This window comes from Oxyura jamaicensis, chromosome 4 (genome assembly GCF_011077185.1).
Source record: "Oxyura jamaicensis isolate SHBP4307 breed ruddy duck chromosome 4, BPBGC_Ojam_1.0, whole genome shotgun sequence".
Lineage (NCBI taxonomy): Eukaryota > Metazoa > Chordata > Aves > Anseriformes > Anatidae > Oxyura > Oxyura jamaicensis.
Window position 1 is genome coordinate 76,970,524 of NC_048896.1, and position 144,179 is coordinate 77,114,702.

The 144,179-nt window shown below is 37.5% G+C and overlaps 2 protein-coding genes across 4 annotated transcripts in view; both read right to left on the bottom strand.

The window, feature by feature from the left end:
- Window positions 1-15,338: 15,338 nt before the first annotated feature.
- On the bottom strand, window positions 15,339-86,385 carry STIM2 (stromal interaction molecule 2). 3 transcript variants are annotated; one of them, XM_035324081.1, is made up of 14 exons: window positions 86,371-86,385; window positions 84,911-85,128; window positions 49,518-49,648; window positions 38,856-38,970; window positions 32,145-32,256; window positions 31,412-31,527; window positions 30,166-30,343; window positions 28,964-29,141; window positions 28,316-28,483; window positions 28,027-28,127; window positions 27,576-27,814; window positions 25,862-25,951; window positions 23,821-24,022; window positions 15,339-23,019 (listed from the first exon to the last, which is right to left on the bottom strand). In XM_035324081.1, exons 2-14 carry the CDS (start codon window positions 85,119-85,121, stop codon window positions 22,539-22,541), a joined length of 2,322 nt encoding a protein of 773 aa, XP_035179972.1. In that variant the 5' UTR covers window positions 85,122-85,128; window positions 86,371-86,385; the 3' UTR covers window positions 15,339-22,538. The 3 variants fall into 3 exon arrangements, with proteins under 3 accessions (XP_035179972.1, XP_035179973.1, XP_035179974.1); XM_035324083.1 differs by lacking the exon at window positions 86,371-86,385 and adding an exon at window positions 23,398-23,546 and having other exon boundaries at window positions 22,842-23,019; window positions 84,911-85,262; XM_035324082.1 differs by lacking the exons at window positions 25,862-25,951; window positions 86,371-86,385 and having other exon boundaries at window positions 84,911-85,261.
- Window positions 86,386-102,155: 15,770 nt separating this feature from the next.
- The window catches only part of TBC1D19 (TBC1 domain family member 19), a 47,292-nt gene continuing 5,268 nt past the window's right edge, over window positions 102,156-144,179 (bottom strand). The window contains exons 2-21 of the mRNA XM_035325370.1: window positions 140,064-140,136; window positions 138,904-138,949; window positions 137,868-137,943; window positions 131,637-131,711; window positions 130,655-130,718; window positions 129,709-129,755; window positions 127,368-127,478; window positions 126,477-126,549; window positions 125,689-125,727; window positions 123,725-123,837; window positions 117,559-117,633; window positions 117,001-117,063; window positions 112,979-113,063; window positions 110,578-110,622; window positions 109,295-109,327; window positions 106,839-106,948; window positions 105,556-105,647; window positions 104,693-104,808; window positions 103,554-103,624; window positions 102,156-102,542 (exon numbers count right to left, since the gene is read on the bottom strand). Of these exons, the coding sequence (XP_035181261.1) occupies window positions 102,468-102,542; window positions 103,554-103,624; window positions 104,693-104,808; window positions 105,556-105,647; window positions 106,839-106,948; window positions 109,295-109,327; window positions 110,578-110,622; window positions 112,979-113,063; window positions 117,001-117,063; window positions 117,559-117,633; window positions 123,725-123,837; window positions 125,689-125,727; window positions 126,477-126,549; window positions 127,368-127,478; window positions 129,709-129,755; window positions 130,655-130,718; window positions 131,637-131,711; window positions 137,868-137,943; window positions 138,904-138,949; window positions 140,064-140,136 (1,482 nt within the window). The 3' untranslated portion in view covers window positions 102,156-102,467. The remainder of the gene's footprint in view (window positions 102,543-103,553; window positions 103,625-104,692; window positions 104,809-105,555; window positions 105,648-106,838; window positions 106,949-109,294; window positions 109,328-110,577; window positions 110,623-112,978; window positions 113,064-117,000; window positions 117,064-117,558; window positions 117,634-123,724; window positions 123,838-125,688; window positions 125,728-126,476; window positions 126,550-127,367; window positions 127,479-129,708; window positions 129,756-130,654; window positions 130,719-131,636; window positions 131,712-137,867; window positions 137,944-138,903; window positions 138,950-140,063; window positions 140,137-144,179) is intronic.

The window sequence follows — 144,179 nt, forward strand, 5'->3', positions numbered from 1 at the left end:
AGACCCTCTCCTTTGAAACACAAAGAAAATGCAGGTCCCATAAGTGGCACATTTTAAGGGCAAAGCTATAAGGTAATTTTAGGCAAGGGGCACATTTTAGGTAAGCCAGCAACGCCAAAATGTTATCATTACCTACATAATATTCCAGCATGAAAACTTCATTGAAACATCTTTTAATCTCAAAATATTGGGAGCTCAAGAGGAGCTAGAGAATGAACAGTACTGTGGATGCATACAGGAACTTACCTCACTGTGTTAAATTTAAATAAAATTTCCTCATGAAAGCCTACTACACAGCCAAGAATTGAGGAAATATGGAATATATCAGTCCCAAAGAGGTTTTCAAGTGGTGAAAAGAAGAAACAGAAATCGAGCTTTATTACACTATCCCACGGTCACAATATTCCACATTTGCATGTGACACGTAAGCCTGTGACAGGTTGTACAACTCTGCAATAGACAGTACAACACACCTATGAGAAATGTGGTTTCATTCACCTCCACTGGGATGAGAACTTTTTCAGCGTTTACTGTATTGTGATATTCCCTTTCAATAACTGATCATTCTCAACTCTTTCTTCCCTTTTCTTTCCCCCAAGTTCTACACCATTCTGCGAAGCAGCATAAACTATATTGCTTTTCTCAGTTAACATTTTGAAAACTACTCAACTTCAAATTATTTTTTATACCTATCAGCTAGTAATAGAACTTCTTTTGAAGTCTCTTTGTAGATCTAAAGTCATCAGACCTATAAATCATTACATTTCCTGCACTAAAGTACTTTCAGGCAGAAATTTCTCACACCTCTCTTTCCTCTGCAGGTCATATCTGGCATGTTGTTCCAACCAACCACTAAACAGGCCTGTGCTTCTCTTAAAGTATGTTTTCCATGGAAAACAAAGCTTCAATATGAGAGGAAGAAAGGAAGGAAAAGAAGTGAAAAAAAGGGGGGGGAGGGAAGGACTCTGAAAACTGACTTTTCTCTTTTGATGAAAATGCAAAGTATTTAAGCAAATACTTTTTGTTGACTCCAAACCTCGCCAGGCTTCCCAGATGGCCTCTGCAGCAGTGCCGCAGCAAGGCTGCTCACTGAGGTGGGCAGTCGTAAGGCACAGCATGCTGCTTTCAAGAGGCAAGGAAAATCACTGCAATCGGCATGTTTGGTTGATGTCTGAAACACTACTGCTACAGCAAAATGAGGGGGCAAATTGATAAAGAGGAAGGTCAGGACACAGCTGTTTCTTAGAGAAGCAACGACAAAAAACAAGTTTGTTGCTCCTATTTCTTAATGTCTTATTAAGAAGAGTGGAATAGATACCAATCCTGTTTGAAGCTTGTTTAAATGAAGTTGTGTAATGCTTGGTAAGATAACGGGTGTAAAGGTTTCCCTTCAGCTTTCTTGAGGATAAAACACATTCAAAGTCAAAACCCTTTGTAAGATAGCTTCATTAACACTCAAAAGATGTAAAAAATATGAAATTCTTCTAGCACAGAGAGCAGCTACAAACACAGTAACCCTCACCTCCTGAGCATCACGTTATGTTACTTGATAGCAACTCCCTCTGGAAAATACATTAAACCATATTAACATAGAGCTTCCCACTTCAGAGAACAGAATCTCCTCCTGGTGACTGGAGCAAACAAGAAGAAAAATGATGTCTCGAAAGGTGACCTCTGAACACTTTTATAGAGAGGCAATAATATAAACCTATTCTCCCAAAATAGAACACTGCAAGAATTACAGTAACAAGCTAAAGATTAGTTCAATTGTCCTATAGCAAGGAGAAAGCATTTTGTTTAAGAAACTATGAATTAAGAAATATGATTACATTAAGCACAATTCAGTCCTGTATGACCTTTCTCATTGACAACACGGCGTGAGTAATCTGCAGAAACACTAGTCTTGTCATACCAAGCAGTGCATAGCAGCATTAACGCTGTAGACCTTCAAAGCTCCCTAATGATAAATGGTAACATTGCAGTGGTGCTAGTTAGCATGCAGAGTGCCAAAATCCCTTGAGAGATAAAATATTCCCACAAACACATATCACTCATTACAGCTTTGTAAGGTAAACACAACAGATTTCTTACAAACAAGTAGAGCAATTGAAGGCAGCCTTCAATTTTATTCAGTAATCGGGTTGACATTTTTTTTCATAAGCAGTAAGAGTACAAATTCGTACAGTTTTTAGTCAATAAAAAGCTGCTTTTATAGCCTATAGAAATGCTAAACTTGTAGGCTTTGATGATTTATATACAAAATTGAAGCTCAAAAATAGGCGAACTATTATTTCATTCCTCTTTAAAAATATTGGAGCCTTTGAGTCAAGCTAACTTATATATTTTTCAAAAATTCAAATATTCACATTTTCCTAAAACTTTTACATCAAAAATACAGTTTACAGACTTCCTTTCACTTTCCACAGTCAAAAAAAAAAAAAAAAATCAGCATCATTTGATGTTTTTCTAGAACAAAGAACCCTCTTAGGGACACTGGGCGCATCCTCCTCAGGCTGCTCTAGTGCGGGCCGCTTCTGCTAGGCCCAGTGCCTGGGGTCCCGGGGTCTCTGCCCAGGCTGGGGACGTGGTGGATGCTTTCCCCTGTGCAGGTTCACCCAGCTGAGCACGCCCTAGAGACACGCAGTCACTCAGCCTGCATCCACAGAGCCAGAGAGCACGTTGACATGGCTGCTTACACAGACAATGCGCTGTCTTCAACAGCGCCCATGCACAGGACTGCCATAAAACAAGCACCACCAGCCAGGCCCCCTTCCTCCTCTTCAGCTGGCAGAGACAGCACACACAAGTGCAGGCACACACTCAGCACTTGCCAGGTTACCAGGACACACACATCTCCAGATCCCCACGTACCAGCACAGCCATGCAACAGCCCTTCCCAGGTCCCTGGCCCTCTCATGTGCCCAGCAGGCCTTCACTCACCTGCTGCTCCAGCTAGGGGTTTGCCAGCAAATGACTGGTTTACCAGGTCTGGGGAGATACAGACACTCTTTACCCCAGCAGCTGATGGGGGGCACACACTGTTCCTGCCCCAGTGGTTTGGGCACCAAGTCCCCAGTAAGTCCCCCAAAGCTCCAGTAGCTGGGACCAGGACCCCCCCCTGCCTGCAGGGCACCTACGCCCCTGGTCTGGCTGCAGTCACAGCCCCCAGTAGCTGCCTTCTTGTCCCTGCAGCACTCACATACACAGGTGAACAAGATTAAGAAAGGACTTTGTAAGAGGCTAGGACAGACTGCTGTGATCAGGCACAGGTCTCAGGTAAGAGTGCTGATTGGCCCCATTTTACATATTACCAGCCCCTTTTACACCCCTTTCTGTCCACTCCCCCTTTGTTCCTCTCTAAGCCCCTTCCTGTGCACGTTGCTCCGCAAGTCTGCATAGTTCCACAAATCCCTGCAGCACCCTAGAGCCTCAGGTTTCATCCTTATCACCTGAAAAGTTTGCCTGCAGTTTGCTGATAGACCATCAATTATTTTGTTCCTTGTCTTCATCCGTGTTACATTTGTCTGACAGGTCTGTGTCTATTTTGTTTACTGCTTTCCAATTTTCCTTAACATCCTATTTGACAAGGTCTTAGATTGGATAATCTTAAAAAATAAGAAATAAAAATAAAATAAAATCCCATATTTCACATACCTTTACAGATTTCTGATTGACTTTATGTGATAAAGTAAAATACACTTCAAAAGTATCAACAGAGAAGTTGCCATCAGAGTTTTGCACCTTCAGCTTTTGCTTTTGAGTGTGCTCAGGCAAGCACTGCATTCATACTTTAGTAGTACTGAAAAGTTACACCCAGTGTGAGTAAAGGGTGAGTTCAATTCAAAATACAGGGCATATTGTACTGCAATAGGCCAATCTTAGAGAAAAATAAGTCAAGGTAGTCCACAAACCAAAGGCAAGCATTTAGTCAGTGACTGTACTTTCTTTAGAATTACATATTGGCATAGCACTCAGAACTGTTGGAAAGATGAACTCTTTCCCCAACCTCAGTCCTTCCCAGGAAACTATACATGTGGCAGTTCATGCACACTCCCCCAAACATGCTCCCAGTATCAGTGTTATCATAGCAATTATACTTTACAAAATATTCTGCAGCTTCTAATTGAGTCATGCAGCATTCATGAAGAAAACAATTTTTTCTCTCAAAAACACAGCTTATGAATCCTACCTGCTTACTGATAAAGTTGACACTATTGGAAAAATAAAGCAACTGATTTAGGAAGCAAGAATTATTCACAACGAGGAGTTACACATTATTAACCATTTTTTGTTTCTTAATCTGTTCTTCACATAATACAGATAGAACAACTCTGCCACCTAGAGTAAAATCTAGGACCAAGGTGAAAAGACTTGGTGAACACATACTATCTGCTTGACTAATTTGAAGTGGAATACCTTCCATAGCAGATAACTAAATGCAAATATCATAGTTGTGCTTTTGTTTTGTTTTTAATTGTGCTAAAAAATGTTTAGTAGGCTGCTTGCTATCAAAATCAGCAGCATTGCCAGAGAACTAGGCAAAATATATAAAAACAGTTGAGATCATTTACATTTTTATTGGCCCTTTTATTACAAACATCTCCAAATATTTTCAAGATTTCACAGAGTAGATGTCCATTTCCCCATACAAATGGGATAGTATTCTCTTCACAGGATTTTAAAATACAAATTGGTTTATTTGTGCAAACTGAGAAATTGTAACCCAATTTAATATACAAATGGCTCCAGTTCATATATGTATCACATTTCCAAATATCTCTATTCCTCAGGAAATAAAGAAAAAAAAAAAAAAAACACCTGCTGCCAGTGGATATGTAAAACACTGTCCATCAGTTGGGAGGGGGAAAGGGAGGACATGGCAAAGCAAAGCAATTCCTTACAGAGAGATTTTTTAATTTATATAAAACCTTAGAATTTTAGCATCTTATTAATATGAATTAATGCATCTGACTCCAGTTCTGTAGCTCACAAGGGTGAAGAACTGATCTCTACTTGGATGTGAATCTATTGTTTTAAAGATTCAGATAAATTTAAAGCAATAAATCATCTTATTCTGGGAGCTGAAAGGACATACTCTTAGCTCTTCCATGAACAGTTATGTCAAAGTACCAAATAGTGCATAATATTTTTTCCTCTGGTGACCGAAATACATTTATCATCATGGTAGATGGAGATTTACTTCCAACTAAACGAAGTAAATATATGTGTTTTTTTTCCTCTATGTTCTCTCTCTCAGGCAGAAGAGAACAACACCCTTAGGAGTATATGCAGGGTTAATCCCTAGCTCACCAAGCACTGGTTGAAAAGGTAGGGACAAGAATTCCCTTCAGAGGCAGGTACTCGATGCAGCTTCTGGGTTGCAAGATCTTTAAAATATTTGCTGCTTGAAGCCAGGAGGGCTTGTCAGATAAAGCATCTGTCTTTTTCACAGTTCTTTTCCTTAAACACCTGCTATTCCTGGAGACTAGATAGTGAAATAGCTGGACCTTGACATGACTTATCACAGCCATCCTCATCGAGTTGCTTTTGTCATAGGAAAAGCAAAAAGAATGAGTTGCTGACGGAATTAAAAATAGCCTGTGTTTATTGTCAATAATATGTTGCACTGGATGCACATAGTACACCTCATCTGAGGATCTAAGTGTTTTGCAAACATTAATTAAGCTCTGCATGCTGATATGATTCACTGAATGCTATTATCATACCCAAGGAACGCAGGAAAGACAGGCATTAAAGCAGAGTATCTGGAAGCAAGCCCTTGAAAGAACAATGTCCCCAGTTCCATTCAAATCACATTCACCTGTCTTCAAATCTGCTAGTCTTGTCCTACTTCCAATCATTTGCCCTTTGAGCATCGCAGTTTCTCCAAACACCCTATCCCTCATGTTCTTTCACTTCACAGTTCTTCCAGTAGTCAATGAACATTTTCCCTTCTCAACCTTTGCCACATTTCTTAACAGTGCACTGCAATTTGGGTTTGCTGGGGAGCTGACTGCTTACTGTTATTAAAAACAGGGTGTAAAAAGGTCTTAGCAATAGAGAGCAGCAACCAATACTCATTGTCCTCCAGTACTTCCTTTCTTCTCATTGCCAAAGCAGAGAAAAAGTGAAGAGCATTTCCTTAAAGTTTCAATACCTTGTTTGTGTTGTGATAGGTCTCTATAGTATTGGTCATGGTATCAACAGGAAATTAGTGTGACTGTCTCTCTGCCTGTACACTAACACTCTGGGCACGCAGAGCAAACAGTAGAGGTCTGCATGCAGTTGTAAGGCTGTCATCTCATTAGTCTCCATGCCCCCAGTGAGATGTGGCGAGAGAGCTCACAAAGCTCAAGTGCTGTGAAGGGTGGGTATGGTGAATTATCACAATTCATCAGTTTCCAGAAGAATAAGGAGGAAGATCCAAGGAATTACAGACCACTTGACCTTACCTCCAACCATGGCAGTGTGAAGGCTCTAATCATCCTGGAAGCCCTTTTCCAGGAGTGATTAGTCAGCAGGAATTTACAAAACAGGAATCATGCCTGAAGAGGCTGCTAACTTTCCACAATGAAGCAATGAGTGCAGTGGGTGAGTAGAGAGCAGCAGATATGGTTTATCTCAACTTTAACAAGGCTTTCAACAGATTCCTATAACGTCCTTATACATGTACTAACAAAATACTAACAAAATACAGACTAGATAAATCGGCGGTAAAACTGACTGAAAACTGACTGAACTGCCAAGTTCAACAAGTTGTTGTGATCAGCAGCACAAAGTCCAGCTGGAGACCAGTAACTAGTGGTGCACCCTTGGGGCTGATAACTGGGGCTAATTCTTGTTAAGCTTTTCATTAAGGACCTGGATAAGAAGATAGAGCACACCATCAAGTTGGCAGATGATATGGAAATGAGGAGCAGCTGATACACCAGAGAACATGCTGCCATTCAGAGGGACCTCAACAGCCTGGAGAAATGAGCTAACAGGAACTTTGTGAAGTTCAGCAAAGGGAAATGCCAAGTTGTACACCTGGGGATGAACGACATCATGCACGAGCACAGGGTGGGGACCAACTGGAAGGAAAGAAGCACTGCAGAAAAAGGCTGGAGGATCCCGGCGGACAAGAAATTAAACATGAGCCAGCACTGTACCCTTGAAACAAAGGCCAACAGCCTTCTAGGCTGCACTAGGAATAACATTGCCAGAAGGCAAAGGGGAGGTAATACTTCCACTCCACTCGTCATACTGTGAGTGCTGTGACCAGTACTGGGCTCCCCAGTACAAGAGAGATGGACATACTGGAACAGCTCCAGCAAGGGACCATGTTTAGGACTGCAGGACAAGTGCAACTTTTATTATTATATTTCAGCCTGAGAGAGCTGGGATTTTTTAGCCTCAGATTTTTAGGCTCAGAGAATTTTGTCAATGTGCATCAATATCTGGTCAGAGCAAGAATAAAGACTAAGCCAGACTCTTTGCAGTGGTACACAGTGAAAAGACACAAGGAAACAGCTGTAACTTCAAGTGAGAAATTCCATCCAAGGAATTTTCATTTTTTCCCCAACTGATGCTGATCACACACAGGGACAGGTTGCCCAGAGAGGATGTGGAGTCCCCAGCTGTAGAGTTACTCACAACACCAAACTGAGCAAAGCCCTGAGAGCCTCCTGTAGGAAACCTCGAATTGAAAGAGAGGCATCATATTAGACAGTCTCTTCCAATCTGAGCAGCTCTCTGCTTCTGTGATCCATGTTCTAGTGAGTGAATAAAGGTTTTAAAAAAATGGGGAAAGGGAAGAGAGACGTTGTTCCTCAGTACACTTCAAAATCAACTTATGGAAAGAGATCAGCCTGACATTCTCAGAAAACATATGCTAACTGCAATCCACTAGCAGGTTAATCAGACATCTCCATAATTTTGAAATTCTAGGTGGGCTTACTGAACACACATACCAAAAGTCAAGCAGAAAGGCTCTGCTCTTGGAAAAGAAACAAACTCCAGAAACAGGGAAACTGCTTTAGCAGAGTACATGCCCACGCCTTCAGCTAATGAGCAGCAATGTCAGGATAAGTCTGTACATTCCTTTTTATTACTCCATTAATTTACAGTGGTTTTCAAAATAACTAGCAACACATGTGAAAAAGATACAGAGCACTGTTGAAAAGTCTTTATGATGGTTCCATGCCACTTTACATTCTCAGATTTGTGTCTTTTCCTTCCCCCATATTCTGTCACTTTCTGAAACTCCCTGTTTAAGATGAAGAAAGGTCAAACCTGCTTGTTATTTTTATATTCTTTCCTGGCTTTTCATTTTACTTTCCACTTTTTTTTTTTTTAATGAATAGATTAGTGTGTCCTGAAAGACAGAGTAGAGGCTCCTGTAGCTTTGAAAATCAAGACTTCTCTTTGCAGGAGGAAATGCTTAGCTCTCAGAAGAGTTTCATCCCTTAATCCGGTGAATTACTAATACCTAGAACTCAGAATAGCACTTTCAATTAACAAAAGCTTAACATTTATTCAACCCCCTGCAGGAAGCAAGTCACTATTACCTTTATTTTACAGAACAATTGAAGTGTTTTAATTAAAAGTCACAAAGCAAATGAGCAACAGTAAGAACTAGATTTGAACCTCCCACGTGAAGCTTAATCAAAATGTATTACGCTATTTACTTGCATTCATTAAAACAAAGATCCGAAGGTACTACTTTTGTTGATAGTTACCTTTGAAGGACCAGAAAACAATAGAAATCTTTCACTTCAAAGTGACAACAGACAAAACAATAGAATTTTTCCACTTGAAAGCCGCACTGCTGCCCTAAGGTGTTAGTGGGAATTTATTATAAACTTTAGCTTTACACCTTACATATACATATGTATGTCAATGCCCACATTGTTAGCTGATGTAGAGTTCAAAGTGAACGATGTGAATTTCTCATAAGGAAGTCTTCTTTTCCCCCCTACCTTATTGCTGTGAGATTTGCTGTGCTAGGTAGTAGCTATTTCATTAGACTGAACCTGGCAGAGCTGCTCTAGGTTGTGTCCTATCAAGTAAGGGCCTCAAAATGGACAAAGCAGAAGCAGTAGCAGTCTACACAGAGTGATCAAATACAGACTTGAAGTGCATGGGGAAAGCTCAGCTGGGGCTGGCTGCTGTTGAAAGCAAAGGAACCAAGTTCCACTGGTTCATTAAAAGCAGCTTTGAAAGACCTGCAGTTTTGATAGGTATTTGCAGAGTACTTGTTACCATGTAGAATGAAAACGGCTGCATAAAGATTTGTGAAGCTAACCTGTTGACAGTTGTGAGCAAGATATTACAGCTGTATTTTACCACTGGAAAACAGAAATAAAGGAGAACACTTCATTTTCACTAAGCACAATGGACAAATGATTATCAATGGTACAAAGCATGTGTAACAGTTAAGTCATATCCTTATGCTATAAAGACATGCAGTCTTATATATGACACCATTTTCTATGCATTTGTAAAATCCAGTTTTATGGTGCTGTGGAGGGAACATAAATGAAACTTCAGTAATTAGGGTTTTGTCACAGTTCCAGCATTACTCAGCAAGAATTTGCTAGTTTCAGCTGATCATATAATATTAGCAGAGATTGGAGCAGAAGTGTAATAGAAGTGATAGTAATTAAAAGTCTTCCAATAAGATAATTTGGAAAAATAAATGACCAAGGTAACTTGCATGAGTTATAGTTTGAAGCTGGCAAGTTAATGGAGCACTATTTAAGTGCTTCAAGTGAATAGGGTACTATTTGAAAACAATTTAAAAACGACAAGTGTTGGCAAATCTTTCTGGTGTCCGTACAATTAAGCTATAAAAAGTCAAGGAGGCATCTGATTTTAGATTCACAATCAAGCAGCAGTATTTCACTGAAAACTAATACTGATTCAGTTTTTCAGTTCCTGACTGTTCTATTCTTCCATCTCTGACTTCTTCATTGCTCCCACTAACTACAACCTGTGGTGGAGTATTGATCAAATCAGGTGTCCTTTGCTGTTGCAAACCACTACAAACATTACAGCTTCAATGACAACAGGAGGCCACTAAGAATTTAGTGATCTCCTGAAAGCAATTAATCACCCTGCACAAGCTGAGGGCAGCTCCTAACAGTTACCAGGAGCTTTAAACTATCACAGCTGCTCCAAGAAATAGACACAGCACGCAAAGACCAGGAATGACAAAGTCAAATAGCCCCGTTCACCACATGGCTTCACATTGGTTTGGTTTGAATTTGGGAAGTCGTACCTCAAAGGTCAATAGGTTCAGTAATCTAAGAACCAGTCTGTGACTACAATTGTCTAGGAACTAATGCATTGGGAACAGCTATTTTCAAGTAGTGAGGACAGTAGGATTTTAGTATTATATTATTTTCCTATTAGGCCTTTCTCTACTTAGTTTACTTTTAGAATTTCTGGTTTTATTTCAGACTCAGAGAAGCCTCTTATTAATATGCATCTGACTCGTTCCTTCCTCCATAGCTAGGTGACCTAAGAGCTGTAATAAGTGAAATTCTCTCATCTGCTTATTCCTTGCATGGAAAAGCATGGACACACAGATTTCCCTAAAGTCTTCTGTGGACGAATTTTGAATGTGATATATCCTGAACACAGCACTGAAACAGTATTCAACAGTGCAAAACCCTCAAGAAACTAAAAAATAGGAACAGCTAGTGTTTCAGAAGAGTTCGGGCTGCATTTAAGTGAAGGAGCTATTTGTTCAACTTCCAAGCCTTTCTGTTCAAATGAATGTTTGACTTCTCCCAGACTGGGAATATAGTAAGAAATAAAAGGCTTTTTCATAAGCAGCTAGGAAATTGAGCTGCCTGCCTAGTTTATATAACTCTGTAAAGAAGCCATCCTCAAATGTGCATACTAATTTTCCCTTGTGAAAAGGAGCAGCAATAATAACCAACAAGTTGAACGTTAGCATATTTGCGACCTAGCTGTCAAATCAAAATGTGTGAATTACAGTGCTGCCTTCTCCATTGATGTTCAGAATTTAACATATGCCAGCTTACACAGTGCTTCAAGATGAAGAGCATCTTTAAAGGGATGGAAAACATACGCCCCTTTCTCCCTGTGGAACAAAAGAAGAAAATTAATGTTTGGTTGTAATGCAACAAAATCAATCACAGCTCTTTGATAATAGGTTTGTTGGAGCTCCCTTGGAAAATAGGGCTCTTGGGTATTCTTAACTACAGCAGATACAGATCCAAAATAGCCTCTGCAGTTGCAGCAAATTCATGCCAAGGAAGGTTGATTTATTTCCATACAAATCTCAGAACAATTTTGTTCCACAGGAATACTGAAGTATCTGGCAGAAGCCAAAAAGCCAAGATGATCATCTGAAGCAAAGGGACCACAAAGATGATTGGAGGGGTGGAGAAACTCTCCTATGAAGACAGGCAGTTAGAGTTCAGGTAATTTGCCTTAGAGAAGAGAAGGTTCTGGGGAAACCTTATAGCAGTAGTTAAAGGGGGCCTAGAGGAAAGATTGGGATAGACCCTTTATCTGAGAATATAGTGATAGGACAAGGGGTAACAGCTTTAAACTAAAAGAGGGTACATTTAGATTAGATATTAAGAAGAAATTCTTTGCATTGAGGATGGTGAAGCACTGGAACAGAAGCCATGGATGCCCCATCCCCAGAAATGTTCAAGGCCAGGTTGGATGGGGCTTTGGGGCAAGTGTTTCTGAAGAGTACATACTAAATCCCTCAATATGATTGATTCAAGAAGAGCAAAATTAGCTTTTAAGAGAAATTAGTGTAATGGCTGCTAACGATCACCTTGCACTATCACTATTTTCTACATACCCAATTCCAATCCTGACACCTTACATGTTCAAGTTGATAGCAGCTGAATGCTGAGTTCTCACTTGGACTGCCAAGTCTCTTTCCCGAGTAATGAATTACATCCAGAGCATTCTAGGGATCAAGTAGCTAACATTAATAACATACATTTATCAAAACCGATCACCTAGTCGCTTATCTACACTTGTTTGTATTTGTCTTGCTTACACTGAATTTCCAGTATGTGTCTTTTGCTTCCTTCGCTTACTTTTCATCTTTTCCATCATTAACGAAGTTCAATACTGATAAAGCTAACATGGAACCATGCTGCCTTCACTGTTCCTATCAGCTACACGAGCATATTACTTTGCTTCTTTTAGTGTCTTAACTCTTGGCAGTTATGTCATGAACAATTTTTTGGTAGCCCTTTGTAAGAGGAAATTGCGTTCTCCTTTAATTCACAACCTTGGGATATTGAAGGAAAAAGTAATACTGATTTTCCTTTTCAAGAAATAATCTGAGCCAACTGAAGTAAGTAGATCTACTTCAAGGCTTCCTCCTTTACTGTCATGTTTTAAAGGGAAAACATTTCAGTATTTTGGTGAGAATTTTCTCCACTCTCTACAGAGTCCCAAAAAAGCTAACGTGCTCATCTATGGCTAACATTAGCAATATATGCACTGAGTATGCACAGCAGTCCCGTCAGACTTTGACTCCTAGCAAAGCCCAATAGCTCTGAGTAGGCCTGCCAGGAATCTTAAAATGAAGTATTCCACACTCCACAAAACAAAATTCCAATTAAAGCTTCAAAATTTTCCAAAAAAAAAAAAACAAAAAACTTGGGTTTGCCTGTAGCTTGATGAGGTACACTGACAAGAGCAAAGCAGCAGAGGTACCCTAGGCCTTGCTTAGGCAATAGGTTGCAGAAGGTACACACTTAAGGGGATAAATTGCACTCCAGAAACTCTTCTTGCATTACACAAGAAAAAAGTCAGTTTTGCTACAAAACAACTTCATGTTGAGATAATGATGGATTGAGCAGCTTGTCAAAAGAAATCAAGGTTACTGATACACAGTTCACTGCTGTATTTGGTTACTTTACACTAGAAAACTTGTCTTAAAATGATGTATTCTTTCCTCTTTGAAGTTTCCTAGCTGAAGCTGGTTGTTCTTTTTACTTCTAATTAAATTTGGAGTTCTTCCTGTTTACAAATCCAAACACACACAAAGCAGAAACACTACAGCTAAAGCACACCTTTGAACAATTCATTGTGGGCTTATTAATGAAAGTTCTTTAGGAAGTGCGATAAGCCTCATGAGAAGTCTACTTTCAGAGGACCTTTGCTTGTTACATACTGGTGACTCATTAATTTTCATCAACTTTTTCCAGAACTCACTGTTTCTTTCTTATGTCTCTGCTGCTTCTTCAGTCCCAAACAGAAATTAATCAAAATCTCTGGCAACGTAAACTACAGCTATCCAGGCTTTTATCTACTTTAACTAGACAGCAGCAGGCTTAAAAAAAAAAAAAAAAAAAAAAAAAAAAAAAAAAAAAAAAAAAAAACAGGCTTTAAAAACTACAAGATTTGGTGTGTTTTATTTTGTACCCACCTATCTTGAAGCATTTCTGGCAGATAATGTTGGATATACCATTGGATATACCAAATAAAACATCCGAAATAATATTCTTTCTCCAACTACTTCCTCTAAAATTACTAGAAAAAGCTCAACATATTTTATATTTGGAGCAGAAAACAGAATGGATTTTTTCCCCCCAAACCAGTACTTTTATTCACAATCCTCTTCAGGATTTTGCCTCTAAACCCTTAAAAGATTATTTTTATTTTTATTTTTAATCATGATAGTAAAGGGGGGTCCGGAAAAAAAAAAAAAAAAAAAAAAAGTTCTTCAGCAATGAAAAAGTTTGCATTCAAACTTTCCTTGCGTACAACTCATCTTCCCAATGATTCCTCCAGGCTGCATTTCAGAGCACAGGTAAATCGTGGGATACAGCTTCTCCTGACCCCCTGTCTCCAGCCTTTCTTCATCCACCTGTGTATTCACATGCCTTCACCCACACGTGGTAACTGTGGCATACAACTTACAGAATATTTTCATATTGCTAAGCATTCCCTGTATAAAACCAGTACTAATGAGAGAAGTTATAGAATGAGTAGGATTTAAATAAAATGTATGGAACAAATGGAAATCCAGTATGAGATTCTGAAAATATTTCTGCAAAGTTTTCAGCCACTCCTTAAAACAGAAACCCATGGCCTTCACCTCACTAAGGCTAAGGAGGATGCTGCAGATGTTCACAAGCAATGCCAGCACCCAGTGAAACTGTTAAAACTGTCAGTTTAAAAGCTTAAATTTGACAGGGTCAGGAAATGGACTTTAACTCAGTAGTAATCAAAAGCAGTTCATCTAGAACAAAATTGATCTAACTTCAGTTACTGGATCCCAGCCTGCTGAAACTGGTCGTTATCCAAAGCTCAGTACTATCATCCCATAGGATTAGAATGCTCCGTGGTCCACTTGCCCGGGTGCCAAATTTTACGGCTAAAAGACATTTATTACAGCCTATGCTAAAATAAGTTCATTCACAACTTGCCAGAGAAATGAATGGTCGGTCCCCAACAGAAAGTAATTTAGCTCTCCAAAGATGCAGAGCTGATTCATATATAAAGTTTAATCAAGGATAATAAGAACAAAGTGAAGTGAAGCCAGTGACCATCTCACACAGCACATTACTGCTTCTGTAGTGGGCTGTATTAGACTACAACTGAGAATAACTTATAAACAGTTTTCATTTCCAATAACCCATTTCTCTCTAGAGAAGAAATAATTTATTTTGCACTATAAGTTGTCTGAACACCATTCACATTGTTTCCTCGGTCCTTTACCTGTATTGTCATTCAACTGCTTATCTCACTGCACTTTTATCACCTTCAGATAGGTGGGACTTTAGATGTAAAGGCATTCAATTTGCAGCAGTGGTTACAAGACAATTCATTAAAAAAAATAAAACTACTCTTGATGTACATCTTGTGCTTCTCAGAGTCATCAAGAGTTAACAGCGTAAGGAATATTAAACAGTAAGAACTTTTAAGAGAGCCTGAAGATTCTGACTACTCCTTATGATCAAAATCACAAGGCATCATACCAATAGTTAATTGGAAAGGCTTTTCACCATGTTCAGAAGAAACACCCCCACACATCCCACCCCAAATCCTAAACCTTCATAGTATGAAGCAACTTACAAAGTCAAAGGGTCTTTCAAGCGAGAGCCCTCAGACTCACAATCTCCAAGCCTAACCGCAGCACTCTGTCTGCCCAAAGTGTCTCCACCTTCCTCTTCCCAGTACAATTGTTATCAAATTTAATGATAGCATGGTTAGCAGTGAAATACTGGCCAGACTCCTAAGCATAACAAAAAAACCTCAAGTTTTAAAAAAATAAAAATAAAGTTTATATACTCTGGGAAAAGTCTAAAGTGACTTAGCATTACATAACATTTTCACTAACACAGTTTCACTTTTCAAAACGGAAATCAGATTTATTCAACATTAAGTGTAACAACACATCAGAAATCAATATCCACTTATAAAACAAAACAAAATAACATGAATAAACACAGGAGAATACTGTCTGAGACTCTCCAAGCGGGACATTTCTCATAAGACTCACGGAAAATTAAAAAAAAAAAAAAAAAAAGATTTTATATGCAAACAGACTCAATTCCCAAAAACTCAGTTTTTTCCAGTTGTAAAGCAATATATAGCCAATGGGAGGTAAACTAGAAAGGGGAATGAAATGCATCATGCTGTACAACACCAAAGAAATACTCCAACTGCATCTGGGTACAGCATTAACAACATGCAGTAGATGAAGTTAAAAGCAAGTACATTGTGTATATACTAGAGAGACAAACTGGTCGGTCTCAGGGCTTTGTTTCTTATTTTAGTTCAGCTAATGAAAACAAACAGCAGCTAAGAGCAAGTAGAGGAAGAGCAGAATCTGCATGGAGGACAACATATCTTCCCAGAACAGTAAAGCATTTTAAGAAAGATTTAGATTGTGCACTTGTTTACTTGTCTTGGTCCTCTTCTTGCTATGTCACTGAAAAACAACCTATATCCAATGATGGGCTTTATGCAAGTATCTACAGTTTTATAAAGCTGTAATTAAAAAAACAATGCAAGTCACTCAAATTCGGCTAGTCTTTTCAGTCAGGCATTAATATGCTGAACACTCACTACTAAATCTTTGTTGTTTGTTTGTTTTTTTTTAATTGAAAATAAAAGCAGGGAAAGACATCTCCCAAATAGCCTTGCTAAAATGTGGGGTTAAATGTAATTATTTTTGTTGCTTGCAGGAGTGCAGTGTGAAAACACAATATCCAACTCATATCATTAAGAACTATTTAAACAAGTCCTTTAAACCACGAGCTGGGATTTTTTTTGTTCAAGTCAGTCCATAAGCTGGCAGATTTCTCCCACTCCAACACCAAATTTTAAACAAACCCTTAAGATCTCCCATGGCTTATGTCAGCTATTGAAAAGCAAGCAAGCAAAGCGCACATGCAAGTTATTAGAATAAGATAGCCAAATATAATAAACTACAGAGTTCCAAGCAGTAAGTACATCTACATTCCCCTGGGGAGACTCAGTCTTATTGGGAGATGGATTTGAAAGCTAAGAACACAGGTTACGTGGTTCACTTCAGTTCTCTGCCTTCCACCTGAAGACCTCCGGGAACCTGTTCTACCATCTAACAAGCTAATAAGGTAGTACAAATATTCAAGATGTTTGTTTCTGCAGAATACCACTTTTAATTAATTCCAGTAAGAATGAGTTGATGACTGACAACTGGCCGACCTTTGTTAGGACTAGACATACTGACCTTAAACAAATTCAAGTCTGAAAATAATTGGGCAGCTTCAAGTTAAGATACAAAGGAGAAATTAAGAAGGAAAATTTCACCATTCATACAGAAATTGCACCAGTCAATGCCGTACCTAGCTCAACTGAAGTACAGCAGCGTTTTTACAACTATATCCAACCACAATTTAGTCTTTAAAAGCAGTATCTATTCTATCATTTATCTATTAGTAATTAACAATTACTAATTGAAAAAAATGTATTCTAAACAAACATTAATCAAGTATCAGTACCTGTATTTATTTTGTAACAGTAGAGGGATCACAAAGAACTGAGCTGAATTAAAGTAAAAGGAATGTAAAGGAGAAAGAGTTAATTCAGATTTCTTCAACATGTACTAAGCCAAAATCAGCTTTAAGACACACTACTGAAATCATTATCTGAAACAGCTCTGAGCTCTGGCAATCACAAGTTAGTGCTATAACTACTAAATTTAATGCTGGATTGAAAATAGATTGGAAATGTCAAGTCAATGTCCTGCAAATTTCTACAGAAGGTTAATTCTTGTACAAAGTCACTGATCTGAAAGTTTTGAGATTTAATGTACCTCTCATCTCCAGCAATATAAATTGCAAGCATTCTTTAGTCTTGTGACTTAGAAGCAGGTGATATACCTTGGCACTTTTTTTCACCCTATGCAATGAGCAAAAGGATTTTTTCCCCTGTGCTGCCCTTAACATCTGAGGCCAACCTAACCACTTTTCATTTCAGAGAAGCATCGAATACACAGAGCACACGCTCTAGATTTGGTAAGCATGGGACTCTCAGTTGGAGAGCAAACAATGGAATGCATCTGTTTTATCGCTGAAAGACAGCAGATCGGTGAGTGCTGCCATCTCGCTCTAGCGATGTCAGATGCAAGAGCAACTGGGACTAACGGTTTAAAGTTGTTTTAATTTATACAAATCAGTATATTCTGCTTATGCAAGAAAGGACTAAGTGGAATTTCAGCACCAACTCAAAAAGGGCTTGAATAGAAAGCCAACTACTGAAAACGCGTACAACACTGTTGAATTGGCACTATAGCCTCAAAAGAACTGTTACCTAAACATTTACATGCTATCAAGCACACAAACACTACAGGCAAAAGCCTTTTTTGGTTATTGGTTATACCAAAAAGTCAGTGTTTAAGAGTCACTAGCAGAAAAGTTTACCAGCACTTGAAATCAAAGAGCCTTAGCAGGCTTAACCATTATTCAGTGAAGATGCAATACCCAGGATTAAAATGCCTAGAGAAATTCTGAGCAAGCTGTGTTTCAAACACACATCACCTCAGTCAGTGCAACCAGAACAGATTAGAAAATCTCGTTCATCATACTTATATTGTACAAGGAGATAAGCAAGTAGTAAAGAGGTCCAAGAACCAGTGATTCCTCTATTTGGCTTCAAAAAAAAAAAAAAAAAAAGTTAAACACTCATTTACTTTCTTCTCCCTTGCTTGTAAGTAAATGGAAAATAAATGCTTCTTTGCATACATTATAAAATTAAGGTAGTAATCCTTCTTTAGTAATGTATATTGGTAATGTAATAAAACTATCCTGAAGCTCTAAAAGCTGGAGGTATGAGAAATGCTAATTGGGGTTCTCTCTCCTGTGCACATTCCTTTCCCGCAAAATAAGAAGCGAAAGGGCAAAATACCATAAAGCTTAACTTCTAATTGTCTTTGTAGGCTTTTAGTCAGTCACAAAATTAATGCCTAACTCAAGCTCGCATCCATACATATCACAACTGAAGTCTTCTTGGGTTCACCATCTCCAAGGCTTCCAGATGAGGATGGATCATTATAACCGTGACTATGATGGAGAAGCTTCCCTGCTTCAGCAAATTGTCCATCAGAAAGCAATCTGCTGCCTAGGTATCAGTGAAGTAGGGAAAGAAAAATGTACTGATATGCTTGGAAGTGCACATATGCAGCTTTAAATTCCATCACTGACCACGGAAAATGAATCAACTGCTTTAATCTCAAGGTTCATAATAATCTAGTCAAAAGTATTCCCCACACAATCAGGAATAACTTTCCTACATTTCTTGTATTATTAGGAAAGAGAAAAATCTCAGTCTTCAGTGAGAACTAGGGAAAAGTTTGGTTCCAGAAGGTTGGGAGTTTGTTGTTTTTAACCTTTTTTTTTTTTTTTGTCAGTACACTTCTTGATGTAGTATCACATACTTGACATTTCTTCCTCTTTCAGGTGAAAGACTTAAGAGGATTCTCCCTGAAGAGGTTACCATTTAGGCAGTGTCTACAAAGGGGCCCCTGTGCAGACAAATGATTCTTTATTGATTCTTCAACAATACCTTTAAGAAAGCAAAGATCCTCATCTTCTGAAAAAGTACCAAGGAATTTAAAATAAAACATGTATTTCGGCTATAAAAGATACTCTGAAAAAAAAGATACTCAAAAAATACTCTGATCACAACCAATCTGAGTTTAGAGCTTAGGAAGTCTTGAGCTGATAAGCGATGACGACATTAGATCGTCTCAGATGTTTAATGTGTTACAGAAATCCTCGTGGACAGTAACTGCCAACTGGTTCAACTTGCATTAAGCAAACAGAGGAAAAACTTGGAGGACCTTTTAAAGCATATCAGCTCCTGAGATGTTGACATATGCCAGGTACTTCAGCGTTAAGGCTGGACTTGATGTCTACCAGTGAGGATCTATCCTGGTTATCAGTGATCTCTACATACATTTCCTTTCTCTACCTTACCAAAAACGGGTAGAAGCCAAATTTTATTTTTTCTAGTAGACAAGAACAGAGATGCTAAAGGTTTGAAGACAAACACTTCTACTTGCCATAATAGCAGCAATGCAAGTCACCTAGATTGTGGACAAATTAAGGTGGCAAAATGTATAAGGACTCTATTAAAATAATGAAAAAAGCTCTTTGAACTTAAAGCCAATTACAGTTTATGCTCCAACATCCAATATTCACTACTTCTGATCATATTACTTAAGCTTTTAGTTCTACTATATTTATTAAGTAGCAGCTATAGTTACAGGACAGCTGGTAATAAACTGAGTGTTGAGAGCAGTCTGTGCTCCAAAAGTTTGCCACGATAAAGCCAAAACCTATCACTATGATAATTTCATTTGTTTGTACAACGCCATCTTTTTTCCCTAGAAGCCGGTTAAATTGTGTATTTCACAAAAGACACTTAACACTTCAAAAATTCACAGCTAATGAAGAACTTACCACTGCCTCTGTTTCAGTTTTTGTTACTACAGAACACTGGATTTGTCTGTTTTGGCTTCTCTGTATTTGAGCTTGCATGACTTTGATGTCAGGACTAAGAAAGTGCTATCCTCCCACTCCTCAGTACCAGACTTTTCTTCCCCCCATGTGTACATATTTACTCTCTAGTATCAAAAAACTGCTTTATCTTCTTTGGTAATGATAGACAGAACTCAAACGTTACACCACAAAATCTACTATCGAGCCCCAGACCTCAAACTCTATTATTGCTATAGCCTTCTCAAGCACAGACATCAAAATTGAACATTTTTGGTAGTATTCTTTTCTATGCTGTTATGGAGCCAAAAGAAGTGCCTTAGTTTTATGCATTTCCCCTTTGTACAGGTTAAAGTATTTCATCAGGCGTTTAACTACAACTCTGAAGTCTCAGCAGTGAGGTGATTCTCTGGCACAAGTCTTTTTGCATAGCTGCTGCCCTTGGACAGTCTAACATGTACAGAGTGCACAGTCTTAGTTTAAAGACAATTTCTACCTTGTGATGACTACTTTTGCAGCCACAGTTGTTCAATGATTCAGAGAATGGGACAATATAATTTCATTACTTACTATTCCACCAATTTGTCTCTTCTCCAAACTTTACCAAATCGTTTATTTGCCCTATGCTTATTTATATAGATGACATTTATTTTCATACAGTAAAAAATTCTGATGAATTCTGAACAGAATTAAGAATTAAGAACAGAAAGAATCCAATGTTCCAGGACTTTTAAGGTACTTGCATAGGTAGCATCTCCATCTCTTCTTCTAACCCTCCTCTTCTAACCATTCCACTAGCCACAGTAAATGCTTCTGTTAACATCACCACCACTTATTGAGGACAGAACTGACACATCGTTTATGTACAATGGAACCTAAATAGAAAATTATAGAAAAAAATGTATCAATGAAATTTCAATTGGCTACAGGTTTCGTTGAAGGCTCCTTACTAGCAAAAAAAGATTAGGCAATCAGTGAATTAATTCTTTCATACAGTACAGCATGTACACATTGGCGAGGAATGAGCCCCTGATCACAGGTTGCTGGCAGTGGCACCTGTTACTGAGGCAACTAGCATACCCCTATGGAAGAGCTGAAACTAGTTAGTCATTGCTGGGTAAATTGCTTGTGTTCATTAGAGCAAGAAGTATTTCTTTGGAATGTACCTCAAAATAAATTCCTGCTCAGTATTAACATTTTCAGACAAACTGAATAAAAGGCACTGTTACTCAAGCAGTACATTTGTTGTCTCCAACTGTTGGAAAAAAAATGGTTTTCAAGCAACTAGCTACTGTTGCCCTAAGAAGGCTTCCTTATTATCTCTTAGTAATTTCATCTCTCCATATAAAAGCTCAACAAAAACTGTTTTTTCTGAAGCATGTCGAGTCTCACCTTTATAGCTATATTTGTATCTAAAATTATGAGTTAGTATAACAGTATGCATTATAAAATTATACCATTTACTTCAGACGTCTGAACAGCTAAATCTTCAAACTATACAAAAATAAAGTGTATGAAATCTTACAAAAGGAGAACATTAAGACATTAATAGCTAATCCAAAAAATATAACAATAACTTATACACAGCAGTAAGCATAAGCAATGTAGCCTACAACAGCTTTCAATAAACAGGACTTCTGAAACGAGCATCAGCTAAAATTGGAACATTCCCAAGCACAATAATGTTTCCAATTTATTATCTTTACCACAGTACAAACTTTTACAAACTGAATGTCCATTGTCTGTCAGTCTGTAAACAAAAGCTACTACCCCCACCTCCTCGTTTTAAGAGTGAGTGTTTTTAGTCCTCAGTCAAGTTTCATATCCGTCACTTGCATAAGGAATCAAGAGCCTCTTCTCTTGTTAAATTACATATATATATATATTTATCATACAGCCTGCAGTGAAGTGAAATCACAGTGAAAGTCCTGGGAAAAACATGATCTTTACAGCAGGACTTGAACCATTCTAATAATAAATGCATCTAACAAAGCTTCCCATAATAAAAGCGTGGCATTTCCATTTCCAGAAATCAAGTCAATTAGAAATTCTAGGTTCTACTTAAAAACCCCAAAGATCTAAAAGTGAAAAGATTCATCTTCTCAAATACAAGTCTTTCAGTTTCACTTGCAGAGAGACTTTTCCAGTCTGTAAAACAGTAGTGCAATTCAACTAGTTCTTTTATTTTTCTTGAAGTCCAGTAGATAAATGTTGTAGCTCTATGGAAAGATAGGAAGATGCTCTGGTAAACAAGAAACTTTGGCAAGCCCAGGAGGGCTTACTAGTTCATTAAAGCTTTTAAGTCCAAAGTGGCTTAAAAAAGGTTTATGAATAAACTAAAAAAGAGAAATAAATAGGCAGAAATGAATGTAAACTGTCTGAAATTTTTAATGATTTCTCATTGACAGCTGGCACAAACACAGCAGAGTCAGTTAAATAGAATCCACCTACAGAGTATTCCATTAGCGCATCCAGTCTGGAATGCTCAAATGGAATTACATTCCTAAAGATTTAAAAAACAGTACGTATAACATTACTACAAGGCTTCTTCTGCCAACCTCACTTACACTTCTTCTTAAAGAGGCTTTTTATTTTTGATGGCTTTTTGTTTTTTTCACCATTTTGGTACAGGTCCTGCGGGATGCTACTTATCCTAGGGACAGAAGAAGCTTCGTGGCTGGGTTTACTGTCACTACTGGCTGAAGAACACGAGGTGTGCCGAGGCTTTACGACTGGGATCCCACTTGAAAGCTGGTTCATGCTGCAGGACTTCTCCAGGATTCCATTATAAACTTTGCTTGCAGGACTAAAAATCATGCTCTTAGTTTCTGCCATGCCTACACAGTCAGGAGAGCCCCTAGATATATCTGCAGTTAGAGAAGAAGAGTCTCCTGTAGATGATTCCTCCAGTGAGAGTTCTTCCCGGGATACTTTCTGAGGAGAAAGTGTCTGGTACATCTCAAGACTAGATGGAGGAGACTGCTTCCTTCCAACAGATGAATTTAAGGAGTCACATTCTGAACCTGCTTCCTGTACTTCCCTGAGTCAGAGCAAACAAAGGAGAAAAGAATTAAACTATTATTTCCACCATGCAATTAAAAATGAAATTTAGAATCAATAATATCAGTCTAAAAGCACCACCCACTTTTCCTTAGTAGTTAATTAAAAAAAACATTAAGTCCAACATTTTAACTTACAACTTGCATTTTATCATTTCATTACCTAAACTTAAAATGATTACTTTCTGCAATTTTGCTTTTTGTGGGCAGCAGGATCTGCCCAGAATCAGTCATTTGCATCTCACTTCAAAGAACAAAAACTATCTTTCTGGCATGTGAAGTCAGAAAAGTTATGAAATGAAAGGAGGAGATATAAGTCTATCATATACAAAAAGTTTCTTCAGGACAAGTGTCCCTACCTTTCAACAAGCTCATTTGCTCCTTCCAAAAGGAATTTAACCTTTTCCTATGAGGCCATGTAACAAGAGTAGGTACACGCTCAACATGCTGTAAGAATTGTGTTACCATCCATCTTCTCTTCGCCCAGTAGCTGACATTGCTTTTGATCCTAGTTTCAGATGTAAAAGCCAGTAACATATTGTAATGGAGAATCAGGGTTAGTTCAGTGCACCCTGGATTGTAACATTACTTAACTGTATATGACATGCTAGCTATTTACATACACATACCAGACATGAACACTTTCTGCTCCTTTTGGCTACATTCATTTATATTATCCTAAAAATTACTTTAACTTTCGTCTTGGTTCAACCTCTAATTCTAAACTGATAGCCTCCAACACTCCTATCAGATTCCCAAGTGCTGTTTGCTAGTCCCCGTACCATTGTTTATCAGCAGAGAAGTAAATGGCTTCCTCCTCCTCTTCAGTTCGATAAAGAGCTGGGCAGCTCGACACAGAAAGGATGTCAGGGTCAGGGGAGTGCAAAGCATGCTGAGACTGTGGAGATGATGGCACAACATTGCGTCTTGATCGACACAAGCTACTGCTTCTTGCCAGTGTGCTGGGAGGTTTTACAATGGACCCTGAGGCAAAGAAAAAGCAAACCAAACCCCCCCATGTGACATTGATGTTAATAAAATCTACTCTAAAGACTAAATAGCAGGTGTCTGCTTCAGTCACAGTGATTCTTAAACAACTTTGACATTGCTCGATTATTTAGAGAACGTTGCTTGATTAAGAGAGAAGGCAGACCAACAGCACCTTACACATTCTACAGTTAGATGAAGCAGCTAAACAACTGCAGCAGTTCTGTGCCTGCCAAATACTACTCTGACCATGTGCAGCACTGCCTCACTACCCTCCCTGGGGAAGGAAGAGACTAATGAGACTTGCAAACCCTTATGAACTAAAAATAGCAGTACTCAATTTAGCCTATTACACAATATCCTGTATTTCACTTGTATTCTTTAAGCTCTAAGTCACCACACACAAAAGTTTTGTAATGTAGGTGGTACCTAACCAAACACTCAACTGAAATACACTGCATTAGTTGAAAATTAATTAGACACGGAAGACTAAATCATATATAACAAGATAATATATATAAAAGAAAAAAGAAAATATATAATTCAACCTCATTTCAAGCTCAAGAATTTCCTATTTGATGTTTTCTTTTTTCCATGCTAACTAAGAATTCCAGGAAAAAAATAATGGGTGGAGACAGCAACACAAGAGTCGACCATTCAAGCACCTAACAGGAAGTGACAAACTATGATCTTTCTTGTCCGATTCTTCCTTCGGAAGCTGATTAGGCATCAATACTTTTACAGAAAGAAACCTACAGATCTATTTTCAGGATAGCTTTTATGCCTCAGGATTTCTCATATATCTCCTAAGACTGTCCAACAGAATGCATCACAATGCTTAACGTAACACAGACCATACCGTTACAGCTGTTCAAGATGTTTACCTAGTACAGCATACCAACAGAATTCAACATTTACTGTAGACAAAGACGTCTAGCCTGACACAAAGTGCATCTTATTTTTTGAGATGCCAGTTAATCAGGTATATTACAGTCTCCCTTCCTGGAATCTCAGAAAAGGTTCAGTTCCTGTTTTCAGTGCAGGAAGCCGTAACGTTCACAGAACTGCAAATAACTGCACCTTCACCAGCACATGGACTCTGTGTCCTGCTGGGCTGAGAGATAAACAGTGGCTTCCAAGTCCCAACATGACAGTTATCACATAAATCAAACTTTTGATTTTACTTTGATGGATTCAAAGACCTGACCTGAAAAGCAGGCATTGATAACTAAAAAAAAAAAAAAAAGTAATCTGCATGACTAAAAGATATTCCTAAAAAAAAAATGTTTACTGAAGAATACAGAATCCAGTTAGGAAATTTGTACTGTGTGTCCAGGTAAGTAAGATACCATCCTACTTGCTGGTGTAAAAAATAAGAGTGTACCATCACTGGCTTTTGAGAGAAATTATAAGCATTTTTTTCCTTAGAGGTGCATATATGCAGGATTATGAAGGATTCATTATCAAGGATTCAGCTATGACAATTTACAATCAGTTTTCTAGTGCAAGTGAAACCCGCTAGATCAAGGAATCAACTAAACCCTAAATAGTCAATGGAAAATAGAAAATTTCACTATCCCTTTCTTGTAATGACTTTGTTTTATCCTCATTCATCTAATCTATCTCCTCCTGTTCTTCAACTCAGGACTGAACAAATCCATTACTTCACACCATTTTAGCCTATCATGTTTCCTGCTGAAATGCAAAGAAGTCTGTCCACCTGACTGCAAACTATGCCAACCTTAAGTAGATATCAAAGGATGCTGAGGCCAGGTAACAGCCTAGACCAGGCAGTTCAGTTATGTCCAGACACTGAAAGTCTTGCATTTAACTGACCTGTCTGCATACTGCCTTTTGCCTGAAGCCTCATGAGTGAGACAAGCCATTTTGCTTCTGTCCTTCCTTGTGTGCATTTGTCATTCTTCTCTAAAGGATGGGAATAATTTAGCAGTTACCAAGGTATCACACGATAATTTGACTCTGACTGAATGGATTTCAGGAACATCGCAGAACATATTTCCTGTTTCCCCACTCCCAAACATTTCTAGTTTGTTTTTGAAAATAGTACAAACTATAAAAGCTAGTAACCTAAGAAGTTACTTCTCTCATACAATCACTTGTACAAAAAGCAGACACTAATGCTTCATCAAAACTCAGAAAACACAGGTAAAGTTTTTGTAATGTTATGATTTAGGTAACTTTCACCACTGATAAACTGAGATAACATTCATTAGCTCAACACACAACAAAAAGACAAACTGAATTTTAACAAAAACAGAAGTTTCAACTACACGTGCTCTTAGGAACTTGTCGTTCTCTAATCTTAGTTCCCCTGAACCAGCTGCACTTTGTTGCTCTCTGGCTTCACTTTCATACAGGACCTGAACAAGAAGATGGACTAAAATCACATATCTGAAGTCTTACATACATATTTCAGTGGTTTGTCATTTTAGACTATCTGGAAGGTTATGATAGTAAATGGAGTTCTGTTTTAAAAATCACACCACAGGTTATTCCATATTCTTTCTTGGAATTTTGGACCTGAGAATCCACATCTTACTGAGTCTACCAAGGAATTTGTTATTAAGGTTTAAATCAAAGCCCTCATAGAGAAGGCTACAGTATTCTTTAAAAGCGATCAGAACTTGCAGAAAAACTTCTCAAAGGGCTCCATGGAATACATGCAAAAACACTGGCATATTTATAACGAAAACATGCCCCAAGCACATGAAACAAAGCCAGCAAAGTGGCATTCTCCTTATGTGCTTTTAAAATTCTAATTGATTCTAAGAATTCCAGCCCTGAAAGAAAAATGTACACACATAACAAAGATTTCTTCCCTAGTTTTTCCCCAGCTTGATATTGCTTGTTTAAAAAGCTACATGGAAGCTCATCTTTTGATATGGTTCCAGAGTCCAGTTAATCAAAACTTCCATGAAACAGGCTCTTGTGTTGACGTAATGACTCAAGATATCAGGGTGGTCTGAATCCCCAGTGTATATACTTTCATCATAGTTTAACCAAAGCTGGATTTTCCTCCCTCCAGCATTTGGCCTCTGTGCCTCACACTCAAGCAACCCAATGTATCCAAACACAAACATTCTCCCTGAAAGCTTCCCTTGGACAGCAGCAGGATTTGAAGAATGTCTGAAAAGCTATATAGCACAAGCAACCCTAGGCAAAATCCATCCCTTCCATCTGAAAGGATAAATGTGCTAAGAAAAAAATAATCAGCACTACAGATAAGATTTAGATTTAGTGGAAAACCAAGCATGACAAGCAGACTTTAAAAACCTTAGCTCACTCTGTACCCTGTGTGCCCCCCACCCCCATGAGGGTGAAGAAACAAAGGCTTTTTCTCCTTTATCTTTATTGCAAAACCCTATTTTCAGTTTATGCAAGTCCCAAAAGATATCTGAAAAGTTACACAGAATTTTGTTGCTTCTAACTTTGAACCAACCCTATATGATTTTAGTATGCTCCTCCCACCTGATTTTAAAATCCCATGTTCCAAAGCCTTCCCATCATTTTTACTGAGCTTAACACTTACCATGAAACTGTGAAACTATTGGAGGAGTATCTTCATCTAAGTCATCAACTCCCCCTGCAATTGGATAAGGAGGAATGGAAACTCGAGGCATAACTACCCAGCTGTGATCAGAGTATAGAGAGGAGGTCAAGCTCGGTAGCCCAGAGTTGTGTGCAATCTGAAAACCACAAATCTTCTCAATCTGTTGCCATCGATAAAGACGCTCTCGTAAACAGGTTGTCAACTCAGAGAGTGCCTTCCTGAATAAAAGCAAGCATTAAAATTACTTATTCTGTTCTTAACAGCAAAGCAACACCAGTGCAGTCATTCTAGGCCCATTAAGACTTTGTAAATATGCCCACTTTAATGTCTCTTAAGCTGTTCCACATAAAAGTGCAAAAACACTAAGATAGTAAATTCAAATTCCAGGAGTACAGTCAGAAAAAAAAATGCATCCTGGTATTAGTCTTACTTTGCTTCAAGGATTTTATGGTCCACTTCATCCAGTGAGGAACTGTGTGCAACATGTAATGTTCCAAATACAGTGCTTCTCTTCTTTTTTATCTTTTCTGCCTAAAAAGCAGAAACGTTTATGTTATATACTTAATGCAGACAACAAAACATTAGCAATATTGATAGGCAGCATACATCATCTCAAAGGAGAAAAAACATCCACACACTTATCTGAATAATTTGTGTTTTCTGTTTCATTTACCTAGCAAGATATCGCTCTTAAGTAACCAAACAGTAAATGTTAGTACCTCATCTTTGGCGATTGCTAATTGCATTTCTGCATGCTGTCTTTTGATATTGTAATATTGTACTTCAACTTCATGTGTTAACTGAAGCCACTTCTGTAAAGCTTCAGGAACAGACCAGTTACTTCTCAGCTCAAATTCCTTCTCAGCCTTTTTTAGAGCCATGCGAACCTAGCATCCAAAAAGAAATAAAAGCATCACTAAGATTCTCATTTGAACTGATGGCAAAAGACAATAAAATACATTGTATTTTAATAAAGTAAAAAGATTTTCTCTGGTGATATATAGTCACTCACTTGAAGCTTACAAGTATTTGTAAGACAACACATTGATTTAGCGCTATAAATCCTCTATTACTACTCAAGAGTGAGACAAAGCTACTACTTCTCATGTGATAAGATAGAAAACAAGTTCTTTTCTATCCTGTTCCATGAATCCAGTTACATTATGATAACAAGCTAATACATAGTGATGTCCTTTTATGTAGCAAAATACTCCTGAAGCTATGACATGATTGACAGACTTTAGCTTTTAGTACTTTTAGAATTGTCCATTCAAATCTAGTGTCAGAGAAAGGCTGCTTTAAACCCTAAAGATCTAATAAAGGACCAAATTAAAGTCAGCATTAAAATACATACAGTTTGTAGATACCTGTACTAGCTCTTCCTCTGCATATTTGAGCCTGCTGAGCTCACATTCAGCTCCCTCCCTCAACTCCCTTAGGCGATGAGCTTCTCGTTTTGCATCATTGATCTCATCCATCATTTTGCGCTCCAGATTTTGCTTTTCCACAGCTACATTTCTATTCTCCTCCTGTGCCTTCTCAAGCCTTCAGAATTGAACAGAAAAATGAGAAAATACACAGCATGTTTGTTAAAAATTGCCACCCTCTTGCACAGAAATTGTGTCCAGTGCCAGGACAACAGACAATTAGCACAAACTGGAACACACGAGTTTCCCTCTGAACATCAGGAAATACTGCTTCACTGTATGGGTGACCAAGCACTGGCACAGGTTGCCCAGTAAGGAGTCTCCCTCCTTGTAGATCTTCAAAAGCCACCAGGACATGATCCTGAGCAACCTGCTCTAGGTGTTCCTTCTTGAGGAAGAAGGTTGGACCAGATGACTTCCAGAAGTCCCTTCCAACCTCAACCATTCTGCAAATCTGTAATACTGCAGACTACAAGCTGCATGAATGCGCAGCATCACAACGAAATGTCCAGTGTCAGACAAAATATGCCAACTTCCAGTTGAACCTTCATTAAAAGTGTAATAAGATCAAAATAGCCATCTTCATAGAAAATTGAGTTATGCACGTACCTGAGAAACCTACCAACTACCATAATGCTAAATAAGCAATATAAGGTACTCAGCCATGGTCTATTTCAATCTTAAGAGCTTAAAACAGGAGAAAGATAGTTCTGTGTTCTCATTTCAATGTACATAAAGAAAATAAATATTCCAAAGTAAACTGATGGTACAGATATAACAATATGTACTTCTAAATCAATAGATTAAAAAGTTTGAATACCTATTCTCTACTCTCACCGTTAAGTTATTAAATATATTTATATATATAAATAATATTCTTTATATATATATATATATATATATTCTAATATATTCTAAATATTCTTAATATATATAAATATATTCTAAAATATCCAGGAGCAACATCTATGCAAAAACCCATCATCACTGACATCACAATTTCCATGTAAAAAGATTAACAAAATCCAAAGGAAACTTTAAGGCATAGTATTTATTTATGAGCATAAATGGTCTGTATTTGTATTCCACCACAAAATGAAGTTAAGGACAACTAAATGTTTAGGCTTTGTTTGTTTTCATACCTTTCCTGCAAGTCAAGAAGACTTTGTTCTGCTGTCTGGAGACTTTCCAAGTCCTTCATCATTTTTGTGATGTGTTCTTTGGAGGTTCTGTTCTGGGTATATGCAAACCAGCAGCCTCCAAAACCAATAACTATAGAAACTGTTAATACAAAATCTTTCATCCAGTTGTGAGGGGGACCTGTACAGAGAATAATATGATCACTAACCACTTCATGGATACACAGAATACGCTGCAGAGTTGTGGTTTTTGTTTTGTTTTCCTGCACAGCCTAAAAGGTGATGGAAACTGATGCTAAACAGAATTCCAACTCATTTACCTCAAACTATCTCCAAAAACTATCTCTCATTCCAGAGCATTTCTCATGCAACGTAAGCCATTCTGTTCTAATGCAGTCTACAGTCTATACTAAAACATAAATTACATTGAGGAAAGCTTACTAAATTTTATATTACAGTCTATATATTTAAATTTGTTAAGAGAGCTTTCCCAATTACACTTTATCACCCTGGGAAGAGCTTTAAGTTACATTTCAGTAAATTCTTCTCCATTTGTGCCCTCTGAAATACCCTAATGCTACATTAAAAGTTTTCTTGTACAAAGTGGATTTTTAGAAGGCAAACTCTCTACCAGCTCTGGAAGGGCTTCCTAGTTTGGGAACACACAACATGCACAGAAACACAACAGAACTCTGTGTACAAATAAGCATGTAGATCACTGGTGATGTGGTACGGAAACGTTTGCATAAGCTAAAATGCGTCAGATGCAAAACTGCAATACTATATTTAACAGCACTTCAACTTCAGTGTGCACAGAAGACATTGGCATTGGGTTTGAGTCACAGCCTCCTCCTCTTTGGGACACAGAGTGAGGAGTCACCCCCTCTCAGTTCAACATCCCAGCTTACAGTGTCCAAGATTTCTTGGAGGTGAACGTAACATTAGCTAGAAGCGTAACTTAAACATAGTCAAAAGATTTAGAATGTACTTAACTGCAACACAAAAGCCAACATGCAGCCTAGTGGGAATATACCAAGATTACTACATTCTTAAGTTCTACAGTTCTAGAATTCCAGCATCCTTATAAGTTTAAATTCATTTCATTTCATAGTGTATGCCAAGCAATCCATCAGTACAATCACAATATAAAATAAGCCATCCTACCTACAGCATCAAGCCTCACTGGAAGTATTTTCTGTTGAATTCCTACAATTAAAATATAAGACAAATACAAAAAAAAAATACTAACGTGTGAGAGGTCCAAATAAAACAACATCCAAGGCTTTCAGCTGAAGTTTCTGTCTATGGCTCCGGTCAATTATTTTGAGGTGAGAGATCATGAAAGCATGTTCATTTACTGCTATCCTGTTAATGACAAAAACATTACCTACTTCACAAGCTATATTCAAACCAGTCCATGAAAAAGTAATTCCATAAGATACGGATTTTTCTGGTTATATGGATTAATTTAATTGCATGACTATAAAAGATACAATAGATTGACCTGTTCCACATTTCCCTGTTCCACTTTTCCTGGAATAATCATTAATCCATCTGGCACAGCTAAAGGCAATAGTTGATCTATAAATTTGTGAAACCAACTCCACAAAATATACACAATACTCAGATTTGGTAACTATGCTCAAGAAGAGGGGTTCTGCAGATAGTTCTGATGTACATGCAATATATTGGAAATTGTCCAAAAGAAAGTGAGCTAACATACAGAATTATGTGATCATTGATAGAAGTTTCAACAGGAAGAAACAAGGCAAAAATGAAAGGAACAGCTGTATGCAAATTATATTTGGAATTATTTTGGCAGAAAAAAATCAGCCAGCTCTTCGGAATCACAAGGCCATTTCTCTTCTCTTGCATTCAACAATGTCTTGTTAGACTTCAAGTTCACATAGTTGGTCTCACATACTGATTAAATAAGCAGAATCTACAGGGAATCATTTCAAACTAATTCAGAAGAAATTCACCTGGGAAGCGTTGTTCCATTGACATTGCTGTCTCTAAAATTCTTTTCGTATTGGGGCAATTCAACAAATTCTGACAGCCACTGAAGGGTGTCCTCTTGAGTCCAGTTATGAACTAGAAGAAGAGTGTTTGATTAACTTAATTTTCACAGAAATCAATAGCAAGACATAGAAGACAAGCAGTAGAAAAGGAAGTTAGTGAGCATAAGGCTTTAGCCAAATAGAATTGCAGATAAATTAGCATTCACACTAACCGATGTGTTTCTGGCATTTTGCATTTTCATTATTTGCCTAAGCTTCCTCTGAGAAGCACATGATAAACAAACAAGCATGGAACCAGTATTTCTTTATTAAAAATCCACAGAATAATGTTATTGATATATTTAAATCAGGACTGCATTTTGTGACAAATCCACTTAATGATCTCAACCTCAATCCTTTTGTCCTTGCTACTCTTGCTGTACTAAGCATATGTCTGCAGGTACTGCACCCATTTAAGGCAAGGTACCAAGATCTCTCCCAGGGACCCATTTTCACCAGAATCTTCAGAGGCTTGTGCCTGCCAACCACAAAAGGGGAGCAAAGAAGAGAAGAGCGGAAGAAAGAAAATAGTTGCTCTCTCTAGAACTACTCGCATGTGACAAAGCTGGGCAGAGATAGCATCTTACACGTACGATTAGGATAGCTGAAAAACAAGCTTAAACTTTTCAGATTTTGATCAATTCAGATAACTAGAAATAGAACACCTTTCAGACCCACTTATAGCTTTAGAAATACAGTCACAATACAAACCACTTGCAGCCATTCGTATAGGTAGAATATTACTCCTCTTCAGCATGCTATTCCCATTTCTTCCTCTGCTTTAACACCACAAGCTGTTGTCCAGGTGTTGATCTTACAACAGACACGGTTTTGTCGTAATACTCTAAGCTTTGATAAAAGATGTCTCAGCTATTTGTAAACAGATCGTTTGCACATTGCAAAGATTCTTAAATGTTTCTTGAACATTAAAAGATCAGTTTCACAACTAATTCTAAGCATTTCAAAAAGGGTGACTATGATCATCCAGATCATCTTTAACTGCATCCTGCAAGCATCAGATTCACAAACTGATTCAAAGCAAATGCACCGTTTTGATCTGACATACAAAAAGTTATCTAAAATAGCTACTACACATTACAGACTTCCCTGACAGTACAATATGTAACTTTGGAAGTAACACAATTCCCTGGGTTGATAAATGGAAAAAATGAGAAATTTCACTTCTGATGAAAATACCTGCTAGTGACACTGTCAAGATTTAGGTGAAATTGTACATATACATATAAATATATATATACACACACACACACCTCAGCAGTAATTTTAAATTTTTCACCTAAGAAATATCATCTGGGCTCTAATGAAATGCACTTGAATTTACATGAAGCACAATTTCTCCATTTAGAATTTATTTTCAGAGTATACTAGTTCTTTGTAGAAACTGTTAGATTTTGACTTTATGCAATACCTGATTGCTTTTTAACTTATGTTTTATTCAAAATACACAGAAAGTCACTTTTCAACTAGAACACTCATCAGGGAATGGAAGTAGACATGGGTACTCCCTGGGGAAACTGAATAGAAGCATTCCATACAATAATAATGGTGCATTGATGATTCCTCTTACCACCACAGAAGACAGAAGCTTCCTTCAACTTAAGGGATTCATTTAGATATCCATACTGTTTGAGGGTCTGAAACAGTTATAATACAGAAACAAAAACTGCAAGAGAAACCTGCAGTTTAACCTGTCAGTTTATAAAGCCAACCTTCAAGCCAGGCAATTTGCTCCAGGTCCTAAAATGAGGTTGCACAACAGGTGCTTAATCCATCAGAAAGCTTTATTCTGTAGAAGACTCTTCTGTAGGTTATTGACACTGCTCAGACACTTGTAATCTGCTTCTGCATCAGTGAATTTCTAGTGCTAGGCACACACATCCCCACATTTTCCAGGTGGAGCCCGGTCCTGCCTTTCCTGCAGCACCACAGAGGAGCCCTGGGAGACTGGTATCAGTGAAAGCTTTCAAACTGTTTCTTTCCATTTGTGTTTTCTACATGGCATATACTGGTCAGAAGTATTGCTTGACTTGACTCCAATAAGACCTTATGACCAGTGTATGAATTTATTCTACAACAGCACACAGCAGCAAGAAACAAACTGGCCTTTTTTTCCTGCAGAAGCATTTATAGCCTACTGAAACATGACACAAGAGCACTGATGACAGGAGCATACTGAAAGTCAAGCTGGCCAGCTGAAATTCATCTCGATTAGCATTGGCAATTGAAATGTGACAGCTCCAATAAGCAAGCTGAGGTAGTGACTTTTCCATCACCCAAAAGGAGCATAGTCCTTCAGATAGTGGAGTAGCAACTGACAATTACTGTAAGTTAAAAGCATATAGCATTAAAAGAGGTATCATTATATCCTTCCCTCTCACACTGATTTTCACAAATGGCTATCTTGAGATTGAGGATGTCAGCAGCATGCTTTGGGAAGGCAGGTATAAAAGCCACAGAGTTTACACCCCAGTGCAGCACTCAGACTGTAGACTTGCATCAGCTGTTATATTCTGTATCCCAATGTGGCTTTTATTAAAACAAACAAACAAACAAACAAACAAACACACAGCTATAACACACTTGAAGGTGAAGGGAGTATACAGGATTGGCCCTGTATGAAAATCGCTCCTTGTTAACCCAAATTCACAACTGATTGGGAGATCAGGCTATATATATATCATGTTAAATTTATCACATAGCACAGGGGGCTGCAAAATAAAAACATTATAGTATTAGCTACAGTACTCCTTTGGACCTCCTGCACCTTTCAGAAATCAGACTACATTCAACAGCAGTATTTCAGAAAGTGTCAGTATTGGCAAGAAGTGAATGATAGCCATACTCTGGGCTTAAAGTTTAAAACAGGCTGACCAGGCAATACAGAAAAATGGACAAACAAAATGATTCTCTATCAAACACATGGAAGGATTCAAAAGCATTAGTATGAAATATGCTGCTACTGGTTTTTACAAGTTTTAAATAGCATGAAAAACTAGGGGTCAGCATTTACCTTCCTCTCTATCTTTCCAACAGTGTAACACTCCAAGTGCACGTCTTTTTTCACCTCATGCAGGACAACCCTTCTGCAGTACTGTACTCATCCTGCTCCAAATGGCACACAGCCGTAGGTAACACGTCTTAGCCAAGCCCTACATGTGTTCCCAATCTCCGATATTTAAAAACTGAGACAGTAAACGATTAACAAAGCGCAAGACAACCATAACATCTCCATGGCATGCAGTTTAGCCACTGCAAGAATACTTATGAAATATTACCTCAGATTAAAACAGGTGATGACATATACAAACAAGCCCTTTAAAAAATCTTTATCTAAAGAAGGTAGACTTCAGGTCACCTTCTGCTTTCCACAGAGAAGTAAAAGAAAAAATACAAGGCAAATACAAAAATATAATACAAGCTATTTTGTATTACAGCACAGTCCACAGACTACAAGATGTATGACATTAAATGCCAAATAAGCCATAATGGCAAAGAAAAACTAGTTGCTTTTTCTTTAAAAAAATCAGTTTGTAGAAACTAGCTTTTGGTAGGACTTTTATTAGTCCTGACAAAATTTAGTTGGTCTGACAGAAGTAAATAACTCAAGAATTCCAGGTTTGACCACTACAGTTTTGTTTTGCCACAAAAATTAAGTTGTATGGGACAATGCTACATTGCCAAGAATATAGCTCCCTGCCCTACCCACCCAGACAGGTCAGAGAGCTATCCAGGTGAAGGCTCCTGCCCCGACTTTACAGACTGCCTTACAACTGAGAATAAATATCTAAACATCTCTCTTCTAATAGCAGTCAAATTCATGTAGACTTGATCCGGGTGGTATAGGGGGTGCAGAATACAAGGGCCAGGGCCACAGATGCTCTAGCCCAGACTTTGAATGCCAGTTTCTGCTCTATCACCTTTTAGACATCAAAGCAAGTGTTCACCCATCACTTTTGGAACTCCCAACTCCCACCTCTTCAAGGCAGAATAAATACCGACTCTGCACTTGGACTTTAACTCAACAGTAGCTAAGGTTGATACTTGAGAATAGCTGACAGACTGTGCATGTATAAATAAATACCACTTAGTTAAAAAGACAGTCAAACACCACACAACAAGCATATGGAACATAAGGAACAGGCATACGTAACAGACACGGTAACAGAAAACAGAGGACTTTTAGGAAGCAGGCCTTTCTATGCTTTACACAAGGTATATGCCAGTTCCTAGCCAATCGCCTAAAGAGTTCTGTCTCTACAGAATTAGATAATGAGATTTTAAAGTTTCAATGGTCAGTGGCATCAACTAAACTAAATACCAGTTTTTTTGTACTAAAAGACTCCTCAAAACTGTGTGGCAATAGAGCAACAATAGCCTAGATGCTGATTCAAACTATGCTGTGATTCCTTTCACACTGGCAAAACTTAGAGCAGCCTTGAAATCCCTGTAACTTGCACTAGTACAGACAACTACTTATGGTTTGGAGTCAAGGGGGGGATACCAAAAGCAGGCCTCGTGCCAGAAGTATTTTTTTTTTCTTTCTTCCCTCAAATCTTGTTCATCTCGTATCAAACAAAAAGCAATTTTAAGCTACTTGATAAATGCTGAAGACAAACATCTGGAGAAAATTATCTTCATGGGAAGGAAAGGACAATTCAACTCAGCATAAAATAAGAAGCACTAAATCCAGAAGACATTTCTGCATAAGCAGTAATGGGCACTGTCACTGTCAAGGGCACTATTTAGAGCTTGTAATTCTCACAGATACCTCAACAGACTACTTAACGAAGTTTCAAATTACTGATACCACCATTTACACTACTGTCCACACTCTTGCTTCATGCTGTCAAATTGCATTAAACTGGCACTACAAACTAGCAGCACTTAAATCATAATTCTTAAAACATCTAGAAAGGAGAAGCAGTATCTTGTGTGTTTCCTAAAGTTAAATGAAAATAGTTTAAGATTTGAGAGGCTTCATGCTTTCTAACAGTCACCAAAACCAAGTGTGCATATATATGTATGTGTGTGTACATATATATATATGTGGGTGTGTGTGTATATATGTATAATGCAGTGGCAACTTTGAGAAGGTCTGTATTGGGAAAAAAGAGACATTTCAAGACCATGTAGTTTTGCTTCTAAGTTCAAAAAGTAATGAAGAGGAACATCATATAAAAAGCTAAATACTTAGGAGGCTGTTAATTACCAAAACATGAATTTGGGAATCTCCTGATTTAGGCAGCTTAAGTGAAAAGTTCAAAAAAAAAAACAAACAACTTTACTTCTTAGTGTACAATCAGAAGACAGAATAAAGAAGATAACAGTTATATTTCAATTAGCAATATAAAACTGAAATATCTTTAGCGTGAACTCCACTTTTCCTAAAGCATCCTTTATAATGACTGCTTGGGAGTCTCACTCTAACAGCTTCCCTGTGGTAGAACTTCAGTATCTATAACGGTACTGCATAGTGCAAAGCCTCTGTAAGCAGACACAGAGGACCAGACAGTCCTTTCAAAATCTGAGTCTTGTTCACACTGCTCACTGTACTCAAGAGACCTAGAACAAAGTTATATACAGATACTTCTGATAATACTACAGCCTACATTTTTGAAGAGTTACTGTAGGTCAGACAAAATTGTAGAGAGAATTTTCTTTGATAATTTATTTGCAATGTTTGCATTGCACAGGATCTTCTGTGAGCAAGTACCTAAAGAATACTTGAAGAGATGAGGCAAGAAACATCTACTGGTTAAGATACAACTGGCTTACTACCCAGCAAACACTTGCAATGTATTACCTCAGACTGCAATTAAACGAGTGCCTAGATTAGCTGAACAAATGTCATTTTCCTAGTTTCAGTTCTCTTCTGTTCAATCTTCAGTTGTTCAACTGATACTAATTTATAGATCTTTAAGTGCACGTCATTAGTGCAATAGCTTATGAACATTAAAAAATTTACTCAATTATGACCAACATTCATGACCTCTACAGATTTATTTTTTAATCACTAAACCCTGAAACATACTCAGCAATGAACAGTATATCATTCATGAAGTACATGTTTTGATATTTGGAGTATGTGGCTTATAATTTAATCCAAATCACGGAATGCACCTTGGGTCATCATTGCATCGTCGTGTATTCCAAGTTTCAAAAGACTTTCACAAAATGCTTAGGACTAAGAATTTTAGCTCTTTGTGGCCTAAAGACAATTTACACAGTAGAAGTACATTGGATTTTCCACTTAATACAGTGTATAATTAATGTTAAAATACACCTTGATGGCAACCCATAGCGTTTGCTCACTAAAGAAAAACAAACTTACCTGGAATTCAATGCTTGCAACGGTCACTTCCATAAATTACAACCTCATACCGAGGAGTGTGGAAGTTATCCTAACGTACTCACAATACACCTCGCACGTCAAAGAAATTAACACTAACTGGGCTGAGCGAGCTTTCAATTGGGTAAATACACCCCCGTGAATCATGGTACTGATACAGATTCATGAAGATGCTGAAGAAGGTCATCCACTTACTACTCTAAGAACTTGGTGGAAAAGTGTTTGTATCTATTTCAATAACTTTTTTTTTTTTTTTAACGTACCTTCAGATGTTTTCCAGCGTCTCCATAGATCCTCAATGGTAATATGCTTGTCTTCTCTGTGTAGGTGGCTATGTTTATTAGAGGCATCCTTATACTGCATATCTTCCCTTAAAAACTGAAGAAGGAAAACATTTTAAGTTACAAAATATCACTTTCTAAACAGAAGCTGCAGATATATCTGGGTGAAAAAAATCTTTACCATCTTCCTCCCCACACAAGCAGCACACAATTCATGTAAGCTGATTATGTCAAAGACTCAAAAATGAAGTTTTAACGTTTACAGGACTTGATTCTGAAATTAAACTGTAGGAAAACTGAATTTGCAATTGCTAGTATACAACATTTAACAACATTATTCATATACCTTAGACTTACACTGATTCCAAGTATGCACTGCACAAATCATACTGCATACTTTTCCATTCTGAATACATTTGGTCTTACCTTCAATAGATGAAGATGACTATGTAATGATTGAAAACACACCAGACTTCAAGGATGATGAGTAATACCTGAATCCTGCTACAGCAGTTAAAAGCAACTGCTTGTAGAATGATAGAAAGGTGTTAACTAATATTAGTCTTTTGAGTAGGTAACAAATTTTAGTTCCATTTCAAATTAAAAAGAGAAGCCATTTTAGGGACAGTTTTCTTCTTAATAATGATGCCTCAGTGGCTACACTCCAAGCACAGAAGTATTACACGAGGCATTTAATTTAAAATAATTAATACAAAGCCTATATCAAAATACCAAGCTTTGTATGTTAGTAAGCGTAACAAAAAAGATTCTGCAATCTCATTATACAACAGTGTTGTATCAATATTTCACAAGTCACTGCAAATGGTTTCTCTTTATACATAGAGCCAGAAAAAGCATGGAATTGCAAGACCCTAGCATATATCCTCTTAGCTAGGGCCACTGTCAGAAAAAATGGATAACAACCATAAAGATTTTCCTCCCTCCCTCAAAAGCTGAGGAGTGCTAAACATCCATTAGTCAATCTTAGCTCTTATACTGGATTCATTACTGGGTGTGCATAAAACCACACTACTCCTGCAGTGTAGTACAGCACTATGCCAGAGATAAACCCCTTAATTCTTCTCATATCTACTGCTTCCCATTCTTTTTCCAAGTTTCAGCGTAACTGAAATTTCTTCAGCTGCACATCAGAATTGAAATAGGGGAAATTATGAGAGGGAGAGATGGAAAGCGTCATTCATTCATGCAGTAAGTTTTTCAAAGTGGACAAAGTGAGCAGGACAATAGGAGAAGAATAAAACAGAACATAACAAATAGGTGCCAGTCTTATTTTTTGTTTCACACAGAGCCTAGAAAAGTTGGAATGCTGGTCAGCAAAGCCATCTCCCTTTAACCTTACATAGGTATCAGACCCCAAAGGGCACACTATCAGACACCTCTGTGGGTAGACACCTTATTGGTAGCAGTACCAGAAAATTAGCACAAGAGCAAAGTAATCTCACAGGAGATTACTTGCTTTCCTCACTCCCTGAAATATATACAGCCGAAGCAAAACCTGCTACAGGTAGTCAAGACAGATAACAAAAAGCAGATTTTTATGTGGCAGGTCCATATGCCAGCTCCACTTCAAAGGAAATAAAGAATGCCACACAAATGGTGAACTGCTGAAGGCCCCAGTTAAACTTTACTCCTAGAATAAAGTATCTGCAGATCTTCCCACATTTCTAACAAATCTAGAGATTATTTAATTCAAGTTGCATGAGATGGAAAAACAGTCAATATATGATAGCAGAAATATACAAGAAGAAACTAACACTTACCAAAATCCCCTTATTAAAATCTACATTCTAACAAGAAAATAAGAAGTCTTAAAAAATACATGAAGGGATTCAAGTTTCTCCTCTAATTACTACACTTCAGATAAAATAGTAGTTGCCTTCCTGAATCCAATCATAAATACCATACTTATCTTTTGGTTCCAAATACAGGTTGGGTGCAAACCCTCTTTCGTCTACCACTTCAGAGCATTTTTGACTAACAGACAATAGCTTTCTAAAGCAGTTTGATTACGCAAATATTTATTTTTAGGCAATAAAAATTTCATGTGCACTTGAACTACTACTATGTATATGTATAAGAAGGCAGAGATGCTTATGTTTACACACGCATGCATATGAGAAATATCAGAGAAATGTACTAAATGAGAAAATAGAGAATGTAGCCTGTTGGTGCAGAGCCATTAGCAGAACTTCTGAAACACCCTGGTCCAACAGTTGTAGTAGAAAAAAAGTGCAGTAAGAACAAAGGAATGGCTGCTGCAACTATATGGAAATGTATCTGCTGCATAACCTCTGCCGCATATTCCACAGTCCAAGCGTGAACTCTGAGTACTTCTCAGATTGGCATAACTACTCTGAAGCTGGCAATTCCTACAACCAGCACACGATGTACAACTGAAGGTGTCTATGACAGGCACAAACATTTGTTTTAAAAAGGCCAATGTGGTTTGTGAAGGGGAACAGAACGGAATACATGCTGTAGCTAAAGGTTTCAGCACATTTTGTACCTCCTCAGCTAAAGTTCATACCTCAGTTTTCAATTTGCTTCCATCTATTGCTAGTTGACAGTGAAAGCCAAATATTTCACGACAGGAACATCTGAACAGCTACAGGTGCTGTCAAGGAAAAGTCTGAATTGCTGTTAAGAAAATCACGTTACAGACAGGGCTAGGAACAAAGAGACGACAGATGCCAACTGATACACAGAAAAGTTTCAGGGTGTTACATATCACACAAGAGCCCTATAAGGCTATATAGGAAAGTCTTCTGATTTTCAAAAAGAAACATGGGTTACCCCAAAAGCCAGTTAAGCAATGCAAAGCATGAATGGAAAACTTTCAAGGTTTCGTGTTGTTGGGCTACAAAGCCAGCAGAGGGAGCAGGAGTTAACTGATACATTCACACTCGGCACTGATGGGAACACAGCTAAGCAAGCTTGAGGGGAAAAATAGAAAGCCTAATTTCAAATTTAATCACAAATACTGAAAAATCCAAGTTCACAGTACAAAATTTTCCAGAAGGAGAGAAGAACAGGGGAAATGATATAATTTACATTGAAAGACTTAAGGCATTTGACTATATGTTTTTTTGTGTTTGTTTTTTTTGTTGGTTTTATTTGTTTGTTTTTAAACAAGGTGTCCACACACAAACACCTTGAGTAACCTGCATTTAATAATCAGTTTGCAGTAACTCCACAGGAGTGGTCCTGTGTTTATGAGGATTTCTCCATGAAAAAACAAAGTGCCTATCTCCTGTTCAATCCCACCTACATTGCTCTCAGGTCAGAGACAGTCACAACACAGGACTGCCACAGTAGCAGAGTTACAGCATGTACAGCTGGACAAGAAAACATCACTTTTCAATGCATTCACTAATGAAGAGATATGACAGACAACAAACATCTCTTTTGCTTAAAATACCTTTAATTAAAAGCTGACCTAATATGGAAGTTCTTTGTTAAGAAAAGGAATTGCATCCTAAATTGAAGAAAGCCATAAAAACAGAACAACTCTGGTAGAAAGAGGATTTTTCTGTTCCTTGTCATGGCAGCTAATCTCTCTTCTGTTGCCCTGGCCATTAAGTACACAAAAAAGAGGTTAGAAAAATAACTCTAAATTGGGAGGTTAAAAGAATTAGCTCTGACAAAACACATCTAAGTATTATCTTAGCCAACATAATTATTCAACAGGGAGAAGGCCTTTTAAAGGCTACAAATTTGAAACCAAGAAATCAGATGAGTTACGTAAAAAAAGTGTAAAATAACCATTAGTTGAGGTAGGTAATTTAAAAACATGTAAAAATTACTTTAAAGAAAGCTACACACCTAAAATCAAACCTGGAGTTTTGATCCCAGAAGAAACATTAACAACTGTACTCCTACAAAAAAAAAAAAAAATCACATCCCAGAGCCCAGGATTCAGTGCAATAAAGTGGAGAGGAAAAACTTTCTTCCTGGCGCCAACAGAAGCTGGAGCCCCAGAACAGTTCAAGGCAAGGTCAGGTGAGCCACCACCTTCCTCTCCACATAGCCTTTAGTTCTGTAACATTCACCGAAAACCAGTGAACTCAACTCTAAACTAGCCTGAAGCAAGAACCACAAACTTCTGACCCTTCCAAAGAGGAAAAAAGACACCAAAAATCTAACACAGGTCTGACACCAAGGGAGCACTGACACACTAAAGCCATACACAACAAAGATACAGGGCAGAAAAATATGGAAGTTGCAAAATTGCAAAAACATCCTTGCTCCTTGAGCAGCAAATGAACAATCGCATACTTTTGCTAAACAGTGGAAAAGTAAAATTAACCACATTCACTAACTACAGAAGGAAGCACTCATGCTATGTTTATTCCTTGTTCTGGATAAAGACACAAGTTTATGATTTTCAGTTTCACAAACTTAAAATAGACCCTCCAACTGACAAGTTTACTTTAAGAGCAATTAGTAACATCTCCTGGCTAAGTGTTACCATCCTTCCCTTGAGCAACTATTCCTTTCTACAATGTTATTCCTTTTGATTTTATTATTTCCTTTAGCTTTAATTCTTCTGAAGAAAACCTGCAAAAAATCAAAACCTCAGTTTTCCTTTAACCCTACCTTACTATACAGGCAGTCCTAGCAGCAGTCACCCTTAAATGGCCTTTTACAAAGCTGTCCCATCCCATGCTACCAGATTTACTCTATCTATTGCACTGTCAAACCTTACCAGGTTATGATGGCAAGTTGATGGCAAGTGTGCTTTTAACAGGCAACATGCTGCAATTGAGGTACAACAGCATTCAACATTTTCCCCCGGGGCCGGCGGCCCCCCCATAGAAATAGCTTCTAAAGATGTTACATAGTAAAATAAGGCAATTTATTCAAGCATAAAGGAAACATCACCAGAAAAAAAAACAAAGTCCATAGTGAATGAAAGTGGAAGCAAGTGTATCTTAAGTAATCTACAATTTCTACTGGGAAAAAAATATATTGTGGCTTAAAACAAAATTTCAGTAATACTACTGTAAAATGTGCAATGCCTTCAAAGGGAAGCTGGAATTAATTTCCAAGAGAGGATTTAATCGTGGCAGGACTAACTGCCTGCAATGCTATGGAACAGGTGCAGACAGCTACACATTAGCTTAAGCACCTCTGAGGAGGCAAGGCGTGAGGCAGGTCTGATCCAAAACACGTCTGCACCAGTTTCTATGCAACCGTACCCATGATAACAGACGCTGCCGCTGCACTGGACTTCTTTGCACAGACACAGCCACGGACCAGCACTGCTTTCGGGGCAGGGCTGCCTCCCACCTAGTGGGCTCTGTAGACACACTGAGTTGCTGCAAAACTTCAGGATAGAAGAGTTTGTCTTTTAACAGTCAGGGACAAATGCATTAGCAGCTGAATGATAAAATTCAATAAAAGCAAGACCTCTACTAACACATCTGCAGCTGAAATTCAGCTGATTACTAAAACTAATGGAATTTTAGAGTAAGCAGATAGCTTTGGGGGAAGAGGGCTGTTGCACTGGGTAGGACACTCAGCGTACTCATCTGCAAGATCAATGTTCTTCACACAATGTTCTCACACAGCGAGATGTAAAACGCACTCAGGAGATATCCGGGATGATGCAAAACAGTTGTACTGTTTCTGAGTGGCTGCAGTAGACATTTCCCTACAACACACGATTTTGCCCAGCAGTCTGACTCTGAAGTATTAACTACCTTACACGACTAGAAACACCAGTTTAAGGACGTTATTATAAAAGTGATAATGCCAAAGCCAAAACACTAAGGGAACCTTCAAGGACATTTCACTTCTTGCTGAGTGTATATCTGCAAGCAACAAGAGGAAGCAAGAGCTCACAGAAGATCTCAGCTGAAGTTACAACACCTGGGGTGAGCTCCTGAAGTTTAATGAGGTCCCAAGAGGCACTAACAAAGGCAGATCAAGCTCTCCAACTAGGTCACACGAGTGACGGTTTAAAAAACATGTGTCAGTTTAAAAACATCTGGATAGATTTCTTCAGGAGCGTCTGGCTAAATTTATAGGGAGGTTGTAACTTCTCTGCATCCCTATCTTCTAAAAAGTTTGCAAAAGCTAGAAGTCTGCCATGTCCATATATTCCATCAACTGCCTATACATATGCACTATCTACCAGCCACTCATTTTTCCAACGTTATATACCGAGATGTACTTCTTCCCTAAAATATTTTGCTAATTCTTTACTCTCTCCAAGATTTAACAATTAAAAGGGACAGAGATGCTGAGTATAAATTTGGTTTTGTTCAAGAATACAGAGGTATCTGGAGTTTAAAAGTTTTAAGTGCACAATATTTTCATATAGCAAGCTTATAAAACACACTAAGTAAAAGGGGAACCAGTTCATGCTTTTCTACTTTTTCCTTAAAACCTTTAAGGCAGGGTTTACTGAAGCATGTATTTCTCAACTCACCCTAATTCTAGAAATTACTTACTTTTGTTTATGCTTCACTGTTCTACCTCCTCCATTTTGATTCCCTACTGGATTATTCCACCTCTTCATCTTCTTTCAAATATTCTCTCATGACATAGGTTGTTCCAACTCTCTTGGATTATTTGCATCGCAGATGCAAATATGACCTTTGAGCTCTCAAATAATGGCTTCACAGAGCTTGCACACATTCTGAAATGGCCACTTCCACTTAAAGGAAGATCTTGGGCTGTCAAACACGCTGCCTGTCAAACTTACTATAGCCAAAGTGCTGACTTACTCTTTCTGATCAGATCACATTAGCTACTTTTACTGCTTTGTTTACTGTACAGATGATGATCATCCACCCTGTTTAAGCTGCTACAGAGTTTTACATTATTTTTCCAGACATCACTTATACATCTCAACTCTGAGTTTCCAGCTGCTTTGACCAAACTTGCTCATGGGCATTCTCTCTTTCAGTACTGCAGTCTCTTGGTATTCTTATTAGAGTTTTTTGTTGTTGTTGTTGTTGCTTTGTTTTTTTAAGGATGCAAGATATCGAGATACTAAATCAACTAATCCAGGGATCCCATGCAATGCTGTAATTTCATGCCATTGGCTTTTGTGACACTGTACACGTAACATAATAATATTTCAAAAATACCAATTTAGTCATTTTCCACGCTGAGATTCCTTGAGGCAATTACATGATGTAGGATCTACACATAGAGCTTCTTTGGAAACAGGAAAAAAAGACTTGGTAAATAACAAACATGCTGATATGTCTTACTGCTCGTGCCTCTTCATCATTAAAATAAGTCATATATGCCTGCTGTAACAGATGCTTCCTGAGGCAGATAGCCTCCCACAGCACATGACTAAAACCTCAGTCAATAATATGTCCTCCCTTTTAGTTACCCTTTTACAGTCTACACCTTTAAAGCAATGTAAACAACTGCAACCTTTTGTACATTAATAGTAAAATATTAGTAGCAGGAGCCAGATTTGATAAATTCGTATTGACCTACACTAATAACAACTACAGTCTTGTCTTCTATGCTTTTCCTTCCCCTTCTCTGGCTTTCTAACTGATATCCTACTTAACAGAAATTAATAACTGCACAGTAAAGCATGATCTACTTTAAATTACAACACAAGTTTATTATCCAAATCAATCTTTTTTCCTTTGAGTTATGTTCCGTGTTTTTGAATTATGTTATTCTATATTAAAAAGACAGGGAAATGTTATAAAATTATGTGAATCCTGAATGCAAAAAAAAAAAATCAAATATGAATAACCATGACAAAAGCTCTTTTCTTCCTCAAATATTTTCCAGTATTTCAAACCAGAAAAGCATTTTCTAATGAATTTGAAGTTCAACATTTTGTCTTAAAATCTATTATACCAACTACTAACTTAGTTAACACACCAAGGACTAAGGAAAAAAAAAAATCTAACCAGTCCATGATCAGACTAGAACCCTTCTACCTTTCTTAGCTGACCTCAATAAATCTTTTATGTGTTTCAGTGACTAATAAATCTCACGATAAAAATTTTGATCAAGTTTCCCACATGAATTTTCACCAAGGTTAGCTACCTACAAGCTTCTTTCAAGTCTACAGAAGCTAACTCCAAAAGGCAGACAGTTGCAGACAGTTTTTGAGGAAACACAGTTTCTTATAAAAGTTAAGTTTTCCTACTTCCTTGAGAAATTCATTCTCTAAGGAACAGTTTTATGTGAGGCTTCTATTTTACATAGAAAAAACAAACTACAACAAAAACATGGCATGACAAACTTTACAAAAAAGAAGAGATGTATGCAAGCAAGATTTCTGGAATCACTGCCATGGGTTCTCAACTAGATTAGCAAATTAAAATAGCTAAAGTAGTTCAACAACTTTATTTCTTGTCACCTTTCCTTTTTCAAAATAACTTATTTACAAGAACTTCCTTCCTCAGTGTAAATATAGGCTTGCAATCCATAACACTGTTTTACTAGTGGTACAACAACAGAGTTAATACCTTGACATTTTTCCTGCCAAATAATAATAGTAATAATAAAGCTGGTGAATATCAATATACTGCTATTCCAGGAGACTTGTTATAAGCAAAAGCACTGCAGCATGAAACAGTAAGAAATCCATTACCTTGCTGTTAAGAAAGATTCCTGTACCTCATGCAAACTTTATCTATAATTAAGTGGTTTATTATCTATTCTCATCTTTAATCAAGACAAGCAGTATTATCTACTCTGACAGTTAGAGAAAACATCTGTTTTGGAAGCAGTGTCTATTGCAACATGTTTAATATACATTCAGAACAGTAAGTAATAAGGTAGTTAGATAACTTGATTGTTAAAATGTCAGCTTTTTGAAGATTAAAACTAATTAAAGCAGAATCAGAACATATAGATTACTAGTTTATCTTCCAACTAAATTACAGTTTTCACTAATTTCAGGTTTGCTTGTAATGTCTTAGAAGAAAGTACATCTGTGCAAATATGTATTCATTGATCTGCAAGATACTAGATGCAGAAAAAAAGCTAATTTAGCACTTATTAAACACACCAACATTTAAAAACAAAGTGCAGAGAAAGAGCTACATTTCAGCTGTCTTCCTTTATGCATGGTGAGTACTTTGAATATATAGCTTCACTCATCTCTCATACCCTAGCTATAACTGCATCCCTCATGAACAGTTCAAATTTCAGTCACTAACAAATTTAAGAGTAGCTTCTGCTGCTTTGATTCACCTTGACACTCCTCTGCAACAGGAAGAAACCTAATCTCAGAGATAAAGAAGAAGAGGTGTATTGGAAGCAAGGACAGGACTTTGGAATACTGCTAGAAACTTTTCAATGCTATTGAAAATACTATGAAAATAGTATTTCAATACTATTTCAGTATTTTCTTTTATCTTTCTTAACTTTGACGTATAACAAATGCAGTGCAAGTCAAGATAATCATGCAATGTTGAAAAGCTGCTCAGAAAGCTCACAGTCACTAATGTTTCATTTTGCAGACTGGATTGTGCCTCTCCCAGATATTCATGCTAATAAACACACTAGCTCTAATGTTACAGAGTATTTTCAGTGCCTGAACTGCTGCGCCATGACACGCCTTAAGGTACAGGGCAGATTTTTTCCTCAGGAGTACATTATTTTACTCTGGAATATCATCTCTCTTTCCTTCAGAAAGCATTTTTGCTGCTTTGTACGTAGTCACACAGAACTCAAAGTGGCATCACGTTAGACTTGGCCATGATAATTCACAACTTCATTCCTTCAGCGAGAACAAATCTACCCAAAGATGTTACAAAAAAGGGATGAGAAGCCAGGACTAGATTTTTTCTCCCATTCACCTTCAGTGTGAACGGGTTTAAGAACCACATAGTAATACCCCTCATTTTTAGGGGACGGGAGATCAGGGGACATCTTCACTCTTCTCCCCCCACCCCCCAACTCCTTTCTCCTGCCAGAAAGCAGGAGAAGCAAGAACAGTGAATACATTCCCATTCAGTCAATACATTCCCATTCCTCCCCAGTAATTCTGAGAATCCGGATGGTAAAGTTGAAGTCCAAGAGCAAGTCCTTTGCCAGGGCCACCAGGAACCTGCCTACTGAATTCATTCAAGCACAATCACAAAATGCTTCATGGAGGTCTGAATAACCTACCTTAGTTCATAGACCTCAATCTACCATTAACCTTTAGCAGAAGGTGCTTACTGCTTGCCCATAAGATGAGAGCAAAAAAATATAAGAAAGCATTTAGACTACTGTCTTTCACAGGTACTATTTTGCACCATGAAGTGCCTGGAACAAACGCGAGGTAAACAGGAAAGCCCGGTGATGTCTTAAGCAAGAAAATATTAAAGCAAAGAAAATAAAATAACAGTTGGTAGATTATATTAACACTTAGTAACCCTCATTGCAAGCCAAACCAAGACCTTTTATGCTAATCTCAAAAATAACAGCTTTTATACATAATCTTTTTCTTTTTTTTTTCTTTTAGGCTAAAACAGCGGACAACAATTTTCCATTTCTGACTTACTTTCTGCATTTTGATGCAGAAAGGGCTGAATTTACAAAGAAACTACTTAGGTTCTGGAACATAAAGACGAGCTATGTAAAACAGGGAGAGAAGGACAGACCTCACAGGTATGCACAAGTGAAGGCATTTTATATTCTTACCTCATCGCTTTCATCTACTTCAATACCACCATCTTTGTCATCATCCATTTGCTTATGTATCATGCGGAGAGCTTCTAGGCTGAATCGGTCCTCCTCAGTAAAGCACGGCGGGCTGAGAGAACTGCAGGGATCTAGAAGAGGGGAAAACAGGACAGAAATATCAGTCATTGTTGCTCTAGAATATAAAATTCCCAAAGTACATGGAACTTCAGATTTTGTTTGTATATACGCACTTGCCCACACACAGCCTCCAGTTCATAGACAACAAATTAGCCATAACATAAGAATTCTTACAAAAAACGTGAACACACACCCTCTTTTTATGCAATAAGGAAGCTCTCAGAAGACACTGGTATTGCTTGACTCCTGCAATTCTGCCCTCACTTCCCCCGTCCTATAACTACAACCTCCACCTCTTTTCCTATCTGTCAACCACCTTGCATGATACATCATCGCAACAGCAAAGGAAGTCAGTTGTTTCCAACCTCCTTTCTGAAAGCACTTTCTGGAAGCTGGAGGGAAACAGAATGCAAATGAGGATGAGAAAAACAATAGGTTATGATGTTCTGCAATCACAGCTTCGTAAGCAGATAAAGGAATGATACCCACACTGCAGTGTTACTGTAGACAGTACTACTGAACACGAAATACTGAAGGACTGCAAGAGGAGAAATCACACCTCAAAGAAAACCGAACTGACAAGAATATATGATACCTCAGCCCTGAACGCTCTGATAAAAAAACAGCAGTCACAACAGAGCAGGAACCCAGGTCACAAATAGTATATGTTCAACCATGTTTGTTATTGAAGGCTCATGATTTGTGCCCGTTTGATGGCTCTGCTTCCCCCCATGTCAGGATTTGGTATACCGTTTTTCTTTCCTTGCCACAACACACGTGCCAAATGCTGCCAAATTCTATAATGCACAATGATCAACCCATCGTTAAAGACTTGCCTTTCACAGACCTTTGCATCAACTAGTAGCTAACTTTCATTTGTTCTGATGCATCCAAACCCTTCAAAGAACAGGAGGTGGGAAAGGATACAGAAATCATTTTTTTCTAAGTTCAGTATTGAGATGGTGATTTCCCAACATAATAATCATTATAAAAATCCGCTACTCCCATAAACTACAGTTAGGTACACTCAACTTTAGTCTTATCATTAAAAATACAGTTTGAGGAGGCACGATTATTTTTTTTTCTTCTTCTAGTCTATCAAAAGACTAAGCTTTCTTGTTACTACTGAAGTTATTAAAGGCTCATTTGCACAAGTAATGAAAAAGAAACATACTGAAATTGATAGGATTGACTTTTCATAGAAAAATTTATTGCTTTAGTATTCCATACTAATTGAATTGGCATGATTCTGCTTTTCTGACTTCATTTGATTATTTTTTTTTTATTTATAACAATGAGAGATGCTGACAACTCCACTTGCTACAAAGGCTACAAAGCATAATAAAGCTACAAAGTATAATAAAGCTGGCAACCAAGTCACAGCTGGGATCTTGGACATTAACAGGACTGATCCCTACATACAGGCATGAGTCAATGCACTCTTACTTTATATACCAGTTTTATTACACAGAAGTAAACAGTTCCATCTGTGTCCACATATCAATCAAAAACCACAACAACACAGTCACACAGATAGAAATACTATCTGTTTTACAGCTACTTCATATAATTCAGAAAGACAAATTACTAAATACTAAACCAGGCCTATCACAGTTTTCAGCTTTGGAATGTAATTAGAAGGCCTTGAAAAAAATGAAGCCCTTCTAAGGTTGTGGGGTTTTGTTTTGTTTTTTAACATTAGAAAAACCAGTTACTTATCCATCTTTCTTTCATTATAAAATGTTTAATTTGCACATTAGATGACATTTAAATTTTTACCTTGCAATTAGAAATTTACAATTACTGGAGGATTTAAGGACTTATCCCTGGAATACGGTGGCTGGTATAGAAAGGCTTCCCTTGCAATAGTAATGAATCACCACAACATTCTGCTAATTATTAAATTCCAGTACCCACGGAGTATGGCAGTACTTAAAAAGTCATATCGGAATCATAATCTTGCAGTACAAATATGTTATGTACACTTTAAGTTAGAAGAAAACCCAATTGTTAGAACAGATAAACTGGTCCCTCCAACACACCCAACTTGTTTAATTTGTATTTGGTCTTACTCTTACATAGTGAAATACATCAGATAAATGGAGTTCACAGTTTGCAAGCACCCACTCAAATGCTTTTCCATTTTGTTCAGCTGAAAGGCCCGCTTTTCAAGTCACAACTTTTCCTCAGGCTACACTTTCTCAACATTGAGGTAGATCAGTTTCTTAATCTCAATGAGTACTTATAAATATGCGTTAGAATAGAGCGGTTCAGTTGGAAGGGAGCCCCAAAGGCTGGATCCACCTGCCTGACAATTTCAGGGTTAACCCGAAGTTAAAGCTTATTAATGAGAGAGCATTCTGCAAATGCTTCTTGACCACCAAGGGGCATGGGACAACAGGCACCTCTCTAGGAAGGCCGTTCACATGTTTGACCACCCTCGCAGGAAATAAATTTTTCCTGAAGTCCAGCCTGAACCTCCCCAAGCCTTTTTTGGTTTTTTAAACATGAAAGCACTTGAAAGAGCTATAGCTCTTCTTAAGAGAAGTAAATAGGCTACTTATGGTTCAAATGTCCCACGCCCTGGCCCCAGGAACACTTCATCTCTCTTGAAGAACAGATTGAGTTCCAGTTTGCTCCTTTTTGAACTGAGGAACATCCAGCAGGACATCTCGACTGCAATAAAAATTAATCCACTCTAAACAGAATACAGATTTACTCCAAACTTATTTTCATGCACTGAAGTTAAACACTATGTTCCCAGACTGACAACACTTGGTCATTCCTCTCGTCAGAGAACAATTTCAAAAAAAAAAAAAAAAAGCCACAACCTACAGAATAAGTGAAAAGCATTTTACAGGAATACCTACAGACCCCTACCAAATCCAAAAAACAACTGATGGAAATGTGATCATTTGTAACTCTGAAGAAGGTTTTAAAACACTGCATTTTGCCTCATTTGCAAGGCAGGAGTAATTCAAATTAATACTAGATGAAGTACTATTAAAAACTTCTCAAATGTCCAGTCCATTATAATAAGTCCAGGGGAAATGTCTTGATATATAGCAAGTACCATCATCAAAAGCCTAAGGCTCAGCAACAAGTAGTAATTGATCGTTTTTGGCAATTCATATCTCACTTTGAATCCATGTCTGCCAAAGATGTCTGGGATTCAAAACCTTTTACTATACTTCAAGGACAAAGCTAACCTTTAGGTCTGGACCACTATGTCTGCCCTAGTCTGGTGTGTGGTCATAAACAAGCATGGTCCAAAATCACTGTCAGAAAAGAATGCAGAAGTGACACCATGCAGGAAGTGAACCTGATAACTTCAGCTTTGACCCTTCCTTTAACAAGCATCACTGTGGAATTAGCAAAGCAAACCAAAGTAAGAGATGTTCAGCTGAGGCTAGCATAGCCCACCACACGTACCATGTGCATACAAGCACACCGTGCTGTCAGGACATGCAGGAGTTACACAGCACCTCTTTGGGCACCGGTCAGAAGTGAGGGGACTTCAGACCTTATGGTCATGATAACAAGGGAAATTTGTCACTGAAATATTAAACGTGAAATTTATGGGTCAAACTTGGTGGAGGCTTTGGAAGGAAACCTTCCTCCTACCTTGAGTAGGTCAGGAACTGCCTTCTAGCTCTGGGAGCAGGAGAAAGTATCTGCACCTGGCCAGAGAGCTGCTTGAAACCACTGATACTGACCCTTCTTGTAGGAGATAGTGATAATGAACTGAGTTATCCCGTACAGTACACAGGAAGCCGTTTGTTTTGAACACAAATAAGGGGAAAGAAACACTTGGCTTTTTTCCCCCCTCTTTTCTCCCCTCCCCTCACCCCCTTTCATTTTTAAAGGGAGATAAAATAAGGCAAGGCGACAAGAAAGCATCCAGTTGGAAGTTCTCCTGAACTGCAGGACCACAGCTTTTTCATCCCACTTCCTGATGCTAACAGGATGTAAGCTTGCAGAGCAACACTGTCAATGCAAGCCAGTAGGGAAAATTAATTACCCGTATCTTCAAGCATTCATGTCAGCAAAGCCCTTGACATTTATTTTAGGAATGCATGTGGCTCCAAAGCAAAAGGGTAGATGATCATCACACAGTCTTATCTATCCTGCATTTGCTTTTCCTTAAACTGTTGGGAACATAGCAGATCTCAGAATGAAAAGGCCCGACAGTCCCACAAATAGATAACCCTGCAGTTATTTACCCTCCTTTTGCATACAGACACTGCTGCGTAAGTGCTGTAATTGTGCCTAAGTGTGACAGAGGGACTCCTGACAGGTGCCTGCAGCTCCAAGCTAGACTCCAAAGCATCCCAAAGGCTTTCAGTGCCTTGAGAAGCCTTTTTAAGAATACAGGAACACACAAAACATTCAAGATTTTCCTAAGTACCTGGAATCAGGTTCCCAATTAGTTTGCTGAGAGGAACTTGGCTGTTGGGAGTTGCTTGGAGATGGGCAGCTACATATCATTTCTTTTGAGCACTCACCAAGAAGAAGAGCACCTGAATGCTGACAAGCAGCAGCTCCATGATAGCCTATGATGTTTCCACAACTGCCCTTTTTGTGATAAACTCAGGAGTGTGCCACGTTCTGCTAGTTTTATGATTTCTCACTCCTAAGAAGCAATCTGGAATAAAGGGAAACCTCACAGGCAAGCACTATACTGAAGCATCAGCTTCTTAAGCACATACTCTGAGCTTAAAATAACTATGTTTCAGCAAGCCATGATGACAGAAGTAGGATTTCTTCGCATTTTCCAGAGTCAAAGCAGGTGACCACAAACCCTCCCCTCCTGCCTCCCCCCACCACCAAATGCATCTTCACCTCACTAGGATTTCCAACTCCTTATAGCTACATTTCTTTTGTGTTTTAGTTTTACAACATTCTTTAATATACTACAGTTTCTCCATCAGTTCAAAATTATTTAAGGCAAAAAAAAAAAACTAAGAGAATGACGATTTTTAAAGACATGAGTACAAATCTGAACGATACAGTGGGGATTGTTTGAATTACTGGAAAGCAAGTGTTTTCAGAAATTTCACCAGATGTTCAAAACGCCTATTCACAATAAAAGCAACAAACATGTAGCTTTTATCTTAAATACTTACATAAGGTGTCATTAAAATCTTCAAATGCTTCAAGAGAGATCCTCAGAGTGAGCTTCATTTAATCTTTCAATTAACAACTCCCAAAGCAAATCACTCCTACTCTTAATAATTAAACTCCTCCATATGGCAAGTAGGCTGAGCAGGATAACAGTTAACTTGACAATGTCATTTGTGACATTTATTTAAATGATGAGAGAGAAAAAAGTTCATCACTGCACCACATCTTCCTACTAAAAAAGATGTTAAAGCAACAGACAAAATTTTGACAAAAAGGGCAGAATACACTTATCTTCTAATCAAAACACTCATGTTACTTAAATGATCTTCTTGAAAAGGAACATACAATAATACTAATGACAGCAGGGAAAGGGGAGGGGGTTTAATGCAAGAGGAGAGGACTCACCAATGCCCTGTTGTCTTTCAATTAAAGATATGCAAAGCTTCACACTAGGATTTTCTGCCACTGTATATTAGAACTCAGGTAATTTCTGAAACGGTGCTTACAAACTCGTACAATAGCCGATAAGACTCAACAATGAAACTCTTGACTGCAAAACCTAGTACCTGAAAGACTTGTTTCTGAATACATATAAAGCTTAGTGATTAGTAACACTCCACGGAGGGGAAAAAACTATGCTATTTGCAGTTCAGCTCCATAAAAGCTGCCACAGTTTTTAAAAAGTGCCTTGCATAAACACTTAAAACAACCTTAAAATAAATCAATACCCCTTCAATGTATATATAAGTGATCCTTATGTGAGTTTCAAACCTGTTTTTGCAACTATTGAGAAGTGTCCATTTATTCTGTTTATCTTCAGTATGTGCAAATTGGTTATATCTACACATACACTTGATGAAGCAAGAAAGACTTTTTCCCAAAATCACCATCAATTTGTCTCTGCTTTCACCACACCCACAGAAAAAACTCTTCAACTGTGAATTTAAATTTCTTTTTTTATATACAAGAAAACAGTGAAGTAACAGTACATTATTTAAAGCAGAAATTCAATCAGATAATGCCACTAGCCATGTGTTAAGGCAGGTTTCGATTGGCACTTCTCTAATCTTTGTCAGCTAAAAAGCTGTGAAAAACAGAACAGTAGATATGATTAAACTTTCTGATCACCTATTAAGACATTTAAAGCTTCTCACATAATTTAAGAACTTTTCAGCAACAACTGAAAAGGAAAAGACATGAAAGGAATTCTCTAGAGAATTAAATTTGATGTCAAATCTAATTTTGCTTTAATTAAACAGAATTCAAAGCAAGCATCTTCCAACTAGCCCAAATCAGCAATGCTTGTTTGAAGAGGAAGTTACATAAAGGGTTCTGAATACATTAATCATTTCATGGATTACTTTGACAAAACAAGTTATTGTACAAACATTTAGATTGTTAGGAAGTTAATTAGCAAATTACAACTCTTCTCTATGTCTAGACAAAAGTCAAGATGATGGATTCATGACTCCATCTCCTTTGCACAACCTCTCTGAGCCCATGTCAGTTGGAAGTGGGGAAGTTGAACAATGCATATAAATTGGTTAAAGACAGCTGAATTAGAAGAAAAACTCTGGCCAACCTAACAAAGCAATATGAGAGCTAACTGGGAGATGGAGATGTTATCTGAGACCACCCATTGAAAATTCTCTGTTTTTCCTCTTTCCAACCTTACCTATAAGGTAACAACACTTCCTGTGCAAACCTGTAAGAACAGTATAAAAGATGTCTAGTATCTCCTCTTAGCAATACAAAATGTCTCACTTTAATACTCTATCACAAGACCAAGAAGTGAAATATTTAATTCAGTTTACATTGAAATTTTCGTTCGTGTATCTTGATTTTGTCATGAAAATTACTTAATGTACCCATAAAAAATGTATGATATACTCTTCACACATTATAGTAATCACTGATATCTGAAGTTAGAATAGCTCCAAGAAAAAACATTCTAACACTAACACTTCTGCTATGCATTAATCTCATAGCCAGGTCTTCTGGTGAAGACGTGCAGAAGGTGGGTACCAATTTCTATTCACATATAGTTCACAAGTTAGGCAGAGCATGGGCTGCTGAACTTCTCTCCAGAGGAGAGTGATATGCAGAACAGAACAACCATATGGCTGCAGCATGGCGGACAAGTTAAAAGTTCAAATTTTTCTCACGTTGGAATTGTAGTTTAAAAACTTCCTAGAATGAAAATGAGGGAGCAAAAGCACTTCAGAAAGGATTCCCATTGTAGTTTTTGAAAGGAAAGTTCAGTAAAAGACATAAGTTTTATAAATGTAGTTTTAAGATTTAAAAATGTATCTTTTAAGACCTAAATCATTACACTTTTAGGCAATTATAATAAAGCATGTGAAAGCTATATATTAGAGAAGTTTTAAGGTCATGAGCTACTTTCATATAAACTACATCTTTACACTTATACATTTAACTACACGAGTTTTCTTGATATTTGTTTTCACATGTGATTCATATCGTATCCTATATCCATGAATCAGGCAAGTAAGCATGACACTGATGACATTGCTCAGTCTCACTTCAAGTCTTTTACACCATCCGATCCAGTACATATATTATTAACTGTTCTTATGAAGGAATCAAATTTAATCCTCTATGAGCACCATCTGTAGCATCATCGGCTCCCTTAGAGTTCCTGTAACAACATGTTGTCAGAATGTATTTATACTTTAAAAGAGCATATCAGAATTATACAACTGAAACCTAAATTTAAAAAACTGTAACATTATACTTACAATACAGCATGCCCTTAGCATCAAGGCACGTTTTTTTTTTTTATTACGCACAATCTGTTAGGATTCTTGCATTTGAGCATTTAATCTGTCAGCCTGTGCAGTGTCTATGCTTTTAGAAATACAAGCGTGCTGACTGCAGAGATTCATTTTATTTAACTGATAAGACCATAATTAAACCTTTCCTTTCAGCACCATTCAACACATCAGTAATTGAGCAAGTACAAATATCATAGTTTCTTTAAATAGTCACATTAGCTTATGGGGAGATTTAGTGGTGCAGATTGCTGGCTAGTAGAGGACTATCCTACTTCCAGAAGCTTACACGAACTGCCCTGCAGTTAGCACTCACAACCAGATTGCACAACTGGCAGTTTTGCTCCTAACTAATATGCTGCTCAATATTTTTCTTATGATAAATTTTGCCAAGCGATAAACTGGGCTGACAAACCTACTGATGCTGTCCCAGTTCACCTTGGCTTATTTGATGCTAATAAGATCCAAACAGCCCTCTCCTTTTCACGTTTTCAGAATGTGAAAAAAAAAAAAAAAGATACTCACATATCCATGTAAAGTAAAATATCACCATTATGCTACTGCTCAAACTTACCACAGATACTGATTTTGCAATTAAGAGTGTCAGAATAAACCCTAGATGCACATATCTCAGATTCTTCTTGGTTGACAGGGTTTTAATAAATGTACTTTGTCGCCCATGGAAGTAGTAGCAAAGGGTATTGTCTTCCAACATCTACTCCCTTGGCTGTTAAAGTGGGCATTAGAAAAGAATCCAGATCCTACACAATGAGCAGACACCAAACATCACGTGCCTAACATCACGCACTGCAATCATGCGGAGGAGAGGAAACTTGGTTCAATTAACAACTCCAAACCTCAGAATAAGTTATATAACATTAGATAGGATTAGCTCAAGCTGATAAGTTAAACGGTGCATACTTGAAAACACATAGATCTTCCCATTGCACACAGATATAATTCGTATACAAGCTTAAAGAGGTATGCTTACACCTCTAGGCAAATTTTGAGAAACTGCTCACAAAAGCAAAGCGTAAAGCTCCTGAGAACTCTAGGTTTTTCTGAGCACCACACATTGCCAAACACTACTTGTGCGGCTTCAAATAACATCAGTTGCTCCCCAACAGCACGAACACATCCAGGATGCAAGGAAGAGCCAAGGCAATAATTTCACATATGTATTGAGGCAGAATAAGCCAAAGTCTGGTGCCAAAAGGATTCCTAACTGTTCGTACCCCCACCGTTTGTTCCTACCCCTGTACTGTCCCCTTCCTTGTACCAACAGAAGCACATTTGTGCCGTCGTGCTGCAGAGGAAGCCTCAGGAAACTGATTCAGCCTGAATTGGTTCTCTATATTCCTGCACAAAGACTTGCAACAGCAGAGGAAGGGGGGCAGGAGGGCGAGAAACTGAAGGAGGAGGTGGCAGAACAGCACTTCACAGACAGCACTGCTTCTAATCCCCGGTCCTGTGGTGTCCTCTGAACCCAATCACCAATGCAGCGGGTGAGCTAAATAAACAAAAACAAAATTAATGCAGTGGAACAACATCTATGCTACTATTTGAGTGGGGAATTGCAGCTCCAGGTCTTAAATCCTTGCCCTCCCTACTGGGAGGCACAGGACAGGGCTGTGCCCTGGAAGACTTGTTGTAGCTGACAACTACCAAGTGGAGGAGACGTGGCATACGTAGTTACCTGCAAGCTGATGGCATGGCTGCACTTTATAGCGATACTGAGGTCCACACTGTGTTTAGCTTATGTAGCTTGTAAGTCAGGCTCCAATTGTTTTGATTGCTTTCCAAAATTAAGAGCCAGAACATACAGTAAGTTTTCAAAATGCAAGACCTGAACACACACAGGTCTTTCCCAAAGCCAACAGACTGTGACATCTGGCTACACAAAGCCAAGTGGGTATGAGTTTTTGTTCTCATCATCTCTGTTTGCTTGGCTGTGATATCAATAATAAGCTTTTTTAAAAAGTTTTCTGAAGAGAAGAAACAGGTAGACAGGTATTTACAAAGCTCAAGGGAAAGCACAAGAAAGTGTGCTTTTTCTTTAAATTTAACACTGTGACAACTGACGCTACAACCATCCGCAAAAGACTTAATATAAAATACAATTTAATGTCTTTGGTTACTTTCAGAGATACATCCATATTTCTTCTCAAGTCCTCACTTGTGATTGGCCTTTGTTACTGACTTGCACTGCTGAAAAAAATCAAGATGAAACGAAGGACAGTAAGCTTTTTCCAGATAATTACTATTCTTACAAGAGTCATTACAGGTGCTTCGTGACAACCATAAATAAAGCTTACTAAAATGTTAAGAGTCTTAAAAGAGACTTTAAACACTAATGGTCATTTGTATCTGTCAGATTTGAAAAGGCTGAAGCATGACAAATGACATACTAGACTTTTTTTCCCAACTCTGCCGGACACATACTGCAACTGGATCCCCTGTGCACTGTATTACCGATGCTTCTGCTGCTTCTTGTTCCCTGCAATACAGAGAAGTACAAAAACAGGCCCAGAGCCAAATTCCAATAGAACAGTTTCTGCTACATTAACTTTTTTTAAAAAAATATCAAATATCAAAAAGTACAGGTAGCCCAGCATTTCTAATTATCAAAAAGGAAAAAACTTTTGGAAGATAAAAAGCCACCTGTCTTTCATTAAACATAAGCAAAAGCAAGCCAGAGACATGAAAGATGAATTCTAATTCGATACGTTCAATTAGATCCCATTTTCAAAAACCCTGGGAAATGAATTTCACACAAGGCCTTCTGTCTCCCACAGAAACAGAAATATAACACAAATAGAACATATAAAAACACTAAATTAAGATTGTTTTTTAAAAAGTTGGAGTTTGTCTTGTTTCATCGGGTGTCCTATTGCTGTTATACAGCCTCCAGACAATAAAACACATCTAAAGTCCTTCATTCACATCTCAAATAGAAGCATGCTTTGTAATACCTTGTAGTTTCTCTCAGGTTTAATCAAATACGAGGGATTTTACTTCATTTCTGAGATCTATTCTGATGCCTTAAATGCAACACCTGCCAAAGCTGACACCTGAAAACCAACTACTCCACATCAGTCACATGTAACAACCAGTACAAATGTTTTCATCCTTTGTGTATTAGCACAATGATTCACATAATACAAGCCTTTGCTTTGAACCTGCTTTTGTCTGTAACGACTTCAAAGCAATTTTTATACCAAGTCATCTGCAGGAGGCAAGGAAGGACAACGTTTGTCAGTTCTGCATTTCTGAATACAGAACACAGCCAATATATAGTAGATATCAGAAAACGGGTACAAAAATCATGCCTTTGCAGCTCTGGGTTATAGCAAGTTTCTCATTTATTCTATTAAAATGCAAGGAAAGTTTCTGCTTTTCATTAAGTCTCATTTCTTCAGTAATACTTAAATTAGCACATATTAACACAGAGGAGTTGCCAGTTAACATTAAAATAATAAAAAACTACCAACATTTAAATTGAGGTTCTCTCCACACAACTGAAGTTGTACTACCAGTACCAAACCAAAGTTAGGTTCCTTCCTCAGTTAACTTTATCAAGAAATTAATCAAAAGTTTTTAAACTGGAAGGATACGCTCAGAAAAAAAAAAAAAAAATCTACAGGTATTCTGAAATACACAAAGCAGAAGTCCTAGACATGCTGGAGACAGACCAAAGAATGGCAACATTTGCCTATGTAGCAAAGATGGGGCTATAACAAGAGCAGTGCACCTGATTTTAAAAGCACAGCTTTCACTTCTTGCTTTGAAGTGGTAGCATCACAAATTCAAAGCTTACCATATCCAAAGCAAACAACTGTCTTACAGAATTTTCTCACTTCCAATACCTCTGTTACAAACAGCCTACATCAGACTACAGCAGTGGCCTACTACCCTACTAGCTTAGTGATCATCATGCAACTTCCATTTGCCTTTTTTAAAAAAAATTCTGCTTAACTGGAAACTTACGATCTATTTAAGGCAGTAAGTGTCAATGCATTAAAAGAATCTTCCACCTAGTCGTATCAGACATTCAATTAAAACAATTCATCTTTTAAAGAAGTCTACAAGTTTACTTCTCTGAGCTACTAATTCCATCTCTTGTGCAAAATAATATTCAATAAAAAGTTAGAAGCTGTTCAAGTGTTTTGAGTGCTAAACTCTCCATCGCTCCTTTTTCTCACTGGAATAAAGTTATTCTGTTTTCTGTTTACACATCATCTTAAATTCAGCTGAATGAAACAACCTTTCTACATGTTGATTTCATCTGGTCTCTCTCCATACCTTACTGGTTTATTACATTATTCACATGCAATCGTCTAAGTTCTCTCAAGAATGTACACTCTGAACTACTTGGAGCAAAGTTGGGTATTCTCTACACAATAAGATTTTGCAACAAGCCAAATGACATTCTAATATCCAAGTAATCCCCTGTTGTTGGTGTCTTTTAATTAAAATATTGCATTGTTTGACTGTATACACATGAATGCAAACTTGCATCATGCAGATAGTTACAGCCTTTTTTTTTTTTTGAGATTCATTTTGAATGTTAAAATAGTTATGAAAGTTATAGTAACGTGGTAATATTGATTTTACAAATCTTGTGTTTAATGAACTTCAACTTTATTAGGCTTAAGAAAACAAAGTTTCAATCCTACATAAATTCAAGGAGGCCACTTATCTTCAGGAAACTAGGCTTGTTTAGTCTTCTGAAGAGGCAGCTAAGGTGATCTAACAGTCACCTGCAACCACTTCACTGCAGATAGCAAAGCCTCTTCAGCAGTGGCAGACCACAAAACATGGACAAGCAGTTAAACTATGCATTGGGAAGATCAGGTTGGACATCAGGAAAAGCTTTTTTTCCCCATCCCCAGGAGGCCACTACAGCAGGCTATCCAGAAGATGTAGAAACTCCATCCTTGAAGACTTCCATGAACTAGCCCGAGAGCTATGGATGACCTGTTCTTGTCAGGTCAGGGTGACATTCTGGCTCAGGGCACAAGTCTGAATTCCAGTGCTGCCTTTCAACCAGCATCTGTCATCTCCTTTGAAAGGCAGATTCTAGAAGGACCCGTGATAGGACTAGATGGAATGGCATCAAATCATGCCAGGGGAGGTGTAGATTGGAAATTAGGAGACATTTCTTCTCAGAAAGAGTAGCCAGGAGTTAGGACAGGTTGCCCAGGGAATTGGTGAAGTTACTGTCTCTGGGAACGTTCAAGGAAGAGGTTGGACATGGTGCTTAGGGACATGGTTCAGTGGGTGACATTGGTGGTAGGGGCCATTGGTGGTTGGACCATTTAGTGGACGGCATTGGTAGTAGGGAGATGGTTGGACCAGATGATCTTGGAGGTCTTTTCCAACCTCTATGATTTTATGAGTCTGTGATTCTATGAGTTCCCCCAAAATGGAGTGCTCCACTTCACAAACACAAATAAAGGTGTAACAGCAGTAGCCATTCTTATATATGAAGTGTTAGTTGTATCCTTCTCTCCATATGTTCTTAGAACACTCCTAAGAAGCAAGCTGTTATGAAGAAGTTGTTGATCCACCACGTTTACAACCTGAAATATTAAGTAGATACCTAATGATTACAGACAGGAAAAGAACAAGGAATGCCTGTGAAGAAAGTGTTGCAAAATCCTGAACAAATCCCAAGTGAGATCTTACAGCATTGACATTTGTGCACAGGTTTTACTGCCTTGTGCATACATGTGTATTCCTCATGCCCGGGCAAAGAATGTGTGTACTCATGCACACATACGAAGTGTGCTTAGGAATGCCTTCACAACATCTGCAGGTCTTTACCATCACATCATTGCATCTAATGAAGAGAAATGAGTTTCAGCAGAACTTAAGACAGGTTAGAAGACAATAATGAGAACAGGATGGTAAGAATTAGCATGCCTGTAAAAGCCCAGAGCTTGAGAACAGGGTAATAACCATTCAGAAGAAAGAATTCATCTCAAATGAAGGCATGAGTTGGCATGTTCACTCATTAATAGTTTTTTTTTTTTTTTAAAGGGAAAAGTAAAACAAAGTATATTGTATAACATTGATTTGTATCTTATAGTTCCATAAAAACTACCTTGTATGACGAGACACTTTGTGCACACATCCTTGTGAAGACAAAGCTAAAATTCTACTTAAACATGGCCATGTCTAGCCCTGTGTGGGGACCTGTATTTATAAATGAAATTTCTATTGCAAAAGTCTACAGCCTACTGCCATGGTTAAAAGCCAAGAGTTTCTGACATTGTAAGTTGTCTAAAGCTCCACTGGGATTCAGTGATATTTTGGTACATGATATACAAGAAACCTCACCTTTCCTTTCACCAACTGATCTAAGACTCTCTAGGCATGAAGACAAAAAAAGGTTTAATGACTGTTCACACAACACAACAATTTTTCACAATTCACACAACAGTTTTTAAGCTAAAGGTTTTGAGAAGGGTTAACTTCATTGGCAGAAGGGAAGCAGAGGAAAAAAACAGGGTTGTTTCAAAATCCTATCACTGTTTCTATAAGCAGAAAACGTAATTTATGAAAAAGTGTTACATAACTTACTGCGCTAGAACTGCAATCTTGATCAAAAATAAGATTCAAGATGCTGTTAGCTAACTTGCAGCCAACAGAAGGAAGAAAGGAAACAAGCGTGTGCAAACAGAAAAGGAAATAGCGAACTAAACTGTACTGATTTAGAGAAGTAACAAAAGCAGTTTAAAACATTTAATATATTCATAGAAATAAGAATTTGTAACCTTAAGACCTCACTCATAGTTTTTGATCATAAAGGTTTAAAAGCGATTGCAAGTGAAATGCACTAAAGCAGAAAAACAACCAAAATTAAATAAATTGAAGGGAAGTTACGGAGATCTGCAGAATTAACGCAACCAACAACCTGAAAAAAATACCCAAATCTATTCCAATAAATTGAAAGAAGTTCCACCTCAACAGGATAAAGAGTGAGCTCAGAGCTCATTTGTAACTACCTGCAGCAGCAGCACCTTAGAGAGGAAGCCAATTCAGGGTTTATGATAAAAATTAATTCCAACCATTTCTGAACAGCACCAGCTGTTCCATGCAACTGCACAAGCTGTGAGCTTGAGCATTATTTATTGGAAGGTGGGCTTTAATGCACTTAAAATCTTTTCTCTAATGCTTGCCAAGAATAGCTTACGTAGCAAAGAAAATAAAGCTATTAACATTTTTAAGTAACAGTATTTAATCAAACTCAAACAGCAAGCTGATACAAAAAAAAAAAAAAAAAAAACAAAATACCAAACATTTAAATTTCCTGAATTTATTAACATGAACAACTGGAAGTTTCATTATTTGTTTTTATTCTACAGTTTTTGAGAATACCAAAGTGAGTAGGTAATGTAAGTTACGGTACAGCTGAATCTCTGCATTGCATAAAGGATTCTTTGTTCATTTTTTAAAACAGCAAGTACTTCCACCCAAGTTTTAATTAAAAAATAAAACACTGGAGTTCTTTAAATTCCCTTGTTTCATATGAGATCACATGGGCTATTGGTTTACTGATCCCTTACAAAGAATCATCTGTTTTAGTAAAACCCGATTAAAAAGAATTCTTTTAGCTTGCCAATTAAAATAATACACTACTATTTTGAAGTTACAGACATGACTGCAAGACTACAATACCAAAGCAAAAACTAAGTACCTATTATTTCAAGTACAGAATGTCAAAAAGTTACAGCAGTTAGAAAAAAAATAAAGTATTTGATATCAGGAAAGTTCAGACCTACGTTCAATCTTTCAAACAATGACAGAATCCTACAAGCATCAGTAAAGACCAAGAAATCTACACTGTTCAAAATCCCTCTCACCAACACTTAAATGGGCCTTTCCATAAGAGGTCAAATGAACAGACGAAATCACACTAATTCAGACCAGTAAGGTGACAAACCGAATACCCAGCTCCAGAACATACATCATCCCCATATGTTTAGACTACATGCATCCTGTTTATTCTAAAAACAAGTAAAAATTTGTGCCCACCCTGTAATATGCAACTCTATATACACTTTTTAATAAAAAAAAAATCCTTGAAGGAATGCAAGCACAGTGTTTTCTTACTTTCAAGGCTTTCTACCTGCAGCCTAATTTGAAATGACTTGCAGAAGAGATAGCAAGAGTGCAGACTGTCATAAAAACATGCTATTTTTATACACTTAAACACCCACTAGCACTGTTTGGATTAGATGGCCATTTGTCAGAATTGCTCATTTTTATGTATGCACAAAAGCCTGTACACTCACAAGGGAAAATAACCATGTACATAACTGCTAAACGAAAGATATGCTAAGCAACAAAAAGCCAGCAACTAGGTAAAATTAAAATGAAGACAAGCAGGATCTTAGCTATTTTTTCACAGGGACATCTTGATACAAACATCTCTTGAAGGCTTACCTTTTTTCTAATACTTTTCTTTAATCCGACAGGTATTGCTACATGCCACATGAATACATGTGTTTTTTTCAAATCCCACAGGTATTGCTACACGCCACGTGAACCCATGCCAGCTTCACGTACCAGTAGCCAAGCACATGCCCATTGACCTACTTAAGAAACCACCTGCTGCAGCACAGCTAAAACAGAGACAGGTGAGGAATTCAAGTTTTCAACCTTGTCCAAATTAAGCCTGATGACAATACATAGACAGCAGGCCAGGGCAAGAATTTCGTGTTGTGTTTTCCTTAGAAATACCGCCCGGCTCCAGAATGCGTTCAGTCAGCCCTAACATCTTGACCCAAACTTCACGGTGCCACCACAGCTCTGCTGGCACATCACAGGTGCACCTGGCTCAGCCAGCAGTTTCTGTAGCACAACTATGAACTGGCTCAAAATAAATAAATAAATAAAGCTTCTCATCAGCTCCTTTTCTTCCCCAGTCAAAGCTCCACTGCCCAAACACACTGCACGAGAGCGAGGTGGAAGAACAAACCTCAGCCTCTGCCCTGCTATTAACCAGCCAGGACAATAGAAAACTGATGTAGGAAATCAGTATCAAGATTTTCTGTTTGGATGCAAACATTTCTGTCTGCTTGCATATGCCTCAGGCAGGAGTTGCAAAGCAAACAGTCGCTTTTAGCACATCACTGAGCAGTCTATGGCTAGAACCACCAGCCTGTGGTTCTGCGTGCTCAGTTCACAGCCAGGAAGCAGCATTATTGGAACAAGCTACAAAAATATCTAGTGCTCCAAACACTTAACTTGTTATCTAGCACAAAAACAAGTTTACAAGATGCTACGCACACTGCCAGATAGCTAGGGCTACCAACACATACTGCAGTGTGTAAGAAGGTGACAGGAGAAACACATCGTGCTTATTCCTACTATAAACAGGCTTAATATTAAAAAATGAATAGAAAGCAAACTGTAACTTGTTACTTCCTACTTTCAATGCCATCAGTTCCTATAACAACTGCCCCTTCTGCCTCCAACCTTCACACACACAGATATTCCCTCCCTGCTTTGCTCATATTTTCCTCTTCCCATTCCAGGTCTTCTCAATGCCACCTCTCCCAGTTCATTTCAAGTGTCACAGCGTTTTCATTCCAGTCTCTCAGTCTCCTTATCTGTGTAAGAAGTATTAAGATTCACTGACAGCTAGTTTTGATATGCTGGTACCAAATTCATCATCATACTGTATTTAAAAAAAACACCAACATTACTTATGTCTCATATTGTGACCTATCAGCTCTTACTTGATTATGAAGACCTTCTACTTTTGCCCCCCCTAAAAATTTAGTTCCTCACATTCTAAAACTTCTCCCCTCCCCATCTTTCCCACTGGCTGGCAACAGTACAGTGGCTCATTCTGGTTAGTTTCTCATTTTAAGAACAGAATGAGAAATGAGTAACTAAACACTGTCGATAAGGTGTTTTTTTGACTAAACCCGCTAAAGTAGTTTCTGCACATGTGTATATACACACACACACACTCCTCCAGAGTTAAGAAATTAAATAATTTTTAATTGGAAATTCTGAAATCTAATTGTTCAAATTGGACATCGCAGAAGAGAACAAAGGCAGTATCATTACAGGGACGAGGACAACTTAATTTAATAATAAACTACTCCAACCCAGCAAGGGAACAACTCCAGAGTAACAGCATTGCCTGGAAATAGCAAATATGTGACCCTAATCCAGAATTTCATCCTTTCCTGAAATTGCACAAAGCATACGCCTATCTTAAGGATGCAGTTAATAGCAACGTTATTTTACATGCAAGGAAAAGAAAATCTTCTCAAATGCCACCGAAAGCAAATACAGACTTTGAGGTACAAACATATATTACATGTCTTCGTTAACACCACAACAGTGCTAAACTTTAAACATCTTCCTTCATTTGTAGCCTCTTCAGTGTCTTTTCATCTCAAGAGTTTAGCTTATTTAAGGTGAACAAAGATGGCCACAGAGCAATTGTGAGAACTCTCCACAAAGTTTACTTGCATGCCTTTTTATTTGAATGTGACCTGCTAAATTTCATCATGTCTTCTCTAAGCTTCAGTCAAAAATCTTACGGTCATAAATCCGTAACTATTGGCTTCTCCTCTACCACTTCAGGGCTTAAGCTTTAAGAAACTGTGATTTACAGGCGGGCTGGATTAATTAAAAAAGACAAATCTTCCGGATGTACAAGGATGATTGCCAGTCACTGTAAGGGAAGATCACCGTAAGTCAGTGTAAGCATGTCAACACTGCTCATACAGGAACATCCTTATTCCACATGCAGAAGTATCAGGGCAAAAACACCTTCAGATGTCTTGCTGTGGTACTAAAGTAGTTCATCTGTTTAAGAAATACTGTGCATGAACCATAAAGCCCTGCCTTTCAAACACAAGAGCGTGGGCTGTTAGGACTGCCTGGTGCTGTGCAGATTCCCAGGTAAGGTTCAGACTCAGAGGTCTCAGCAAAAAACTCCCTCAAACAATAAAACTTGGTCCACTGTGCTCCTCTTTTTCCACCCTGGAACAGTGGTTGTGTTCTTCCATTCCAGATTAGTATTTCTGCGTAACGATGCTAGAAGCACTTTTGTTAGAAGACAAATAACCAGAAAATGCTTATATTTAGCACACCTAGAGTTTTCCTTCATGGAGCTAGACCACAGTGTGGGAAAAAAGACTGCGAGTATCTCAGTTTCCCTTTGCACTTTTTTCCCCCCCGAAAAAGCAACAGAATTTTACTTTTTGCACGATGAAAGTTTACATGCCTTTTTTTTTTTTAAATGTGATTTTCCCTTTTAGTAGGGAACAGAATCGAGAAAAGAAATATGAAGCTAGAAGAAATAACGTTGTCCAAGCTATATAAAGAATAGGAGAAACTAATTAACTAGAATGTAATCAACTTTATCAAAGACTTGTGCAAAAATATACACAAGATATAAAGTTATGCAGAATGTAAATAAAAAGGCCATTTCTTAGCTAGAGCTATTCCAAAAACAGATGTTAGTGTTCATCATTTGGTAGGTAAAACAATTTATTAGTAGAAATTAATTTTTTTTCTCCTTTGTTTCAATTTGGATCCACAGTTGTGCTTGGCTGCACAGAGCCGATTGGTTCCTGATAGCATGTTCTCCAATTGTTTGCTTTTTTAACATAAAACATTTACCAAAGAAGGAAAAGCTACACTTCCCCTTAATATCTTCCTTGTAATCAGCCTACCAGAGTGCCTCTATTTTTGTCTTCCCTTATCAATACAATAAACGCTGCATAAATACATTTTAGGAGAAAACAGCTATGTTCAGATCTGTCTGGAAAATGCTGGCTTTGCTCCTTAGGGGAAATCTAGCAATTTACCTGAAGTTTAATTCCACAGCCAATAAACTGGTACCAAATCCTTTTAATGAGTTGTTGTATTCAGCAGAAGACGGTGTGACTTGTAAAACCAGACAAATGACAACTGTTCATAGATAGGTTATAAATACAGCAGAGAAATACTGAACAGCAAGTATAGAACAAATCTTTCTACTTGTAGGACTTCTCAGTTTATACCCAAAACAAAACTAAAAACTTCCCTTTCCCCCCCCCATCAACGCTGAGTAGCTACAAGCTCAATTACAGAACTGATACCAAGCATAACAATCATCTTCCTACTGAATATTGCTGTTGATCAGGTACGTTAACAGCAAATCCCACCTATGATGCTTTCAGGAGGAATCCAAGCCAGAGCTGCAGAGGAGAAGTGGAGGGGAAGGCGCAGAAGTTTAAAACAGCCCATTGCTGATCTGCACAGTAAGTCACCTGAGGTAATTATACGCACTGGAATTTGTTTTAGCAGAAAATTTCTTACCAGAAAGATTGCTAATAGGTATTAAGTCAATTAAGTCATTTGCTTAATAAGCAGCTGTTAGAAGTTACTAAACAGAGCAATGCAGAGGTAATTATACCTCCCTTGCTTCAGTACGCTGCTTGGTTCTGCTCATCTCAAAACAGACTGAACCTAATTCTAAAGGAAAAAAGAAAAAGGGGGAAATTTTTACGTGCGAAGGGCTTACAAGGAAAGTGATAGAAAAAGCAGAGAAAATAAGCCAGACATTGAATTTATTTTTTTTAACTAATTGACAGTATTTTGAAAAGTTACTAGTTTAAAAAAAAAAATGCCTTTACAAGTGTGATGCTCAATTATGACGCTGAGTTTACTGACAAACATGTCCAAAACACCAAGAACTCCTTCCAAAGCAAGGTCTATGTGACGGAACCATTTTTTTTTTTTTAGGTAAGAAAAAAAAAGCAGTCTGGAACAAATCTTCACTAGGACGTAAGGCAACCCATAAATGTTTTTTGTCAGGGAGAGCCTCACTGAAGACCACATGCCTTAACCACGTGCTAAGACTTCTCTCAATATCCTCTTCTCAAGCCACAGGTAGACAGTTAATTCCAGACTTTAAATAAGCTACTTCCCAGATTTTGTAAGATGACTATGTTCTTAAACAAGGTTTTAACCGTTTAATCCACTTCTAGATCAATGGGGGGGGGAAGCCCATAATTATATACCTAAATAATGTAGGTATCTTAATATAGGTATCTTAAAATACCTAATGTAGGTATTTTACATTATTTACTGAGATCACTTAATCCAAAAAATACTTCAGTGATCTGTAAAAATCCGCAGCCATTCGAAGTTTGATTCCATTAATTCTTAGAAAAAGATAAGTAAAAAGACCGTGACCCATGCATACAGTCCTTCTAGTTTATTATCCAAGTCCTTAGCAGTGTAAAAGTACTCATCAGTAAGACCAGATTATTCACAGGAAAAGTGAAAGGACAACCTTGGGGTTTCTTGCAGGAAAATTTCAGTAGTGCTAATTTTCAAACATTCAGTGGCGAGTACACAGACTCAAATTCCACTAAGCCAAGGGTGGTGATTTTTAGTAAACTGATTACTAAACCTGACCCTAATCAGTGAATTAGCTAACAACTTTCAGTCACAAGACATATGCAAAATATTCTGCCACGAGTGAAGAATAAACACTATACCATGCCAAGCACCCTCAAAGTATAAAATTTCATAATCACCACTTTTCTTACACAAATATGAACCACACAGTTAAACTATTAGTTTAGTATTTCTGTTTTGCTTTATGCTTGCTTCTTAAACACTTAGGACAAAATGCTACATACTTACATGACAGCACAAAGAAAATTAGAGGCAAGGAATAACTGAAGCAGCATTTCCCAGCCTCCCCAACTCGTCTTCTCCTGGGAGTTGTGCATGCAACCCTTTAAGTGCTATACAAAAAGCAATCTGTCACCACGGCTATCCCTAATGACTCGCATGTCTCAACACCACTAATGCAAAGGTACTTCTTCAGAAAGATCCAGAATTTTCACCTTTCCAGCACCCACAATCTTCACCACTCCCCGCTGATGTAGCTTTCCCCTCGCTCATCACACATTTCACTAGTAACTTCTATCTAGTCTCTCTGCCCATGTTCTGCCATCGTTCATCTTCTGATGAACATTCAGAAGGCCATGCTGGGAACCTCCCGTTATTCTTATTTTCCTCCAATTTTCTTATTTCAACTCCTCCTTCTACAATCTGGTTGGGCAATAGTGACAGCTGGTTGGCACATTAAACATTAAAGCCAAGCAGGTGCGCGGACAGAATGGAGGAATTCATTCTGAGTCACCTCCTGCTGAAAGCTGACTTCGTTCCTTGGTATGGAACAGTTCACTTGCTATTTACTAGAATCACTATACACAAGTACAGTCCTAGTTCGGAGGGGATGTTATCACTATATCACATGCTAGATCCTTCTGCATATATTGTGCTAGACTGAATGCAAAACTATTTCTCATGCTAAACATAAAAGCTATTCCTCAAATTAGGTGATGAGTCAACCATCAACCCTAAATGCAATAATAGAACAGAATAAAAGCACTAATTTTACAGGTGGTCATAAATTGGGCAGGAATTACAAAAAGTCTAAGTAAATTCAGACAGTTACAAGGCCTTAACTGATCTAAATGGATTAGTATCATGTTTATTTAGAACATGAACTCCAGATTCCTCAAATATTCACTCTCATTTTATTCACCCCTTCCTTATCTGAACTGAACCAGCATATAAACAACAAAAAAAATATAGATTTCTGTACAGCTTTTGCTTTTCTTTTGAACACAATACTTAGAAAATTCCACTGGACGTTCAACTGAGGCAAATAATGAGCATGAGCAGAAGTGAGGGTAATTGTGGACTGGCACCCAAAGTCAGAGTTTGTCCAAGGAAAAAAAAATAATTTAAAAGTTACATGACAGAAGTCATCATATACTAGACAAATCGCTGCTGTTATGAAGTACATATTTGGAAGACTGCATATGAGGAGTTAGCCTGTGGTCTTCTGGACGTCTTGATTACATGAAGCACATCCAACTGTGCTCAAAGTACTTTTCAAAATTTAAGCAAAAATGCTGATTTATTACAATTTTCAGTAGTCAGATAAAACAGCTGTAAGTTCTCTGCAGGTTCCAACATTAGCCCAAGAAAAGCACAGAAACAGATATTCTGAGGGACTACTAAACAGTCCTCAAATACAAGACAACCGTAGCCTCCAAAGGAGCTATAACAGTTCCCAGCCATGCTTGAAGATTTTAGTTTTTCTCCACCTCTCTGCTATCTCTCAGAGACTAATCTATGCCATTAAAAGACACTGCCCACAACTCTCATCCTTCCTACGGCAAAGCTCCTATGAATACTAATGAACCACGAACAGCAACTCCAGTGCCATGGTAGCTTGCAAAGACAGAGTAGGCAGACCAATATTCTGCTTGTGACTAAACCAATCACAGTTGCATGAGACCGAACAATTGTGGGCGAGAATATCACCATTTCCAATTTAGCACAACATTCTGCTCTGAAGTACAAAGTGTTACTTCAAGTTCCCAGATGCAATTAATGCAGAGGTGGAATTGTTCTTTCCCTTTTTCATAGCTGTGCTTCTCTCTTATCTGCAGATCTGAAACATTTATGTTAAAGACTTTCAGAACCACATGAACTGATGGCAGCGTAGTCTTCTGGTATTCCTTATGAACACAGGCATGTAGGTCCAAAACCAGCTGAGCACACACAAATAGGCCTTGCAGTGCAATCCAACCATTCAAATCAAGTTTGTAAAATGGTGCAAAAGCTGAAGTGACTTCAAGCATGGATAGATCATCTTCTCTACCAAGTCATCTTGGTAGAACTCCCAAACCTTCTGAAAGTAATAAATTATGGCTAACAAGGATATCAAAGATGAGAAGGAGTTAACACCCCCCCTCCCTAAGACATTAATTATAGCTTCCTAGCTTGTATTACTGATTGGCTGAAACCTAATCCTGCAGCATTTTAAAGCTAAATGACAGGAAACAAGGCTTTAGCACACTTAAGAAGCACTATGAATGTAAACATCAAATTAATATCTAACCCAAGCAGTAATTATTCAGTCTGCAGCATTCAAAAACTTAAAGACAGGTAATTTTTTTGCATGACTCAAAAGGTGTCTAATGTTAGACATAACATTATGGTTTGAGGTCAGATATCACCTTCAACAGGTTGGAAGCTCCTTAAGCAGGCTGAGGCACTGCTCCTGGAAGAGTTTTCACGTAGAGCTGGGAGCACACATTTTTTGCCTGCATCTGGTGTCCTCTTTACATTCGACATGAATATAACTGACAGTGAGTAGAGTTAATGGTGCGATCTACATCCCCAGGCAGGGTTTGCTACTTCAAGGTAGCACATTTGCTCTCTGGACTGTGTTAGAGAAGGAGCCTGGATTCCTAGCTCAGATACCAACACCTCAAGTACTGCGAAAGGAATCCAATCCTTAGTTTCTGACCAAGGAACATCACAGGAAAGCACTTAATGTCTGAGTCCTGCTAACTTAACCATGTTAAAAAAAGAAATATGAATATAATTAAGCAGAAAACAGTGCAGAGTAATTGGTACCAAGTATGTTTCTTCCCCGGTATGTTAAACTCTGCAGCTCCCAAGCATGAGGGTGTTCTCCAGGTCTGGTATGACACCAACCACCTTGGCACGACCAGCGGCCAGGCAGAGAAGCCAGGGAGATGGAGGCAGGTTTCCTGCTGGAACAGCCGGGCAGGAAGCACTGCTGCTGGGGCCTGTGCCCCACCAGGAACCATCCCACACACTTCCAGCCCCCTCTGGGAGCAGCACAGGGACTGACAGCAAAGCTTTCTGCCTGCTCCAACAAATGCAAATCATTATTTGCCTACATCCTTGGACAGAAATGGCAACCGGATAAAAGCTGGAGGATTTCTGAACGTCATCCTTTGGAATACATCTTACATACAATCTCTGATCACAGAAAAATTGAATTGGTTTTAGCTAGATAACTCAGATATCTAAAATCTTTCAAGGTCAGTAAAAAAAATAATTGAGGTTGACATCATCATTACAACTATACTTCATATCCATTTGAATTAGTAAATAGAAAGTGACTAACGCACAATCAGTAAAATCAAGGGTTTTTGCCTGTTTAACAAACCAGCTAATGAGAACTTGCCCTTTGAAGTAAGGTGGCCTATCTCAAACTTCTCTTAAAGAGGAAGCAAGTTTCAAAATATTTCTAAGTAAATGAGAAACTTGAGATCATCAGGTGAGGCTATTTCATAAAACAAGCAAATATGTCAGAGCCAAAGGTTTGTTATTCATGCAAATATAGCAGGCTACTTAAAACTCTTGGACAAGGTGCATTACAAAGTACAGTACTCACTTCACCCCAACACTTAAAACTGCAATACTTTGAACACTTCGTTATTAGTGTTGGTATTTGCCACCAGTCTGAATGTTGCAATTCACCTTACACCGTACTTCTAACCTATACTTACTTCACATACTGACATTAAGAAAATATCCAGGAAATATTCCTCTCCATTATGTATCCAATAAGTACTTCAGAGAAATGCTCTGTTTTAGCTCCACAGGATACAAAATGCCCTATGTATTCAAGTTCTGATCTTCAGCTCCCTACCCGGCTTCATATAAGGAGCTCTTTGAAATTTCCCAACACTTGTGCAAACGGCAGCCTCCACGGTGATCTCAGGACATATGTATGCCACCAATTTCTATAGCAGTTCAGAGATGGTATTTCTAGCTCATCCGTATGCAAAAAGTGCCAAAGAACTTCATATTGACGACGGTCTTCTCCAAAATTCTGACTACAACACTTACCAAGGAAAACAATTAGAGCTCTGTCCTGATGGTGCAATACATGCTCCTTCCTGCTTCTAGCAAGTCTCTTACTACACTCCTAATAAACAGGCCAGAATTAAGCTTCTCCTTATGAATACGGAGAGCACAGTACAAATGTGGAGAAGTAAGCTGAACATTCATTGCTTCAAACACCAGATTTTCATTAGTTTCCATCTGCAAAGTGTCCCAGTTACTAGAGGAGTTTCACTTCCATTTTCATTTCTAATGTGCACAGTAAACAATTCTGAAAGAGGCAAACTGAACTAGACGTATTCATGAAATGTTTCTGTAGAATCAGTTTTCGGACCAGAACGCATGCCAAGGCCAAATAGTTTCACTTAAAATGTTCTCAACCGCACAAGAAGCAGTGAAATGATCATTTTTATTCTGATAAGCCTTTGAAACCTTTTTTTGGAGGGAAAAAAAGAAGCCACAAGCTCTGAAAAGTTAATTTCCCTTATCATCCTGCAAATAAGAGTGGCAGGGTCATATTTTAAAGAATATTTAAAGCAATAATTTGGGTTACAAGACAATGGTTGTCTTGTTCTTGGCTTCTGCAAGAATGTTAATCTGCTGCTGACAGCATTTTGGGCATAGAAAACTAAGAATGGTAGAAAAAAAATCAAAAACAAAATGTCATTGTAACTTTATTAACTTCTGTCAGGAAAGAAATTTCAGCTTTAAGATACCATTTAGGAGCCTGCAAACCAATGCAAATCAATGGAAGGAAAACAGTTCAATAAAAGCAATTTACAAATTACAAAGTGCCAGCAAGTATTCTGCAAGCTCTCAAGTTGAAAACCTTCATTTAGTAACACCTCCCAAAAAACTTACTGTATAAGTTATGATGCAGCTTACTACAACATTATGACATTCTCCTTTGAGCATTTTAACCTTATTCTTTCTACATCAGCAATCACTTTAAACATTTGCACAAAAAACAAAGAGCTGATGGCAAACAGCATCAGCCAAACTGTCTTGTTTCAAACAACACAACTGCAATGAGTTTCCCAGTTTAATTCCACCTATTCGCAGAGGTCCGTTCCCCCAAGGAAGTGTGGGGCAGGTGGGATGTCTATTTTAAACCTTCTGATTTTCAATCAATGCCCCTAGGTCCCAAATGAAAAAATGACTGGTCTTCCTATATTTGCCTCCTTTATAACATTAATGTTTTCAAACAGGTCTACTACATCTTTAGCACCAACACCTACGACTCACCCACCTGGCTGCTACAGCACTCTTCCTACATCTCCTCGGGTTTCCTTGCCATGCATCCCTCCTTCCTTCCCTGCCCCAGCCCAGGGCTCACGTGACCTTCGCTTAACCAGTTTCAGTTAATTATTCTGGTAGAAAATGTCAGTTTATTACTGAAATCGCTTGGCATAAGGAAGAGCACAGGCTGAAGGCCTAAACCACAGCTGTTAACATGTATTGGCTTCAGATAACTATGGCCACAGGGCAGGACTTTTAAAAGCAAGGAGTCCTAATGCCCCTTCATACACAAAAGCATACATACAAGAAGTTTTGCCAGCTTTATCCAGACCTTTTCTAGTTTTTCATATCCTTTTCAAATTACAATAGTGTATATACTACCCTCCTTTCTTCATAATTTGTCATATTTCTTCCTGAAGAAATACCAAGCTTTTTTTTTCTTTAAACCAGTATAATCCACAATTACTCCCCAAATCAAAACCGTAACAGCTAATCAGAGTTCCAGTTACACAGTTAAATCCAATACAAGTTTTCACTTTAGAGGATGAAAATATCTAATTCCTTCCTCCCCATGCATTTTGTTACTTTGTTTTCTGCACTGAGACAATCTCAGCTAGCATTTCATTACCCTATCACACAGTATCACGCAATACCTTCAGAGATCTGTGCAGTCAACAGCAGTTTATGGCAGGGCCCCCTTCATCATCCCGCCATGCGTCAAACTTCCACTCGCCCTTAAGCTAATTAGGATAATGCTCCATTTGTCATCATCCACTACTTTGAAGATGCATAACTTTTCTTCCCTTTAAGGTAAGATTAGCTGTGATTGCTTATCACTCATCTGTAAGGAAACAGCAGTTTCTGTGGGTCTCGTAACAGGCCAGGTCGTGTATGGAGCCTCCATTTTGTTGAAGTAAGGAAATGTCACCACTCTTCAACACCCAGAGAAATTAGAGCCTTGACTACTGGTCTCAGGACACTATAAACACACAGACATGAGGCAGCATAAAACAAGTATCTGAGTGCTTTTGTGACAAAAAAGGAAACAGCACAGATGCAGTTTCTTAGGAAAGATGTTTACTTAATAAAGGAAACAAACCAGTTATACTCAGATTCCTTTATGACAAAGATTAAAAGCAGAAGTCAGATGAATTTAGAGTTCAGATTGGCTCTTTTTTCCTTTCAAGCTGAGAAACATTTACAGCTCAATCAGAATGGAAGATGCCTTCCTTATCCTGCATTAAGAAAAATCATATTTCATTAGTTTGCTTTATGTGATTAAATAGTTATGCCAAGCAAGTGATTTTGCTTTTGAGATAAGCGCTCTTACAATCAACTGGTAAAAAGTTGGCTCCCGGGAGGTTTCATTTGAAAGCGAAAATTTTTACTTGGCATGCATGGGCTTCTACTGAAATGGCCAACACTACCATTGCTGCTGCCTTCTCACAGATGGCTCTTGTGCAGCAGCGCAGTGAAATGAAGCAAGGACCCGACCCTGCTAAAAAACACGAGTGACAACTTCCAGCTCAGTGCATTCCCCCAGACTACCTCAGCCACAACAACATTAAGGAAGAAGCTGGGACAGACAGAACAGGCAGGGAGGAAGAGAACGCAACAGGCACAAGGGAATATCCTCTTCTGCAGCAAGAGCCTGCACTGAGGTCAGTTTCAATTGATAACAAAGCCACATCCTTCAAAGACTGCGCAGTGACTCTGCCATTTGCCTGCAACGCAACCAAAGGAAGGCCAATTACAGGCACTGCAGTTTCATAAGACCAAAATGAAAATATTCATTTAAGAATGCAGTGTTACAACGTAATCCCAGAGAATGCAGGACACAGGCTCCTACATCAAAATAATGCCTTTGTCTCACATCTATGAGCTGACATATTATTCAGTTGTTGGAAGTTTAACCACAATACCCTTTTTGGCTACGCCAGCAGTGTTTCAGGAGATGTCTTTGGGGAACACAAACCAGACAGGAGAAAGGAAACTGAGACAGCCATGCTCCCAAAAAGCACTGACTGAAGTTAAGTCTCCCCCCAATAAGTCGAACATATAAACAGGGAGAAAGACAGAGCTGCCTCGATGCATTTCAATAGCACCTAAAAAATACAAGTAGACAAGCATATAAAGATATTTTTTACTTCACGTCACATCTTTATGTAAGTAGCAGAGCTACACGATATTATAGTCTAATTTTCATATTTAACGGAACAGTACACCATACTTGGCACTGAAAAAGCAAACTGCTTCATTTTCACTTCAAAATCATTTGAGTCCAGGCAACAAAAACTAACTTAAGCCAACAGTATTTTTCATACAGGCACACAACGCTACAGTAAGTTATCTCACAGCCCTCTATATATAGCAATCTAGAATTAAAACCACACTAGAAGGAAGTCTCCTACTAAGAATGATTAACTTTAGTATTTGTTTCAAAATCATCTCAAAGACCACAGAGTTTGAGTGGTTTTGTTTGTTAACAGTATAATATTTCTTGCTTGCTGTTCTTCAAATACTAGGCAGCACTGCAAGTTCAGGCAAAAGCAAACCAAGTTGGTCATTTCAGGCTATCACTATAGAGAAGCAGCATAGTTATCTTAACCTGCTTTAGGTTAGGCATACAACCTGAAAATTCACCTGGATTTACCGAAGTTAGTGAGGGTACACATGGGAGGAATGAGTTTCAAATAAAATCCTATGGCTGGAACAAAGTGTCAGCACATTGACAAAAGTTACAATGATAACTTCCCAGCAAAACTCACCAAACACTTCTACATGTAAACAGAGACAGTAGCATAAATATAAAAAACACTTGCTGAGCCATTCCCTCATTCATGAAGGACTACACATGCTTGAAAAAAGGGTTCAGGAGTTACTGATGACAAATCTCAATGGTCATCTAGTAGAGTTATTTGACATTAAGAACAAAATAACATTGTGAAAATTCCCTGAACTTGAGAAGAATTCTAAATTTTAAGTAATTCAGTTCACACAGTGACCTGATGGAACTGAGGAAAACCTATTCCTTTTTTTGTGTAGCATTATTACTACGTGTGTTGAATAATTTACATAAGACTAACCCCTTCCTTTATGCTAAACCACAAAGCAAGAAAGAGCATTCATACCACACCTTCTTGTATGCAAGTTCCCAATTTTAAGGAGAAAGTACCCAGAGTTTAGAAACCCAAGATGTCTTCATCAAGTTTTTATTCAACAAAAAGCTTGTTTGAATTAATACTCTACCAAAGGCTGTTTGCTTTTAAACACAACCTTAACTCATTTCAGATAAACTGCTGGTTTTTGCTGATCGCAGTTTTGGAAGCTGAGCACACATCAGCTTCTTACAACTGAAGAATTAAACCACAGAAACAAAGTACACAAAAAAAAAAAAAACACGTATTAAAATTGTAACTCGACGCAGTACCACAGGGCTGGGCCACCATCAGTTGTGAATTGCTTCATGATGCAGAAGTAGGGAACAGAAAGCATGGCCTAGACGAAGAGGGTCAAAGCTATCTTTGCATTCCTATAAACTCTAAGCTATGGCAGAAGTTAAAGCTTCACACAGTCCCAGTGGCCTCAACAACTATTCCAATTTATCCAAGTTTCTGTGGTGCTGCTTGTGGTTTGCAACACAAGCCGCAACAGTCAGTGACACTGCCTTCCACCCCGGCACCCAGGGATCCCTGGAGAAGCACAATTCACCTGCAGGAGTGTAACACCGTCTGCATACAGAGGAACTTTCCTCATGAGATAGCTAAAAATCGTTGCTAGAGACTGTAAGGATGAGAATTAAAAAAAAAAAAAGTCAGTGGTTTCTACCTGTTAATTCAGATTCTGCTGAGCCAACACTTCTGTTAATGTTAGTGTTAACCCAAGTTTGTAACTGTTCTGGCAAGCACCTTATATGCAATTTCCATGATGAATTCTAGTTAAAACTCTGGACTACTTCTCATTACACAGAATTAAGGATCCCTCTAGCAGGCCTCTGAAAGGTGCCTGCTTTTGTGATTGGAAGGCAAAGGAGCAAAGTACAAAGGGAGGAAAAAAGCATTAAAGAAACAGGAACAAACATCCTTCAGTTAAGTCTGAAGTGCTGGCAGAAATCAAGTAAACAAACGCAAGTTGTAGAGGAGCCAGGCAATCATCCCATTCCATTAATGCTGATTCTCAATTATAAATATGCATTTTGTTTTATGCACCCTCCCCCTTGCAGAGATGCAAAGATAGTTTCCATGGCAACACGAGAGACTGGGGAGCATCCACCAAGGCAGCATAACACCAACTTATGTAACAGCTCGAAACTCACCTTTGTTTGGAAAACGCACAGGTGCTTATTTTAGGGCAACACTCGTAATGATTATTTACTCCTAACACATACCATGTGTGGTCAAGATAAACATCTCAAGTTCCTGTATTTTAAAAAGCATTTCACAGATATGATGCAGACTAATCCCCCTGAAGTCTTCTTGTGCATCAGGGTTTCTGCAGCAAGTTTCAGAGTCAACTCTTACGTAAAATACCACACTTGGCTCCTGAGAAGTTTCTGACAGTGCAGTAAAAGCTACAAAAAGATTAAACCTGTAATCTTCCTAGCTTTCTTACAGCATCACAGCTCTTTACAATATGTTCTTCTCCCTGGTGCTGACTGAGAACATATTAAATACAAACGGACATAAAAAGTGCAGCACACATGTTAAAAAAAAAAAAAACAACTGAAAGGATATCAAATTGTTTACTTCTACAAACTTTTTTAAAAAGGAAACTGCATTCTTAGGTGTTTTCCGTAGTGTTAGTATCATCATGAGAAATCTTAACGTGATCCTCTGCCATCGGGTCCAGTTCTCTTTTGACAGACGCATGGCAGCTCAACCTACTTCGGATAGATTGTTAGTTAGAAGAAAATGAGTCATGCCCAAGTTGCGTAGGAGTAGCTAGCCAGAGCCTAGTAGGAGGTCCCCAGAAAAGCAGAGATTGCTTCAGAATGCTTACAGCTGAAAGAGCAATGCAAAACCTGCTGATGGAGGGATGATACTGAGTCAAAGAACTTCAAGCAACTACACGAATGCAGTCAGGAAGCAACTGACAGCTTCAGGTTCGCATCATTTAGCAGGGAAAGGACCCAAATTTCTGTCCTCGACCTAAATGATAGGAGCAGATCACACAGAGCTTAGCTACAAGCATACAAATAGAAGTAACAGAACAAAACAAGCTTGAGGTACTCAATTTCTGTCACTAGAAAAATCTACTGGCTTTACAAAGCAGTCTGCTAGGGAAGTGACCAGTCTTGGAGCTCAATCGTACAAGACCAGTGCATGCACACGTAATCCAAGACTGTTTTGCTGCACAATCAAAATCACTACACACACGGTGGAGTGATAGAAAGCGTAAAGTCTCACACGTGACCACACCAACTTACGAACAGATTATTCTAGCTAAAAAAGGTTACCAGAGCAGTTTCAGTCACCTTCAGATGCAATTACATGGGCAGGGAGGCTCATTTATGCACTCACTGTCACCACCAACCGCTGACCCCACCCACACAGCCCCATCCTCCCTCTTCCTTACACTGCTGCTGGCCTCAGAGCATGCCAGCAAAGAGTCTGATAAGAAAACCATCACTTTTTGTTGCCCCTCTCACATTCCTGCAAGCTAATGCAGCAGTGCTCATCACAGCACTGGGGACAAAAAAAGCACAAAGAAGAGAGAGCAGGAAGCTCCCTCCCTCCCTCCCAGCACCAGGATGTCCTCCTGCTTGCTCTCTCGCACTGATCCTGCTAGCATGGCCAGCTGGGGTCAGCTTCCAAGGAGAAAAGCCACCCTTCGACAGCCACCCGCATTAGAATGACTTCAATCAATTATGAAGTTCCAGAAAAAACAGTGTTTTACACAAACCTTCATTTCTCAGGTGCCAACAACAGAAATTTGAGGATCACAACTCACCTCAATGCTCTGATGGGGCAGTTCCAGAATGGAAGCTCAGTGAATGAGGCAAATCTTTCACTATGATAAAGTGGTTACATTATGGCATCCACTGTTTCTGCAGTAAATATGATGTAGAGCTACAGTTAAGAATGGCCTAGCTAAATATTGTAAGCTACTATTTGACAGAATTGTATTAGCCTGATACAGATCCAGGTTCTGTCTCGTCTGAAAGACGGCCAGATTTTCTGATCATTGATTAAATTTAGACATAAAAAATACAATCCTCCAGAATTGCAAAGCAGATAACAACAATAAACAGAATATGATAACCCAGACTTATCCTCATGGTCTCCATAGATGATTCCTTAAAACTTTCCACCAAATTAAGAGTAAACAAGCAGGGACAGAATGAAGAGAAAATAATCCCACAGTATTCCAATCAGTGGAAACACTTTCGTTGATCTGATTTTTATAACTGTGACTAAACATCTTCAGACGCAGCACATGTGGAGTTGTCATTGACAAGCTACGATTAAAAAAGTGCACGCACGCAAGTAGACAACAGTAACAATTAAGTCCCTGAATATCTGATAAAATATGGCTGTTTATAAAATCATAAAGTCATAAAATTAGTTGCACATCCCTTTTCTGCCATGTCAGTATCTCTCTAGATTACCTTTGCCAGCTGCTTCTCTAACCCATTAAAAAACCCTTTAAGGATGGGATTTGTTGAACCATTTCTGTAATTTGAATGTTATTGGTAAAAACTTTCCAGCTGATATTTAACCTCAATCTTCCCCCGTACAATTCACTTCCTCTTAACCCACCTCTTAACCACAGTAGATGGAAAAAGATTTTTAAATCAATATCCTCTCGTGAACTTATTTCTTAGATAGTGACACACCCCTCCCACAGCCTTTTCCATCCCCCCAAATAAAGTAATACAGCAGTCAGATGCTAAACCTCTCCATCCACATTGCTACTTTTCTGACTTTTTTGGCTTAACACTTGAGACTAGGCACAAAAGAGCAATGAAGAACAATAAATTAAGAGCTTTCTGTAATTTAAGCCAGATCAACACATCCCAGGATAGCATCAGCTTTTGCCAGCTGCATTATGTTGCTTGTTCAGACCAATTTGCAATCATCGCTCCTGGATTATTTGCTACAGCTGTGCTGACTATACACCTACACTGTATTTGAGCATCTGAGAGTCTTCCGTGCACAGCATTTTATGCTTAACTGACTCGTCTTCTGGACTTTACCTCTCAAGCCCATGGAATTTAATTTTCGTTCTATTCTTACCCAGCAGAGTGCTTGCAGTCCCTCCTAACTTGATGTCACATCTGCAAGTTTTAATCTTCAGAGGAAAGAAGGAGAGATAATATAACTACAATCACTCCCTGCACAGTCATCTGGTTCTCCCCCAGCTGTCAAGGCTTCTTCCTTCCGACTTTGCAAGAGTAACTTGGAACTGTTTGGGTTAGCTACCAGACAAGGCAGCCAATTCACACTGTCAACTCAAACACCAAATCCAGCAAGTGGATGAATGCAGAACCGTGTTAAAAACCTCCAAAAGATTAAAACTGATTCTACGAAGGCTCTTAAACATACCTGTTCTCCAGACTGCACTCACATATGTAACATAATAAATCCACCCGTTATGTGTTAGATTTCTCAAATGTATTTTCTCGCCAGATCCTGTGCAGGGGGGCGGGGGAGGGAGGCACCACAGCAGCTGACAAGCATCACAGTGGTTTTACAGTCCAAAAATATTTTTAAATACTTCTCCCTACAAATTGACGTCTCAAAATTGACTGAGCGTGAAACGTAGACAGCATCAGCACTACACGTAGCGAGAACCGCTTAATACCACCTACAACCAGACTAATTATGCTCTGAAAAAGAAAAAAAAAAAAAAAAACTGATCCAACACAGCATTTCCCCAACACCCTTGGGAGGTGCGACTCCTGCTTCAGACTGCGGATGTTCCAACTTCCTTAGCTTCTGTGGCGAGCCAAACAAAATCAGGCAACGGGGATCTCAGAAGCGCCCTGGCCTCAACCGAGGCTAACAGAAAATCTGGTGAAAAGTAGCAATTTCAGCTCAGGGCGCTGGCTCAGACAGCACCGGATTTTGCTCGGGCAGGAAACGCAGCCTGCTTTGCTTCACAGGGGCTGTGGGGTTTGCTGCTTTCCCTCCCACCTGCAGCTGCAGGGCTTTCTAAAAAACGCGTTAAGCGACCTGACAAACTTGCAGCCCCCTCCGACAGCTCCCCAGCAGCCAAATCCCTTCGCCTGCGGACCGCCAGGTCCGTTACGGGGCGGCTCCGGACGGCTCGGGGCCACCGGAGCCTGCCGCAACCGGAGGGCAAGGGAAGGGAAAAGGGAAAGGAAAAGGGAAGGGACGCCCGGTAACGGGACGCAGACAGGCGGCCGTGCCCCCCCGGCCCCGGGACGCGCCCCCCCGTTACCTGCCACAACCGCCGCGGTGTCCGCCGCAGAGGAGGAGGAGGAGGAGGCAGGGGGGCCGCCCGCCCGCGACCCCCGCCGCCCGCTCGCCGCCGCCTCCTGCTCGCCGCCCGCAGCGGCCAGGAGCAGCCCCGGCAGGAGCAGCCCCAGCAGGAGCAGGCAGGTCGGCAGCGGCGTCCCCGCCGCGCCGCGGAGCGCTCGGAGCCCGCTCATGGGGACGGCCGAGCCGCGGCGAGGGAAGAGGGAAGGATCCGGAGTGGCTGCGGGCTAGCTCCGGAGCCGCTCCGCCGCACCGCGCTGCAGCCGCCGGCCCCGCGCCGCTTCCGGCGGCCGCCGCCACCGCCGCCGAGCCGCCCGGGCGACACGTCACCGCGCCGTGACGTCACCCGGGGGGCGGGGCCGGGGCGGGCTGGCGCCGAGCGGGGGCGACATGGCGGGGGGGGGGGGGGCGGCTGAGGGGAGCCCCGGGGTCGCTGCCCCGAGTGTCTCACGTCGGGGTCGGCTGCGGAGGTGAAGCGAGGCAGGGCGCGGTGCGTGGAAACGGTTGGGTGAACCGCGTGAAAAAATAAAAAATCGAGTCACGCCAACTTGCCCTGACCACGCCGGCGCTGCCCGAAGAGCGGTCGCCTGAGGAGGGTTCTCCGCAAGAGACGGAGGTGTGGGAGAAAACCGAGCTCGGCACACAGCCGCCTCGGGCAGCCTCCGGAAGGTGTGGGGAGCCTGGTCCCGCGCAGCTTAAACCAGGAACGCCAAGGCCTCGCGAAGGCTAAACGCTGATTTAACTCTGCTTAGGGCCTTGGCAAAAAAATGAAAAACGCTTTTACTCAAGTCATTTCCATCAAGCCACTGCGCAGGAATAGAATCCGTGTTGTGCCTGGTGCTGTCCAAACCCACGGATTACCAGCCCCTCTGTCTTGATCCGTTCAGCAGTGAATAACAAGGCCTTTAAAGCCCGCATCCCATGTAATGCTGCAGATACACGACATAAAACAATGCAGCTTGGATGGTAAAAATATATAAACCTTGCCCTCACTATAAAATTAACTAGTGCAATCCACTTAGAACTAACAGCAGAAGTATTTTTTAAAGGTTCTTTGGAAAAGCCTTGGCCTGCCTCGCCAGCCCCGCAGATGGAGGCATCGCATGCCTCACAATCCCAAAAGCAGAGTCCCAAAAGCTCGCCGTGCTGCCTCACAGAGCTGTTACATACAGCAGGAAATAACTTCCCAGCGACACAGTCAGCTTGCACGCCCATTTCAGCCAAAACGTTTCAATATAAACTAAAAACACACTAAAACTTTAGTTACATAGCATAGGAAGATGTGGAAAATGAATCTAACAGTGACTTCGTAGCCTTAGCATGCAGCAACCTTTAAAGTCCAGCAGTATCTGAGCAGATCTGGTGCAGAGAACAATGAAACGCCCGCATCTTACGAAAGCTCACTCGGCGTTGTTTGACTTTAGGGAGGGGAGATGGAGCAGAGTAAATTCCCCAGGAGGAAACAAAGAAACCAGCTGTTATTTTAATTAATTAGGTAATTTTAAAATACAAAAAGAGACGTATTCATAAAGGGTACACGAAAGAGGCAAGTTTCTTGGATGAATGTGAACTGCTGTAACTGAGATCCGCTGGAGTCAAAGGCTACAGACCGCAGGGGTCCTGCAGAGAAATGCCGTGCATCAGAGTAGCTGTGAGCTGGGGACGCTAGCAGAGAGCGCTTCACTGAAATGCTGTGGGCATGAAGCTGAAAATGATTCCCATTTAAAATCTTGAAAAATCGGTTTGTTTTCACCTGTTGATTTCAGCTACAGGGTCCCTGGACCAGGAAGCCTGGAATGAATTGTTTCCAAGGAGCACATTTTTGGGAGCTGGGGGCGCCCAGTGCTGGTAGGCACCTGATGGTGAGGGGCACGTTGAGCGCGAACACCTCCAGGGGCCCTCCTGCCTCGCCTCACATGGACTCAGCCACACCAGCTCAGAGCATGGGGAAGGTACCGGCCCCAGGCTGCAGCCTGACCCATTAATCCACAGAAACTTAAGTGCCTCGTGATTTCAGTGTGAGGGCCCAAATACAGCTGAGTGTCCTTGATCACAGGATCACAGAGTAATTTATGACCTCTAGAGGTTATCTAGTCTAACCCACCCACTCAACCCAAAGAAACACCTATGACCACATGCCAGTTAGATTCTGGACTGCTCTGTGTAAAGCAATTCAGGCTGGTTTTCACCCACTTTGGAGTTACTGGATGCTGGGTGAAAAGCATTGGTAAAATCAGGGTATGCATCTCTGATCACATCATCTACAGAGCCAATCATCTCATCATAGAAAACAAACATGTTGGTAGCTCTATGCTATTTTCTCCAAATCCTTCTCCTCATCCTTCATCATCCTGGAAATGGCTTCCAGAAATAATTCCTTCATCATCTTCTCTGAGAGAGAGGCTGCATAAGGCTCTTTTTTCCAGTAGCTGGTAATCTCATCTGATTGCCACAGGTTTTCAGAGATGATTGGACCAGCACAATTTCATTAGTCCACTTCCTCAGCACCTTCACATGTACCTCCTGTCCAGTCCTGTGGACCTGTATACATCTAATTTGCTAAAGTGACCCTAATGCAACCTTTCCCTAGAGTTGGTAGTCCCTTCCCCCAAATTTTGCCTCTAGGCATAGAGGTCTGTGAGGCCTGAGGGCTGACCTTTATAGTAAATACCAAAGGAAAGAGGGCTTGGCATATCTCAGCCTTTTCTCTATCCTTCATCACTGGGTCACCTACCCCATTCATCAGCAGACCCTGTGGTTCCTGGGGTTGGTATGCTTGTGATGAAAACAATTGTGTTGGTTTTCTCTGCCTCTGGGTGTAGACAAATGTAATAGAAAGGCTGAAACTGATGTGAATGGAGAATGAATGCTAATGTCTGGGCGTGGAGGCAACAGATTGAGCACACAGCAACAACAGGGCCTGTGCTAATGGCACCCACGTTAGCAGATTATCGAGACCACAGCACATCTATGTGCAGTTTTACAAAACACTCAGATGTGGAGAAAAGGAGCAATGAACAAATCCCAGTGACTCACAGAGGTGAGACAGAATAGAGATGCTATCACTATCAGCTCCTAAAGACTCCAGAGTCATTTTCAAAATTTCCACATGGTTGCCAACCTCAGAATAACCCAGGAGACACGAGGGCTTCAAAGCTGGTGTCACTTGTCCTGTATGTAATTGCAAGGGATGCTGGACCCAGGCATGAGAGTGCCATAGGGCTGGGCGGGTGGCTTGAGCATCTCTGCCTTGGTGCCACATGGCTGTACAGACTTCCCAAACACATGTTCTAGTGCTCCTGAGCATGCAACTGCGAGGATGTGAATTACAGGTGTTTCTCTGCAAATTCTGTTTTAAATAAAACCATCTTCCTCTCAAACCGTTCCAACACTGATATGTGGTAGATAGCTGGTACACTGTTGCAACAGTATTTCCCATGATGGCAAGTTTCTCTTTTTGCAAAGAGCAAACTCATAATCTCAAGTCTAGAGGTAAGCCATTTATGTTACTTAGAGTCTTTAGTCTTGATCAATATTGGACTTGTATAGTCCTGGTCAAATGTTCTGAATGTGCTTTGCTGTATGGATAACCCAAGATTCTTTTTGAGTCCTGTCTCCCATTCTTTCATTGATCTTCAGAGCAGAAAGCTAATCCTTTTAATCCTTTTTATCCTTTTTTTTTTTTTTTTTTCATAGTCTATATTTTACTGCTTCAAGTTGTCATTTCCATCAACAATTTGCAATCAGCAAATTTTATCCACCTTGCTTACTTGCACACATTGATTTATCTGAATAGGGAAAGGAAATTGATCTGAACAGGGAAAGGAAATCATCTTCAGAGTTGCTTAATGCCCACAGTGCTTTCCAATAGCTACATTTGGCCAGTCCTAAAAGACCCTGGAAGCAGGTTTGAACAATAGAGAGAGGAAAAAAAAAAAAAATATATATTTTTCTGCTATTTGGTGCTATTTACAGTCTCTCCAGCCAACAGGATGAGAATGGTCTGGGTATACCTGAGGACTCAAAAGGAAAAATATTAACCATACACAGAAACAGGCTGATAATAAAAGATGAGAAAGAAATGTGGGGGGACAAATTACAGACCGGAAAAAAAAAAAAAAAAAAAAAAAAAAAAAAGAGGAAGGAAGGTCAGAAGGTCAGATAACAGAAAAGACTTAAAGCAAACGCTTAGGTAGAAATGAAGGCAATCAGACTTACTTATTAAAAGCATTGCAAATACAAACTGACAGTAAATTAATGTGAATTCAAATAAGTTATGACCACCAGATAACTGGTAAATTGTCTAAAGAGCATTTGATTCCACAAATGCCATGAAAAGAAACAATGACTTTCAGTTTTGAGAGTAAAATTCTACTGTCTTCTTGACTAGAAAAGTTATTCATATCTTTACACAAATTACACAAAATCACACCTCCAAGTTCTCTGATTTCATGTGCTGATAAAATCTTGAGCAGAGATGGAATTTTATAGTCTTTATATTTGCCAGGATGAGAGGATTAGTTTAGGACCCCATTGTCAGTTGTTGCTGAGTTACTGAAGTTTATATTTGGGGAAGGAAGGCTGTCAACTGCAAAGAAAACTATAGTAAGAATTTTAAATGGTCCTGTATTCCCAGCCCTTAATGGACTAAGAAATTATGGGCCATAGATATTATCAAGTTCCAATAATGAAATTGGAACTGAGAGAATGGAAGTAAATTAAACGTTCTCATCTGTTGAGCATATTAGCCCTTATGATCTTCTTATCAAGGGAGCTAGGCATCTCTCAAATGAGCAAATTGCCTGGTAATAACCTAAAATGCTGCTAAAATGACAAAATCTCTTTCAATCAGTGAGAAGGAACAGTCATTAAGTGCAAGCTAGGGCTATAGTTCTGTGAGAAATTGTTGATTATGTCTCCTCATTTTATTTTTTTCCCAGTGATATTATTATCAACAGTATTGCAGATTCTTTTCTCTAACACTTAAAGAGTAAAATAAGTACAAAAAAATCTTGAAGAACCCAGAATGTTCAGCAAATGCTTGTTGTGGCTGAATTTCCCATTAGCATGGAAGCTTTGCTTATGTTTTTTTTTTTGTTTTGTTTTGTTTTGTTTTTCAATCTGTTGAGTTCTTTATGGGAGCAAAGATGCCATTCCAGCTACTAGATGTAGGCTAGGCAGACTGTGGTTGAATTTTGTTTAGTTCAAGAACAAACAAAGAGTCAATCTGTTTATGCAATACCTTGAGGCATATCCGGAGATACCAAATCTGAAGGAAAACAATGGCAGAACGAGTGACTAAAATATCTGAGACAGCACTTTAATTTCTGGAATCTGCAGTAGGAGCCAAGCAGCTTGCCAGGACACAACCGTATTAGCAATGGAGGAGCAGGAATCTTCCTATCTGACTGAATATTATTTGGCGTGACAGTTAGATTACAACAAGACGACGGGTTGTTGTGTGTTTTGACAGCTACAGGAACATTAAAGAAAAACACAAAAACAGTTGTGGAAATTAGCATATTACAGCTCAGAGTGGTCAGAAGTATGTTTTTCTGCCAAGGGACAACCTTGGAGAGCTAGCTAGATATGATTAAGTCCCTCTCTTCATCTGATATACTAAGAGCATGCACCTCACTATACTCTTTTTTTTCTTTATTTTATTTTTTTTCCCAAAATTGGGTGCCAGACTGTAAAAGTCCAGACATTTTGTTCATTTTTTTTAAGAGGGCTTTGACTGTGAATACTTTGTATCCCCAGTAAAGCCATAATCAGTTCATTTGCAAACTTGGCTTTAATTAATGAATATGACTATTTTTAGTGTTTAATGATCAATAACATTACACAACCAATCAACATACTAAAATAGCATTCTGGCCATTTTCTGTTTTCATGCTATGTGTGAATTCAGCCCATTTCAAGACAGAAGTGGTAGCTTTTCACTCTTTAGTGATATGACATACTAAAAAAGGCTATCTTGGAGGGAAGGGTATACAAATAATTTAATTGCCATATAAAAAAGAATCCCAGTATGTACATAATCTTTCTTTCACTTTCTCTAAATCTCAGTAAATCTCTAAATCTACACATACCAGGAGCTGAGACAGAAAGTGCTTTGTGTCTGCCTACTCCTTCCTGCTAGACAGCAAACAAGGAAAAAAGGTACAACCAGGAGATGATAGAGTCACTACTGTAGAGGACTAGCTTTTATTATAAACTAAACATGCTGACCACCACCGCCACCACCAAAAAAACTATTGTAACTAAAAGTCACAATATATATATATATATTTTTTTTTTTTAAAAAAAAAAAAGGAATTTGGGAATACTAATTTAGCATGTGCTCATATGTTCACAGCAAGTAGTGAAGACTGCCTCTTGGGGCATGTTTGGGGATGTTTTCACTGGGAGAAAAAGTTCCTACTCACTTGTAGCAGGAACTGTTTGGGATGGAGTCTGCCTGTTCTGGCTGGTAGAGGTATTCTGGGGAATTGGCTGTAACCAAGGGAACTGCTGCATTAAAACCCGTGTGTGTAGTAACTTTCATTATTTTTGTCTGTCTAAATAAAGAGCCAAAGCCATGTTAGCTTCTAATGCATAGAGGTGTTCTTTATCTTACTGAGTGGGGTCTAAGAAAATGCTGTCAGCTCAGTTGTTTAAAATGGAAATATTTCTCCCCTTTAAGTAATTATTTGGGATGAGAACGAAGAATATATATGACCTCATGAGCAGGCAAGAAGGAAGTCATCAGAGATTTGCTTCAAATGTGGTTCTGGTAGTTTTAGCAGCTGTTGATTGAAAGGTGGAACAAGCAACCACTCATTCGGTGGCCAGAACTTTAGTGAGGAGGAGATTACATTCTCATGATCTATGACTGGAAGATAAAAAGCCTGGTGAATGTGTACATTGTTTGTAAATACAATTATATTATCAGTTGTTTTGTAGTAAATTGAAATGGCTGCTCTGAGGTCACAGCAATCAGATTATTTCCTGGAGTTTCGGAAGGCAAGCCGTACATCCTGTAAACAGAAGCTCTCCCTAGATCCATCAGATTGCTATGGCATGTGCGGCCAGGTACCACGAGTGATGTGTCACATAACAAATAAGAACATTCTGCAGAAGCAGAGGCAGCTATTCTCAAATCACTCAAAAAGTTGAAGGTGACATGGAAACTACTGCTGAGAAAATCAAATAACGGATATTTTGTCTTTGACTTGCTTTATTTTTATTTTTGTAATTCTTTGGTAATAGAAAAAAAACGTATTGAAGGCCATATCCTCAGTTACAAGAACATTGGAAACAGATTGACTTCCTACTTTCAAATACAACCTTGGGCATTTGGCATTATGACTCACTACAAACAGCTGTATTTCTCAGGAAAAGAAGTGAGAGCAAAATTTCATCTATAACTTATATTTTCAGAAACAGTACATACAGTTAGTTCATTTTTGTTGCAGCTTGCTTTGCAGGTTGTGATACTTGGAGGTTGTATGCAAGCTTCCCTGAGCATGGGATTTGAATGCCTTTGTGATTTTCCTCAGATTTTGACTTTTTTTATTCCCTAATCTGCCTTCATGACAAAATAGGGAGAGTTTTGGTTAGTGGTGGGACAAAAAATGTTCTGCATTCATTGATGAAGTTTGTCAGCTTTCTCTGATATAACCTGTATAGGATTTATCTACATCTATTTAATGAGTTTTAACAGTTTTTTGTAAACTGTTCATGATGGTTAATGGGAAAATACAGGGAAGAGTTCAACTAAAAGTTAGATATCCAAGTCATTGTACTGGGTTTACGTTGCAAGGCTTTGGTAGCAGGGGGCTGCAGGAGTGGCCTCTGTGAGCAGAGCCCAGCAGCTGCCCTATGTCAGATCAGAGCCAGCTCCAGCCAGCTCCAAAGGGACCTGCTGCTGGCCAGAGCCAGGCCAGTGAACGATGCAGCAGCTGGGAGAGAGGGGTGAGAAAATGTGAGAGAAACAGCCCTGCAGACACCACTGTCAGTGCAGAAGGAGGGCAGGAGGTGCTCCAGGCAGGCAGCAGCAGTTCCCCTGCGGGCTGTGGTGGAGCAGGCTGTCCCCCTGCAGCCCATGGGTCCCACATGGAGCAGATCTCCACGGCGCAGCCCGTGGAGGAACCCCCATGGAGCAGGTGGATGTGGCCTGGAGGAGGCTGCGGCCCATGGAGAGCCCCTGCAGGAGCAGGCCCTGGGCTGGAGCTGCAGCCCGTGGAGAGGAGCCCATGCAGGAGCAGGGGTCTGGGGGGAGCTGCCGCCTGTGGGGGACCCGTGCTGGAGCAGTTTGCTCCTGACAAATGGACCCCATGTTACGGAGCCGTGTGGGAGCAGTTCTTGAAGAGCTGCTACCTGTGGACAGCCCCCACAGGATCAGTTTGGGAAGGACGGCATTCCGGGGGAGAGACCCCACCTGGAGCAGGGGCAGAGAGGGACCGTGAAGGAGCAGCGGAGATGAAGCATTAGGGCCTGACCACAGCCCCCATTCCCCATTCACCTGCAACACTCGGGGGGAGGAGGTAGATGGGGGATAGGTGTTTTTAGTTTGCTTTTAGTTTCTCACTGGTCTAGCCTGTTAGTCAATAGTCAATAAAATAAATTAATCTCAATACACTGAGTCATTTTTGCCCATGATGAGTGATGTCCCTGTCCTTGTGTCAGCCCTTGAGCCTTTTTCCATCATAGTTTTTCCCCTCTTCATTTGAGCACAGGGAGTGACAGAGCGGTGTGGTGGAGTTCAGCTGCCCAGCAGCGTGAAACTACCATAGAGACAGTCACTTTAGAATCAATAGAGACTGGAACTTCCAGAAGGTTGTTCATTTCACACTAAAACAAATGTCTAAGATCAGATGACTTTTCTTTTGATGTATGTGTTTCACTCTACTGGCAATAAAGGGAACCTTGAAAAACTATTTTAGTAATTTAACTGCTGCACTTTGGAGAGAAGAGAGGAGGGGGAGAAGGAGGCAAGGGAAGGAGAGGAGAGGAATCAATACCTTCAGGCCTTACTGAAGTATTACTACTTACTATTGTTACTTACTGATATACCTGGAAAACAACAAGGATGAATGCTTGCAGCTTACTTACACATCCAGTAGCAATGAGTAAATCTATTCTGATGATTTCCTATTTGTCATCATATTTACACCTCAGTTAGTTCAGAAGATAAATTCAGAACCAATCATGAAGGACTAAAGAGAGACTCAGAGAAGCATTTGGCTCCAGAGATGCATTCCCAGTGGGATTAGCTGTGCTAACACCAGCAATGTTCTGCTTCATCAGGAACTAGGATTTGTGGTCCTTCAGAACTGAGAGGTCAGTATCACTCCAGGACTGATACCTGCTATGCAGTCTTGATATTTTTGTAATCTGACAAAGAAGGGCAAGCTCAAGAAACAGCTACCAAACAAAAAAAAAAAAAATAGGTTTCTAATGCCTCCTCAATTATGAAGACTTGAAGTAGTTGTGGAATCTGTCCAGATTTACTGGAGAGACGTGGCAGCAAACCTCAAACTGTGATGGTGGGTGTTGTTCCTTAAAGCAGGACAGTTGCCTTGTCCTGGGAGTCTTTAAGCTGGACAGAAGAACATGACATGAGGTACACTTCTTAAATCCTAACAGCACCCCCTTTTAGATCTAACAGATGGCCTGTAAAATCACCACGCTGAAATAAAGGGAGTAGTAATTTTTTAAAATAAATACTATGAAGGAAATAAAAAGCCAAAATGGCTAGCTTTAATCCTCACTAAAATCTTAGTACAGCACTGGGTCTGTAAAGAATGTCTCTGTCCCATAATAGCCCCGCCTTCGAATGGCCCAGTCCCACCAAAAGCAGAGTCCCACCATACAGCCTTGACCTGTTTGCATTGGAACAATTTCCCCAGCAGTATCAATAACCATCTCCCTGTTTAAATGTCTGGCCTGAAGTCAGGAAAGAGATATCCACCCTGCACTTGCTATTTAATAATCTCATCACAGTGTTTTCTAAAAGGGGGCAAAATTTCAGTCAAGAGCAAATTATAAAAGTGACTTACATTTGCATTGAGAATGCACTCATTTCAGTTGGGCTGGCTCCATTTTTCTGAGAGATCTACAGGAAATTCTACAAAAAGAACAAAAAATTAAGGCTAATTCAACTCAGGATAGTCTTGATGTCTTGACTGAACTGTTTGGAACTTGTGAACAAGAAGTCTATCCCTCGATAAAATCTTACTCTTTATTAAAATAAATAAATAAATAAAAAGGTTTATTTAAGAACATCAATCATTAAGGAAGAATGTCACCATTACCAGAGACCAGGAAGTATTTGACAAACTAGAAAAATATCTATAGCTCCTAACATCACAAATTGCTATTGTACACACCATGTAAAATGATATTGTTTTATTATTTATCCAGATTTCACAGTTCTCCATTAGTTCTCTGGAAAATATACTTTTATTTTGCCCTTCCCTTATGTTCAAGAATATTGCATAACCATCTACTGTACACAAACCAGTTTATTTGTAGGAACTAGCATCTTGACCCCTCCTTCTACATAAGTCAAGTAATATGGATGAGTTTTATGAATAGTATAATAAGGGGAATATTTTAATTACCCGCTTAAAAGTTAGTACATACACCATTGTGTGTGATTTATTTTAAAGCCATGCTACTGAATATGGTCTCAGACAGGTTTTTTCCAACTTTGAGTGAACACGTAGGCTAACATCCAGCTTCAGACAATTTGCAGTGTTTATTGTGCCTTTAACTTCACTGCTTCTCTCTCTCTCTCTCTCTCCTCCTAATGGAAAACCTGACAGAAACACAGAACATCCTTTCTCCACATTGTTTCTCCAAGTTTACATCCAGAAATATGACACAGGATTATCAAGAAAACATCCTGGGCAGCAGCCCCTGCTGTTTCAGGATGACAGCAATGACAGGAAGGTCTTTGATGGATTTGACTTTCTAACATTTCAAACCTCTTGATCTTTATTAACCTAGATTGCTATAAAGCCCAAACATCTACTACTTTCATCTTTTCATGCTGTGTTTGCAGGTCTGAATACTGATTACCTGCCTAAATAAATACCTGCTGTAAACCGACTCTCCAGTATAATACTCACCCTTATCCATATCACCACCTAATGCAGAAATGGACTGATATCAAATCTTTAAAGTCTTTCCAGCATTTCTTCATAACTGATTAGAAATAATATCCTTCTAATGGAAAGATAAGTCCTAATCAGAAATGTGTGTGTTTTCTTTAAGCTGTAAAATGTAATTCACAGGTCCAAATATCTAGTGGTAAAAGTTTGAATTGCAAAATCTATACAAATATGTCAAAAATATATTTTCTCTTTTATATGATTCAACAACATTTACTTCAGCTTAAATTATTAAATAATTTATTATTTTTTTATATAAACAAATATTTAAATTATTAAAGAAAGAATTCAGGAACACCTTTTCACCTTTTTGTTGACGTTCATGCTGCATGAAGACGCAATCTGAAGTCAGTAGAAGAAAGTGTACTTTGTTAAGCACACAAATCATGAATAGTCCCTTTCTGTGCTGCAGAGAGACATTCTACAGAGTTTGCACACTTTTTTCCACAAGCCTTTCATTTCAAGAATCACTTTCCACTGGTGTGATAGTGAAGTAGAAGTTGGAGACAGGCTCTCCTGCCTCTATGCTCAGAGTGAGGGCAGTTAATACCAATATTACTGCTTTCCCATGTCTGTCACTTAACTGTACATCTTTGGAAACTGGCCATGGCAAGATGTGGTGGTCAGAACATCTCCAGTGTATCACAAACTAAAATTAAATCTCTAATCATGTCCTTATGTTGGAAACTGTAGAGCAAACTTCACCACTAACATGAATGCTGAAAGCAACCGGAACTTCCTTCACAAGCTGTAACAGTGCCAATTTTCCAGTCAGAGTTTGATGTCAGTGTTAATGAACCAGAATTGGGCTTCAAAGCAATGCCTGTGTTTTTGTAACCCAGAAGCACTAGGGAAAAAAAAAAAAGAGAGAGAGAGAGAGAGAGAGAGAGAAAAGGGAAAATCTTGTGACACTAGACAAATAAACAATTTTATATCATAATTCTGAACAGATAGAAAATTAAATACTATTACTTTTTACAACATATATTTGTGGTGATTTCCTATTAATTACTGGACTCATTAACTGCATAACTTAACCCTAAATAGTGCTTTTCAGAAAAAAAAATAAAATCAGAATGTACTATTCATTGACTAAACTACTGTTGAATAAAATGAGCTATCAAATACCTACTAAAATACATTGTGTGGCTATAATGTATTTTGTCTTTGACAATCCAATTCCAATTTTTGTTGTTTAAAACAACGCACAGAAATTGGTTGCATGCTTTGTCTTGCATAAACTGTGGGATTTAACTTCTTTGTTAAATATTCAGTTTATTTTGGTCATAATCCCAAAAGAAACAATTTGTTCAAACTGTTCAGCCAAACACAATGTCACTTGGCAAAGCACCATGGTTGTCTATACAGCCAATTCTCTAGAGATAATTGCTAGCACATATCAGTAGCCTAACATCTAAAACAACACACGGATTTGGAAATGTGGACAAATAGAGGCCCTGCTCCATCCTCCATCGCAGATCCCAAAGCTCAGCTTCTGCACATCTGATACGATGCAGAATCAGGTGCATCTCCTTGGGCTTGCATGCTGACTCAAAAAAAAAAAAAAAAAAAAAAAAAAAAAGCTTGCCACAAAGCGGCATTACCTACCCCGTAGTCATTTTAGGACTGATCCCCAGTCACTATTTAGCGCAGCTGGATTGCACTGCAGTTTTGCAAAGCTCACCAAAGCAAAGGCAAGCATCGTTTTCTAAGCATGCATTTGTCCTGTCCCCATTAACGTCTGCTGGATGCTGTTGCACTACCTGTCATCTGCAGCAGACATAAGCATCCCGAGACGCTTCCCAAAAACGTGATTGGTCTGTACAGTAGTCATTCGGTATTAAATTATTCATTGACTAATTGAAAAAATACAAAGACGAGACATTTTAACACTGCTTTAAAGCAGAGCACAACTGTTCCATGGCTGGATCAAACTGATTTTCCCTGCTTCAACGTTTTTGTTAAGGTGTTGAAAAAGCTAAGTATGACCTGTGCAGGAAAAAAAAAATAAAATCTTTCGCTGGTTTGAGCAGACTGAGCTCCCAGTTTCCGTGGCTGTTTACAGCAACAAATGGCTCCCACGGAACCGCTCACAGGCATGCAGCCCCTCAACAAGCGCGGCCTTGTGTGAAAAGCCCAAACCTCTGCAAGCTGCCACCAGAAAAGGGGGATTTTTTTTAATCCCCTGTTATACTGGGTCCTAAAGCTTTAAAGATAACGGCACAGCTGTCCTCTAGCCCCTCTTCTAAAGGCCAGGGTGGCTAACTCTTGACGGGGAATTGGTCTCTGGGGCAGTTTCACCGCCTCTCCCAGCTTTGGCCCTGGGCCTGGTCCTGCTGCACCAGGGCCCAGTGGCTGCACCCCAAGTGGGTTTCTGGGGCCGGAGGAAGCGGGCTGTAGCCGGCCACACCAGATACAAAGCCCTGTTGATCTCAAACACTGGCTTCGGCTGATTGCCTTTCCTGTGTCCGCTTTGGGGATGAAAGCAGCCAGCGCAGCACCATCTGCCAGTGGCCAGGCGTGAACAGGAAAAGGCTGTAAGAAAGGAGGGAAAAGGAAGAGCCCAGCAGCTCCAGCCACTCCTGCATCCTCCCCTCCCTCCCCCGCTTCCTAACATAAATTGCTTGACAGAAGAGCTGAGAAGTATTTTTCTAATTTGTTAAAAAAGGTAGAAAGGCTCTTCTCCTTCCCAACTGAAAATACACTACCACAATTTCACGCTGTGTTTCAGTAGCTTTAAATAAATTCTTATTTAGGGTTAATAAGCCACTCACTAAATGACTTTCCCCTATTTGATCTTCACACAGCAATTTATTCAGTGAAATCCCTTTAGTCTTGTTGGAAGAACTGTATAAAATTCATTCCATTTCTTTTTATTGGAAGGGAGTAAAAGAGAGACTTGGGCATCATTTTTCTGCTGGTTTCTGGAAAGAGAAATTTGTCATGCAGTGATGACTCTTTCCAGCCTTTTCCCTTTACTGGGATACCTAACTGTTTTACAACCTCTAAATTCCCTGCATGTCTCATAGTAAAATTTGTTACTGTGACCAAAAAAAATCCAGTGAAAAGCAGAAACTGTTCTAGTTATTAAACTGTTCTATTACCAAGCCATCAAGGCTAAAGTTTCAATATACTTTTTGGAGTGCTGAAATAAGGTAACTTGGGTACGTTTTTAGAAAAGGCTATTTGCTTTTACATTTTTTTAAAACAGTCTCTTTAACATTACAAGAAATTTTTGACAGGTCATAGCCAGAATCTCAAAAGTAAGCAGCAAAAATTGATCTTTCTCTAGAAATATGGAAACAATTGGTTCTTGAACTCAAACATTTGTTTGTATCGATTTCATACAGGGAGGAACAGACCAAGAAAAACAATTTGTCTAAACTGAGCCATTTAAGGTTCAGCTATATCTATTCAAATCAATACAAGCATCTTTATTTATGATTTTACTGTCAAAATTTGGCTGTGATTTATAACAGTATAGATGAAAGAGGAGCTTTAGGATTTAGGAAGCCCTGTGATAGACTATGGCCTTTAGCAGGTTTGAACTGCTCTCCAGAGTTGAAGAATTAACACTCAAGCAATTGTACAAGAGAAGTATCTAGCTGTGAGATAGAAACCAACCTGTTTAATGAAAAATGGAAGAGTGTTATTTAAACAAGAGACCAAAAATACACCTATCAGCCAGAAACTGAAACACAATATTTTGTTGGAACCAAAATGAGAAACTGATGGGAACATGAAAACAATAAAACTTCAGTAAAAACAATTTTTTTAAATAGATTTCAGAAAATTTCTAACAGTATAATTGCAAGTCTAAAGAGAGGATCCAGTTAATTTTTAATCTTATCTTAATCTTATTATAAAGCAATTGTACCCAACATTCCTGTACACACATCTGTGTGTATGTACGTACCTTTCTGTGCCTCAGAAAAGTCAACTTAAACATCTGACAGAAGTCAGCAGAGGCCTTCAGGAGATTCCCTGCTGCAGCTGGTCAATATAACACCTGGTTCAAGGGCTGCAGGTAGTCCGTGAAGCCTTTTTCCAGCCAACACTGAATCAAGAGGCATGGCATCACCTCAGACTGACAGAGCAGCCAGCCTGGGCAGCCAGCATGATAAAGGACAGGAGGAAGAGTAAGTACCCCAGCGGGGAAGGAAGAGAGACATGGGAGAAGCGAGATGGTTAGAATGAATAATGAGATGCCAAGTCACAAGAAGACACACCACATCTCTTATTCACAGAAGTGCTTGTTCAATCACTCATCAGTCTCTATCTCTACCTACTGATACCTTTTCAAAGCTATTAAAAAATAAAAAAGAGAAAAAAAAAATACACAAAAATCCCATTAAGGAATGGGTTAGAGTAATGGTCAGATTCTGCACCATGCACTTGCATGGAGCAGTGGGAAGAATTAGCAGTTCCAGCAGGGCTCTCAGGGATCTAATTTGCTATTTAGTAAATACTTTTAATTCCCTAAAAGCCATGGTAACCTTGTAATGACCTTATTGAGCCACAGTCCTTGTGACTGCTTTGTAACATTACAATTTCTAAGTTCAGTCTTATGGATTTTAAAACTGCAAAATGCTCAGTTTTTAGAAGTAGATATGCATGATGTGCTGTCCTGAAGATGAAGTAAGGTCTTGTGGTTAATACATAAACCAAGCTTCCTGAAGTATAAACAGGAATTCAGGAGAGACTGCTCATCTCTTAGGAATTTACTCTGTAATCTTTAGCAAATCTCTTAATCCTTCTATGCCTCCATTCCCCATATGTAAAATAGGGTAATGCTTTCTGTAAAGATAAAAGCTGTCATGTGTGTCCTTTTTTAAAAAACTAAATGTCTAGAAAAGCCCCTAGGTAAAGTGTTAAAACCATTTCTGTCAAATATTAAAAGATCTATTTTCTTGGTTATCCAGAATAAAATTTCCCAAAATATTATTCAATGTCATACCTATTAAGCAGTTTAGTTCTTCATGTAAGAAGTGCTGAAGCCAAAACTTAATCTTTTTTTTAAGTTAGCCTTATAAATTTAGTATCAATCTACACATGTTCAGTAAGTTTCTTACTATATCATCTATACAGAGGTAACAAGAATCACAGACATAAAGCTCATTATCCTATCTGACATTTTGGCTTAGATCACTTTTCAGGTATCTTTTGAGCAAATTATGGTTTGTATTTTATTGTCATACATACTGAATGTATGTACATTCACGTATGACATCTACATATATATATAACATATACTGATGAAGATAAAAGTCCTATGGCAACCTCAGTGGCTATGCTCCCCATTACATCCTTTTGACTTTGATTCTTTTCCAGATACTAAGACACAAATCAAACCAGATTAGTGATTCCCACTTTGGTATTAAACAAGCCAGTGGAAAAAGCTGGAAGACCTCACAAAATAGTACTTGCTAACAGACAATGAGCCAGCCTGATAGCATAGTGAAAATCCGTCACACATCGATACGAGTTTGGATTCTGAACTGAAGCCTGAGCTGTTGAATCACCAGGGCTGGAAAACTGGCAAAAGCACAACACTGCTCTCCCAAAGAGGGTGTGGGGCACTGTGAAAGAACTCTTGGCATCATTCTCAGGGGAATATTTTGGCTCATGTGAGGACTGGCTTCAACAAGTTCAGAAGGAAGCTATGCTCAGGCCTTCTCTGCAGGGGAACATACTTTACAACATGGGACCTTTGATGAGACTCTGGATAGGAGTGCGCCTGGGAGGGCATGTCAGTGAATGAGGAAAGGGCGACTACAACTCTCTGTATGAAAAATAAACATAAGTAACTAATATGAGAAGACAGAGAAAACTTCTGTGGGAAGAATATGTAAAACAGAGATAGCAGAACTGATGTATTGTCCAACTGCATTCTTAGAAAATAAGAAAAAAAATATTGTGAGCTAAAGTATCTTTACTTTCTCCACTTACGGTATTTGAGTTGATATCCTCTAAGCTGTGAGCTTGAAAAAGTTATTTAATATGAAAAGTGTTCATAATTCTGAAAAACAGAATCTGTCACAACTCAGATGAAGAATTGCATTACATTTATTTAATTTAATATTACATGCATTTTAGACACTGATTCATGCTTTGTTTTTGCACAAGTAGTCATTCTTAATGTACATGTAATAGCCATTGTTACAGGGAAATTCAGCAGCATGCATTACACACATCTATGCACAAAGTTCCTGTTTTCAGTTACAAAATTCAATTAAGGTCATGATTTCTAAATGAATATTATACATACAGTTTAATTTTGGTTTTATGCAGACATTGCATAGTTAATTATTAGCTTCTCATGAAAGACTGGAAGTGTGGTATCAGTGTTGTTGAAGCAAATCAAGTAACAGTAGCAAACAAGAAGATTTGAAGAAGAGGCATAACCTTCAGGGTTGAAAGGTCAGCAAGTACAGCCTAGGATAAAAACCAAAAGACCTGTTAAACTTGACATTTGAATCAAATTTCTTTAAAGCAGCTAAAGAAGTGAGAAAAGGACTCGGTATTGACTAGTAACAATAGTTAGGTTCAGACCTGAATAGAAACAAATCACACTGTTTTGTTATTGTGCAAAATCTTCTCTTGCCTTTTTTTTTTTTCAGTCTAACACTTCAAAGAAAAGGCATATGTTTACATATAGAAAACCAAGTAACTTTATTTTAGCCTTTAGACTTACTTCAAGTATACATGGCATCATGAGGGTATAAGAGGTCTAACATTTCAACTTGCTTCTAAAAATAATTGGGAATTAAGAATCCTTATCCTGTGGCTTGGCTAGTACTTGTGAAGTAAGTCAAATGTAATGACTGAAACAGTCAATGTCTTCTGATGGAAAAAATAATAATAATAAAAAAAGAGCCATCACAAGTTCTCAGCGTTTGGAAAACATACGTCACCAGAGCTTTGGAAAAAAAATATATTTTCACACAGTAGTAGAGATAAACAATAATAATCTTCATCTTAAAGATTTAATTTTCTTAATTTCCTATGTGTAAAATGACAATGCTTGCAGCAAAATTTCAGATTCAAAAATGACAAAAATAACTTTGTAAAAACTTTGTGATATCAAAAAGCACAGAAGCAGCAGCATTAAAATATACTGAGAAAAAGTATAAATGTCCATAATATTTTTAAAAACAATATATCCTACAAACATAATTACATATTAAAATAGAAAAAACAATCTAATTATGCAGCATACTTTGATAACTCTTCATTTTTGTAACAAATGTACTCTTTTACATACTTATACTCCAGAAAACAGTATTATGTACTGCATGTTCATAATTAGTCTAGTTTTTATCTAAGGTAAGAATTTGGGCAGAAAGATTTGCACTATGTACCACGTGCCATGTGAAGCTTAAGTTACTGTTGTTGGCAAAGCATCAGAAACTATTTCAATCTCCCCTAACTGAAACTTATCCTTACTTCAGCTGCAGCCAGTGATGTCACCTCCATCAGGTTGACTGCTCGGAAAGCAAACACAGCAGCTGCCAGCACTGGAAAGAAAAAAAAAAAAAAAAAAAGCCCAGTATTTAAGTTGCTGACTTGTTAATTAGTGATTAGAATTAATCTTGATTTAAAATAGTAATTTTCACTCCCAGAGTAATTACTTTGATTCTGAGTAATAATATACAGTGGATGTCAGGGTTTGAATTTCTTTGGCTATTCATTAAAACTAATAGGACAAATGCAACTTTCTTTCAGAAAAGATTGAGTGAAAATGCTTGCATTTAATGTGACAAGCTTTTAATTACAAAGGATAAGGTAATTTACAAATAGCTAATTTCTAAGCCAAAAATTTTGATTTATTTAAGTGGCAACATTTCAATTGTGAGCGTTATGTAACACGAAAAAATAATTCGTAGTTATCTCTTATACAGTTATATATATCTACATAGCTGTCTTACATGTACAAATAGAACTAAAACCTTTCCTCTTCTGTTCATCTACTTTGTATTTAAAATGTGTTCCAAGTGAAGATATTTATCTTCTTTAGAACACCCATCTTGAACCTTGCATAAATCATTGGACAGAATTTCCTCTCTAAGTACAAAACTTTCAATGTCTATTAAAATGGGGCTTTGCATAAATATATACAGCAGAACCAGGGCAATTCTCAGTTGTGCTAAGTGCTGAAGAAGTACTTCCCATATGTGAATAAGATGAATCTTGTATTTTGTGAAAGGTGATGAACTCAAATCTTAATCATTACCAAATCACTGAAGCTGGTACCACTGAAGCTGGGAGGACATCCTATTCTCTTTTCAGAGAGCACTTACTATCTCTGGAGCACTATCACAGCAAACAATGTTAAAGAAGAAATATTGTAAAAAAAAAAAAAAAAAAAAAAAAAAAAAAGAAGTTACTTCACATCTTTGTTAGAGATGCACTGTTTATGCAATTCTACTTTTCTAAAAGTTATTCTATTTGACTTGTATGCAATCTGCTTTCAGCATTCCAAGAGCAAATAAGTTTTCTTCTTGTCACAAAATAGACTTGAGCTAACATGTATTTGCCTTACTACCACATGGACTTAACAATTTTTGTAAAAGTATTTCCATTACCAGCAAGAATTTCTAGAGAGTTGTATCCTAGGATTCTGTCCCACAGAAGCAAGAGCTGATCTGTTGCTAAATAACCAGAAAATGCTCGTACCATCCATTTAAATGAAATTCGTAGCCTGCAAACAAGTGATAAACAGTAGTAGTTACATTTTTCTCTCTCCCATAATGATTAGTCTGATGGCCTATAAATTCTTCTGCATTTCTCCTCCAGCAAGAATGGTCATTTTCTCTTGCTGTATTAATAGTAAGTATTTTCTTTTGTAACAGCCATCAGAAAAATATTAAGCATCTCATTTGATAAACCACTAGTATCATCACAATATTCTGACCAAACAATTACATTATAGGGATCCTCAGCTTTTATCATGCCAAATATTTCATCCATTTCTGCTACTGTTATGAATATCAGTTATAATACAGTAAGATTTTCAAGTTCTGTTGCACTTGGTGCCATGAATACGTTATTGAGAATGACAGTCCCCTGCTCTTTCCCCTTCCTCCAACGGCTTCTGCTGTAACGAACATATCACAGTGAAAAAAAAACATCTCCTGTTCCCTAGGAAATAATTTAGTTCCATCAGATCTAACCTGCTGCATTATGCAGCTAAGTTTCAGTAATTATTTTCCTCACATGAACATGTAGAGCAATCTTCCTTTCTTTTTCATAGAAAATACAGAAGGCAATGCACAGATATACAGGTTAGACAAAGGACTCCGATTGAATTTCAAGGAAAACTGGCACATTGATGGTTGCACTTTGGAATAATTTCTCATAGCTTTTAAATTAAAATACTACAGGAAGGCCAGCAATTTCAGAACAATTAATCCACAATATTTGTAGCAAGTCAGAAAGAAGTACTTACGGCTGCGCCCCAATTTCTCGAAGGTGATAAAAAAGCTGGGGCAGATGAGTTTGTAGAAGAGTCTCAAATAGCAAACACAATGACACAATGCCCTAATGAAACAAGATCATATCCTGAATACTAACACTCATTCTGTCAAATCTGAGAAAACAGTATCGGCACGTAAGTATTAATGATTTTTTAATTCAAGAAATAAAACACCATTAATGATGTAATATACAGCTCAGGTAAGCAGGGCACAAACAACTCTGATGCCTTCAGTCACTACAGCCTTGCTCCTACAGTTCTGTGTATGTATTAGCAACATAATATGTTGTGGTAGCCCCTTTCACCTCTAAGTTACTTATAATATTTGCATGTCACGGTCTAAGTACTTACTGGGTTATTACAGTATGACCTACTTGAAATATTTCCTCTTCGATGAAACAGACCCCAGTTACACTGTATATATACTAAAAAAAGGAGGGTGTGAGAAATAATCTGTCTGATAACTAGAAACAAACAGCAATAGGGATAATTACAAAGAAGTTAAATGTAAATACATTTTAAAATTTCTTTTTAAAATTACCATGAAAATGAATAGATTCCTGTCCGACCGGTTTCCCTGCTATTAATGACTGAAAGCACAATGCCCAGCCTTGAAACAGTATATTAAGGAAAGGATTTTTTTTTTAACCAGGAAATGTTTTCAAGATATAATACAGCTATTCAGCACTTTGCAAGGGAGAAAAGGAAAATATTTGCTATGCTCTATTCTTCAAAAATAAAAGATAAGCAAAAACGTCTAAAATTGTCTTACACTTGAGACAGCTGGCCACCAACATCATCAAGTTATTTAATTATACCTCCAGCATCTAGTAATGCCAAAAAGCACGTGCTGTCACACAAAGATAGTTGAGTTAATGAAAGAGACATAACTTGATATCACTGAAAAGACAGCTGTATATCTTTGACTATATTATAGTCCCTCTACCCCAGAAAACACTTGTGAGCAATTACATGTCATCAATTAAAATGAGACTGAGTATGCATTTACATAACTGCTTGAATTGAGAAGCCTATTACATAAAATACAAGATTACATAAAGTACGTGACATTTTATAGCAGAGACTAAAATTGAGGTAGAAAAAAATATCCAATAGCCTTTCCAAGTGTGCCTGAAATATTGCATTATATTTAAAAGGACGTCTTTCAGTTGTGTAGAAAGTCACGTCACTGTATATTATTGTTTCATAGCAAACAGAATATTTAGTGAGTGGGTTTTAATTCCTAACGAACTTACAGAGGGATGAGAAGAGATGGAATGGAGTCTGAAGAAAAAACGCACATACATCTCACGGAATATCTGATACAATTTGGAAGGTTCATGGTACAGAAAACAAAGTGGAGCAACTGAAAGGATAAAAGAATTATAATTGACTCAACACTGTAAACTGCTAAAAGAGTTCAATGATTAAGAGCATGAAGTATGGTGAAAAACAAGTAATTTATACTGGCACAATTTACAAAAATTATACTATAAAAATTATTCAGAAAGATTTTTATAACAGACTCTACCATTAGAAGTAAAAAGTTAAGCAACGGAGTACAATACATTCTAGCTTACAGTTCTACACATTTCAAGACCTAAACTACTTAAAACCTGTTTTTACAGTGCTGTCTTCCTAAGAATAAGAAATACACTTTAAAGATAGCTTCTTTGGGAGTTGGGGCAATGATATATTGAATAGTGCAAGTTTTTGATTTAACTGTCTGTAACTTCCAATGTGCTCTTTGGACATTGACCATCTCCAAATTGGTTCCCCATTTTTAAGACAGGCATAATTTTACTATTTGAAGATAGGTGCTTTGAAAAGTAAAGTATTAAAAAATAGCTCTTGGTTTCCATAATAACGTCCCATAAGTATGACTGATCAGGAGAGACCTGTTTCATTCTTGTAAGATTTGAAAAACATGGCCATTTGGTAGTTTACTGTTTATAAGCCTTTCAGTATACCTGATTCAAAATAAGAGTTGACTACATTTGTAAAGCAGTGATTCTCAAACCTCTTTTTTTTTTTTTTAAGTCTGATATTAGTCTGGCATATAGATAGATCTGTTTCATGTATATTGTGCCTCAACACAATCAGATACGCCTGATCTTTACTCCATTCATTCAACACACATTTCACAGACAGTTGTTCTGTATACATTTGAGTAAAAAGCTTTTCTTTAATCTCTCCACTCACTCATCATCACTCAACTACTACTTCATTTTACAGATGCATTCATGCAGCTTGCACTTGAATACATTCACAGTCTCTCTACATTCACCCTCCCCTCCACTTCTTTTCTACACAAGATAAGGATAGTGACACGTCTGCATAAAATTCTACACATGTACATATTTATAGATACATGTGGATGTATGTATGAAATCATTCACATATGTATATATATCAGGAAGGTGGCTTTCTAGAAAATAATGGCACTTGTGTATGAGAGGTGAGGCACTAAGGTAGGATGAGATGTTCACAGAAACGTGTATTTACATTGGGTTGAGAAAAGCAGAGGGTGTTACCAGTGTGTATGTGTAAGGATTGAAGATGGAGGTGGAAGAGCTGGCAGGGTGCGTATGTACCTAAAGGGCAGGGAGATAACAGAACAGTGCCTGACAGCTGGCTCTGTATGAGCGTATGCATGCGAGCATGCAAAAATATATAGGATTTACATAAGGTCCCAGGTACTTCCTCTGAGAGCAGCACAGCATGCAAGACACAGGATGCTCTGCTTGGATTTACACCAGTGTTTCCACCACCTTGCTTTTCAGCCTCCCTCCTTCTCACAGCCAGTCTGTTCTGTGCCCTTTCCAAGCAAAAGGGGAAAGGAGGGAGGGAAGAAGCTCCCACCCAGTTTGAGGGCTGCTGTTCTAAAGGGCAGAGTCAAATCCAAACATTTTGAAAAGAATACATTTCACACAGAAATTGTAACAGTGAATGCTTAAGGAAGAGTTTGTAACTAAGTTGTTCCTTACTTCAGAAGACTTAGATTCCCTACTCAGGTTCAAATTTCCACTTCACATTTATATTACCTTTTTTTCTAAGAATCAAACATTTATTATTAGAAAAACATAGCATTTCAAATATAATCTTGAAATCTGCTTGCCCAAATAACTTTGATAAATCAAAAGAAAAAAATGGAAACCTGTAGCAAATACTCGCTCACATTATTTCAGTATCTCTCTGCACTAGCTGCTTTGTTACATCTGAGAACTGGGGAGATTTTTCTAATCTATTCCTAGAAATCTTGTTTAATCTTTTGTCTGTGCAGAGCAGTAGCAACCATTCTATCACTTAATATTCCTTTAACACCTACTTCAGGATGGATACAGAGACAGGCCTTTTATATAATTCCTGTTTTTTTAAGATTAACAGCTAACTTGGTCTACCCAAAAGACATGAGGCACAAGAAATGAGCAGGCTGTCAATAAACTTCCTCCCTCTACTCATGTGCATTAAGATGAAGCCTCTGACCAGATCAGCTGCATAGTGATTAGCTCTCAAAGGGTATTTGATATAAAGTTGTGATGTGAGTAAATAGGAGCAGCTTGGAATTTTAAAAAATATATACAACAGCTTTCATGCACACAGAAATAGAACATATGGAAGTTTAAAACTTGCAGAAAAGTACATACAGCTTTTAACTACAATACAATAAAAAGAAATCCCAAACTGATAGAGTTTATGAGAGTCAACTTACCATACATAGAAAAGCCATGAAAAGGAATTACACCTACAAAACAAAGATTTATTTTGTTGTTGTTGTGCTTTTATATTTATTTTTAGCCAGCAAGAAATGTATTTTTTCCCCAAGTTTCTAAATTGCATTCTGCCTACTACAGGAATAAAATATTTCCTTGTTATAGCTGTTATAGCACCTTAGATTTCAAGCTTGTAAATATTTAAGTACAGGAATTATATAATTTACTTCACTATAACCAATGGAGTGCTGTAACACATGCTGTGGTTCCTAGAAAGCCATGTAAAGCTCTGTTTCCATGAAGTATAGGCTTTGCTGAAATCAGAACCTAATTTCAGATAAATGACAACTGGTAAATGTCATGCACTAACAAGGAGGGAGCAGGAGAAAAAGGAGGCCAAGACCTCCAGTAACTCATGTAATACTCAGACAAAACATTTAGAGGACTTGGCAGTTGTACCATGACAGTTGTCTCCTCTTTTCCAACTGATCTCAGCTCCCATTCACTAATTTTCCTATAGGACCAGTAAGAAGGAGCTGCTTTGGCAAAAGGTCATAAGGACAATGTTTCACGGCTATAAGGCTGCAAATAAATGTGGAAGCAAAAATGGAAGAAGGGGAACAAACATATCTGCTATCACTGACACCACTGGAAGGGAGAAGGCACAAAAGGCAAGGTCAGAGATACAAATTTAAGATTGGTGGTGTGAGGCCCTGAAAGCAACAGCAAAGAGCTTGAACTTTAAATAAAAACGTGGGGCAAAACCAGGGTAAGGATTCAACAGACAAGGATTTAAATGGTCAAAATAAGAGCTAAAAAAAAAGAATTTTAACAACTGAAGTAACAACAGGAATGATATTTACTTAAAAGTATATAGAATTGTTATAACTGAATTTTGAAAATGGACACATTTTGAAAGAAAATAGACTTTCAGGTGTGGTTTGTAGAGTTCTGAAAAGCTGGGGGTCAGATGGTTTCAGCACGTAGCTTTCAGATCCACTAAGTGGAGCATCCTGTCACTGGAGTACAAGCTGCTGCACCAGAAGTTGTTTTCCCTCTCCTTCCCACACACGTAGACAAACTCCATATGTGACTATTAACACCAGGCTGAACATGGTTCTGAAGTAGCTTCAATCCATCTTACTCCTTTGAATTAATTAATTTGGCAGAATAACAGTAAAACACAGTTTATAATAGAAAAAGAGGTTATAATGTATTCAGGGAAAAAAAATCCTGTATCTTTCCAATCTACCACTAGAGGAGGCAACAGTATAACTCTTACCATTTGGGGGATAGAAAACAGCATATTCTTCTATTCCAAGTTTTCCTGTGAATCAAACCATAATTAAAATAATTAAACTATTAAAAGTTGTAAAGATAAAGTCTAAATTTATAATTTATAAGTGACAATTAGAAAAATCGTAACTACCAATATTATTGACCATTTGATATTGTCCAAAAACATGTAAGGAATTCAGATACACTCTAAAATATAATATAAAAATGCAGCACCAACAAGGGAGGATGACAAACAGGAAAAAATACGAAAGGAAAAAAAAGCATTTCAGCAATGCTATACCAATGAGATTTGATTTGGGTGTATATTAGGAGCTCTAAAAGTGTTTGCTGCATCCCTGAAGACGGTGAAGCTCTCTGAGAAGATAAGGTTAAAGGGGTAAGTCTGTCATGCTGTGGCAGACTGACCTACAGACATGAAAGACATTTAAAAAGACAGAAGAACACTGGATAAAACAAAAAAACAAACAAACAAACAAAAAACACACATCCAAGTCTTCAGTAAACCTGCAACAGAGAGGAAGATAGATGGTACAGCTGTGATATAACAACAACAGAAATTAAGTAACCTATTGGATACAAAAGGCTAATTAAATAAAGACAAACTTTAACAGTATAAAAGTATAAACTGAACATATAACTTTTTCTCTTCCCTGCAAATGAACTTGTTACATTAGTTAACAGTATCTTAACCATAGGACATTTAAAATCTTAACAACATAAGAATAAAAAAGGTTTTAAGCACAACTATTTAAAAACTTTAATTATTTCTCTATTTTAAGATGAGAAATATAACTAGAAATTATAATAAATTGTGAAAATGTACAGGTATGCAGAGATCCTCTAGACCTCTGTGCATTTTGTTTCTTCTATACATAAGAAATTAGCACACACAGCTTGTGTCAGGTTTGGACTTCAATATTTTCCTGTAGTATCAATCAATGGAATTAAATTCAAAATTACTTTGTGAAGCTCTTGCCCACTACCCTACGAAAATAAAAAGCAGTATTTTTGAATAACAGAAGTCACTTGTTTCATTAAACTAAAAGAATAATTTTACTTTTTCTTTCAATTGTTTGCTTGACATGCAGAAGTGAGTTGTAATCGGGAAGGACAGTATTTTTAGCATGAAGCATTTCTCTTAGCTAATTAGCCAAAAATAGGACCTACGAGCCTTTCGGATTTACACTGCACAGGTTCAGCAGAGACTTAGATTTCAGCAACTCCATTCCTCAGATTTGTTTCTGAATAAGTGGAATAGTCCTATAGCTGTGTTTCTATGCTGCCATGGCCTGAGGTGAGACCCAGGTCCCTCTCCTGTTCGGCCCTCAGGTGAGCCCCTTGCTACTTTCAGACAGTAAGTAAAGAAAACTGCTTGGTTCAGGTAAAGAGAGAGAAAAGACCTACAAAGTGATAAAAAAGGAAGAAAACAATAAAAAAATGAAGAAAAAGAAATCACAAAATAATCATTGTCTCTAGTGACACAAGTAGTAGCACAAGGCAAAGTCAGCAGAGGTCCTTCTCGAAAAAGGTACCGGGATCACAGTAAGCTAAATACACTGGAATGAGGAACCAAGGAAGAAAACAGGAGTGCAGAAGGTAAAGCTAGAATGAAAAAAATAAAAGGGATTACATGGTTGAAGGGTTCAAGGTGTAGAACAAAATTAGGAACATCTGGGTAAAGCCAAGGCAGGTGACGATCTAAGAAGCAAGGAAGAGCCCAAAGGCATGGCAGTAGAAGCTGGCAGAGAAGGCAAGCAGAATGAAGTGATAAATTTAAAATTTTTACGTTACAAAAAATAAGTCTCAGGGAGAAATAAAGCCAAAGGTAGGCTAAAACTCTAGAAAACGCAGTGCTTTGAAAATAATAATAATAATAAATCAGTGTAAGCCTGCTTGGTAGAGCTCTACTCTCCCAGACCTTGGAACAGAACCCAAGATTCTTCAGGAACTTGTTCTGCTCTTGTCTATCTGTGAAACCCACTACTTTGGGAAGGTAACATCCTATCACCACCTCCAGCTGGTAAATTTGTTGAAGCTGTAGAGGACAATGTCATGTATTTAAATTTCTAACCCTGATGACTATAAATATCCAGGTTCTGCCATAGTGTCACAATTGTGTTTTAAATTTATTTTGGTAAAAAATGGAGAATTATACACAGAAAAATACCACAAAATAACGTCATTGCAACCTGGTATTTATTTGATCAGTTTCTAAACATTGATAATAGAATCTGTGCATATGTCAGCTGGATACATGAAGATTTATTAATGTTCTTTTAAATGTAGTCTATCGGGTGTAATGAACATAAAGGAAATTCACATACTGCGTTACTGTAGCAGTCAACAAAAGTCCATGCATTTTTTTTTTAAATATCTCCCTTTACCTCGTATGTATGATTTTGGTGGGGTTGCACTACTGTATGTAAAGTGCTCCAATACTGATGTATCTCGGGAAAAACAGAGTAATACCTGCAAAAGACAAAAATAAGCTGACAATCGACAAAACGTCAAACAGAGATTTAAGCACCGGCCCTAATTAGCACCTATTAGACTCTCCTAAAGAGAGCTAATATGGTTGAAAACTATTGACCAACTTAATTCACTTCCCTGTTAGAATTTCCAGGCTCACTTTGAACTTGTTATGATACCATCTTCACATTCACCTATTGTCAATAAAATATCCACACCTGAATAATCAGCATACTGGAACATTTTGGATGCTTGGTAAGTATTCTAAGTTTTGGCTTAGACATCTTACTTTTAACAACTAAGTCTTTAACAGCTTACTCTGTGCATGCAACTCACTGCTGTGATGCATATCAGGTCATTTTCCTAATCAGTTACTATGACTCAGGGAAGTCCTAGTAAGTGAATAAAGCAAATGAAACGTTTACATTTTAACGTGTGCATTTCCAGAAGACTGATCCTCTTATTGTCTCTTGTTCCAAAAATCTTTGCAGAATGCTTGCACTATGTTCAATTCTTTCCAAAAGAAAAGATGAGAACATTCATCTCGTATCCATAATTTCTTAAATGCATACTGTATTTCATAAAATATACCTGTATTTTTCATTGCTAGCATAAAAGAACAATCTAGAACAACTGAGTATAAAATTAAATAGGAAAAGCATTCCTAGAAAAAAATAGTAAAGAAACTCATCCCACATACAGTTGTAAAAATAGTAATAATTATACTTGGAAATTTTCATGTTGTGGATGCAATGAAAGGCTGCACTATCAACAATGGACACAAGAGGGCAGAAGTAATACAGACTTCAACTTGATGCTGATTTTTGTACATCTTAAATCTTCTCGCAGGTTTTAAAAGTTTTTCTCAAATTATAGCCAAGGTTTAAAATGTGGAGATATTTTATATGGTGTTTCACTACATATTTTATTACAAATAAAAGTAATAGATCTTTCCTTCAGCTAACTATTCCAAATATTTTCCAGATATCAGCATTTATCAAAAGGAAACATGCAAAACTGTGACACCTGAACACCCCTGCATTTTTTTAAATCTTTTTTTTTTAAAGTAGGTCACATTTTCAGACATTTCCCTCTTCTGAATCTCAAAATTACTTCTCAGACAACAAACATTTTTTAAAAAATAAATAGTTTCTTTATCTTCAACAGTTGAGCTAAATATTATTTTTGCGCAATATACAATCATTTTCAGAGCCACCCAAATACAACTGACAATAACAATACACAGGCAAATATAATTCTCTGTAATGTTAAATGAGGTGAGAGAAGATGAACTAATCTAAAAAGGACACAAACTGCGTTCTCTCATAGGGGAAAGAATGTAACCTTAATTTGAGGCCACTCCAACACCCACCACCTTTTTTCTTTCCTTTTTTTTTTTTTTTTTTTTGAACACAGTGTCCAGTACCAGTATGTGGAAGTCTTTAAGACTATGTAACTTTATATGAAGTAGACTCCCAAATACAAGTTCTGACAACACCTAAAAGCTGCTGGGTGAGGTTCTTTGCATGTATTCATTATGCAGGATGTAAAACTATAGTATTGAAATTAAACATCTGACATTAAATCATGAATTTTTTAATTATGTATTATTCTTCTAATTCACAAAAATGATACCGCTAACGGAAAGTAATACAACCCCTTTTAAAGTACAGAAATGTTTGATAAACCATTTGATATCTTTAACAGCAATACAATCACAATCAGAAAACCACAGAATTCAAAGGACTGAGAAAAACCAAAACAAAGCCAAAGCTTTTATTAAAAAAAAAAAAAAAAAAAAAAAAAAAAAAAAAGACTATACTGCGTGTAACTGTACCCCATTTCAATAGTTATAAAGTAATAAACAAATGTTAACTTGGGATAAGGAAAGCACAGTAAAGCAAATAAATTACATCATTTCACAATGTTCTTCCTAGGAAGGAATGCATGCTCTTAAAGAGGTACCAACAATGCATCTGAACATCCTCATTATTATTTTATGTCCAAATGTTCTGGTTTCAATGGATGCTTTTTCTATTAAGAAGCTCACAGACAAATGTCACACTCTGCTCAAAGACTTGAAAAACTTTGAGGCACAAACGAGATACAAGAAAGCCAAAACAACAATACAAAAAATGCAAACGTAGAAATAATTTAACTGGTTTAAACTAAAGTTTTCATTATCTCCTTTATTTAGCCAATATTGAATTCTGGTTATCATATGAAATCAGTAAACAATATTCCATATCAGAGAGATGCCTATACTGCAAAGTTTTTAGGTCCCACAGAATAAAATCATCTGAGAGTGATGCATTTGCAAATTTAAGATGCATTTGCAAAGCAGGTTGGAAGAGAAAATGATCAAGGAAAATGTTCAACGTTCTACTAGGAAAAAAAAAATAGGGAATGCCACAATATACCAAGAAAAACAAGAGCAACTAATAACTAGATGCTTAAGGTATTCTTTGCCTAAAAGTTTGGAAGTAAAATTAGCCACTTAATTTTTCAAAGATTTTTGCTTGACTCTCCCTTCAAATTACTAAGGTTAGGTTGGGCTTTTTAATGATTTCCATTCTGTAACAATCCCTTTAGTCAACAGAGATATGTACAAAAATAAAATTTTCAATTGTGCTTTATATGGAGAACAATTAAAAAAAAAACTATTTCTGACAGTCTTAAAACAAAAGATTATACTCTATACTTGCTTAAATTAATTTACAGATTTTAATTCTGTGTCCATTAGAACTGTCAGCTAATGACTAGTTGTTATGCCTTAGTTGCCTATATAATGAAAGAAACAGAAAAAAGTGAGATTTTTACATCCCATGAAGTTTCCAGTATAATAATAATGAAGATTCTTTTCTTGATTTAAGTGTCAAATAAAAATCTACATGCAAGTATTTCACTGAAAAAAACACTGTTGCTTGAGCTGTCATCATGTAGTCACTTTACAAATTTTAATTTAGAAACAAATACAGATACAGATCTTAATATTGTAAGCATTTTATGTTAAAAAAACAGGCTATAATTTCTTGAAGTTAGCATTTTAAGTGTTAATATTGAAATCCTTACTATGCTAAAAATAAAATCACATAATTGAATAGTATGTTTAAATACTAACACATTCTTATACTTCTATGGGCTAAACAATGTTAAGGACAGCTCCTTGCTTTGTTTATTCTCCAGACTACTAGCAGTTTTATCATCAAAGAAAAACTCATTTCATTTCACATAGCTCTAAAACAAAAAATTAAGCAAGTCTAACCTAACAGGTGTGACTAATGAAATTGAAAGAACTGTGGAAATGGTAAGTTTGCTGCATGACATTTATGTTGACACTGCAATCAACCACAAATTAGGAAATTCATAAATGTAATCTCCTTCTATTTAAGGGCATCTGACAGGCAGCAATGAAGGTAATTCTTTATAAATTAGCTGGGTTCTCCATTGCTAGAAGCAGCTTTGGAACGGGAACAATTTTAAAAGTAACCATACGTATGCAGAACACAGAATCAGTGTCTTCAGTTTGAAAATACATCAATAAAATATCTTGATGCTTATTGCAGTAGGTCACTGAAATAGCTCTAAAGTAATATTTTTGTTTTTAAACTGGAAATCCAAACATATTGGTCATATCTTAATTTCTCTGTACTCCATAGCTCCTGTTTATCATTTCAATACTACAAAGCTAGAAATAGAAAGAAAATGGCAGACTTCATATTTTCTCTATTGGAGAGACAACTTGTAGGGTTCTTCAAGAGTTTTTAAGAAGCCTGTCATGCTTCATCTATCTAAATGCACAAAATTAACTTAGAGTATTGATATTCCGAAGGGACAGTATATGTAACACAGCATGTGTACCTGGCTAGGGTCTCACTGCATTCTGCCACAGCAATATACTTTCTAGCTTTTCCAAGAAAAAAAAATAGTTACGTACCTGATATAAATAATCCTCAAATACAAAATAGTAGTCATCATTGCTTGCTGTTAGCTTTACATCCTGAAATCAAAAAATATAGCAGTTTGAAGCTGAAAGACATCTTTTCAGACTCCCTACAGAAGCTAACCTTAACACAGTGGTAGAAGATGCCATTTCACCATTTAATCATGGAAGAGCTATGGTTAAGCATATACTCTATATTTTAAAATGCAAAACCATAATATTAACTTGATTATTAAAGTATTCAGAGTTGAAACTTGGAATACTTGGATGCCAGTGCTTCCCTTCCTTCCAAAACCAGTTATTCCTTCAAATGAAGTTACCATTTCTTTACAACTGTTTAACACTTCAACTCAAAAAAATATTTTATGCAAGAGCCAACACAGGCACAAGAAGAGAGGTTACAATAATGAATCAACATTAATTATTCTGACACTCCTTAAAATCAAACCATCTAACATTTTATTTGTTTAAAAAAACAACAACAACATAGAAACAAGACATTGGTGTGATGAGTATATAAATCACTTCATCACTGGTTAATTAATTACTTACTTTGTAAATCAGGCTGTCCACTAAAAGGTCATACTGAATCACATTTGACTTGAGTTGTTCATAATACAAAATATCCTAAAATTAAAAATATTATCATCATCAGTATGAGACAAAATTTCAATCTGTATTGAAATTAAGGAAACTAATTTTTAATAAGAAAAAAAAAATAAAAGCGTGTATTAAACTCAAATAGCCACTGCATAATTTAGGAAGTATTCTATCACTGCTTATTCTGTCTCAGGAATTAGGTAGATATTTGAGACTTTATAAAAAGACCTCCCCTTTATATTTATTCATATATTAGGTAATTAATACAAGTGAGAATAAGGGAACTAATTCAAACCAAAGATTCTTATCTTTCCAACCTTTGGGTATCTACACAGTCAAAAGTTTTTCAATGCTCAAAATCACCATGACTTTCTTCTTTGCTACCCTCTACTTTCAGGATCCTCTTCAGTAATGAGTTTGGTCATATCTTCAAGCATTAGGGAGCTGCTGCAAATATTTAATGTTAATATAATACAAACCTAAAAAAATGTTGAAAAGATGAAATGATATCAAAAGGATGAAAAGATATCAAAAATCTTGTGGGGAATACAAAGAACTTGGACTTTTTTTTATAAACTTCAATTACTTCCAGAGTGTCTACAAAATATACACAAAGGGGAAATGATTGGAAACTAACAGAACGAACACTGTTTTAGTTTGCTTATTTTATGCCTTTCTTCTAAGAAATACCTTGCAAAGGAAAAAAAAAAAAAATACAAGTTCCACTATCGCCATGTAATTCCTAAATCCCCAAATACCTCGCTGCCATTATGCCTGCAATTGAATATAACTGTTTCAATCATTTTAAATGGATTTGTAATAATTTATACACTAAATTATCAGTCCCAAGGCTCCTGCTCACTTTACAATTTATTTATTTATTTATTTTTATTTCAGCGTCTCTCCAGACAGCACACACATGCTTGTGAATTGCAAGCTTTACATAATATTTACTGCCGATTTCTTTGCAACAGATGCATGCTTGGAGTAAGGATTTCACAAAATAATGCGAAGAAAGATGAAATTTCAAAAGACCATTTGAAAGGGAGAGAATAGAAGTAAAGAGAAGACTAGGGAATATTGCCACTGTTCTTTGCATTGATCAAAAACTGTAAAGTAGTGAACAGCATTCACTTAGAAATCTCTTAGAACTAATTTGAAATGAGACTTAATTATTAGACTTAATTTGAAATGAGGACAAATGCAGAATTCCTTAAGTAATGCTAAGTACCACAAGGAAAATATTTCAATTTTTCTTTCTGAGGAAAATAAAAAAAAAAAAAAGAGGTATAATTAATACACTAACACTTTACAAAGGATGAAACAAAATTTACTAAATAAAAACTAATAGCAGTCTGGATGTAGAACTGTTCTTAAAAGCTACAAAAACCTACCTTCATATTCAAGTTAGAATTTTAAAGCATCAATACTGTAGTATATTTAAGTGCAGCAATGTCAAATGAATAATCTACAAAGGTGGTGGGTTTTTTTGGTTTGTTTTTGGCTTTTACCCATCTCAAATAACTGTACCTATTATGACAGAACTAGCAAAAAAAACCAAAACCTTCTTTTTCATGGTAGCCATATTGCATGATAAACTGTTTCTGTTATATATGCATGCAAGATGCCTTAAAGTTATTGCCAATTCCACAAGCACTAATGTGGTTGGTACATTACTTGATGGAGTCTACAATCAAGGCAGTGTGTGAATCCTTTGTCAAAACAACTAGCCGATTCCTCACATATGCATAGCAAGATAAGAAAACCTTTTTTAACTATGAGAAAATACTAAGACAGAATGGGAAGAGGATGAGAGAGGTTTTCTGTAAGTGACAACTTTCCTTTAAAATTCAACCAGATTCCAAAATACAGGTCCTCAAGGCAGCAACCTGGTGAACTCTGGAACTCCTGAGGATCAGTTCCAACACTGCCACATTAGAATGAAGTCTTCTGTCACATTACATAGGCTGCCCATTTGTAAAACAGGGATAATAATGTTTTCTACTATGCATAGATCTGTGAAGCTTCACAAATTTATGCTCATACATCAATCTGAGCTCTTAAATTATTTTTTTAAGGTAAGTCAAATACAGTACCAAATCTCTGCATTTTATGTTTACTAAGTTAAGTCCTGCTACCAATGCCAAAACAATAATCAATTGCATAGAAAACCGAAGCAGCAGAGAACATTAAAGACTTCATCATTTTAAAAGGTGTTTGTATAGCACTAGGCTGCACTTTTTTCCTTGGTGCTTTTGTTCTGTTAATGAAGAAAACAATGTTAAACCTTTCACTGAATGCATTGAAAAGAGTTAATTTAGCAATACCAGATAGATGGGTCAGTTTCTCAGGAAATCTTACATAATAAACACCCAGCATTAAGTACAGACATCAAAAACAGCTGTAATGTTAAATCCACCTGAACTAGACTCTGTGCAAGTGAAGGTTAGAGGCAATTTCAGTCATAAGCAGAGCTCACACGGACGTCAAGAAAACATCGGAAGAATAAATGTACATATTGGCATTCAAATATGACAGTAAGTAGCAATCACTGTATTCACTTTTGCATCAAAATCAAAGAATCAAATCAAATCATTCAATCCTTTTAGAACTGAATTAAAAATATTTCTAAACCAAAAATTAAGTATCTCACAAGATAAATATATAAAAACACTATAGGCTTTGTTTACGACATTTTAAGGAATGCTCTCAGCTTTCTACTTTATAATTACTTTAAACCATACATATAACTCTGTAAAGTATGTCTAGAAATTTAAACAAAAATAAAAGGGAACCAACAGCTATAGAAGAGAAAGATACAGCCACAATTTATTTTACTGAATAACTAGCTAATTTACCTCATGGTGACATTTGAACTGCAGAATAATATAGAGATAATATGTGCCTCCAAATATAGCTGTTACCAGTGAAAAGTGTATCAAAATGCATGTATTTGCTAATTTATCTGCTACACTTTGAAAGAAAAAAATAAATTAATAATATAGATGATGCTGGTGAATATGCAGGTTTTCACTGGAGGACGTGTTTCGTTAAACTTCCAGTGAGCAGTGTCCCCACTCATTGATGAAAATATTTATTATGAAAGTATTTCTGGGTATTCTAGATTCATAAACAAGCAAGGAGCATGAAGGGCACAAAACTCTATGCCTGAGAACAAATGTACTTTAGAAAGTGTTTTACTAGCTATTCTGCCCTATGGAGGGGATCTAAACCAAGCTCTGTAACAGACATGCTGTCCTTCAGCACTTCCTACTGTGGGATGCATCCCAAATTGATGACAAAGGTAGGAGTTGCCCTTCATTACTGTTAGCAGCTTGTAACTAACCCAGGGAAGTTGTCAGACACCACTGAACTTGGATGGAAAAGATTCAGAATAGTCACATTCTTTTTCATGAAGCAGAAAGTCAAAGGCAAGCTCTTCTCTTGAAGAGAAACGTAACTTTGTTTTCCTACTAGCAGTGGTGCAGAGACATGCTGAGAGTGATGTGAAGCCTACAACATAACTGCTCCTGCCACAATGGTACAATGAAACTCATGACTAAACAGTACTTGATAAATCAACTACTGATCTACTGCAATTGGGAGAGATTCTAATAACCTAATGTTTTCCTGTTATCGTTTCCTAGTTTTCAGTTCTCTAAAACTGCCTTGAATAATTGTGAAAAGCTACTAGGAAGCGGGAGAAGAATGTGGTATGAAGGCAAAGAGTAATCTTTTGATGGATAAGTGCAGCACACTTTCCCCTTATATGCAGAAACAAGCATTCTTCTAAAAAGACTCTCTGTTGAGGTCACACACGGTGGATCCAAGGGTCCAGCTAATGCTATCACTAGTCAGGTTAGTTTTGTACTAACCTCTTCCTTTCTTCCTTTCTGAACCAGCAAGGCATTTTATTATATTTTACGTTAGCTTACAAGAGCCCATAGTGTCTCTTGTCTACACTCTTTCTGTTTTTTGATGTGTTGGTGGTTTTTTTGTTTGTTTCTTAAGTGTTTTCCAGTCCTTTATTTCAATAATCTCAAACTGTTGACAAATTTGCAATTCAACATTATTTCATCCATCCTTACTTTTCTTTCAGGTTGTTATTACCATTCTCTAGCCACTTATCTTTCTAGAGTTTTTTCATCTTCACCACAAAATACTGTCTCACTAATAATTTCCTGCATACAGCCGAATAGTCTCCATCTCAAGGCTCTGAACCCCATGCAACATCTAAAGCAGAATGTCTACTGCACTGAATCAAAGAATACTTTATGTGTATGAAGTTATTTTTTTCTACCTCCTCTATAGTTCATGAGCATCATTTGCTAAGTGTGTAGAAAGTTAACACAAGGTAAAAATGATGTCAGGGAGGGTGCATTAGGTGTGCTAACATAAATGTCCACATGCGTAAGTTGGAGATGCCTTACTAATTACTACAAAGTGAAAACATATCCATGAGTAGATGTAATCAAATGCACTGCTCTCTAGCTTACCTAATGGTAGATTGAGTTAATACACTCACAGCAGAAGCTAACCTTTGGACAATGTCTAAAATATTCACACTTCATGCATAATAGAAATACACATTAAAAACTACTAAAAACTAGAGTTAACTTTTAGAGGATGTAGCAGTAAGGCCAACAAATATATTAATAGATAGACACAGCTTGTTCCTCTTTAAAAAAGAAGTAGAAAAGATATCCATGCCAAGTTCAGAAACTGAATTTTAATAAATCTATTCCCATAATAGCTCATGCTTTACATAAAAGTAAAATGAAATATTTTATTATTTTTCTCATTTTCTTGACTTTCTGTCATCAAAATAGAATCCCTGCCTTTTTTTTTTTCAACTTTTTCATTTTCTACATTAAGATAAAAATGCTGTTAGAGCACGTAGCATTTAACAGAATATAAACAGATGCAGTGTAACCAACAACATTAATTTCATATCTATTAAACTCCCGGTCTCATAAAGAGCAAGACTTCTAAAGGTCAAGCTGGCCTAGTAATTTAAAAGAACTTAAATCTTGTGTTGAGCATCTTGATTAAGATTTACAATATTTCATTATTGTTTCAACAGCTCTTTCTTCTGCAGAGAGTTTCATCTTTTACTTATGAGAAACAAAAGCCTGCTCTATTTCTCAAAAAAAATAAAATAAAATAAAAATAGCATAAACTAAGTAATTCTAATTCCAGACCAAGTAACTTTATTAAAAACTTGTTTTAGCATGAGTACTCCTTAGGTAAGTTACCAATGAACAACATTCACATTTATTTTTATGGATAAGATCTTATCATAGTACTATGTAGTCACCAATAAATGCTGCAGCGTTATGAGAAAATGACAACATCCTCCAAGGAGATGAAATACAGTAAAATTGATAAAAGGCTTTTATTGCAATAAAAATAACCTTCATACATGTAAATTTGGTCATAAATGTAACAAAGTACTGACAATTCTCCAAAGACTTAACTATGGATTTTAATTCCTATGGTATGAATATATTAGGTATACTGAGACTCATATGTCTTCTGATACTGCAAAGGAGTTCATTGTTGAGGACTTGAGTAAAATAGAAAAAGTACTTGTACACATGCCTTTATATTTTCATAGAACGGCTCAGGTTTGAAGGGACCTTGAAGATCCTCTAGTTACAACCCCCTGCCATAGGCAGGGATGCCACTCACTAGAACAGGTTGCTCAGGGCCTCATCCAACCTGGTCTTGAACACCTCCAGTGATGGGGCATCCACAACCTCTCTGGGCAGCCTGATCCAGTGCCTCGCCACCCCTGAGTGAAAAATTCCCTCCTAATTTCTAACCTAAATCTCCACTCTTTTAGTTTGAAGCCATTCTCTCTTGTCCTGTCATTATCTGACTGAGCAAAAAGCTGTTCTCCATCTTTTTTATAAGCCCCCTTTAAGTATTGAAAAGCTGCAATAAGGATACCCTGGAGCCTTCTCTTCTAAAGAAGCCTAAAGGCTGAACAGCCCCAGCTCTCTCAGCCTTTTTTCATAGAAGAGGTGCTCCAGCACTCTGATCAACTTCCTCTGGACCTGTTCTAACATATCAACATCCTAGTTGTGCTGGATTTTACTATCACTTTGCTCCTTACCTCTGGCTGGTTAGAAATATTCAGAATGAGTGCCCACAGATCAGCTCGAAGCGCTGTTGGACATCCCTGACGGACATACTGTTGAGCTGCAGCACTATCTTGCTCTGCTAAAACTGCAAGAAAAAAGCAAGTAATAAACTGATGTAGTTTAAGATGTCCAAAATTTACTAAACTATCAAGTACTTCAAATTTTATATTTTTAGAGTACTGGAAACTGAGACACACTCCACAGCCTGTGACAGTAAGAGAGGTCTGCAACATTTGCATGTATTTTAAGTGGATATTAGTCTGTTAGACCAATAAAAAAAAACTTAACAAAAGACGGTATTATCAAGAAACACTGTATTACACTAGAATTTGATGCACTTCTTTGCTCTTCTTATTTAGCTTATTACAGTTTTGTGTGCATGTAATGGTTCTGAAAGATTTATTTTTGGTGGTGTTTGTTATACGGAGAGAATTCAAGCATTTATTTTGGCAACTAAAACGCACACGTGCAGGCAACAAAGAAAGCAAGAGAGTGAGGCTAGTATGTTACCTATCTGACACAGTTGGAACGTAGTTTAGCCTTACATACATGCAATGCAAAGACTCAGAAACAGAGCTTACAATCTGGTTTACCAGGATGCAAGCATTAGCTAAAGGAAAAATATCTAAAAGGTTTGGAAGGATGAGGTTTGGAATCATAAACCTGTTGAACTGATTTATCTTTTCCTCTCTCTTCTGAAGTATTGAATAACTAGGCTGCCTATTTTCTGTTTAACCAGCAGAGCTCTTAACACAGATGGCGTCATCTCCCCCCCCCAAAAAAAAACAAACAAACAAACATTCCTGTATTCCCCACAAAACTTCCAAAAAGACTGTGATTCATCTCGGTGTCCACAAGTGTTTACCTTACTGTTTCTTACTAAGACACAAAGTATGAAAAAGTGGCTTTGCAACACACAAGATTAAGTTTTACAATACAATAAAGGAATTACAAATTAGATTATAATAAAATGTAGCTCCTCAGACTAGGTAATACGTATTGCATAAAAGAAAATCAATGCACCCATGGCAACCAAGGACATAAAGTACGCATTATGTTCTAAAATCCAATAGAGCATGCAAAAGAAATTCCACTGAATGAACTTAAATATTCATGGTTGACACTCTAGCTTACAGTTTTACAAGTTTCTACGTCTTAGCACGTAGTAATAGGTAAGACCAATTGTGTAATAGAGGCTGCTCTAAAGAGACAAGAGATGGGGACTAAAAATTACATTGTGGATTTAAATGAACGGCTCAGTAAGTTTGGGTGGAGAATTTATTTGGAGAAAAAGGAAAAGAACAGGGAGATGGACAGTACCCTAATGAGTTGCACTTGGATCAGAGAGCATCCAAGTTGCATATATTGATGGGTTTCAAACATTCCCTGCATGTACACTCTTATAAGGGAACTGGAACTAATAAATGGTTTTTACTTTCCGGATCAAGTCTCAGCCTCCAAGGAAACTCCTAAACTTTTTCAGAAAGAGCTGTATACATGGTAACTAAGTATTGCAATATTTAGCAAGTTCTGCAATTGCAAATAACCATTAAAAAGATTTTGTTCTGATGCACTGGCATAAAACCTATTACATTAATGAGAACTGCATGTGCAGGGAGTCCAGAGTCTTGTGATTTTAAAATGAAATTCAGTAGCAGCATAAGTTAAGTCATCACCAAAAAGTTGTGTGTCTATACTTTCTATTTCCTTTTAATGAAATATTTGTGGAGTTATTTATCTGATAGCCACTGGTAGACGGCAATGCTTGCTTTTTTGTCCTTGTCTAAATTACAATGGTATGACTGACTTCGCTTTGTTCGTCTGCCTAGCTTGTTAAAGGCATATGAGATATGAAAGTACAGACTGTTTGTTTCTGTTTGTTTGTTTTTGTTTTGTTTTGCTTTTGTTTTTGTTTTAAATCAAAACATATCCCTACCTTTTTGTCCAACACGTACATGTTCATTTTCAAAGAACTCTAGGAAATAAAGAAATAGAAATGAACTATAAAAAATAAATTAGAAAAAAACAACACTCAACCCAGTAAAGTATTCTGTATTTTTACCACACATCACTAGCAGTAAAAATCAGCTGAATGCAAAGTCAAAAAATTAACCTGCATCAGCTTCAATGTTTTTTTTCCAAGAAATATGAAGAAATAATACCAATTAATTTCTTCTCATCTGAAGGACACAAATACAAAAGTAGCACTACACTGCAAAAGCCAAGACTTTGAATATGTAAGTTTCCATTTAAAAAGAAAAATAACTTCAGTGTCTTCCATTTTTTTACATGGAGAGGCCACCTTAAGACCTGTTTATATCGGAATAACTGTATACCAGGAAAAATAACAGAAGATGTTTGTATACATATGTATCTGTTAGTGGTGTCACACTGCAGGGTTGACATAAGATTTATCAGTATTTTCTATAGGTTTGGAGACAGAAATGTTTGTCCTCCAGACTTGATCCTGAAGCGTTCAAACACCTGAAATTAATGTATTTTCAAGCTGTAAATATGCTAATTTTAAATCTTCAAATCTGACCCTTCATATTTTCAATGTTGCTTATCATTAGCTGTATTTTACCAAGAAAATCACTAAATTCATAGGTTCAGAATAAATATTTATGGTTCATTATGGAAAAAATACACAAGCTACTTGATATCTGCACTGTATTCTATGCATTAGTTCTCTAAGTAAATGACTAAAACACAGCATTTGCTAACCAGGAGGCACTTGTGCTGAATCATCAATACCCAGCTGTCCGGTATTTAAGCCTAGTTCACTAAAATCTTCTTTCTGAAAAACAAACAAACATACAACACAAAACCATAACAAAGTAATTAATAGTGTTTAATTCTCTATAAATCATGAGATTTCTTCTGAAAGGTTTAATGCAAATATTTTCTAAACCAAACATAGTTCTTTTAAATCCATATATATGAAACACGATCCCAGGTTTTTAAAAAGAGAAAAATCTCACATCGATACTTAGTCTAGTATCATTTTTCATGTTGACTATGAACTACGCCTGTATATAATGAAGTGGGAAATGAGAGATCAGGTAAAGGATAGTATAAAATCCTTAGGAACCTTCTCAGCGGAGCCTTAAGAACAGCTCTCTTATCCTCCAATGATAACAGTTGTATTCAAGCGCTTCCTTCCATTTACAGTCTGACAGTATAACAAGATTTAAAATTACTTTAAGAGAATATCAAACACTAGCTTAAGTCAGCTTATTTGATTGTGTGCAAGCTCAAATAAAACTGTAGAATTAATTACAATAAAATGTGTATTTAGAGTTTGCTTTCACAGAAAAAAATGAAGAAAACATACATAGGTGTATTTTTAGCACGAATCAACAGGTGTGTGGCACAAAATGAAAATTTCCCAAGTAACAATTTACTTTTTATGTTTTATTTTTCATTAAAAACTTCTTTTAAAAAGACTTTTCTACGCTGTGTTTTCCCTGTTGACCCACTACGTGTTCATACTGAATTTCACTTTAAAAAGGAGAAACTTACCTCTATTTTAATATTCTTATTGTTTAGAACCTTGTTCATTAGCAAGGCAAAATAATTTTTATAGAAAGCTCTTGTAAGAAAGAATATACTTACCAATTCTGGAATATCTTTAACTTTTAGAGGAACCTGAATTAGCCCCAGATGATTTCTGAAACTAGGTTGTTCTCCATTTTCATAATTTGGGTTTCGAAGATTCATCAGTACCTTAAAAATGGTAGTTCTGTCATTTCTTGCATATATTCAGAAATTTACATTCAGAAATGTTCTCTAAATCATCAGTATTGTAAACAGTACATTTGGCATAAGACCATTTCCTGAAACTATCACATATACCGGCCCAAATTACATCAAACTATACATCAATGTTTTCAAAATCACAAAGGAGAAGAATTTTTCAGGATGCAAACATATTCTACTTTGAAAAGTAAGTGCAAATTATGAAATAAAAACCAGAAATCATTTTTCATATATGAGATTAAGTGCTGTTTACATAGTGATGTCTTAAAAAAATCAGCTTCTTCATCAAAGCTATTTGAACACTTAAAAATATCCTCCTACAATATCTAGAATATCCTATAGCACTACTTTTTTTTTCTGAAAGAATTTTTATTCATGTTCTTACACTGGCAATCCTATGTAGCATTCAACCAAAGCACTATACGATTTGCTACTAAGATCATTTCTTAATAAATAACAATACCTCAAAACACTTCCTTCTGTTTGAGATTTTTTTAAAACAAAATTAAAAATCTAAAGTAAGGGTAAAATTTAGGAGACAAGAACTCAATGTCAAGATAAATAATTGGACTATATAAAGGAATTTAGTCTGTTACATACTCTAATTCCATGGGTATATATTTTGATATTATAATGTTAAACTGACAAGGATTCTTTCTAAGTTTCTACCTCTTATGAAATTCTACAACATTCTATCTCTATAATTCTCAGTCTTCTTAGTATTCTAATACTACATAAACTCATAATCAGACTTGTAAATTAAAAGATTAATGTAAGAAACTGCAAACACTGGAAAGAAAATATTTTTTAAAAAGTGATCTTAAGGGTCACTGGATAAGTCCAAAATGAAAATGGATTCGTCTGTAAACGCCTGTAAGCTCAAGGTTAAATACACAATTTGCTTGTTAGTACAGTGAGGGAAATGAAAATTAAGATTTGTTTAATTAAAAATTTCAGATATTGCTAATTGGACAAGAGGTGCTCTTTAGAAATGTAATACAATGGACAGAGAGTTGGATTCAGAAATGTACTGACAATTCATAACCATGAATTTCATACATAAATCAGAAATATAATACATTTTCTCTACCACTACAAAAGATGTTCCATTAGACTTGTACTAAATCACATCAAATATTAAAATACATTAACTCTGACTGATGATTCAGTATTAGATTTCTACATTTTATTCTGCAAATGAGGAGGCCATCTTAACTCTATAAATCTACACAGTCATATTCTTGATGATTTGGTTCCTGTATAACTGACAAGATATACAGATGCAGATTTTTTTTTTTTAATTTTATTTTCAATCTCATTTTAACCCCAAACCTCCTACTGTGTCATCATTAAGTTCACTGTCATCAACAAGGCTTACTACTCCATTGTCAGTTCCTATTCTAAGCATAGCTGGTAAAGCAAGTTCTGTTTTATTAAGACATTTTGTGCTTGAACCATGCAAAATGATGAGTAATACTGTCATTTTGGACTTCAAAGATTCAGCAATCACATAATCTCATTTTTGTAGTGATCTCATTTGATTATAGATAAAAGAACTCAAATTCCACACAGTTCTGTTACTTTTGATTTTTCACATTCGTCATAGATGACCTAAAATTTCAACCAGCCTTTCAATCTGATTTCAGTCAGTCTATCAGCTTCACACATTGCAATTTATTTTATCTATTGCTTAATATATTGCAATTTAACATCTAAAATAAATGAAGAAGTAGGATGGAGCTACTCTTATAAAAGATATTAACCTTAACTAATGATCCAATCAGACATTGGTGTTCTTAAAAAGAGAAAAGACCCTGAATAAGCTGCAAAAGCTAACATGAATGAAAGAAGGACCCTTTAGTAGCAAAAGGTTTGCTAGCTCTAACACAGTAGGGCAAAGGAATTGTATGGGTAGGTCTCACACTTTGTTCTAGGACTACTATTAGTCTTTCTCTCAATGTAAATATGCATATGGACAATTGCCCAGGAAAAATAAAAGATACTGCACATCCTTTTTATGAGCTTTCTATTATATCACTCAATGTACAATTATCTCCATCATACCATTCGGGCTTTTTTAGAATAGCAAATTGTATTGCTTACCAGTCTCCTTAAGACTTAAAAATTACGTTTCCCGCCTCACATAAAAGACTGTAATGAATGCAATTCAATCACTGAGTTTTTTCATGATACTTACTTCAAGAAAATCTTTAGGTGCATAAACAGGCCGGAAGAGACTTAGATCTGAAATAAGATTTCAATGATTATATGTTAAAACCAAAAGAGATTACAAATGCATGCAATTTTCCCATAGCTGTAACACAACTTAGCAATTTCAATAACGCATTACAGCAAAGATTAAAATAACATCAAGACAAATATCACAGTTACAACTACAACACACTTTCCAAGATCATGCTACTATTAGTCAGTGTCTTGGTTTTCCTTGGTATTTAAGCGAGGAATCCTAGAAAGCCTTTTATCGATTCCACATGTTTTCAGACTGAACCACTTTTGGACACGGGAGTGATATAATATTCAAAAGAGGTGAGTTTTTTTTGTTGTTGTTTTTTAAATCGTGAAGATTGCTGAATGAAGTGTGCTATAGTCAAATAAAAAATAGGGACTTGTCATCAGCAATCCATGAAAGGTATTGGTCACCGTGTACTCAATGGGACACAAACTATTACTTTTGCAAAATCATTTCTTTTGAGGAACTTGGGAATTAACTAACTGTATTTAGCTTTGCTCCCCCAAATGATATGATTGACTATTCTGTGCAAGTGTTATTTTTATATTTTGTTAATAAATTGTCTGAGCTTAATCAACCATACTTCTGAGCATTTTCCATTAGCTTAAGTTTACACTAGAAGGGGTACTCCCTTGCTGTATAAATCTCTACAGCATCATCATGAGTATTATGCCATAACCTTTAAGTGTTGACTCAGAGTTAGCTCAGTAACTTGAAACGAAATCACAATAAAGTGAGTATTTATGCATAGTAAAACATAACAAACCAGAAAAAAAAGACTGAAATCAGTTTACCTTGCAGTTATTACATTAATCTTTGACTGATAAATCAGATGCATATAGAATTTTTCGATGTAGAAAAATTTAATGCATGTAATTTTAGTTGATCTTACCTGGTTCATCAGTTCCCATTTCATTCCATTTATTAAGAAGTTCTTTCTGCTCACTTGCAGGCCTCTGAAAGACACAAGAAAGTAACTCTTCTTTTTTAAGGGAATGAGTAAAAAATATGTAAATTAATGTAACACTTTTAAAAACAGATTGCACTGGCAGCACAAACCTATTTTGCTAAAATCCAGTCCCAAGCCTGAAGTTTATCTTTCTGCAGAAAGTCCTAGGTTCCAGTTAAAGATTAAAAAAGGTGGCAATTAAATAGTTTTATGAGTATGCTAATGAATTTTAGGCTATTTGATAGTCAGTTTCATATTACTGAGGATTTACTGCTTATTCCCTACAGCTGCTAGACTTTGCCCTTAAATTCCCATCCATGGTACAGTCATGAAAAGCAAAACCAGCTGCACCCTCTATCTCTTATAACAAACCATGGAGGTTTTGCTTCATACTGTAGAGAAAAATTGTACATATTGCAACAGGAGCAAAATGAAGAACAAAACATTCTGACACTGCAATCCAGTTCTGTAATATTTAAAATTAAAGATTCTAAATGAAGAAATGCAGAATGCAGACCAAGAAGAACAGTAATGATGCGTCAGTACTAGCAGTTTGCTGCTTTGCTGGCCAACAAAGTATATCCATATTACACACAGGCTATGCAGCTGTAAGTTATACAGCTGAGCCTGCACACAGGAATGCTGTTAAAAGCCATGAACATAGCAATTAGCTCTCCAACATGCTGCTCCCTCAAGAGGCTAATTTGTGCAACAACAGAGGAAGGTCTGATGACTTCTCTCAAATTCAGCTCAAGCACACACTGCCACAATCTCTGAAATTTAGTCTGTACTAAAATAATTTAGATACCAGTCTTGCAGGTCATGATAACCATGTGTAAAATGAACACTACATTACAAGCATACAAGACCAGGCTTAACTTCCAGAAAAACATCAGATGGCTACAGAAAGTTAGGAATACATTACCTTCTGTGCTAGCGGGATACTGAGTTCTGTGCACATGCTATTTAGACTTTTTAGAATTCGCTTCTCCCAGCTTCCCTGAAATTCATTAAAAAAAATAATAAAAAAATCAAAACATAAGATTTCCTTTTTTTCCCCTCCAATTTTACCATGACTGACAATATGCAGCTTTATAAAGTCATATATAAGAAAGGATGGCAAGAGTCACTGATTGACGTTGGCAGAAACATTTAGGGTAAGTTTACATGCTTGTTTAAATGGAAACAACAGAGCAAACAGATTTTATCATCTACATTACAATACAGAACCAATTCAGAACAGAAGTGAGTTATTCAATTTTCAAAACTCAAAAAGCACACATTTCACAGTTACTGATTTTTGACACGTGCCTAATGTTCAAGCTGCCTTCCAGCATCTAACCAATTCCTCAAGAGTAAAAAATGATTATGAGCAGGACAATGAACTACTCATAAAGAATGCCTTCTCCTCTTTGTGACCTGAACAGAATGCAAGTTTTTCTCCACAAAAGATATTTGAGATGATAATGATTCTCAGAAGTTTAACAAGTTATAAATTTGGTGTTCTGTAATGCTGAAAGAGTAGTTCTTCTACAGTAATGCTCAGGAAAAAGTTCACATATCAAAGAGAAAAACAGAAGTAGAAAATATTCAGTAGCAAGTTGACAGCTTAAAGAGCAATCAGATTCTTCTGACTATTGCAATTAGACTCTGAGCCTACCATATGGTGCCTGATCTGTGCATAATTCCTCTGAAGTTAATGCCAGCTAGCACTGACTTCCTAGTCAACTGACTTAAGGTTTTGCTTCCGTGATTACAACAGCACTGGTGGGGTTTATATTTAATTTAGTTTTCTGTGAATGGTGAGTCAAGCCCCAACCAAACGAATGCAAAGACTCCTGTTAATTTCATTTAACTCTGCTTATTATTTGTAATTAGCTCTAGACACAAATTCTACAACAGTTAGATACCATCTAACCACATGCTCCTCAAGCTTAAAGTTCTGTCCAAAATGGGCTGCAGTTTATTAGACAGGAAGCAAATGAAGGGAAGGGCAGATGTTCAAATGCTCCGTTTTTGTTTGTTTGTTTTAAAAAAGAAAATATTACATCTTATCTATAATTGCTTTGCTTTAGCTTCCGTATACATGATCCTCTTATGACATTTTCCATCAAACGCAATAGCTATCTTTTACCAGTGATTTTCTTCTCACAATCAAGTAATCCTTTTACCTTCTCTTGCATAAACAAAACACATCGAGTATTGACTGCAACAAATGTTTTCCAGATTACTGTAAATTTTATAACATTCTATATCATATTTTTATTTCACTGTACTTAAATGCCTTCCAAATGCTACAATTACACAACAGCACAACACAAACTGTTTATTCTCTCACGGAAGGAATGAAGCATTTATGGAACCCTGCTTTGCTGAAGAACACTGACATGCCAAATTATAAAAAATACAAAAGAAGCACAGAGATGGACGATAGCAGCTTTGCAAGACTGAGCACCAGCTCACGCCAAGGAGGAATGGAGGCTGATACCCTCAGTATGACTGACCAGAGATTAGTTGGGTTATTGCATCAAAAATGTAGCACGTTAGTAATGAATAATTTCTGGATACTCATAAACTGTGCCATCATCCAGCCTTCAAGATTCTGCCCAGTAGAAGATATTCAAATAAAAGTGACCAAATGCAAATAAAAGTGAGGGTAGCACAATCCCCCCAGAAAAGAGCTCTTCTATCTCCTCAGTGCCGTGGGACAGGGGAATTTCCTGCACTGAGTAGAAACAGAATGCACTATCATTGGCCAGAGGCAAAGATCATAAATTCATTTCACTGATGGGGAAATACATATATATATATATATATATATGTATATATATATATATATATTAAGGTGATTCCTATAATTTCATGAAGAAATTTAACACTAAGAAAACACATTGCTGGAACTGCTGTGGTTACAAATTATTTATCTTAATGCTGTAGTAAAGTCATTTATGAACTAAGTTAAATGAAACTGGGTGGACAACAAATAAACCAAAAAGAAATACATCAGAACTGCATAAACTAGCTAGTATTGCTTAGATTTTTTCCCTCCTATTATGAATCCTAACATTCTTTCTTCTAGAAGACTAGATAGAAATGTAATTCTTTCAGAACAGTACCCAACAAGAACTACTCAGCAAGTAGAATTCAAGGTATCTGGCCAGAGATATCATTGGCTAAATTTTCTCTAATCAAAACCCGAAGATTTCTAAAACAGGAGAAATGCTAGCAAATATCTTAGTATTGCTCTAGTTCTGATGCTCATGAACTCTACTTTCTCAAAGAGATTTAGACACTAGGGAAGATGCATGGACTACTGAAGGAAAATGTTTTAAGTGGATCTTTAGCAGTCACAACATTAACATTTAATATGTAGTGTTGTCATTTAAATGTTTTTCAGAGTCAGTCTGTCTGTTTCAAGAAAGAAAATAGCCTACAGATTTCTTATCTCTTCTGGGAGAAATCAGAATATGGATGGGAACATCTCTATTAGACTTTAGAATGCTCTTAGTACCTATGCTTTTATTGAAATCAATGGTAGTGTTACATTTTAAACAAGGCTGGAGAGTGCTTTATCTTGTAACTCTAAACATACAGGTCAGAAAGCTTTTTTGAAAGTTATTTCTGCTTAGCACATACAACATGGGGAATCTGGTCTTAGTTGAGCAAAAAACCTACCAGAGTATCAATACTGAATATAGTAATGGACTAAAAGGTAATTTTCTAATCAAGTCTATTGTTTATATATTGCCTTTCTTCAAAATGCAAGACCTGAAAATGAGCAATGAGGGACAGAGGCAAATGTAAGCAGTAGGAGGGGAGGATTTGCTTTAGCAAAGCTCCACTTCAGTAAGGTCTTCACAGATACAGCTAGAAGCATGGAGGTAAAGAAACCATTGGAGCAAGGAACAAACTGGTTAGTATATAAGCAATTATAGTCTTTTATTTTCCTGGAAGTCCAAAGTACAGGCCACTGAAAACAACTTATCCTTCCAGGTCTCTGTATTTTTAGCTACATAAAAACTCCACTTGAGTAGCTGATGCTACTCAAGTGGAAAACACTAAGTTACCCTTAAGATTTCCATATGTAGTTCATTAGAATGAACTACAAGTTCTTTGTGAATGCACACCAATACCCTCGTTTTAAGAACTGCCACACCTTCAAGAAGGAATACTGTACTGCAAAAGATCCCCCAGAGTTATGTTTCAGGATTTAATGTTGCCTTAATCTGGAAAGCAACACCTTTCAAGCAACAGGGTAGCAAGACCTACTCCAACACAGAATGGGCTTCTCCTTTCCTGTTTTCTTGCTCTTTATTCTCTGTTACTGGATGCTGGGGCATCATTTATTATCTACCTATCTCCTTTTCACATTCACTTGATTTACATTTCTGTCAAAACACAACCTGAAACAGCAAGCTCCTGGCTTACAGTTAAAACAGGAAAAAGGAACTGTATGGATTAAAACACAGTATTGCAAATTTATGAGTTATATACTTATGGGATTATCATGATAAGAGTTCCTGTTGAGATTTATAGTGTTTGGCTCATTGTGAACTTGGTAAGATCTATATATGACACAATCAGAACATAGCTTCATGGGAGGTGTCAGACTGTAGAAACACTTCCTAACGTTTCTTTGTACTCAGCTTCTTATTCTTCTCTTTAGCTCTGTTTTTTTCTTATCTTTATGTTGTCCACTTCATTTCGATGTTGCTGTTTAGAGCATATTACTCCTAAATCAATCAAAGGCTTTCCTAGTGATCTCAAAGAGTGAGCCAAATAGCTGATAAGGCTTGCAATCATTTCACATCATCAAAATACAGATAAAAAATAGTTAATACGGGAGTCTACTGGATTTGAGAACTTTTCAACTCACACCAGTCTCTGCTAGGCAGGTAGAGCAATTTAGCCAAGTCCATATTTTTTAATCCTAGAATTTAGTGCTAACACCTAGGATGCATTAAGATGCGTAAGTTTTAAGAAATAATTCTGCTGTTTAACAAGGTGGGAAGAGGTGCGCTTAATGTTCTATCATTTTCAGGAAAGCTGTTTTTCTTTTAATATAATGAAAAGAATACAGTATATAATGAAAAGAATACAGTATATAAACTTCAGGCTACGACAAAAGAATCAGAAAACATAACCAATTTGAAAAGCAGAAGGGTTAATTATGAACATTTTAATATCTACTGTAAAAAAAAAAAAAAGTAAATAGTTTTAATTACTGATTCATTCAAAATAATTTCAATAAATTACATCAAAATAAGATGCTTTTCAGCCAGTATTATCTTTCTTTCCAGAATTCTGAGGTAGGCCAAAATTAATTAAGATAGAAAAGGATAAAGAAAGTCCATCAAACTGATAACAATAGAAACAGCACTTTAAACAGTGCCTGTGAGTAACAAATATCAAATATGACGTACATGGAAAACAGTTTTCTACTACGACAAGTTTTGTTGATAGCATCAAAATACTCCAACTGTTGTGATGCTAACAGACAAGTAAAGCGAAAAAGATCTACCTACAAATAAAACAAAACCAGTCTTCTACCTTCAAAACATTAAATTTCTGATACCTAGTTGAAATAAATAAGTTTCTATTTTTAGTTTATCCCCAGAGGTATCGGCAATCTGTAAAACTGCATTTTTGCTACTTCCAAAGTATTTTAAGTAAACAAAAATATAATCAAGGAAACTGACTTCAAAACATTTTATATTGTTCAGTGTTCTTTATTCAAAGAAGTAACAAAATAAAATTTAGTTATGATTCCACTGCTCTGATCATCCTTGTTTTCTTATAGGCCTACTACTTACAGTGATAAATGAGTGCATCTTGAAAATCAAATTCTCACATATAAATTGGTGTTAGAAAACATCATGTAAATTCCCTAACCATGTATTTATGCAACTTTGCAACTGTCACCATTTATCAGTATTTCCCTATGAAAAGGATTTGTATTTTTTTATTGAAGAGTTGTATTTCAAGAAAGGCTTTGAAAGCAGATAGGGATGCCTAATACTCTGAAATAAGTCTATGAGACTTTGAAACTAGTAAACAAAGGACTTCTTTTCATTCCTAAACTATCAGAAGAACTGCTGTTTCCACACATTGCTAAAAATATTGTGTAAAGTAAGTATTATACACACCTTTATAAAATAATAACCAACAAAACTTGCTCATGACAAACATATAAATATATAAACACATATATAAACACTACTGGGCTTTTTGCATTAGTAAATTGATACAAATGATTATTTGGGGGAAGTAAATTGTGGTATTACATTCCACATCACAGAAGAAAATTTGTTTAATACAAGCTTTGTCCCCAAATGCTACAGACTGAAAACCCAGGGCAGCAAGATGAGACTTACTGGAATAAACAACAAGATGATTGAAAAAGTAACACAATTTGTTGAATAACTTGTAAGAGAATACTGCAATATATTTCTAGGCATGGCTGAGTTAAATACAATTTTATCCTGGCCTCAGATATTCTGGTTAGATCATACTCTTGAATATGTTAAGAAAAAAAGCTTTATGTGGTATTTTTATTTATTTGAAATGGCATGTAAAAAAATCCAACGAAGTAAAAATTTTATTTCCCTGACATCCAATATCCTTGCTCAATCTTTTTTAGTCTTGTTTCTCTTATTCTCCTTCAACATTTCTTAAGCTCCTTATCTCTATAGTTTTCACCTTCCTTTCACATTTTTAAGTACTAAAGATATCTCTTCTTCCTGAAGATCTCATGATCTGCACAGCCTGTTGGCTTTCATCGCAAAATTGCCTACCTGTATCTTTTCAAAATCGTATTTTTGTAACTCTAAGTAAAATGACCAATATCTACACTTCTTTTTCTCAACAGAATCAAACCCTCCTTCTTGTTATGTTTTACATGGTCTCTATTCTGTAATATTCAGCTAGCTGCCACTATATCCTACTTTGTTCATGGTTGGAGAATTACTTAAGCATTTTTGCTATGTATGTAAAATATCAAATATACAATGTCATTATTAACTTTAATGCACATACAATTACATTTTTTTTCTACAGTATAAGTGCTAGAAATTGTACAATAATATTAAAATTGAAATAAACATCAAATAGCCTAACCAAGGATTTAGTAAGAACTGTAAAATTGGTAACAACCAACCTGTGCTTTCCTCATATAAGCTAATGGTTCTTTCATATGCTCAGGAGGTGCTGCAGGATGACAGGGTGAAGGAAACCTTGAAGAAAGTATAGTACATTTTAAATGTTCAGATCTTTATTTTGCTTAATTATTTATAAACTTAAACAATTTCTTTCATGAGAACACTAGTAAAACACTGTGTATGGTGATCAAAACTAAAAATATGCAGTATTTTAAAAATTATTTCTTCATCCTTTCCTACGGACACAGAATGTAAATATATGTAATACTATTAGTAACATTACAACATGATTTCTTCTGATACTAAAACTAACATCTCATCATTTCAAGTATTTGCAAAATAAAATCAAGTAACTATACAAACATATCAGACATTTTGACATACTGTCCTCTTAACGTGATGTCATCTTTATAATTCCCATGAAACATTTTTTTTTTCAAGAGACTATCATTTCTTGAAGGACCTTTTAAAAATCATCAGTGAACATATAGCTGTCCAAAGAAATTAGAAATTTGTGGTGTTGATCTAAGTAAAGTTGAGGATCAATCCACAAACAGCTCTATGCCAAAATATACAAGCTGGAACAAGACTAAACACAACACTAGCTTATCCTCCAATAGTGCATGTTATTTCCAGTGACTTGTTGCCAAACATTTCCTCTGGCTTAATTTTAACTGTCTCAAATATTTTCAGAAAACAAAATTTACCAAAAGCATTTGTCATAGCCTGAATTTTCGTTTATTTAAATGCATTCAATCAGTCCCCATCATATGATTTTGGGAAAGCCTCCCAAAGTTTCCCCCAAGTTTTAGCTGGTAAGGTCACTCTTGTACTTGTAGAATAAATAACAAAAAATAACTGTACATTTGAGTCCAGTATTTTCACTAGGATGTATAAGAAATAATGGCCCTTTAAAATAGAAATGAAGCTGGCACCCTTGGTATGACAGATCTTGCAGATAATAACATATCAGTGTAACAACATAAAAGAATTAAAAGTAAATCATGTGAATTGAACTTATTAAATTAAACTCACACGTTGAGTTCACTATAAACAGCATTCTGAAGCTTCTTTTCCCAACCTGTTAAAATAAAATGAAAAAATTAAGAAGACAACTTTAGGAATTAATACTAACAGAATATGAATCACAGGTTGCTTTAGAATCATTAGAGTTTTCTGTCCTGTCTCAATTCACGTCCACCTACCAGACAGACAGGAAGAGATGAAGACAGGAAGAGATGAACCTAATTAAGGTAGGAACAACTACAAGCTGAAGTCTGTATAACGGTTGAATATCTTTTATTTCCATCTGCTATTCAAATAATTACAATACAGCTTTGGTTAAAGAACTATTTGCTAGTTTTTCAAAAAACATATTATTAAAAGAACTATAAATATTAATAGACACAGCATTCCTGGTGATTACTGATCTTCTATCACAAATCTTCACATTACAGTTATGTAGCCTATAACTTCCAATGGAAATTGGAAATTTATCTAGTGGTAAACTTTTCAAGAGTACCTCCATGAATGCTATTTTTCAGTTTTACAAAGTGACTAAACTCTTGTATCTTTCATAACTTAAAAAAAAATACCAGTATCTTGTAAAATGATAAAATTACTTCTTTGCATGGCACATTCAAAATGCTGCTGTAATCCAAGAACTTCTTCCCTATTGATTTGCTCTATCCTGTTTAATAAAGTTCTCACAAATCCTGTTACTTTTGTCTATATTTTAGCAATGCCTCACACAATCCAGAATTTACACATTCTCCATGTTGAAGTGCTAACAACTTCAAAAACAACTTCAAATTTTAAACTAGATTTACCACAATACACCTAAAGTAATAACAACTATTGTTTGTTATGAGTTCCACACACAAAGATGTGTCTTGCTGAAATAAGGGCTAGGTCTCAATGAGATGCTTAAACCTACTGCAAATTTTAGTTATTTCACTCCATTGGATTTATTGAACACTGCAACCTACAAACTTTCTTCTACTGACCACAACTTACATATAAAAACACAGCTAACAATTGATGCATAAGCTAAATCAGGTAGAAATAGAGAGTCCTATAAGACTGTTGAACTTTTATCGTCTTCCTTTTCATAAAATCATAGAATGGTTTGGGTTGAAAGGGACCTTAAAGGTCATCTAATTGAATGTTAGTAAAAAGAATGAAGTATTACAAACCTGATGTCTTCAGAAAATCTTTAATATCTTCTTTCAGTGATTCCAGTTTAATTTCTGGTTTGTGTAGGCTAACCTAATGTGAAAAATTCATAAAGGAAAAAATTAGTAAGCAAACATTCACTAAAAAGAAAGTAATCTGTGTATTTTAAGTTATGAATTAAGAAATATACATGCTTAGTGTTACACAGCAAACTGCCTCCTACTAACTTGAAGGTGGTAGCTACAGCCAAAAATGTCAGCCCATGTGTTCCTAAATCAGTCTCTTTGTTTTTACATAGTGATAAAAGCTTTATGTGGGTCAAAGGATAGGGGCTACCAGTGACATACAGGCTTAACAGTCTGAGCAATCACCCTACATGCTTAGCACAAATGCCAGTTTCTATACATTGAAGGACTGGTCACTGACATGAAAGGATCAAACTGAGAACGTTCCACAACATCTCGCTTAACCTCCCACAGTTCACCTGACAGATAACAAGCACCATCTTCAAACTTCAGCTAAAAGCTGCAGACCATACCTTCTTCTCTGCAGCTCTGATTTTAAGGTATATGCAGTCCCTTGTAAAGAAATGCACTTGACACAAGCCAACTAGGCAACAACCAGCACCACCGCCCTACCACAGCCCTACCATGAAGATGTTGCTGCAGATTTTTCAGCAGCAGCAGGAGCAGCTGCTATAGCATCTCTTTCCATAGACAGACCAAGAGGAGAAGAAAAATAGACCAAAAGGCTCCAAAAGGACATCAGTCAGCAACCCAGGAGTTTCTTGAAGTGATTGTAACGAAGAGTTTCCCAAACACGAAGTGCAGCCATAGCCAATTGGCACTGGAGGATAAATCTAGAGGGCTGGAAAAGAAGAGCAAGCCTGTCTGCCGACTTGAAAATAGCACTGGGAGATCCGTGTGAAACTCACTCCCCAGCTTTGCCAGAGCAAGGCACGTTAGAAGCATATGGCCACATCAGCTACCTAGAAATCTGAGATACCGCTTACCAAAAGCTACCCAGCATATGTTGTAGCTCTATCAGCTGCTGATTCTATTATGATAAATCATACTGCTTATGAACGTGCACTGCCAGCTCATCAGCAGTGTGCCAGCACTAACAGCACTGCTGACAGCACGGCAAGCTTTCGCTCCTTCATACACAGCTAGCTGAAAAGGGGAAGGGATTAAAATGCAGAGACTGATAGCATCAGCATTTCACGTTTTTAGCCCACCTTATTATTACCTGTAATGAAGGCTTTTATATTGGGTGCATTGACTGCAATAGCAAAGAGACTACAAGCATGCTTTCAGAGATAGAAAGGTCATTGTAAGGACGAACCATACAATGTAGGGAGTTGCTTCATTCTCACATCAAATGACAACCATGATCTGTTCAGCACCACGGTAAATGCTGGCAAAGGACCATCACTAAAAGCAGGCTTGGTGCCTCCCCTGTATGAATTTGAAATAAAATAACATATCTTAACCCGGGCAACTTCAGAATTTTTTTCTGAATGTTTTGGTAAATTTTGTCTTAGTTAAGTATTATATACTTAGTTTAGTTAAGCATTGCCAATTTTAATGACAAGGTCCACGGGGCATTTATCTGTGGGTCCCGTGGTATACACATGCTTCAATAATCATTCCCAGATATGCAAAACCCCCTCAGAAACTCAATTCATTGACAGATGATGAATCACAGCAAGAGAAAGCTGTATAATGTACTAACAAGTTTGTTGATTGCCTTACAAGCGTAGCAGTGCACAAAGTGATGAATGTGCAGACAGGAGATCAGTATTTCAATTTGCTGTTGTACATACAGCTGCAAAACCAGGGCTTTTGGATCATTAAGGAGCTTGTCAATATCAATGTCAGACCCCTTTTGTGTGTGTGTGTGGCTTCCTGGAAATTGATATGGGATGTTGTGAGAGGGGAAAAGGGAGCTCAGTCTGTACAGAAAGCCTCTCATTTTCCCTGTCAGGCCACGTGGTACCATGGAGGTACACTGTGGCTCCAGAGCAGTAGAAGAGATAAAACCAAAGCAGGAAACCCTTCACGTGCAGCAGGGTGGCAGTCAAGAAGGGAGCTGGGCAGTTCTTTGGGGAAAACCACGGATTATGCCAGCACTTCACCTCTACCTGTTACCTTCACTGCTTCATGCCCTTTTGTTTAGCCAATTCCTATTTCACTGCTAGCTCTGCAGCAAACATGCTGGTGCTAGTATTTCCTTTATCACAACTTTTATATTTTTAGCCCATTTATTGTGTCCTTTTCTTTCTCTTGAATGCAAAACACCCTACTGAGAAAAAAATTTGTAGAAGAAACATGAAAATTTTCCCCCAAATGATGTTTGTTTCCACGGAGGGCACTTTTGTCCCACTCTTGTCATTTTGGGGTGCAGTCCCTAGAGCCTCTTCCCATTTCCCAAGCCCCCTTTCTACCTTTCCTTTTGTTCCTTCTGATTACAATCAATAGGCCCCTATAGTGCCAGACGGAGCCACAGAGCCACACAAGCTGCTGCTGCTAAGGGCTCGTTGCGTACTGGATTGCTGATGGATTTGATACCCGAAATGCGAGAACCTGGCAGCCAGGCCTGCTCGGGGCTGCGACAGCTGTAGAACACATCCCAGCTCTGCATAACATAGCCAAAGGCAAAAATACTTATTTTAGCAGGCTAAAGGAAATCCCCTCTGAATTTGCTGTAACTTAAGAGAACAGCACCTCTTTGGAATTCGTATGGGTGTTTGTGGGCATTAAATTAAGGAGTCAAGAAGACTCTTCCAAAATTACCAGAGCAGGTCTCACACACTTTTATTTCCCCTCAGACTAACTGCTCTAACTTCCCTGCCCATGGCAGGGGGGTTGGAACTAGATGATCTTTAAGGCCCCTTCCAACCCGAGCCTTTCCATGATTCTAACTTAATTCTATTAGTTAATTATCTTAATAGTTCTTAATATTACGTTGCGAAAACCATTCAGGTATTTTGGTAGGTTTGATTTGCTTGTAAACTGCTTGTTACAATGTACTGCTGAAATATTGTTTTCATTTTCATCCACTATGGGTTTTTGGTAGCACGAAAAACATATTAACAAAATTTTCTTACATAGAAAACATTACTGTGATTTATGCTGATAAAAATGCCTGCCTACAGTTTATTGGGAAAAAAAACACCTTGAGGTGATGTACTGATGAATTGAATTAATTTCCTGCATGACCATAATGCAGGGTACACAGAAGCAGAATGACAGACTCTCCAATTTCAATACACACATCTTGATAAAAGATTAAAAAAAAAAAAAAAAAAAAAAAAAAGATAATCTTTCAGGACTCTCTCAAAGGCAGGGTAAAGGAGCAGGAGCAATAGAAGTCAAAAACCTGTGAGGGCAAAAAAACAACAGGGAGGAAGTGATGCTATCCAGAGGCTCAGTCGGGCCAAGACAGAGTCCTAAAAAGAGAAAGGGATGAATGGAGCATATTTGAGCAAACAGTAACAAAATATTTTTTAAAAACGTTAATGCCTTCTGGTTTCCTTTCCAGTACAAGGCAGTATAGGATATGGCATTTAGCATATTCGTATGGTTAGGGCACAACAGTTCAAGGGTTGGGTGTCCACCTTCATCCACAGTCTTGGTCCAGCCCTTGCAAATCAAGGGCTGTTGGACACTTCTTCCTAAGCAAAGCCATCATTACGGCATTTCCTGGCACTCTCATCCTTCAGCTGTACAGACAAGGAAGTACAGTTTTGGACTTCAAAAAATTGCCAAAACTTCTTCAAAGCAGATAAGGTACCACTAGCAATATTTTGTATTTATATTCTGCACACAGCTCTGATTTTGGTAAGGTATCCTGTTGAAATCTGGGCAGTCACCGTCATAAGTGATACTCCAAATGTATTACAGATTCTGCACTTGCATGTCAGCAAGAAAGAAAATCCAGAGACTCAATGCTGACCTGGCTGAAAGCAAACAAAAGGAGAGCGCAGCCCTAGTTGGAAAAAGGTGTAGAAAATTGATTTGTAGAGCAAGCAAACACAAAGGGACAAATTGAGTTCCAAATTAGTGTCTAAACTTGGAAATAGCATTCACTCATCAGGATCGAAGCAGTATTGATCATGCAAGAAGACAGATGAG

What these genes read in the sequence shown, in the direction of transcription:
- STIM2 (XM_035324081.1), bottom strand. Translation starts at nt 85,121, where the DNA reads ATGAGCGGGCTCCGAGCGCTCCGCGGCGCGGCGGGGACGCCGCTGCCG. An exon ending in AATGGAACAACGCTTCCCAG is followed by an intron (nt 31,528 to 32,144) that starts GTGAATTTCTTC and finishes TGTCATTAACAG; the next exon opens with GATAGCAGTAAATGAACATG. An exon ending in TTCTCTGCTGATAAACAATG is followed by an intron (nt 23,020 to 23,820) that starts GTACGGGGACTA and finishes GCTCTGACTCAG; the next exon opens with GGAAGTACAGGAAGCAGGTT.